The 134,056-nt window shown below is 33.5% G+C and overlaps 14 protein-coding genes, 1 non-coding gene and 2 pseudogenes across 21 annotated transcripts; 8 read left to right on the forward strand and 9 right to left on the reverse strand.

Annotated features, from left to right (window-relative positions):
- Window positions 1-224: 224 nt before the first annotated feature.
- On the reverse strand, window positions 225-5,860 carry BDCG_02440 (DNA topoisomerase II; the record flags this gene model as incomplete). Its single annotated transcript, XM_045417980.1, has 4 exons — window positions 225-4,943; window positions 5,007-5,294; window positions 5,358-5,696; window positions 5,792-5,860. The coding sequence occupies 4 exons, from the start codon at window positions 5,858-5,860 to the stop codon at window positions 225-227; spliced, it is 5,415 nt and encodes a 1,804-aa protein (XP_045274661.1).
- Window positions 5,861-20,811: 14,951 nt separating this feature from the next.
- On the reverse strand, window positions 20,812-23,811 carry BDCG_02441. 2 transcript variants are annotated; one of them, XM_045417981.1, is made up of 5 exons: window positions 23,767-23,811; window positions 23,234-23,639; window positions 22,873-22,958; window positions 22,475-22,770; window positions 20,812-22,389 (listed from the first exon to the last, which is right to left on the reverse strand). In XM_045417981.1, exons 2-5 carry the CDS (start codon window positions 23,242-23,244, stop codon window positions 22,210-22,212), a joined length of 573 nt encoding a protein of 190 aa, XP_045274662.1. In that variant the 5' UTR covers window positions 23,245-23,639; window positions 23,767-23,811; the 3' UTR covers window positions 20,812-22,209. The 2 variants fall into 2 exon arrangements, with proteins under 2 accessions (XP_045274662.1, XP_045280056.1); XM_045417982.1 differs by lacking the exon at window positions 23,767-23,811 and having other exon boundaries at window positions 20,844-22,389; window positions 23,234-23,677.
- A 1,779-nt stretch (window positions 23,812-25,590) lies between these two features.
- BDCG_02442 (uncharacterized protein) lies at window positions 25,591-27,446 on the forward strand. The gene has a single exon (XM_045417983.1). The coding sequence runs from the start codon at window positions 25,813-25,815 to the stop codon at window positions 26,896-26,898; it is 1,086 nt and encodes a 361-aa protein (XP_045274663.1). The 5' UTR covers window positions 25,591-25,812; the 3' UTR covers window positions 26,899-27,446.
- On the reverse strand, window positions 26,953-30,716 carry BDCG_02443. 2 transcript variants are annotated; one of them, XM_045417984.1, is made up of 8 exons: window positions 29,557-30,716; window positions 29,402-29,412; window positions 29,209-29,341; window positions 28,955-29,145; window positions 28,723-28,876; window positions 28,562-28,657; window positions 27,789-28,505; window positions 26,953-27,669 (listed from the first exon to the last, which is right to left on the reverse strand). In XM_045417984.1, exons 1-8 carry the CDS (start codon window positions 29,578-29,580, stop codon window positions 27,355-27,357), a joined length of 1,641 nt encoding a protein of 546 aa, XP_045280057.1. In that variant the 5' UTR covers window positions 29,581-30,716; the 3' UTR covers window positions 26,953-27,354. The 2 variants fall into 2 exon arrangements, with proteins under 2 accessions (XP_045280057.1, XP_045280058.1); XM_045417985.1 differs by having other exon boundaries at window positions 26,957-27,669; window positions 29,209-29,412.
- Window positions 29,949-33,857, forward strand: BDCG_02444. 2 transcript variants are annotated; one of them, XM_045417986.1, is made up of 5 exons: window positions 29,949-32,546; window positions 32,616-32,740; window positions 32,811-32,923; window positions 32,994-33,123; window positions 33,187-33,857. In XM_045417986.1, exons 1-5 carry the CDS (start codon window positions 31,381-31,383, stop codon window positions 33,468-33,470), a joined length of 1,818 nt encoding a protein of 605 aa, XP_045280059.1. In that variant the 5' UTR covers window positions 29,949-31,380; the 3' UTR covers window positions 33,471-33,857. The 2 variants fall into 2 exon arrangements, with proteins under 2 accessions (XP_045280059.1, XP_045280060.1); XM_045417987.1 differs by having other exon boundaries at window positions 32,811-33,123.
- A 76-nt stretch (window positions 33,858-33,933) lies between these two features.
- Window positions 33,934-34,021, forward strand: BDCG_16587. The gene has a single exon. It is a non-coding gene; the product is annotated as a tRNA-Ser (tRNA).
- Window positions 34,022-34,064: 43 nt separating this feature from the next.
- On the reverse strand, window positions 34,065-36,390 carry BDCG_02445 (uncharacterized protein). The gene has a single exon (XM_045417988.1). It carries the CDS (start codon window positions 35,640-35,642, stop codon window positions 34,191-34,193), a length of 1,452 nt encoding a protein of 483 aa, XP_045274664.1. The 5' UTR covers window positions 35,643-36,390; the 3' UTR covers window positions 34,065-34,190.
- Window positions 36,391-38,503: 2,113 nt separating this feature from the next.
- On the reverse strand, window positions 38,504-39,086 carry BDCG_16588 (uncharacterized protein). The gene has a single exon (XM_045425802.1). It carries the CDS (start codon window positions 39,069-39,071, stop codon window positions 38,700-38,702), a length of 372 nt encoding a protein of 123 aa, XP_045280061.1. The 5' UTR covers window positions 39,072-39,086; the 3' UTR covers window positions 38,504-38,699.
- A 767-nt stretch (window positions 39,087-39,853) lies between these two features.
- BDCG_02446 (GTPase activating protein) lies at window positions 39,854-44,175 on the forward strand. Its single transcript, XM_045417989.1, has 4 exons — window positions 39,854-40,694; window positions 40,758-41,347; window positions 41,409-41,765; window positions 41,826-44,175. The coding sequence occupies exons 1-4, from the start codon at window positions 40,281-40,283 to the stop codon at window positions 43,210-43,212; spliced, it is 2,748 nt and encodes a 915-aa protein (XP_045274665.1). The 5' UTR covers window positions 39,854-40,280; the 3' UTR covers window positions 43,213-44,175.
- A 383-nt stretch (window positions 44,176-44,558) lies between these two features.
- On the reverse strand, window positions 44,559-46,101 carry BDCG_16589 (uncharacterized protein). Its single transcript, XM_045425803.1, has 2 exons — window positions 45,431-46,101; window positions 44,559-45,035 (listed from the first exon to the last, which is right to left on the reverse strand). Exons 1-2 carry the CDS (start codon window positions 45,776-45,778, stop codon window positions 44,784-44,786), a joined length of 600 nt encoding a protein of 199 aa, XP_045280062.1. The 5' UTR covers window positions 45,779-46,101; the 3' UTR covers window positions 44,559-44,783.
- Window positions 45,041-45,128, forward strand: BDCG_16590 (annotated as a pseudogene). The gene has a single exon. The product of its transcript is annotated as a tRNA-OTHER (tRNA).
- A 2,266-nt stretch (window positions 46,102-48,367) lies between the features above and the next one.
- BDCG_16591 lies at window positions 48,368-48,456 on the forward strand (annotated as a pseudogene). The gene has a single exon. The product of its transcript is annotated as a tRNA-OTHER (tRNA).
- A 19,440-nt stretch (window positions 48,457-67,896) lies between these two features.
- BDCG_02447 (endosomal integral membrane protein) lies at window positions 67,897-70,092 on the reverse strand (the record flags this gene model as incomplete). The annotated part of the gene is made up of 4 exons (XM_045417990.1): window positions 67,897-67,964; window positions 68,095-68,530; window positions 68,591-68,928; window positions 68,988-70,092. The coding sequence occupies 4 exons, from the start codon at window positions 70,090-70,092 to the stop codon at window positions 67,897-67,899; spliced, it is 1,947 nt and encodes a 648-aa protein (XP_045274666.1).
- A 558-nt stretch (window positions 70,093-70,650) lies between these two features.
- BDCG_02448 (PCI domain-containing protein) lies at window positions 70,651-72,732 on the reverse strand (the record flags this gene model as incomplete). The annotated part of the gene is made up of 3 exons (XM_045417991.1): window positions 70,651-71,916; window positions 71,979-72,303; window positions 72,395-72,732. The coding sequence occupies 3 exons, from the start codon at window positions 72,730-72,732 to the stop codon at window positions 70,651-70,653; spliced, it is 1,929 nt and encodes a 642-aa protein (XP_045274667.1).
- A 219-nt stretch (window positions 72,733-72,951) lies between these two features.
- On the forward strand, window positions 72,952-76,654 carry BDCG_02449. Of its 2 annotated transcripts, XM_045417993.1 has the most exons (5): window positions 72,952-74,124; window positions 74,197-74,252; window positions 74,350-75,790; window positions 75,861-75,917; window positions 76,009-76,654. In XM_045417993.1, exons 1-3 carry the CDS (start codon window positions 73,860-73,862, stop codon window positions 74,887-74,889), a joined length of 861 nt encoding a protein of 286 aa, XP_045280063.1. In that variant the 5' UTR covers window positions 72,952-73,859; the 3' UTR covers window positions 74,890-75,790; window positions 75,861-75,917; window positions 76,009-76,654. The 2 variants fall into 2 exon arrangements, with proteins under 2 accessions (XP_045280063.1, XP_045274668.1); XM_045417992.1 differs by having other exon boundaries at window positions 72,957-74,124; window positions 74,350-76,654.
- A 37,732-nt stretch (window positions 76,655-114,386) lies between these two features.
- Window positions 114,387-115,169, forward strand: BDCG_16592 (uncharacterized protein; the record flags this gene model as incomplete). The annotated part of the gene is made up of 2 exons (XM_045425804.1): window positions 114,387-114,531; window positions 115,117-115,169. The coding sequence occupies 2 exons, from the start codon at window positions 114,387-114,389 to the stop codon at window positions 115,167-115,169; spliced, it is 198 nt and encodes a 65-aa protein (XP_045280064.1).
- A 6,740-nt stretch (window positions 115,170-121,909) lies between these two features.
- BDCG_16593 (uncharacterized protein) lies at window positions 121,910-122,140 on the reverse strand (the record flags this gene model as incomplete). The annotated part of the gene is made up of 1 exon (XM_045425805.1): window positions 121,910-122,140. The coding sequence occupies one exon, from the start codon at window positions 122,138-122,140 to the stop codon at window positions 121,910-121,912; it is 231 nt and encodes a 76-aa protein (XP_045280065.1).
- Between the last annotated feature and the right edge of the window lie 11,916 nt (window positions 122,141-134,056).

A 134,056-nucleotide genomic window follows, 5' to 3' on the forward strand; every position in this document is an offset into this window, starting at 1 on the left:
TGATATAAGATATCTCATTAGAAAGAGAAAAAAATTCAAGGGAGGGTCCCAAGAAAACTGTAAATAAATAAATACAAAATGCAAGCAGAGATAACAAACTCGAAAACTGCAGAACATGCAAATAAGGGCATTAAAAAGTACCAAAGTGTAGAAGAAACTATGTAGGAGAATAAAGTCCTACAATAGCCACACACTACCCACGGTCAGTCATCCACCTCCTTCACCTAATCAATATCAGAAAACTCTTCACTCGACCCATCGCCATCATCTTCCTCATCTTCCTCATCGCTATCAACATCAACTACGTACGTAGGTTTCTTTGCTACCGCGGCTGCCCGACGTGATGGACGACCCCCAGCGGTCCGTGCTGGCACTGGAGCAACCACCTCATCTTCGGAATCATCCACATCGAAACTATCATGCCGTCCCTTTCCTTTACCCTTTCCCTTTCTAGCTGGTACCGGGGAATCGAGAATGTCATTCGCCATCGCATCGATATCATCGCCGCCGTCATCATCGGACAGTGAATCTGTTAGTTTCTGCGACTTAGCTTTCTTCGCAGCATAGGCTTTGGCGGCGGGGGAAAGGACGGTTTTCTTGGCTGGGGCCGCAGCGGTGGCTTTGGGTTTGGTAGTGGGCTTTCTGGCGGTAGAGGTAGACTTGGTTGTTTTTGCAGCGGGCTTCCGAGGGGCGGTACTAGGCTTTGCTCTAGCAGCTGCCGCTGACCTTGAAGTGACGACCGCGTCCGAATCGCTACCTGCACCCTCACCCTCATCACTGGAAAATTTAGCATCCTTAGGTTTCACTAGAAGCGACCTCCTCGGAGAATTCTGAGGAATAAGTTTCGAGTAGTCCGTTTCATCGGGATCAAAAATATCGTTACTAGTGGCTTTGGGAGTTTTTGATGATGACGATGTCGCCGGTTTAGTGCCGGCGCTAGTACCTGGGCGTGAGAGTTCGGAAAAAAGAGTACGACACTCCGATGATGCGTCGGCAGAACGGCCAATTCCCTTCACCATCTGGCTGACATCCCCAAGCAAATCATCACCATCGTCGCTGTCAGACTCGCTTGAGTTGTTGAACGTGATAGGTTTGCGATTCGTTCTCGCTTGGCGTGCGGGCCTTCTCGATACGATTTCCACATCTGAGCCATCATCATCGTTCAGGGGAATCCTCTGAGGTGGAGGAGCCGCTTTCCTACTTTTCTTCTCCGGCAAAGCTGCAGACTTAGATTCTTCGAAATCGCTTTCAAGTGCAGCAGCTGACTTCCCTGGCTTTCCTTTCGAGGGTTGTGCTTTCGTTTTCTTGGGAGGCACAGGCATCGGTTGAATATCATCAGGTTCACTTGGTCCACCAATCCCTGTGTCCATATCCACATCACGGGGCTCGGCAGGCTTTGGGGATGCCGTCCTAGAAGTTTCTTTGACTTTCGGCTCAAATTCGTCGAAATCGCTCAACCCGTCAAGCTCAATAGGCTTCATAGGTTTAGAAGAAGCAGCTCTCGGCTTCCTAGTTGGGAGGATTTCTGGTTCGAAATCATCCTCATCATCCAAACCGCTCGCACCGTCGGCACCACCAAAACCCTTGTCGCTGCTCGGTTTAGGTTTCCTAGACGCATTACTGCTCACATAGTTAAGAAGGTCGGCCTGCGGCTTTATTCGATTCATAGTAGTTGATTTGGCAGATTTCTTCGGTTTAGGAAGGCCGAAATCACTATCATCGTCATCGGCAGCCTTGCGTTTCTTACCACCTTTAGTAGCCGTCTTGAGTTTCGTAGATACGCGACGGGCACTCTTCGCACGCTTAGCTTGACGGCGACCTTCGTCCTCAAGTTGGAATTTCCATTCCTCTAGGAAAGCATCGAGATCAGCTCTCCAGATATCTTCTTTGGACAGCTTGATAAGTGTATCAATCTCAATTTCCTTATCTCCAATTTGGCGACGAAGCTTTTCCACTCTTTCCTTGGTCAAAGACCACAATGGCATACCAAGCAAATAGTCGAAAGAATTAGCGGCAAGCTCCGTATCCTCGCTGTCGCTACTTTCCTCGTCGTCCCGATTCACGACAGGTGCCTTTTCGCCTTGCTTGGCAGCGTCAGAAACCTTAGCTATAGCTTTGAAACCCTTCTCCTTCAGCTCTTGCACCAACTGTGCCTTTGGCTTTTTCGAAATAACAAGCTTCCCGTCGATAATCATCTGAACAAACCGAGCTTGGTTGCTCAGTTTCTCCAGATCTTTCTGCATCTGGGAAAGTTGATGTTGCTTCCGCTTTTCATATAGCTTAATCCTGACAGAATAGAATTCTTGAAGGATATGCTCGGGGGACTCGTACTTGGTGATTCGCCCTTCGGAATCAAACGCCACGAGATTTGAAGTGGCGAGGGTTTTGGTTAGTTTGAGCTTCTCTTCCAGGCCTTCAGCGATTGCCTTCTTTGCGTGTTTCTCATCCAACTGAATTACAAAGTGGACTTTGGTATGGGTATTGTAGTCCTTGTAGTCCTTGATGAACGAGGGGATTTTTTCCGCCTTGATGATTTCCTCGAGACGATCTTTAAAGTCCTGCGTCCAGGAACGGATGGGTAGCTCGGTGATTTCGATTTCATTGTCTCCAATTTGCGAGAATCTCCCGCTAAATTTGTACCGTTCCCCACCCATCGAGACAACCTCCCCAGTAAACCCTCGGAACCAAGGCTGCATAGGGACCACAGGTTCACCAACCATGAGACGCTTTATATTCGCGACAATTTCCTCAGGATTGTAGTTCGGAATGGAAGTGCTCCAGCCAGTTCCGATGCCGTCAGCACCGTTGATCAAAATCATAGGCACAACGGGGAAGTAAGTCTCCGGCTCGATTACCTGGCCATCATCAACGTTATATGTCAGCAGAGGCCCATCTGCCTCGTGGAATATTCGTCTGGCAAACGGTGAAAGTCGGGTATAGATATAACGTGGGCTAGCAGCGTCAGATCCACCTTGCAAACGAGAACCGAAGTTTCCACTTGGCTCCAAGCAGTTGATATTGTTTGATCCTACAAAGTTCTGAGCTAGGCCGATAATGGTTTGCTGTAACGACGCATCTCCATGCTGATAGGCAGTCAGTCCAAGAACGTAACCACTGAGCTCGGCTACTTTCATATCTTTTTTGACATTGAGCTTGAAGCAGGTATATAGGACTTTACGTTGTCCCGGTTTCAAACCGTCAATAACGGAAGGGATAGAACGGATGTTGTCAGCCATACTGAAAAGGATAAGTTCCTTGTTGATGAAATCAGTATAGGTGATCTCTTCAGTCGTATGGTCTAGGAAAGTACCAGGCTTAAACTGACGAAGCCACTCTTTCCGCTCATCGGCCTTTTTCTTTGAAAATGCAAGATCTATAAGCTCTGCCTCATGATCCCGCATGACATGGAATTGCTTCAGATGCCTGTCCAAGTCACGGAAATAAATTTCGGCGTCATCTGTCGTACTGGTACCCAAACCCTTGTAGTACTTCTTTTCCCACCGTTTATCGTGGCCATGGATCTCTAGCCATGTTTCGTATTCTTGCATTGTGAAAAAGGATTTGGATATCGTTGGGTTCTTCGGATCTCCCTTCCACACTTTGACGATGGGTGTGATAAATTCGATCAAGAACTGGGGTATTTTAAGCAAACTTGGGAATGCAACTTGGAAAAAGTTGATCAATAGGCCCTTGATATGGCTTCCATCATGATCCTGATCAGTCATTATCATGAGATGTCCGTAGCGGAGGCCCTTGGTGTCGGTATATTCTTTCTTGTGTTGGAGCCCGAGGAAATTTTTGATGTTTTGGATTTCTGCATTTTTAGATATCTGATCAACAGAGGCGTCCCGAACATTGAGCAGTTTTCCGCGCAAAGGGAATACACCAAAAAGATCAGGTCCAACAATGGCTCGGCCGGCCATAGCCAGTCCCTTTGCAGAATCTCCTTCAGTCAGAATGAGAGTACAGTGATGTCCGTCTTTCGTTCCAGCTTTATTCGCATCAGTTAGTTTCGGGTTGTTCATGCGTGATCGTCGATTGCCGTCCGACTTTTTCAGGATTTGATCAGCCTTCTTCTCAGCGAAATGCATAATATTTTCCATCACTTGCGTTTTCAGGATCTTTTTGAGGAAATCATCCGACAAGACACATTTGCTGCCAAACTGGCTCGGCTTCGTTGTCAACTGTTCCTTAGTCTGGGATGTAAACGCAGGGTTGACGATCTGCGAGTTCACAAATACAAATATGTGATTTCGAATTTGGGCTGGTTTAAGGGTGGCACCGGTTTTGTTCTTCTTTTTAACCACCTCCACAAGTTTGTTACAAATCTGGTCGGCAACTGTATTGACATGGGAGCCGCCTGATGTTGTCGCAATGGAGTTAACAAATGAAACCTGCTGAAACGAACCATCCGAGACAGCAAACCCGATTTCCCATCGGGGGTCTGGGTTGTCAGTGATGATCTCGGATTTGTCCCTGGAAGCTTCTTCACCTCGCTCTTTTTTGATGGCATTAGTATACATTTGCATATACTGTTTGAAATTGCGGACGGGGACGCGCGATCCGTTTAATTTAACTGTGACCTTGCAAGTCCCTGCCAGGTCATAGACTCGACGCTTAACCAGAGCCTCGAAGTCGTCATCGATCCCGTCCATTCCGAACTTCTTGAAGTCTGGAGTGAATGTAACCTTGGTATAGTCATCGCCTTTGCAATCCGTTATCTTTGGCTTTCCCATCTTGGACATATTGTCGGTCCATGTTTGTTTGTATTTCTTCTTTAACTTTGAGTCTGCGGTTTCGAGAGTAAATTCCGTGCTGAAGATATTACAGAGCTTGGCACCATAACCGTTACGTCCACCAGTCACCTTTTGTTGGTCGTCATTGTAGTTGGACGAGGTAAGGAGGTGACCGAAAATCAGCTCAGGTATGTAGACTTTTTCTCTCTAAAATATTCCAAGATTCATTAGTAGGGGGCAGTGGTATGGGGCATTGGAGAGAATGTGTACCGAGTGTATCTCAATGGGAATGCCGCGACCATTGTTCCAGACACTTATTTCGCCAGATTCCCTGTTTACCGTGACCCGAATCTCGTCCATGTTTTTATCGTTGTGCCTATTATCGGCAGCGTTGACCAGAATCTCATCAAATATTTTGTAGAGACCAGGCACATACGAAACTTCTCGAAACTCCATTGACTCGGATTCTGAGTTGTAAACCCACATTTGGTTCGTTGACCGCTCGATAGAGCCGATGTATGTGTCTGGTCGTTTAATGATGTGTTCTAGTTGGGTAAGCTAGGTACATTGTGAAGTTAGCATGACCGCCCCTTCCGGGAAAAAAGGACATCAGCGACATACTTTCTGGTACCTCTCACTGCTCTCCTTTGGGGTAGCTGCGCCATCCATTCCGAACGATTCATTTTCCACATTCCCCAGGGGCTTGCTAGATGTCTTTTTGGAACCCCCAGATTTCTTCCCCTTCGCAGCAGCATTTGGGGGAGTAGCTGAGAGTAAGGACGCGACATCGTCACCGCCAGCTTCATCGTAATCTGAAAGTTCTTCCTCGGTGTCTACTTTCGCCTTCTTTTTGGTGGCAGCTGCACCTTTCGGCTTAGCAGAGGCTTTAGCCGTCTTTTTCGCAGGGGCTCTGGGCTTGGTCGCTGTAGCAGCTTTCTTGGGAGCCTTTGCTTTGGACTTCTATAGGAATGGATTAGCAAGGCATACACACCATTCAAAATTACTGAAAGGGGTCAGGTCAGGAGGCGGCCACAAGTAAGGATAGAAATCCATACCGGCACCTCTGGGATGAAATCAGAACTAGCACCATCGTCCTCGAAAACGGAGTCTATTGGGGAGTCCATTCTCACCGGAGTGAGATGGATGTCGAGGTCGACAAATGGCAGCGCGCGGGGAGAAACGAACGAAAGCGGAGGGCAATATCAATGCGCCAGACGCAGCGTCAAGCACTCCTGGCAGAAAGCGGGCGCTGATGAGGAGGCAAGGCGACAAGAAGAAGGGGAGAGTAGAAGCGAGCGTCGTCGTTCGTTGTCGTTGTTGATGTTGAAAGGTGTTGAAGAGAGGAAGGGGCAGTAGTGGCGCGTCTTGTTTGTTTGATGTTTGTTTTGCAAATCGCGATTTTTGCCCCCGGATGTTGCTGCATTGGGCCAGGGCTTTGCTGCTTTGGGTGCTATTATTGTAGATGACTCAGCATTTGATGGTCCAACTTGGAAATTTGACAACAGAACCAATCTGCTTTAAGACTAGTGCGTAAATATCTACCTGGTAACCTCGGCGACGATCACAACAACATTTTGATAGTTATTCCTATCTTAGGGCCTGTTCGGTGCGTCCGTACTTTTTGAACGCAATAGTGAATCTCATTAAAAATAGTGTATTTATCAATTATTAGTAGCAAGCCAGTGTTGTGTCATTACACTATTTCATCTTACTCACTGCTCTGGAATGGAGAAAGAAAGCTCATAAAAATGTGTTCTTTTTGAATAGAGTTCAGAGTTAGTTCAAAAAGAATGTGTTTTTATGAGCTTTCTTCTAATCAATATTAGTTAACTTAACTATCTTTACTATGAACACTATTCTACACTATTCTACACTATATTATCTCTAAAAGTGCTATTCTACACTATCACACACTGTTGAAGTTAAATACTGTTTATTTATAAGATCTTGATAAGAGATGTAAGTACAGCTGCTCAATTCACTGAACATCTGATCATTTTCATCTGTACTTTGTAAAAAGCAGCTGTATTATTAGTACAGACTAGACTGACCGTGTGACTGTGTCTGAGACCAGGACCAGATTTTTTGATAGTTTTATTATCAATTCAACTGATCTCATTACACAGTTTTATCATTAGATAGTAGTCTTATACTGTCTCAGTGAGACTTACTGTCTACTCTTATCACATTTTTCAAATGAGATCATGATTTTCACTTCTCAATTTAAATTATTTTTATTGCTTTAAATGACTTTAAATCTCATTTGAGTGTTATCAAAAAGCATTACTTTTTAAAAAATTAAAAATAGTCTAAAAAAAATCTTAAAATGTCTAAAAATAGTAACTTTATGTCAAGAATGAAACTAAATGAGATCAAATGAAATCACTTTCTCATTTTTTTCAAGTCATGATTTCATTTTAAGATCTGATATATAGTCACTTTGCATGGTTTTTTGATAGTCAGTCTCAGTGAGATTCATATCAAGAAATGTATGAGATCAGATTAAATGAGATTAAACATGAAATTCATAATCTCAGTGATCAGTCTAGTACAGACACTCTGCTCACTGAACAGTCATAATATTAAGACTGTACTTTTTAAAAAAAGTGAAGATCTGTATAAAAAGAACAAGTATATATAAACACACTGAACAGACTCTTATTATTACTGAAGCAGGTGAAATATGTTAACTCTTATAGCTGTTGCGGTTAGTAATCTTACTAGATCACATGAACCATCACTATATTATGTTTCTATAGATAGATTTATCAATATAATCTTTAACTATTCTACAGATTATAGCTTGAATGACACATTTTTCTTTTTAAAATATTATATCAACATTTTTAATATGAATAGTTCATCTTTTTTAAAAAGACTCTTACTTTTTATTAGAGATATTTCATTTTCTCTGAATCTGTCAGTCAGTGAATTCATATACTTTATTTTTTTTAAGAAAGTGTGTTCTTCATTGTGAAGAATATCACTTTTTTATTTTTTTTTTTTTACACATCTAGAAGAAGCAGTGTAAGAAATTCTGCTTCTTATAAATTCTTTATCTCTATTTCTATCTCTCATGTAACTAATAGAGCTAGCAGCTCTTGACTACACATAACTATATAGACTGAAGTTCATGAATACTATTTATAACTCAGCTTAAATGCTATTATATATTTAACTTCTATATTTTATCTTTCTACTGTGAATACTTCTAATAGTTAATAGTACATATCATATCAAGCTGCAAACATCTGAATAATTATCTGTAAGCACTTATTCTTATATTTCAAGCTCAGTCAGTCAGCAATCACCTGTTATAACTGAAAGAACTAGAAACTTACATACTCTCATCTCTGTAAATTCTACTGCAGAGACTCAGAAGCAGTCATCTGAATTATAAATAACTCTTATAAAAGAAGTCTCAGAGAACTTATTAATCACTTATAGAATATCATTCTCTGTATCTCAGACAGAGAAACTCTCTGAACTTATAAATAAATTAATCTTAGTGAAGAATATTCTTGAGCATCTTCTATAAGATTAAACTATTTTTTTATAAGAAATACTTACTATCTGTAAACACTCTTAAACTGAGTCTCTAGACATAATCTTCAGAGATATCTATAAACTGAAAAGAAACTTTCTTAAACTGTAATCACTTAAGATTACTTATCAAATCACAATCTATAAAAGCTTTTACAAGTTTGTATTTGAAATTGACTTACAAGTCTGACTATATAATATGAAAGATGAAGAAGCTGTTATCTATATAATAACAGATCTCTATTACACTGAAGTTAAGAACTGATTGAATTATCTAAGAAATAATTATAAAAGATTCTGATAATCTATTCTCAAGATCTATCTAGAGAATAAGTTGAAAGACTCTGTAAGCTGAATAGAGAACATCTGAGCTATAATCATCAATATTAGAAAAAGAGATGAGAAATCTGATAAAGACTACTTACAGCACTTCATAGAATTATAATATGAATTAAAATCTGTGAAAACAGAGCTCTGAAATAAGATCTGAATAATGATGTTTATAAAGAGACTGAATAAAGATATATAGAACAAGCTTATTGAGTAAAACTCTAAGTTCTTAGCTCTAGAGAAACTGATGACTCTTATTTATTACTTACAGATCACTGTGAGAGTCACAGATCTGTGAAGAGCAGATCATTAATCAGCTCTATAAGAGTCAGAATAACAGAGAATAGATTTATTAGAAAAAGATAATAAGATATAGAGAGATTCATGTCTGACTGCTGAGTAGAAAGAGAGAGCTTTATAAGCTTCTATAAACAGAGTATATAACAGAGAGATTAAGAAAAAGAGACTCTGCTTTATCTATTCTAAATCAGAATATCTTCATACAAACTATTCAGATAAATTAAAATAGAAATTTGAGAAGTTATAAACAGAGTCAGTAACAGTCTTCTTAAAAGTCTTGAAGCTGATATCTGAATCTGTTACTTTCTCAATGAAAATACTTACTTATAAAGAGAGACTGTACTGCAGTACTGCTGCTCTGCAAGTATGAGAAGTATTGATAAACTCAGAATCTCAGATCACTGTAATATCTCTAAAGCTTACAGAGTGAATGAGCTGAAAGATGAAAACTGAGAATCTGCTTTTATAATAAGCAGAATATGAGAACTCAGATCTGAGAGCTGAAAGATTTACAAGAGTCATCTTTAAATTGCAAGATCTCTCTGAAATCTGAAGAAGATTTGTAAAAACTGTGATTATTACAGATATTACAGATAACATGTATTTAAAACTTATATAACTTCAAAGACACAATTTATACATAGCTATTCATGAGTCAGATTTATACTTCTGATCAGTGTTGACAGACTCACTCACAGAGATAGAAGCAGTTAATGCTATAGAGTTAATTAGAGAAGATAAGCTCATCTATATAATAACTTTACAAGTGTCTGAGAATCTCACAGTCATGAAAACTGAGCTTCAGATATCAGAGAAATACTGAGATCTTACAGAGATGTTCAGCTCAGTTAAGATAGCTGAGCTTTCTTCTCACTATAAGAAGAATCTGATAATAGATTTGATAGAAGAATAGAAATTCTTCTGAGAATCAATCTATAAGCTCTCTTATTATAAGACAGAGGTCTTGCAGATCTATGTGAAGAAGAATCTGAAGAATAACTTTATTCAATCTTTACAGATCTCTGTGAGAGTCTCTGTGATATTCATGAAGAAGAAGAATGAAGATCTCAGATTATATATAAACTATTACAATCTGAACTTCAAGATAATAAAGAGCTGCTACTTTCTATCTCTGATTAAGAATGTAATCAACTGTCTCATGAGAGCTGTTATATTCATATAACTGAATATAATTAATATATATACACAGCTGTGAATACAGTCTGAGAATGAATAAAAGACTGTCTTTAGAACTGTACTGAGATTGTTTAAATATCTAGTGATATCTTTTGATCTGACTAATACTCTCACAGTATTTCAGTCTTTCATCAATAAAACACTTCATATATATCTGAATATCTTCATAATAATATATCTGAATAATGTGATAATGTACTTTACAAAGAAGAAAGAACATACTGAGCATGTACAAAGTATATTGAAGATCTTAGATGAGACAGAACTGTATATTAAGCTTACAAAGTGTAACTTCAGTACTCACTGAATTAATTTTCTAGAATATGTAATTATTATAAATGATATTCAGATGAAATCTTCACAGATTGAGACTATTCTATCATGATCAGAGCTAACTAGTATTCATAAGATTCAGATCTTTCTAAGCTTTGTGAATTTCTATAGATAGTTTATCTTTACATTTACAAGAATCTTCTTAACTCTTACAGATATGCTGAAGAGTGAAAATAAGAAGAAGTCATTCTGTAAATAAAGAATGAAAAGATTATTGAGAAGAAAGAACTGTAAGAACTTTCTTATCTCAGAAGCTTATAAGATCTTTACAAGATTGAAACAGATATTTATAAACACAGTGATACTGTTTCACTTTAATCTCTTACTTTTAATCAGATTAGAGACAGATGTCTTCTTCTTTATAATTTCAGAAATAGTCTCATAACTACAGTTAAATAAGAACTGAGTTTCAGTGATCTTTTTCTCATAGAAGATGTAACTTACAGAGATTAACTATAACATTCATAATCAGAAGCTTCTTATAATAGTGAAATTCTTTCATCACTGATATCACTACTTCAAGAATCTTGTAACAGTGATTACTGTTAGAACTGATCATGATAACTTATAACAGTTTACTTCAATCAAGAAACTCTTGCAGTAGCAGATTCACTGAGCTCAGAGACTGAGTGAGTTCTGATTCAAGATAGAATATATCAAGAAAACTAAGAACTCAGTGAACAGACTCTCTCACAGATCAGACTATGTTAAGAAGATCAGAATAACAGATATAGAGAGATTAAAGAAGACAGAAAAGCTTCACAGAATACTCAGACTGAGTGTTATAAAGAGATTGACTGAAGAGTCTCTCAATTCTCTGTGAGAGAAGAGAGAGAAGAGAGAGAAGAAGTCTGTATAACTACTCTCTATAACACTGAGAGTCAACACTCTGAGAATCTCTGCAAGAATTCTTGAAGAGAGTATCTATAATCTGAAGAGTTTGCAGACTTTGAGAAGTATCACAGAAGATCTGATGTAAGAGAAAACAGAGTATAAGTCTTTATAAGATCTTCTATTCAGATTATCTGAATTGCAACTGAAGAATGAATATACTCAGTATATTCAGAAACTGCTTACAGCAGGAATTAATCCTGCAGAAATAAAGAATTGAAGAGACTTAAATAATCTCTTATAAAGAGAGAATCAGATTTATATGCCTGTAAATGAGTTTCTATATATAGAACTTATTAAAAGATATCATGACTCTTCTCTAGTAGATTATTTTACAGACACTAGAACTCATGAGTTGCTTATAAGAAAATACTTCTGACTGAAGATATGAGAACTTGTGAAGAAGATAGTGAATTCTTATACTATTTATCAGAATTTATGAATAGTGCAGTTCAGATTATATAAAGAATTTACTCCTCTATTCATCTTATGAGAATCTTGAAAACAGCTAGAAATGAATACTCTTGTGAGTCTCTCTGAAAGTAAGAATATATATAATATCTGCTTTGACAGTGTGCTGATGATAGTGAATCACTTCATTAAGATAACACACTTTATACTCACTTACAAGAACTTGAAGTCAAAAAATTTGACTTATATCTTCATCTGCAATATGATTCAGTTGCATGAATTATCTGTGAATATTGTCTCAGACAGAGAATTAATCTTCATAGAAGAGTTCTGATCTGATCTGATAACTATACTGAAGATCTTATAAGATCTAAGCATGACTTTTCACTAACAGACAGATGATTAGACAGAATATCTGATAAGTATATTAAAACAGTATCTGCAGTGTTTTGTTAATTACAATCAGAATAACTGAGTACATTGATTACTACTTACAGAGTTCATGTATAATAACTCAAAGCATGTCAGCACAGATAAAACTCTCTTTAAGATGCTCACTGAAACTTATCTGCAGATAATCTTAATGAATCTGTGAGAGTACACTATAGAGTGTGATAATGCTTATGAACAGGCTGAGAGAATTCAAGAGATTCAGAAGAAAGCTTATAAATTCTTGAGAAAGACTTAAGAGTATCAGAAGAGATACTATAACTTTAAGCATATTATAAACAGTTTTAAAAAAGATGATAGAGTCTGACTGAGTCTAGAAAATATCATCATACAGAGATCTAGTAAGAAGCTGAATCTCTTATAGACAGAGTCTTGTAAGATTATGAAGAAAGTTAGCTTATAGTTTTATAGATTAAAACTGTTATCTGAGTTACAGATGTACAATATTTTTTATATCTCTTTACTTCACAAATATAAGAAATTCTTAGAAGAGAATTCTGTGACTCATCACTCTATTCATAAAGTACTAGAGAGTGAAAGAGAATATCAGATCAAAGAAATTATTAACTCAGAGAAGTAAGATTATAAGCTCTGATTCAAGATTCAGTGATAAGAGTATTCTGATAAGATGAATAAGTTCACTTAAGAATTATTCAGATAGATAAGATATCTGCAGAAGCTGAGACATGACTTTCATATTATAAATTCTGATAAGTCAGAATGACACAGTCTTCACTAAGAATCTGATTATAATAAAGATATTAACACTGTCATTTGCAAATTCTAGTCTATAAGATAATGAGTTTTTACTGAGATGAACAGTCTGCAGTATATACAAGAAAAGAAGAAATTATATTCTTATTAAAGCTAAAAAACAGAAAATAAACAGAGTTATGAACACAATTTAGAGATTAATAAAGAAAAAACAAAGAAAACTCATATTCACATTCTTAATATCTGTGACATTCAATTCTCTCACAACTACTAATTTTTCTCTTCAAAGAAGCAGAGAGTATCATGTCTGCAGTACAGATAATTATTATATTTGATATAAAGACTGCTAGAAATGCACAGACTTCAGAGAAGCTGAATATCAGAGTACATGCAGTTGTAGCAGAGTCTCAGAGACTGATTATCTGCATGTATGATCAGAAATCTCTTATGAAGCTGTGTCTGCTCTCTCAGTTATACTGAAGTATTCAGCCTGGAAATAATTAAGATATGAAGAGAGAACTCATCTATTCAGATTAACTTCTATTATGAATTTATAATATTCATATTGTCTTAATTATCTGAATTTTGTGAGTATCTGAGAACTCATCTCTCATTAACAATGAGATTGCAGAAATGCGCTGCAGCGCAAGAATCATTGATAGAGAATCTAGACATATTCACATATATCTGATCAGAGATTGTATGAGCAGGAAGAAAGTGATCATAGGCTCATGAGACTGCAGAAGACACTGATAATATCAAGAGCTTTATAAGAACTATCAGCTAGAGTCTGTAAGAAATTACTTGTAAGAAGACTTACAGTAAAGAAAAGAACTACACTATTTAAAGTCAGAAGCTGATCTGAGAAAGAAATGAAGTGAGCTGCTGACTTGAAGATTAAGTGCAGTGACAGAGCTGAAGAGAATGAAGATGCAGTTATAAGTGATGATATTTCTACTTCATCAGTCAGTAAAAAGTGATCAGAGAAGTTACAGAGACATTCATAAGAAGCTCAGCAGTGATCAGATATTGTTTATAAAGATATTAAAATTGAAAATTTTTATTCTTAAGAAGTTCTTGAATCAATATACAGATATTGTCAGAAACACTCTCTCTCTATTATCTGAATAAAAACACTTCACAGATGAATGAGAATACTCACAGTTTGTAAGAATGAGAGCTGTTATAAAAAAAGAGAAAAGAAGATGAGATTTCACAGATAGATCTGAGATATTTATACTACTCTAGAGAGATTTACTTACACTGTGAGTGATTTCACAGAACAGTCAGATTACTCTAGTAAATAAGAGTGATTATAAATTACAGGTCTGAATCTTTCTATATGACTATAAAGAGTGATTACAGATCACAGATATCTTGATTCTACAATTCTACAGAGTTAGTGAAAGAATGAAAAATTTCTCACAATTCTACAGTGTCAAAGAACAATAATTTATAAGAATGAGTAAAAGATCAACTCACAAATGTTTCTCTTTAATAAGAGTAATCTCACAGAGAGTGATTCATCTGTGAGATGAATCTGTGTAATAATTACACAAGAATCTTATAAAAATAATTGAGAGTCAACTGAAACTCTTCTGTATAAAAGATACAAGATAAATCTGTGTGATAGTTAGAGAAGAATCTGTAGATTATAAAGAATCTTATAAAACAAGAAACTGAGTAACAGACTCTTTTTTCTTCACAGTAACAAGGGATTTTTCCTCACTGAGATTTTTTATAGATATGAAGAGTTTTTAGTGAGTATCACTGCAGTGCTGAGCTGATTCTATGAAGTCACTCAGTGAAAGACTTCACAGATGAAGCCTTAGAGAGAGAGAGATATGTAAGAAATCTCACTTCTCACAGATTCTTTATCTCTATTTCTATCTCTCATATAATTAATAGAACTAGTGACTCTTGACTACACACAACTATATAGACTGGAGTTCATGAATACTATTCATAACTCAGCTTGAATACTATTATACATTTAATCTCTACATTTTATCTTTCTACTATAAATACTTCTAGTAGTTAACAGTACATATCACGCTAAGCTGCAAACATCTGAATAATCGCCTGCGAGCACTTATTCTTACAAGCAGAGCCATCTTGATATGAGTGATACACCTGTTACTTCAGAGTTCAGCTCAAGACTCAGAATCACACACTTCACTAGACAACTCATTGATAGAATGATCACTCATTATAAGAAAGCTTCTGACTTGTAAGATGAGACTGAGATCAGTTTTCACCAGAGTATGAAATTTGATGATGAGACAACAGAGAAACTTCAGAATAAAGAAAAGCAGAGTCAACATTCATCTGCAGAATCTGTTCATTTCAACTCATCAAATTCTTCACTGTTTCTCACTCTCAGAATGCTGACTTTTAATAGTGATCTGAATCAATCTATCTATTACACCGCAGGCAATCTTATGAATCTTATGCAGATAATACTACAGAATCAGATAACTGCAGCTGAAATCACTTAACATCTCACTACATCTGTATAAAGAGACACTACAAGAGATGAGTTGCAGAAATATCAGAAGAAAGTCAAATATGCACTAGATATTAAATCAGTGATCACATTTAATGACTCTAATTATGAAGTCTGATGTGTTGATATATTAACTGATGTAGAAGTTATTAATGAAACTGACATTCTATTAAGAACTTAACAAGAATTCTCTTTTACACATCATATCAATTCTGAGAAGTGAAGAATTCATTTCAAGTCTCTATATAGATGTATACTATTGAGTCTTGTTGAAAATGTTCAAATCACTATTGAAACCTTGAAAGCTGACAATACTGCAGCTCTGTGAAATAAGATCAATATTAAATATGTAATATCACTGACAGAAGAATGAGTTAATATCTTCAAGAAATTGACAAAATTACAAGTTAAGAAGAATGATTATCTTACTTTTCAGAGACATTTTCACTATCTTATTATCTGTTATAAAGAGCTTTGTCAGAGTACTGAGAATGTATATTATAATCTTTTTCTCAACAATCTACAAGATTATCAAAGATTATTTATTAAGACATATTTGAATGAGTTTTTCTTCACTGATCAGAGACTCATTGTCAATATTGATATTGATGATTTGATGAAGCAACTGATCAATCATACATTTAAGAAGATTATCATTGAGTGGAAAAAGCAGTCTCAGACTGATTCTGTGACTGTGAAAAAGAATAAGAACAAGAATAAGAATAAGAATGAGAAGAAAAGCACATCTGTATAAAAGTGCACTCACTGTAGAAGATATGAACATACTGTTGACAGGTGTTTCATCTTACACTCTGATAAAAAGAAAAAGAAGGATGAAAAGAAGAATGATAAGAAGAAAGAGAAGAAGAATGACTTAATAAGTTCTCAATCAGCAGCAAATGCAGTAATTACAAAGATTGAGTTCTATTTCTCTTTCACAGTTATCAGAAAATCATTCTCTAGATCTTGATATTTGAACACATATACAAGTCTGAATATGATAGACAAGCTTCATTCTTTTTCAAATATTAAATCTTTTAATGATAATATCTCTGTCAATTCTGCAACTGAGGAAACTGAGTTTGTCAAGAAGATTAAGACTATCATCTTGAAGATTGAGAATAATAATATTAACTTACAGAATGTTCACTATATTTCTAATATTACAGTTAACCTGCTCTCATTTGTGAAGCTTGAAGATCAGGGATTTCAATTTACATTATCTTTCATCATTTTCTCATTTTTCATTTGCAGAGCTCTGAACAGTGTTATTTTTTATACAGTTCAAACTGCTCAGAACAATATATATAAGATTGATGAATATAAGTTCAATGAGAATCTCAATCATTCAAACAAGACAGTCAAGTATATTACAATGTCTCATAAGTATGATTTTAACTGAAAAGTTGATCTTTCTATGACTGCTGTCACTACTGTTAATAATATTGATTCTGTGAATGTGAGAACATAGATATCAAAGATATCAAAGACTCTTTTAAATTGATATTACAATCTTGATCACATTCATACTGATGCTATAATTGCTATGATCAAGAATTCTCATACTAAAGTCATAATTAAAGATTCTAAGACTAAGTTCTTTTGTGAGAAATGTGTCAAGGCAGGTATGATATGAGATTATTTAAAAACACTGATGTCTAGATCTATCTGACTCATTGAGAAGGTTCATATTAACCTTATAGATAACAGATATACATTGAAAGATCTCTCTGACTATCTTTTAGAGTTCTGCTAGAGAATTAAATACTGAATACTTATCATCTGTGATGTGACTTGCTACTGTTAAGTATATTTTTTAAAGTTCAAGAATGAGACTGTTCAATACTTTGAGTTATGACTCAGATTCATGAGTAATCTCAGATATACAGTTTCTGCTTTTCTACAGACTGATATTGATGATGTTTTCCAATTCACATGTATGCACACAATTATGAATTCATATAATATTAAATGAGAATTAATGACATCATATTCATCACATCAGAATGGCATTTCTGAACATAAGATTCACACTATCATAGAACAGATTAGAGCTGCTCTTTTAAAAGATAATCTCTCTAAGAAGTTCTGAGTAGATGTTCTAGAGACAGTGATTGTAATAATCAATAATACTCTCACATCTACAGTTCTTTACAACTTAAAATTTTGATTCTCTACTGCAGAGACTTCTGTGATTTCAAGTTCATATAAGATTTCTTGATATGCACTTATGAATACCCCGCTGAATGTGAGGCATTTTCACTGATTAAGTACAGAGATTTTTGTTCACTTGCATGAATCTCAGTGACCTGTGAATAAGCTTTCTTCACATGTCAATTTCTATCATATTATTGAATTCAGTGACATATCAATATATCATCTATAGCATTCTGAATCTGACAAGATTATTGTCAGTAGTGATGTGAGATTCTCAATCACTGAAAAACTGATCATTACATCTGTGAAACTCATTAATTATATTGTTGAACTGAAGTCTGATATTCATCTGATTGATAATAAAGATGTCTCTGACATTGATGATCTGAATTCTACATGATTGCAGCCTGTGAAATCGCTGGCTATATATACTCTGAGTCTTATTACAGATAACCTTCTGAAGTTCTATAAGAATGTCATATCACAGTCAGAAAGAGTAGAAGATTATTGAAAGAAGTTCATATAATATGAGATTACTGATCTGAAGAGATGTAATACATGAAGTTTGATTTCTAGATCAGATATTCTGAGAGATGAACTAATTACTTCAGACTGTTAAGTATTTCTTGAGAAAGATAGATCTGCAGATCTGAATACTGATTCTGATAATATTCTTAGAAAATTACATTAAGTGATTTATAGTAACTGACTTAAGAAGAGTTCTAGAGAAGAGATCTACACTTCTGTTATTACTGATACTGTTAATTGTATTCTTTTTACAATAGCAGTACTACACAGTTGAACACTCTGTTAAGTGAATATAGTGATGATATATCTTTATAAGCATCTCACTAAGAAGATCTATATAAAATAACTCACTGAATTTAAAACAGGTTCACTGAAAACACTTGTCTATGTGATTGAGAGTAGTCTATACAGCCTGAACTCTGCAGTGAAGATCTGATATGATTACTTAACAGCTCTGTTAAGTAATCTTAGATTTATAGTCAGCACTTATAATTCAGTACTCTGATATCATATATTCAGATGTCATCTTTATATGACAATCTATGTTGATAATCTCAACATCATATTCAAAGCTTCTGAGAATGCTGATTAACTAGTGAGTATACTCAGTGAGAAATTAAAAGTCAAGAATCTACATCAGTTAATCAAGTATTTGAGTATAAAGATTAATTGTTCAGATAAGAGAATTGATTTGATATATTATTAATATATTAAATATCTTGTTGAAGATTTCTATCTTGATAATACAGCTGTTGTCAGAATATCAATGAAGAATGAATTCTGCATTGATAATTTCTCTATATCTGAGAAAGAGACTGATTTCACAATTCAGTGATATCAATATAATGTGAGTTACTTGCAATATCTTGCAGTTAAAACATATTCTGATATTACTCATACTGTCTTACTACTCACTCAACAGAATATTGATTCAACATCTCAATATTGAAAGACTCTATTACACATTATACATTATTTAAAAGAGATTATAAATCTGAGTATTTTCTACAGACATGATCTGTATAAGAGATCTGTTTCTATTATTTCTTCTGTTTCTACTGTTTCTTCTGTTTCTTTCATTTCTACTGATTTTTCTGTTTCTATCAATTCTTTCATTATTTCTGATTTCTCTGATGATTTCTATCTACTCTTCAGCTACTCAGATTCTGATTGAGCTGATCTCTTAAATAATGATAGAAAATCAACATCTAGCTATGTTTTTAAGCTTGCAGATAACTCAATTTCATAGCATTCAGTAAAGCAATCTTATATATCTCTAAGTTTCAATGAGACTGAATATGTGACTCTCAGTGAGATGATCTACAAGATAACATGAATTCAGAATCTCATAATTGAGCTTGATTTCATTACTATATCTCTGATACAGATTCTCACTGATAATAAGAGTGTTATAGATCTCACAAAGATGACAGTTATTACAGTCTGAAGTAAGCACATTGACATGTGTTTTCATTTTTTACATTGACAGTTAAATCAGAGAATCATTGATTTAGAATATATTCTCATCACTCAGATAATGATGAATAAACTCACTAAATCTCTAGATAATATGATATTTATGCAATTCATGATTTTGCTAGATCTTACAGGTACAAAAGTTAGAAATGTTTAATTTTACATTTATATTTGGTTTTGACAGACTATCTTGATGGTTTGGGTGTTTTTTTTTTGTATGTGATTCTTGTTATCTTGAGAGAGGGTGTTGGCTCTTACGGCTGTTGCGGTTAGTGATCTCACTAGATCACATGACCCACCACTATATTATGTTCCTGTAGATAGATCTATCAATACAACCTTCAACTATTCTACAAAATGTTCTTTCTGCTTTGTATGATTTGTTAATAATTATAATTATTTCTACACAAGCATCAAACGCTCGCTTACGCTCGCTTTGCTGCTTGCGCAGCCCTCTCTATCACTTTCACTCTCTATCTCTACCCCTCTCTTTCACCCTCTTCACCTCTACCTCTCTACCATCATCATCATCTCTACCGCCTCGCAGTCCTCTCTACTCCTCTCTACCACCTCTTCCACCCTCTACTCCCTTTACCATCATCATCACCTCTACCGCCCCGCAGCCCCCTCTATCACTTTCACTCTCTATCTCTACCTCTCTACCCCCCTCTTATCACCCCGATCATCTCTATCACTCTTACCACTCTCTTTCACTCTGTATCACCTTCATCATCATTATCAGATTAATCAGAGCTGTACAGGCTGCAGAGTCAGCTGTTCAATCCCATCTGAATTCAAAGAAGTGCACATGACATCACATGAGATCATGTTACAGAGCATTTGGCAAAATGAACATAGAGAAGAGTATAAAGAATGTAAATACTGTAGAGAATGTATGAAAGAAGCAGAATGAAAAAAAGAATGAAAATTTGAAGATTGATCTGAGCTGTATGAGTCAGGGCATTCAAATATTTTTGATAGAATGAACATAATATCACATTACAGTGTTTTTTGCATGGAAAAGTTGGTTTTTCTATAATAAATAGAGTATATTAATGAATGTATAGGTTGTAATGAATGTAGAGAAGAGTATAAAGAATGTAAATATAGTAGAGAACATCTGTAAAGGAAAGAATGAATATTAATATCAGAGTTATACAGGCCGCAGAGCCAGCTGTTCATGGATTTGATGAAGTGCACATGATATCATGTGAGGTCACATTACAGGGCATTTTACTCAGAAAAGTTGGTTTTTCTATAATATATAGAGAGAAGAGATATATAGAGAGATATATAGAGAGATATGACCCCACTCACTATATAGTGAGTGGTAAGCGTTACATAAAATCACACTGCTGAATTTTTCATCATCATTCCCACATTTATCATCTATCTCAACACGATTGAAAGACCTCAAGAGACTGAAAAATACATAGAAGCTGTCATAGAATTCAATGAAAAATTCTCTGATCTCAACTATGCTGCTTTTATCTATCAATTCAATGTTCTCTACTTGAAGAGCTTATTGAAGAGATTATTTGCATACATAATACAACGATTTGTAGAAGTGCAGAGACTCTATAGGAGATCACATGCTGGTGGAGCGATTGCCACTACAATGAAGTGTGTAATAGTTTTCAAAAACCTCATCACTGAATATGCACGGTTATAAAAGTACTGGAAACAGAAATGAATCAAAATAGAAACTCTTAAGATATATTGAGAATATAGACCAGACTCACTGCAAGGATGGAACAAAGCATGTTTGTGAAGCCAATGAATTAGCCATTTTTGAAAAATACAAGAAGCGGCGGCGGAAAGAAGTAAAATACATCAGTAATTCTTCTGATCATATCTCACCTCAAAATGAAGACCACCAGGATTACAGAGTTGTGCGGGGGAATCGACGGAATGAAAATGAAATAGTATAAGGCAACTGATAGAAAAGCACAGGGAAACATACAGCAAAGAAAATCATTTCCCTGATGAAACTACGGCTCACTGAGGTAGACAAGACGTGTAAAACATATAGAGCATAGAATAAACAAGATAGGAAGCGCATAGATTCCACATGTGGCAGAGTGATTGGGCTTAATTTTTTATCATGCTGTAGTTTGTGGTGGAGAAAAAAAAAAAAAAAAAAAAACCGAAAAAAGTGTTACAAAAGAGTTACAAAAGAAAAAAAGGAATTTCGTATCTCTCTTTTTCTTTATATCATTATTAAAAAGCATTGGAATCAGGTGGCACATTTCCCACTAGGAATGGAGTAAGGAAACCGCAATCCATCAGGTAGTTAATCAAGAAAAGGGCGGCTATGAGAGCGTGTGGAGGTAGGGAGGGTAAGAGTAAATGGCAGTAGAGCCGGCAGGGGGCTGAAGATGTAAGCATCGGGGATATACGATGATGAAAGGGTGCTTTGGACGGCATCGTACTGCATGCGTGAGACAGACAAACTAGCCAAAAAGCACCCTTTAAAAAAACCCTCACACGCCCCTTGAAAGTGAGAGAGGAGAGAGTCAGTCAAAAAAATAGACCCAACATTTGGCCGTGACTGGGCATTAAATGGTGGCATGTCTATGCGTGTGCAGATTGCAGATTGCAAGGTGACTGAATCCCCTTGCAGAAGTCGCCCCTCAATCACACTAGCCCATCATACAAAGACAAGGCGCTGACGATGGTTTCATCTCTCTTGCTTCCCTCTTTGAATTCCGCGAGGTCTAAGCTTCCATTCTCATCTTTATCCATCATGCGAAAGATCTTTCTCACCCGCTTCTCGGGCGTATCTTCGTCTTCGGGTAGTTTAACCATCGACCCAACCTAGAACACGCAATCCGGCACCGTTAGATTTTCAAAAGCTATAAACACATATAAGAGTGTATTACGCAAAAGAAGAACCATATACCATTTTATATATAGCCTCAACGATAGCCAGCATTTCTTCGTAGGTTATTTTCCCATCACCATCTATATCATATAACTGGAAAGCCCAGTCCAATTTATCTTCCATTCTTCCTCTAGAGGTGATGGACAACGCGCAAATGAACTCTTTGAAATCAATCATGCCGCTCTCATCGGAATCGAAGACTCTAAAAACGTAATTCGCGAACGAGGACGGGTCTCCAAAAGGGAAGAATTGCCGATAGATCTTTTGGAATTCTTCCTTCGTCAAGGTGCCAGAGGGGCAGTCCTTTAGAAAACCTAAGTGACCATGATTACACGTGTCAGCAGAAAGGCGAACAGAACCTTTCATATCAACCATCCCATGTCCTCGCGGCTTAATTGTGGAACAAGAATGAATACCTTTGTACCACTGCTGTAATTCCTTTCTATCAAAGTGGGTTGCTTTCTGCAGTTCGTCCAGTTGTGAAGGGGAGAGTTTTGACTGTCTTCATGGCAAAACATCGAATAGTTAGCACTTGTATCTTGAATATTAGACCTATCATTTGTGGTGGGGTGAGCTCCAGCACCGCTCCGTAGACAAACATATTGCGTGCATGTAGGGATTTCAGAATGAACCGACTAGGAGCAAGCCCCCGGTAAATGGCGTAAACCAGCCTATGAAGATAACGGGGGTAGGAGTCTTGGGTGGGGGGGGGGGGGGGGAAAGAGGAATTGACGCGGGAAAGCGCTGTGAAACATTCTGGGAGAACTGGGTGCTCACGATTTCCCCATGGCTGCGAATGGCGGAATAAACAGCGACTGAAAAGCAGTTTCTCGTCCTCAATCTTAGAATCTTTGCATGGAAACAGGCGTCTTAGGAAGGAAGTGTATATTGCGATATTTGAAAGACCTTGGGCGGGGTAGATGTTTGAGCTGACGGTTCGCAAGCGGGATAGATAGCGGGGAACGTACGGGGGAAAATGCGCCGTATAATAGAGAAATCGTTGTATTTAGCGAAGTTAGGTGTTATACGGGATGGTTGGACTGATGTGGACGGCGAACGAGGAGGCGGGAGAGGAGGAATAGGGAATAGGGAACCAGGGGAGGGGGAACGGATGCTGAAGATAAGTTGTTGGTTGGATGGCATCGAGGCGACGTTGGCCTGGGTTGGAAAGGCTGAAAATGGTCTAGATGGGGAACATTGCCCAAAGCGGGTTAGTCTCGGGTTCAATGCTGACAAACTTTGCGGCTCAATCTGACGTGAGTCCCGATTCGGAAAAGTTCAAAGGACTATGCCAACTTTGGGTCGCTTGCCCTAATTATTATAACCAGATCTGCTTCATCCCACCTCACTTGACAGACTGTCTAATAGGTTGTACACTGTACATGATGCACATGCAAGTCACAATGTATGAGTCTCAGGCTAAAACAAAATTTCTTCTCGTGATCCCTCGGCGGATGCATAGAATGGCATCAATGGGGCTGCCCCGTCAGGTGGGGCGTGCAAGGCTGCAACCAACCGACTGAGCTATCTTTGTACGGGTTTGATGAAAGGAAGCAATAGTGTTTGACCCTGCCAGTCTCTTCAGTCTCATGTCTGTTCCAAGCCGACCAGATCCATGGTAATGCCCAAGTTAATGAGGCTTTTGTTGGACTAATCCCATTTTAAAGATCAAACAATAATGGAGAGAACTATATATGTACATGTACATTACATACAGTACTTGTTAGGGTTTCAACATATGCTTGAATCCCCCATTCTACTCCCTACTTCCGACCTCTATGCTTTGAGGAAATAAAGGAGATTTACCCAGCCCATGTTCTGCAATTCCGCGCCACCATTGCCCTCGAGAAGACTATAATTCTGTTATTTGATCTATGAGAGGAAATTAAGTTTTAGTTCAAGTCAGCCTAAACGGACAGCGTCTCCGTCTGAAGAAATGGATTTCAATTCAACAAGTCTCACAGATTAAGGACTAGACAACAGCAAATCATTGACTGTTAGAAGAGCATTTGACGCTCTCCCCGTCACATGAGCGACGATTACCATTGTTCAACACAGTTTCAACCATTACTTCTTTTCCAGTGTATTTCCAGGGACCAGTATCTCCAACTCTTTCCGCGACCAAGCCTGCGAATCCTAACTCTCTATTCGGAGCCGACTAGCCTCCCCCCGTGTGAGAGCAAGGTAAATCCCCACACCTACTGAGATCAGCGAAAACAAGAATGATGCTGATGCTGGGATCTGGAAACTAGTTCCTATCTCTGCTACGTCATGTTTGCTAAAAATATTTGCTCAGATAATGTCAGCCGAACCTGTCGCATTGCGGAGCGAGGGTGAACAGTGAGGATAGTTGGCTAGGAAGGCCCTGGCACTGGCACCGAGTTTTCTAGAATTCTGTCTGATACTTCCCTCGCATCCTCTCCTCCTTCCCGTCAACATCCTGCTCCTGGATTTTGCCCGACTCTCCGCAACTGGGCTAAATTCATACCAGAAAATCCATCTCGCTAGGAGCCATCTCGCTAGGGAGTAGCTATTCATGTATTAATTTATTACTACTCTCAGCCCAAGCCAGATCATTTGTGCCACTGAGATCACGGTGGCCCCTACCTCGCTGTACATACATCCAAATACTGTCTATAAGATCGCATTTCAATAAAACTCTGTACAAATACAGGCACTTTGGGGTAGGGCGGATTATTTTTGCTCCGCTCAAGATTTTCAGGGGCACAGATGATGTCAATCAGATGTGACAATCAGACGATGGGGCTAGGGCGAAGAAAGCGCAGGAGATCACAAATCTATACCTGGCATATCTGTGGGCGAGAAAAGCCACTTGTGGTTTGGTAAATGGCTGCGGGAAAATGTCTCCCTATCTGCATCCAGACAAGCTACCGTAAGGGGGTAGTTTTTGCTAGGGAAAAATAAACCAGTCCTGCTGGGCAGGGTGCTTGGAGACACAGCTTTTCATTTCCTAAATATGAGCCTAGATAAGATCACTTACCCCTCTAGATCTCATTGCACTGTAGTAAATCAACGCTGATGTCCCGACCAGGGAGTAGTTTTGAATGCCCTGCTGTTCAAGCTAGGTGTAAAACTTAGTGACTCTTTCATCATTGCGTATGTGGAGGTATGGTTTTTCTGGCACCTCACTTATATAAAGTGACTCAGCTGTTTAAGCTCCTCATTGTCATAAAACTATAGGCTCGCTCAACCACTCCAAACGATCTTGGTAAGATCGCGGCATGTGATCACGTGAGTACATGTCCGCTCAATCTCCTGCAACTGAACCGATTATCACATAACACTCTTTGGACCTGCTAGAAGTAGCAGTGCAATACATTCATAAGCCATTCGCGATGGAGTCCCAACTCCTCACGCCGCTCAGCACCCTAGAAACAAGGCTAAACAATCTGCTGATGTCCATAGTCTCTTCTCCAACCGCTGCGGGAGCGCCGGCAGCAGCCCTTTCACTCCTAGAGGCAGACGACGCGCTCTCATGCGCCCTTAAAACGCTACACACGCACCAATTGAATTACGCTAAAATCCTACGTTTGCGTGCGGAAGCACTCACGCTGGAGGAGCGCGTGCGCGACATCGTCCGTGAAGTCGAGAACGTGGGGAATGAAATATCCACTGCGTGCCAGGAGGGGGTTGGTGCAAGTGATGATGATAGTAGTGTCTCGGACGTCAAGATCGAGGCGGACGGGGAAAAGGAGAAGGAAGGGGAAGATGTAGATACGCAAATGGGGGGCGTATCGGCCGGGTCTCCTGTTGGGTTGAAGCGGGCAGGGAATAGGAGAGGGAAGGAGACAAAGGAGATTGACTACAAATTACTTGTTAATTTTGCCCGCAGAATTAGTCGTTATAACAGTGATGCGGCCGCAGATGTTAGCGCTAGCAGTCCCATCAAAGCGACACCGCCACTGGGGGACACGGACGGTCAAGGGCAGCAAACAAATGTCATTGAAGAGAACGGGGGAGACGCAGAGCGAGTGGGTGCGGGAGGACAGCAGGGGGGAAAGGGCTTTGGAGTTGCAGCGCTGTCACAGGAGACAGTGTCCTGGCTTGACGAAACGGCGAACTGGTCACGCGACTTGTCACGGATGGCATTCCCAAGTGAAGAGCGGATACGAATGGGGTTGATGGGCCAGTTACAGGCAAAGGCGAACGAAGGGGTAGATGTGGAGAAGGAAATTGAGCTCTTAATTCGTACCTCAGAGGGCGTAGGTGTCGATGGTGGTGGTGAAGCCAGCGCTGCGGCTGGCGGCCAGGGGACATTGATGGATGAGGTGGTTGGGATTGAAGGGGAACAGATTGGACATGGCCGGGCAAGCGGTGGCATTAGCCGGGCGGATACTGCTGTGGGAGGAGTACCAGCACCCAGGCCGAAACCGAAGGCTGTATTGGATTTGGATTTATATGACCCCGATGAGGACGATTAAGGGCAGCTCACCTGAACTGAAGTTGCATCGCGTGCACAAGTTTCAGCGATCTTTGGAACTGGGTTAAAGTCAATGATATTCGTTTGCAACCTATATGGTGAATCGTATAATTCGAACTAACACACTTGCTTGTACTCCGTACATTGTGCCTTTTTCGATTTGTTTCTCTTCAAACCCAAGATTCAGCATTTCATACAGATGCCTTCATTGCTAGAACGACTAATTAAAACTCACATGCGTGATCACTATCCTCATATACAAGTCATTATATGGTCATGATAAAATCCTTGCCCCTACAGGCTATTAAAAAAAAAGAAGAACTTCATAAGTATTGGCTGCCCAATAGAACCTGCCCCTCGGCCACGCCACATGTCACAACTCACGTCATTAGACATTAGAAAAGGAAATCACAAAACCAGGCAAGGGAAAATAGCAGCGCGCAATTACGAAGTAAAATCACATCTGATGCACCTTCGAATTAGCTGTGATCTTCCTTAGCCGCTTCCCATAGTAATAAAACACGATCCCCCAAGCGCAGAAGAAAGTCGTCAGACCCATATTCAGCATGATTGCTGGGATGAAGCCGCTGCGCTGTGTCCACGGCGTAATGATTTCACTCAAACCGTAGCCCCAGAGATTTTTGTTCACGGTTATGGTGACGAAAATACTGCCAGCGATGGGTTTGTAGCTGTCGACTGCGTACGTACTGGCTATAGCTGGAAGGGCAGCTACCTGTATTCCAACGGCGGTATAGCCGATTATCACGATTATCTAGAAGTTTTTGATTTTATTCATATGCGCAGACCATGAAACCCAGAGAAAAGGGGAAATAAAAGACCACGCTTTGGCCACTGTGTGTTGGGGGTTAGAAAAGTGGATGGGCTTCATACCTTCCAATCCCATTTATACTCATAACCAAATGCCACGACGAAATTGCCAATGATCATAATAATGACATAGGGTATCATCGCTGGAAGTCTCATCTCAGGCTCTCGAATACCCCTGTTTTTCTTCGTGGCACGCATCGAAATCCAATCGGAGAGGTACCCATTTGTAGCCAGGCCAATACCATTGCCAACTATGACGGCAAAGTTAAAAAAGCCAACTGTCTGACTGTTGAAATTATATGGCGGGGCCGCGAAAAGCTGGCTCTGGGTTACATTGACCACAAGAAAGACGCTGGCCGACCAGGATACAATGAAAGCCGCTAAATGGACAATGGGGAAGAGGTGAAGCTTCCATGGGATCCAGAAGTCAAGCAGCAGGCTTTTAACGGGATTTTCAACCATGGAGAAAAGCCTAAACTGGCGTAATGAGGGTCTTCCCTTGCGGAGGTACGGGTCCCTATTCGCATGTTCATTTTCGATGTCAGGCTCCGTAGATGGCTTTGCCGATGAGGTAGCAGTTGAATCAGCTTTGGCGGCAGTGGTCTCGTCAGCTACCCTATTTCCTTCAACCGGATCCACGGGATGGCTTCGGGGCCATCTCGTTTCAGGGAAAAGAAACACCAATAATACTAGAACAAAGCCTAGCAAGCCGACATTGAGCCACCAGAAGTCGCACCAGTTCAAATTATGTGCCATCGATCCACCAATGACGGGAGACACCTAGCAATAGTTAGTATCGACCACGCCACGAAGCTCGGGCTAAAGATAACACGTACCACCAATGCGCCAAAATAAAAGGTGAAATAGAGCGTATTGTATGCGCCCCGCTCGTGGAGAAACATAATATCTGCGATTATTTGTGGCTGTGCGGTCTATACGGTGTGTCAGACGGGAGACAATCTTTCGCCATTGATAAATACACCCAGAAGATTCTAACCTCTGCTGGACCAGCCCCAAAGCCATTCAAAATGGAGGCGCCCATGAAACTCCCATAGGACGTGGCAAGGCCTCTCCACATTGAGGCGATTAAACACACCAAGGTGGACAAAATCAGCACTGGCCTTCTTCCAAAGCATGTTTGCAGTGGGACCCTATACGTAAGTACTTCGTCAACAAAAGAGCCAGAAAATATACGTGAAAGTTGGTTTCACCCAATTCATTCAACTCACCAGAAAAAATTACTAAACCCAAGGAACAGGATGCAAACACCAGTGAATTTAACTACCCCAGCTAGGTCGGTATCGAACTCCTGTATTAATTGGGGGAACATAGGCGCTAAAGCCATGGGACCAAATGCTTGCGTAAATGTCACCGCGGTTGAAAGAAACATCGCGCATGCTTTCCAGAAAGGGCTCCAGTTCTATTTTGTAAATAAATGGTCATCCTTCTACCGTCCAGTGAGATACTCAGGGGGCTCACTCACCAAAGGATCACTAGGCTCTTGAGATGGCTGTGGGACCAAGACACGATCTGAACACTTGACAAATTGATGAGAACCAACATCTGTCATAATCTCCGTGCCAGGGTAGATCTTAGTGTCCAACTCCCTCTCAATCCTGAACAATTTTAAGGTTAGTGATAGATGGCAAATCGAATCCCTAATGTGTCAAACTGACTGTCTGAGGGTCTAGTAAATGAGAAATGATATTAGTACACTGTTTGTTTGTTTGAACTGGTTTAGATGATATCAATTAAGAAACTTGATACTCAAAACCAATGTATGTGATATTAAAGTACTGGACCAAATATGCAGGTGAAGATCTCGACTTACCTTTTCATCACTGTTCATCTCCATTTTGGACAGAATCCGATACCAGACGATATGCAAACACTAGATTTTCCAGAATCTGAGCTATGCAATCAACAGATCCAGATTCAGGATTTAGAATGAAACGAGGTAGTTTGCCAGGTGGCAGAACTCGCCAAGTTATGTAACTCTGGCCGCTATATCCAACCCATAGAGCTGCCCTCTTTCCATTTCGTAAAGACAGTAGATGTGGAACGGCGTGGAGCGGAAGCCAATTTAAGCTTATGGATAACTCGGGAAAGAGAATCTTTCCGCTAGCTTGTTTGAGTTGCAGGTATTCAGAATTGACTTTTTCTAAATATGGTTCCGGGTGCTTATCACAGCAGCATGATGGGATTCTTTCCTTGCCGGCATTACGATTTCAGATTGCATCGATGCGCAGAACAAAACACCTTCCATGAGAGTAGTTTCATTTCACGATTGGTTTCAGACCCGGGATGGATTAGTCTGGGGGTGCAGAGTGTCTAGAGAAGTTCGGGATATCGTTTGGCACGCTCGTGCAGCTCAGGTTATTGCATCCTCCTAGTTGAGCAACTGGCAAGCTTCTAATCGGGTCTAAAACATTCCCGCAATCCATCTGCGAGTATTGATTCAGCAGGCAAGTCAAGGAAGAGGCTCCCATCCCAGTTCAGCGTCCATTTCCAAGCCGCAAGCCGCCTTCAGCATTTTTCCGCTCCTCTTTTATATTCCTTTGGCTTGCATCGAATAATCCCAAAAAAAAGAAAAAGGAAAAAGGAAAAAGAAAAGAAAAGAAAGCAAAAGTAATGCCGCGTAAACAACGGCAACCACTAGCAACGACTGCCAGTGCTGGGAGTGTATTCAGCGCATGATTTCAGTGATTTCATGGAGGATGACGGGTGCTGTAACTCGAAACCTTACTCTCTTGGACAACGTCATTTTCCCGAAAGAGGCTTTTGATGCCAATCCATGGATATCGAATTCAACCCAATCGCTTCAGCTCCAATGAAAAATTTCCAGTTCTCCATTGCTCCGATTACGATCGAAGGCTTGGAAGGTTGGGTTGATAGCCGGGTTCGGCATGCAAAGTCGGCAACTATATAGTTATGTAACCGGTGAGGTGACTGAAGCAACGTTGCTGCTCACAAACATATACTAAATAATTGGGTTGAGGAGTGATGTTGTTCAGAGTGGAGCAGGACGCGGCTCCTGGAATAACTAGAGGTTAACTAACTTATGTCTTTAGTCAGCCAGGGGGGGTGGGTTGGTGACAGGTCGCCGTTCAGCTCAGCTCAACCTATAGTTATAACATACAACTAACTAAGTATTTACAACTTATCTACTCGACGCTATCCGAAGACAGCAACGCTGTTTGGACATCTGGCAATTCAACATCACCTGAAATATAACCATGGATGCTCATGATATGCTTACTATTTCTGAAACCTCCCAGACAGCTCCCTAATACTACAATGTACTAGTAGTACATACATGGGGGCACATCTGGCTTGTCCGTGTATACAAAGATGTTGTTTACTTACTTCTCCTTGTGCTTGATACGGCAACTATAACAGCAGGAATAATGATAATCACAGCAGCAGCGAACCAATATGGTTGTGACGGTTCTTCCTCCCTCGGCGCGGGAGTGTGCTTGCTGCTTGCTGCTTGCCATGGCCTTATTGTTGTTTTCTCATCGGTTCTTCTCTTTACTTTCCTGCTCATTGCATTCTACTGGCTCTTCTTTTATTCTATATCCTTTTCCAATGTGTCTAGCTCTTCCACAGCCTTATCCTGTGGAATACTATTTGTTGATAATCCCATTCTTATACAATGACCGCCTCGGACCCTGTTGCTCAGATTTCGGCGCAAGAAGAACATAAACGCTCTCATTCGCGCCATAAAACCTACCCCAGATTCGTCCCAAAATTTCAAGCGAGCCTACGGGATAAGCTGCCGTCTTCTGCTGAGAGTGATGCCCTACGGTTGTCTTCTTTCACATCTCATCCTACGAGCGGAGAAGACCACTATCCCTTACGTAATGGTCAGCGTGAATTACTGCCAATTGCACCCATATCACCGATAGGGTCCGCACAAAAAGATGAGACCACAAAGACACTGCTTCTTGAAAGCGAGTGCTATGGGATACTGGGATTCAGCTTCCCGCGATGGAAAAAGTGGACAATTCTAAGCGTCGTCTTTTTCGTGCAATTATCAATGAACTTTAATACAAGTATCTACGCCAATGCCATCACCCCGCTAGCTCAACATTTTTCTATTTCCGAGCAAGCTGCTAGGGTGGGCCAGATGATTTTCCTCGTCGCCTACGCGTTTGGCAGTGAGCTATGGGCCCCTTGGAGCGAAGAGCTTGGCCGGTATCCTATCATGCAGCTAAGTTTATCCCTGGTAAACATATGGCAAATCCCTTGCGCGCTGGCTCGAAATTACCACACCATTGTGGTCGGGCGCTTTTTCGGTGGTTTATCCTCCGCTGGTGGTTCTGTTACACTGGGCATGATTGCAGATATGTGGGAACCAGACGACCAACAATTTGCTGTCGCTTTCATTGTACTTTCTTCTGTTGCGGGTTCTGTCATAGCACCCATCGTCGGCGGCTTCATGGAGGTTTATCTCGACTGGAGATGGAACTTTTGGGTTCAGCTAATTTTTGGAGCGGCTGCTCAACTCGCTCACCTGTTACTTGTCCCAGAAACAAGAACTACTATATTGCTAGACAGAGAGGCTAAACGGCGACGCAAGGCAGGGCAGCCAGGTATTTACGGCCCCAGTGAGATCCACGGACAGGGAATTTCGGTGAAAGCTGTTGCGATAATCTGGCTTCGACCGTTTAGTATGTTTGTCCGCGAGCCCATCGTGTTTTGTCTGTCACTTCTCAGTGGCTTTAGCGATGCCTTGATCTTCACTTTCCTCGAGTCGTACCAGCCTGTGTATGCCCAATGGGGATTTGGCACCATCCACGTTGGGCTGGCTTTTATACCGTAAGTGTATATGATTCGTAGGCAAAGGGTGTTTACAAGTTTGAATGTGTTGCTAATCTTGCACCATAGCATCCTCATCGGATACTTCATCGGCTACATCTCCTTTCTCCCCATCATGACAAAGCACCGAAAGATTCACAGGAAAAATTCAAATGTTCTTGAGCCAGAATCAAGGTTATGGTGGCTCTTATTTAGTAGGGCTAATCCTGCATATCTGCCTATGCCTTATGCGATCCATTAAGCTGACATGGATGTTTTACGTAGCTGCCCCTCTTGAAACCATCGGTTTATTCGGATTTGCCTGGACCAGTTTAGGCCCACCCCAAGTACATTGGATTGCCCCAATGATATTTTCTCTGTTGATTGCCGTTGCAAATGTAAATGGAGACTCCCATCCATAATATTCGCATTCTCCGTGTATTGCAAGTTAACGAGCTCATATAATAGTACTGCATATACATGGCGACGATTGACTACATGGTCGCAAGTTATGGGCCGTATTCCGCATCTGCGACGGGTGGTAATGCACTCGCAAGGGATTTCCTTGCTGGCATTGCAGCGATGTACTCAACACCATGTGAGTTTTAGTAACCCCAGATGCGTGAACCTTGGCTATCCTTTGCTGATTGATATAATATAGTGTACGAAAACATCGGCAACAAATATCAACTTGAATGGCCCTCGACCATTCTGGCGATTATCTCACTCGTGGTTACCATCCCCATTTACATATTCTATTGGAAAGGAGCCATCATTAGAGAAAAATCCAAATTTGCAAAAATCCTGGCAGCCAGCAGGCGAGCACGCAACATTGGCCGGACTGGTGAGAAGTGTAAGTCGGACGTGGGACAGACGAGCGAGGGCCATCTCAGCCAGTCAAGCGAGCATATTTATGGGGTACGTAGTCAAAATGGTATACACTAGTTAATTAACCTAGAGAGATTATTCAATTGCTCTGGCTCCATGGAGACGAGTGATTTTCTTTCTTCGGAGCTGTGTCTTCATAGCCATTCCCCTATTTTTGTTCAGAATTGTCTACGCTGGATGCAATTCGGTGTTAAGCGACAGCGAGCGGGAGTAATTTGATTTCTCTAGTACAGTTGGTTTGTTGAGCTTTTTACCTTGGGTGTTTGGGCGAAGCTGGGATAATTTCCCTGAGTGATATACCTTACGTATAGCCATTACTCTTGTATATCCTTTTTTGCTTGCGGAACGAAGAATTCAAATAAATCTTTAGTAGGTTTGAAGGTAGTTCAGTTCAATATCTCCCCCCCCGCATTTTAAATAGAATGTTCGGAGATCCGCGCTTTTCTTCCAGTAGCTTGGTAGGCAGGTGGTCACCGTAATAAGTCATATAGCAAATATCGATACATCCTCGGTATGACAAGGCGCGATGGCGGAGTGGTTAACGCGAGAGACTAGAACTGGCTAATCTCTTCCCTTCGGGGGCGTAGGTTCGAATCCTGCTCGCGTCGTCTTGGTTTTTTTTTTTTTTTTTTTTTTTTTTTTTTTTTAAACTTTATTCTGTTACATTTTGTTTTTTATTTTTTATCTTTGCAAGTTATTGAGGGATGTGATTAAGGCAGGTCAAAGGTGGTGGTTATATTGGATTTTGTACGGTGTACTCTCCATTTAAGTAAGTAGTTATGTGGCTGCCAGTTTAAACAACCTTCCCAACCACGAAGTTGGCTTGTCCTGCTCTCCTCGACGGGCCGGCATAGGTATAGGGCCCACCCGTTTGCCATACGGCTGAAAATCCTCCTCCGTCATGAACGGTTTGAACGCTGCGCGGCCAGGCTCTCTCGGTACGGCTTTTCTAGACAGGTCTATATCAAGCATCTTGTCGCTCGTAACAATCGGTTTGGCCGGGGGGGTCCATAGGCGGCGATTGGGAAGACAGGGCATGCGCATGGGCATGTCTGGGTCATAATTAGGATTACTGGTGGCGAATGCACCTTCACTCGCTGTTTGTAGTCTACGTGCGATGTCTGGGTAGTTATGTAGACGGCGGGGGTGGAAGAGGGCGTTGACGATCTCCTCGAGTCGGCAGAGTTGGGTATTCCGAGCAAGGTAGGTTTCATGGTTGGAATCTCTATGGCTACCGTTACCATTACCGGCACTCTCCTCATTCTCATACCTCTCCTTCTCAATGGCCATCATCTCCGTTTTCCACCGGAAGCACTCGTCCCAATGGCGTTCCAGCAGCGTCTCGTCGGGGACGATCAGCTGCGCCATCCAAACATGGTCAATAGACGTATTGAAGCGTACTTTACGGAGGATATGGAGGTAGACGGTTTTCCACCCTCGATTGTCCGTGCTGGTATGTTCCGTCCAGCAGAACGAGGTAAGACAGGAGGGGAACGTGCATTTTGTATAGAGATCGACCAGGTCGAAGAAGGGCGGGTAGCGCTGGGCCAGCGGCTCGGCGACCGTGTTGCGCGGAATGTCGCAATTGTCCATGATCACGCTGTCGCTGAGGCGAATGTGCGGGCAGGCGGGCAGGTCAAAGCCGTTTAGCATCTTGGCGATTTGCTCTTTCGATGCGACCTGGTGCATCGGCAGTGTGAGGATGTCGTAGTGCGTCCATAATGTGTATCTGCGAACGTTGGCGGTATCCTCGCTCAGGGGGATGGAGCGGGGAGTCCGCATCTTGTCCAGCCGTCGCCCGTCTAGATCTGCAAAGCTGAAGCATTTGCCCGGCTCGACCCAGAAGCCTCTGATGTGTTTGATGCATGTGCGCTCGCTGACGGGTACGTCAAGGTCTGCCGGGTGGAAGAAGAGCGGGAGATGTCTTGTGTGGCAGGGGTCGCAGCAGAAGAGTTTCCGGCCCGACGATTTAAATCCACACAGTTCGCGGGAGCGGAGAAAATCGTAGACTTTCAATTCATCGATTATGGTCTGGTTCCTGGCAAGTTTTTCAAATTCCCGACGCCTGAGGGGGTCGTTCAGGTAGAATGGGGGGATGTTTTCAAAGAAGCTGTTGTAGAAGCGTTTGCAGGTTAGGGAGAGGGCAAGTTTGGAGCCTAGCGGGAGAAAGAAATGGATGAGTTGCAGTATTTCTCCGGGTAGGAATTGCAGAGTAGGTTTTTCCGACATCCTTTCTACATCTCCTTTTCCAGGCTTTCTGCTTCTGTGTTCAGCTTGATGCTATTGGTATAGAGAGTAATGAGCTCACCCAGAATATTAACTGGGAGAATAGTAATATATATATTTATTTATTTATACATATTTATACTGTAGATGGTGCTTCAAGAAATGTATACTGGCAATGTGTTCTGGAATTCGTGCATCCTGCTGCCTGTTCACAGAGGGGCTTGGTTGCTTGAGATAGATATTGGAGACGGATGTGCAAGCAGACAACTGGCCTCACCCAACCTATTTAGTGTAGATTGCGTACACATATACAACAACGTTATCCTCCAAGAGTCACTATAGACTGCGTGTGTGGCAGGATACCTGACCTTTTCAGTGGTGTTTTTAATTAATGCCACTATCACACAGATGAATCTGATGTTTCCGCATGAATTCATACGTAGTATGCGCATGTAAGCTATTTATAGTAAAACTGTAGGCTACTGGGGCAAAAGAGCTCGATCACCACCAGCGCACTGCTGGTAGAAGGGCCGATCAACCGCGGGACCCCCAACAAAAACAAACGTGCGAGCCAAGAGAGCTAGCATAAGCGAGTATTAGACGAGCTCTGTAGTAAGCTGATGATAAGAGAAATAGTAGTAGTAATATGATGTTGGTGTTCATAGTGTATGACCTCTTTTTCCTGACACGCACTCACTAGAGGTGAGTGAGTAAGCAGCGGCACGATTATCCTTCGCTTCCGCAAATTATCACTGGCGGTTCTGGGTTGTATGTAGTTACAGCACATACTTTCTTCCCACCCAACTCAGGGAGTCAACAGCCCTTCACCATCCGTTATATCCAATCAAGAAGCGTCTTGTTATTTACCTCTACTGAACCTCCAAGGCGCTGTAGTGATTCTTGCAGTGGAACCAAGCACGACCTGCTGACCGCATGCAGGGTCGCGTATGAATTGTACGACGTTTCTAAACGAGTATCCCGGAATGAGGGTTTAGCATTCATCTCATAGTCCCGGTTCACAGGAGAGTTGTTTTTTAATGCCCCATTTCTGATTAGTGGCGGGCTTCGTTACGCTTCTGAGAACTAACGTTGCCGATGCGGATATTTTTACCGCCAATATGGGATATATTATCTGACACCCCGATAAGTAGTTGCCGACATGCACCCCCGAGCTGCAAGGATTGGAATTTGAGAGGAGGGATAGGTTATGGTGCTTAGAGTATAAAACGAAGAAACAGTTAGCGGTGATGCAGAGGGCGGAGTTATATGATTCTAGCCAACGCACTCTGCTTGAGATAGTTAGAATGAATCCACGTCGCATGATTCATGTTAGCTTCAGCTAGGCAGCATCCGTTAAAGTATATCTAAGAAACTTGTAACTACTATTCTAAGGCATATTATTACATTTATCGTACCAGCTATAAATCCCTCAAGAAGGATGGTGAGTCCAAAAGCTGTGTTGCACAACAGCAACGATGCAAACTTCCATTGTTGACCTGATCGAAGCCCGTGAACGATAAGGAAGCAGTGCTCTGAAATCTTAATTTTTTTTCTGTTAATATCGCAGAGATATGAATTCGTGTCATCCACTCAGCTCATTTCTTGATCGAAACATGCCTGATCCCTTGTCTAGCTTCGGGTTGAACGAATTCTTACAATAATAATGCAGCAGTAAAGTAAACACACGATGGTGGTACGAGGCAAGCCCGGATGGAAGGTTGCAGCTTTGTTGCAGCGGTTGAAAGCATGTGGGATGTAGGAGTACAAGGAAGGGAGCAAGCATATCCAAAAGATAAATGTACTGCGTATAGAACTGCATCGTTTTTAAATTTTGTTTCCTGCCAGATCAGGGTGTATAGGCTGTTCAGAATAAAAATACAGAGTTCCCCCGATTTCCCCGGATTCGAACCGGCTCCAATGGCTCACGAATCTTAATTCATACCTTTGAGATACTCATGTGGACTCAGAAGGGTCAGAACCTAAATTGCAAGCCCTTAACTTGATGGAGATCACGCTTGATTGGTTCAGGGCATTTGTATTTTCCCACAAGGATCCCTTAGTAGGAGGGATGACACCCAAGCTTCCAGATTGTTGACCAGTGTTGAATGGGGTGGTAATGCCGCCTATTGCGCTGGCACATTTCTGATAGCTTGACCATGCTCCTTTGTCCAACATGATCTCCTATCTAAGACGGAGAGAATCCGTTCGGTTTGATAAGCGCCAAGCCTATATGAAATAGGTTGTTTTCAACCAGAATGTTCGAAGACGATCAGGATTATAGTGTATGTACTGTGTTGAAAACATCCAAAGCCCTCATCATCTTGCGAAGTCGAAAATGCCCGTTTTTGGAATTCCGCGAAGCTCGTATTCGTGCCAGGGATTCTAATCATGGCGCATGGAGGAAAAGGCAAGAAAATGTGATGTGTATGAGGCAATATTCTGCTTATAACCAGATAATTGCACTCTCATATCGTTGCCTAGGGGTGCTCTTTAAAATAGGAAATTTGGGGACATCGGAGCGTTTAGATCGTGGAAGAAACAGGTTTTACGGCCTCGTGTTTGTGAATTTTTGAGTATGCATTGTCATACACGATGGAACGCATCCTTTAAGAGGTGGTATTTGAAGGGGACGAAGAGGGAAGTTGATCTGGAGCTCAGTGAATCAGACAAGACATAAAAGGGAGTAAAATCCCCTTTCCAATACCTCTATTTTCTTCCCTCACGGTCGTTAAACCTCAAGAGTGTCAAACCTTAAAGCCAATCTAAGGACAATAGAGCCCAACCAAAATCTGGAAAAAAGAAAAGCAATATGAAGCTCAATATTTTGCTTCTCTGCCTGTTTTCAGGCCTAACCACAATCCTCGCTGCTCCTGAAATGGAGAAAAAGGCTGCTAGTAGGTTCGGCCAGTATGATGTATATGTCACAATCGGTTTTAGGGAAAAGCTAACGTATTTTCTGCTCTCTTATAGCCAACTCCCTAGACACCTCTCCTGCCACGAAGGGTAACGGTGATGTCCTCGCAGATGGTATGATTATATTTTGCTTTCTTATCTTCCTCGTTACGCCCGTTTCAATATGGACGGGAATCCTGCGGAGCTGATTAAGGTTTTCTTCCATTTCGAAATTGGTAGCTTGCTATTATTGCGTCGGCGTATGCCGCGGTTATTACTGCTGCGACCCACGCCCGAACTGCTTCTATGCCTCAGGCGGCTGTTGGTGTTCTGCCTAGTCAGAAAACTCTCGCGACGGCCAGCATAGCGCACAAGCAGCGCGTTCTTTCTGGGGTATATAGGACGCGAAGTTGCTCGTGAGTTGGATGGAAATATGATGAGATTTTGGATTGCCAGCTTTTGGTTTTGATACCGGGCATACTTGACATAAGGAACAATGGTGGTCCCGTGTCGCTCGTTAAAGAGACGAGGAGTGAACATTGAACCTCAGTGCTGTTTCATCAAATATCAATCAGGGGTTTCATGTTGAAGTAGCTAGGAAAATAAGTATGGGGCCAAACAATAAATTGCACTTGGGAAGAGTTGTTTCCGTGACTTGTGTGTTTTAATAGTATTTTATTGCATGTAGCTTTCTCGCACGGGCCTGAGATCCCCCCCTAGACAGTCAAAGCTGCATCCTAAAAAAATTTTAGGTTAAGTAAACCGTACAAAGTTAGTTGTTTCCTATTGTCACTATGGCACATGAAGACCGAACGGCAGGCTGATTACGTGTATTTCTGTTCGGAGGCACTCGAAAGTGTCCACCCGCCGATATTTTTTCTGGGGTTTTTAAACCGCTATGGTGGCTTCAACTTCAAAAGAAGTCGACCTCTCAATGAATCAAATATCAGATGGAGGGAATAATAGACCGGAGAAACATCAACTCGTTTGAGATTCTAGACCGGGAATACCCATTGGGCCAACTGGCGACGGCGACGTCAAAAAGGGGCAACAATAGAAAGCTGCAAGATTGCCTCGCGATGGCACAAAGGACAACAATGGGAGTTTAGAGATATTCCCTACCGACGTCAAAGAAAGCACGACAATAGGGTTGTTTCCTGCGCATAGTACATATCAAGTAGAATTGGTATAAAAGTTGCCTATAGTATAGTATGTATCGTATTTCTCTTGCGTCTGATCTTTTCTTGAGTTGGTTGATGTTTTTTCCTATTCCTGAAAACCTAAATTAAACTATACTTCGCTAACCTTCTTTAGAAATAGCGGCCGTTTCTGACTAACGGATTACGCCATCCATCAGGTCTCAAACCCCTTATCGTCCCTTGTCTCGTAGGGACTCCCGACGACGAACGACACCCTACTCATTCCTGTCTCATCTTCACGTTCGCGTCGGAAGAGCAGCGCCCCAGTCATTCCCTAATAGTACTGCGATCCTTGGTCGCCCACACTCCTTTGGTCCTGCAATTGTCGCCGGCGACCTTGTTGCAGCTTCAACCCCCTCATTTGGTTCGCCCTGTTCCCCGTTCTTTTTCCCGTAATCCAGACATCTTTTAAACTGGTCCAATCCCCCTCACACCCCATCTTGTCATATCACGCCTATTCTGTGTCTCGATATCACACTTGCATGCAGCTTGTTTTAGTATCCATGCCTACCCACTAGCAACCGGCACTCCTATTGTTCAGATATTCAGCATGGATTGTTCTCCAGATATGCCAGAATCATCCATCGAGGCTCGGTCTTCGTTGGCTTCCGACAGCCGTGAGCCGCAGCCGACGGATTCTATGGTTACCGTACCCCTTTCAGACGCTTCATTCGGCCCTAAGACCACGGACTCTGTTAGTCGTACCTCCGCTGTGTTCTCGTCTCCAGTTGTAGAAGACCCCGAAGATATTGCTGAGGGAGAAAGCATTGTCCCACCAAATGAGGACACTCCACGGCGGCATTCCAACGTTCGATCAGGAAGCACAGGTTCTTCTTCTTCTACAGGTTCTAGAAGTAGCGGAGGAAGCAGTGGGCCGGAATCTCAAGAGGGAAGTGAGCACGTTGACTGGAGAGAATTGGAAAAAACAGAGCAATTGGAGTCCAAGAGTGACCCTGGAGATGAGGTGAGTTGATCTGTTGAAAACGCGATTTCCTTCTACCATGGAATATTTTCTTACAGGCATTAGTCTACTGCTCTACTTCTTGCGAGACTAGAACAAGAGAACAATGCACTGGCCGGGAATCCCAAGTCAGGCTCACATGTTCGAAAGGACTCCCGTCCTCCGTCTCTTCATCAGATCAGAAAGCTTGTGGACGAACCGCAGAGAACTTCCCTGCGATTTTCCCAGCTCCCCACCCCTCAGATGACCGAGTTGGACTTCTGGGCTGCGCTTGTCGCAGACTACAACCACACTGCTCAACGATTACCTACATTGACCTCGAACAAGATCAGAGCGGGTGTGCCCCCACCATTAAGAGGAGTAGTATGGCCCAGCATTGCTGGTGCTAGAGATTCGGATCTTTTAGATGAATTTGAGAGGCTCAGCGGGGAGACTAGTCCATATGAGGGCTTAATTGGCAAAGATATTGGTAGAAGTTTCCCGAGTGTGGAGATGTTCCGTGACCCGAATGGAGAGGGACAGCAGATGCTAGGAAGGGTATTAAGATGTTTTAGTCTTTATGATGACAAGATCGGGTATTGCCAGGGATTGGGTTTTGTTGTTGGCCCTCTTTTAATGCACATGAGCGACGCTGAGGCGTTCTGTGTGCTCGTCCGGTAGGCACAACTCTTTTCTCATTGCCATTTATCACTCACTAATACTATTTTATTTCTACAGCCTCATGGACCACTATGATCTACGTTCCTGTTTCTTGCCAACACTGTCTGGTTTGCACCTACGGATATATCAGTTTCAGACTCTCCTTTCGCGTCATTTACCGGAACTCCACTCGCATTTGGAATCCCTGAGAATCGAGCCGGTTTATGTTTCTCAGTGGTTCTTGTCGTTCTTTGGGGTTACATGTCCACTGCCGATGCTTCTCCGTATTTACGACGTTTTACTTTTGGAGGGAGCTTGTGAAACATTGATGCGAGTGGCTCTTTCACTCATGCAGCGAAATCAGAAAAAGCTCCTAGCATGCGAGGAACTTGAAGATGTTATGCAGCTTTTGCTTGCCAGGAGTATATGGGATACGTAAGTGGTGTCCTTATTTCTTTCCCACAATAACCATGTACTAACGTCTCATCCCGATAGATATGGAGGTAGCGCGGACACACTAGTCCAGGACTTCGTATCATTGACTTCCTTCGTGACGCGGGAAAGTCTGCAGGAACTGGAAACAAGCTATAAAGAATCGCAAGCCACCTCAACCAGTGTTTACTTTCCTCAGATGCAAGCTGTCGCTTCAAGGTTCCTAGGACGTCTTTGGGCGGGATCCGGATCCCATAATTCTGCTAGATCACTTACGTTGAATCCAAACGCCCCCCCTTTGGTTTCACGGCCCTCCAGTGCTGTGCGACGAACCCCCTCCAAACAAAGCATGGCCTCTACACTAAATTCGTTCGAATCAACGTCCGATGCTAGCACCGCCCCAACTGAGTCCTCATCAGCCCAAGCCTCCGCCGTGGATTCAACCAAGCGTAAAACGAGAATGGCTGGAACGCCAAATCAAGATAGAGACTTACACAGTCAAATAGAAGATCTATTGACAGCTCTGACGGACATGCAACGCGAACAGGCAGCTTTGGCCAAAGACCTCCAGAGAGAAAGGGAGGAGCGAGAAGAAGACCAGCAGGTTGGAAGGCTAATGCTTGGATATTTGAGGGAAAATTCCGGCCAAGACGAACATGAACATGCGACCCTACTCGCCAAAGCCATTAATCGATTTTCTCCCACAGAATCTCGCCGTGCCTCAATAGTTCAAACAAAACGCGAACTCCGAGATGAGATGGTTAAGTGGAAGGAGAAATATGCACAGGAGGCTTCAATATGTAAAGACCTGAGCAGACACATTGACGATAAAGATGTAGAGTGTTCCCAAGTTAAGGACGAGCTGAAAAGAGCACAAGCTCGCCTGCAGGAGGCCCACAAAGACAGACAAAGACTCGAGAAAATCATCCAAGAACTCCGTGTGAGAAAAAATTCCCGATCAGGCACCTCGCACGAGCCTCAAGGTTCCACAGGTTCCGCGGATAGAGGATCGACTGGCTTGCGCGAATTTAAGCTTTGTCGGACGGGTTCATCCGCTTCTACCTTCTCGAAAAGAACCAGCAGCCTTGGAGCACAGGCATTTGTGTCCAACGAGGACTCCCGCGTAGGCCCCGACGAGAATCTTCTCCTCGAGCTTGTCAACGCAAAGACTGCGGAGGCGGTTGCTCGACAGGAGCTAGAAGAGGTGAAAGCAAAACTGGATTCTTTGAGGAAGCTGATAAGCCGTTCGGCAGACAGCTCAACTAGGGGGCCTGGTCCACTTAATTTAAGCCGCAGTCTCACCGTCAACTCACCTGCGACGTCCAAAACCTATCCACACTCCCCGACAGAATCTGTTAAAACGCCAGGTTCGAGCGCCGGCGTTTCTGCAGCGGGGTTTTTTAGCGGATGGACGAAACGGACCGTGTCTACCTCGTCTGAATCCCGATAGCCGTGCACTTTCCCTAATCCCCTCAGCATTAGGACGAAGTTCTTTGTTAGCAATTAGCAACAAACATGTACCTCAGTCCCCTCTTTCTGGGAGGCAAAATTCCAAATTTCGAGCATTGAATGGTCCCAACAGAGCTTGCTTCGTCCGGTCTTTGATTTTGCGCTACCGACCTACATTCATTCTTCATTTCATACACACCATACCGCCTTTTGATATTGCTGAACGGATCTCAGCATGGGGTCAGTTACACGCCTAAGAAATTTTAAGTCTGGACTTTTCATAAACTGCGATTTCACAGCAAGCGGCTTCCTTTTCTCTTTTTTTGACTTGCATTTCACCTGGCACCTTATTTCCTTTTCACGAGACAATTTCATTGTTTACTTTAAAACCATTTTCTTTGCGCCTCTTAGGTATTTCTTACGGCTACCTTTTGCTTCTGGTCCCTCTTGGACAAACCCTACCACCTCTGTACCAACTTTTGTAATATCGTCATTTATGTATCCTAAGGTTGTCTTCCAGTCGCCGGAAATTTTATATTATTTTTATTTTTATTTTTGAATTTTCGAATTAATTTCTTGCATGGTTCTTTAGCCATCCCATTCTTTCTATGTGTTTCCTTTTTTCCTTTTCCTTTTCTTGTTTCCTTAGTTCTCTTCGTCCTGTTCCTATTTCTTTTCTTTTCTTTGTCTTTTTCTTTTTCTTTTTCTTTTTTTTTTTGGCCCACCTCTAAACCATCTCATGTTCCATATGTACACTTCGTCAACGGTTCTCTATGTACTGTACAGCAATGCCTCACGTACGCAGTAAGATGAAACGGAGGAGTGTAACTTCTTTTTTTCTCTTCTTTGAAATGTTCAATGTTCAAGTATATATATACCCCTTTTGGACTTCACACCCGACTCTCATTCTTATAATATATAGCTTGCCGTGTTTTCTTTTCTTTTTTCCCTTTTTTTCCTTTTTTGTTTCCTAATTCATCTTTTTCTATCTTCTGTTGTCGGTTTTCTTGGAGATATTTACTCCTTCGTCATGGTTGGCTATTGGGATGTTTTATTTGACCGCCATCCTAGTGTTTGGCTAATATTTATTAGCCCGCCATTCCTATTTTGTGCAGGCGAATTTTATTCTTGTCTCATAATCTTTTTGATGGTTTGGTATCTTGGTAGGTAGGTAGGTAGGCAAGGCCTTATGTTACCTACTTTATGGAAATGCCATAAAGATGTTCCTTGCAAAACTAATTATCTTATTTTGTTCTTGGCTCGAGGAGTTACAGTAATCCTTTGCCGTTTCCGTACATCGTGTTTCTGCGACCCCTGACGGCCACTGAACTCGGCCGAGCTTCGCCATATATCAAGAAGTTTAGTTTATCCTCATTTGATTTGATGTAAATCCATCTAGTCAACACTCGTTGTAGCCAACCAAAAAAGAGCCCAAAAAAAGAAAGAAAAAGACACTTCCCATGGGAGCAAACTTCCACCAATACTGTCCCCTTCTTCCCCCTGAGCCATTTACTTCAATGAGTAAAATGTAGAGCTGAACTATTAACAAATACCCCCTCCTCAACATTCCTCCTACCACCTCTTAAACCCCCCAGTCGACAAACTAGGCGGCAAATCCTTCTTCCTTGTTCCCCATTTACTCTCCTCACCCCCAAGAATCAGCTCCAAAACACCCCCTTTCTCAAATAAATCATGTCCAGTCCAGTTCTTATGCCAAACCTCCCCATCGCGCCTTGCCTCTTGGATATAATTCGCCTCATATGAAGGATCAAAATTTATGTTCCAGATAATCGCTACTTTCCCCGTGAGGTGATTGCGAATCTTCTTTTTCCCCGGTGGCCGAATGGTTAATGCGGCCACCCGGTAGCGCCTTGGTGTGGGAAACCAAGGCGCGTGGGTTCGAAACCCGCAGGGGATACATTAAATCCGGAACTCAAGCACCTCAGGTTCCTAATAAATACAGAGGTGTACAAATCGCTCCAATGAATCACTGTATGTTCCTGGGCTGGGAAGTTATTATCGCATGTATCTAATTGTCACTCCTTTGTATTTTCCTATGTTCTTGTTATCTTGGCGTGGTCTCAACACCTGTATTTCCTCCTGTATAACCAACACTTGACCTGTATTTAACATCACGCAAGGACTCATCATAAGCTCCGCTTGCATATGAGTATAATGGAATAATAATAATAATAATAATAATAATTGCGAATCTTCACCTCCGCAAAGAACGGCGGGGTGATGAGGTATACATCCTGGCCGGCGACGGGGTATAGACCGATCATCGCGAGCGCGAGGAACGAGCCCATCGCCCCGCTGTGGTAGTTGCCGGGGATGCCATTGAGGGAGTTGTTGAATTGGGAGGGGATATAGAAGTGCGCCCGCTTTGCGGAGAGCGCGGGACAGCCCGAGTAGTGGTACTGGTACACGGGGAGGAAGGCTTGTTCGTCTCCCACGTACAGCAGACTGGACTCGTGCAGGTACTCGAGACGCTTGGTGTATTCGTCAGGTCCGCCTAGCGTTGCTACGAGCGTTGCCATATCCTGGGGAACGTAGCTATGGTTCATTTTTGTCAGGGATACAAATAGCTCAGCTGGAGCGCAGGGGCAAGTGATATGGGAATGAGCATCATCACAGATTGAAGAAAGAGAAGAAAAAGATCTTCAAATAAGAGAAAGCAGATTGCAAGACATGTTATAATATCTTGAAAAAACACTGTAAGAAAGTAGAATAATAATGATTTCAAGTAACACTTCTAATAAATTTAGACTGAACTAAGTATAGAAACAATACAGATAACTAGACTGATCACTGAGATCATAAATTTCACATTTAATCTCATTTAATCTGGTTTCATACATTTCTTGATGTGAATCCTGCTGAGACTAATCATTAAAAAAACATGCAAAGTGACTATATATCAGATCTCAAAATGAGATCATGACTTAGAAAAAATAAGAAAGTGATCTCATTTAATCTCATTTAGTTTTATTCTTAGTATAAAGTTACTATTTTTCGAGATTTTAAAGTTTTTTTTAAACTATTTTTAATTTTTTAAAAAGTAATGATATTTGAGAATGCTTAAATAAGATTTAAAGTTATTTAAAGTAATAAAATAAATTTAAATTAAGAAGTGAAAATTATTATCTTATTTTAAAAATATAATAAAAGTAAATAGTAAGTCTTACTAAGATAGTATGAGACTAGTCTCTAATTTTAATACTATGTAATAAAATTAATTAAATTAATATTAAGACTATTAAATATTCTGATTCTAATCTTAAATTGTAAGTGAGAAAGATTACCTCTTCTATTATTATAAGAGTAGCTAGCTATGTTATATAATATAAGAGATTATATACAGGCGGAGTAATCACTAGAGCAATGCTATCAAGATACTACACTCTTTCTCACATTGCTGTGTGAGATCTTAACATCATGATTATCTTTAAATACTATATAGAAAAGCCTGTTATACAGTCTCTAAGTCTCTTCAAATTATATTATATACATTAATTTCAGGCATTCTGACTCTTTTCACCTGTAAGACCTAATAAATCAAGGAATTGCTGAAATGTAATAGTGTCTAAAGGTTTGATTAATTTATCTGCTATTATTTCCTCAGTTAAGATGTACTTTAAATATATAATCCTCTCATTCAGCTGTGTATATGAGAAATGAAATCATATATCAATATGCTTACTGCGCGCGGTCATTATCACCACAGTGACCAGATTAATTGAACTCTTATTATTAGTATAAATCTTAATTAAGTTATTCAGAATGAATAACAAGTTCATTATTATATTATATAATTATGTTATCTTATACACTGTCTTACTAAGAGTCATGTACTCAGCTTCATTTGAGCTGAGAGACATGCAGAGCTGTTTAATGAATTGTCATGATATAGAAGTATCTGTAACTTTAAAGATAAACTCAAATATAGACTTCTGATCATCATTGAAAGAGTCAGCTCAGTTAGAATCTATATATTCAACTAATGCATACATTGCATTCAGCAAGTCACTCATATTATTGTTCAGACTCTTGTAAAATATACTCAGATTCTTAGTGCTGTGAAGATAGTATATAACATGTAGTAGAGCTTTTCATACTTTCAGTGTGAGAGCTGAGTTCTTCTGTGCTAGAAGAAATATCACACAGGTAATATCTAGATGTAATTTAACTGTTAAATACTACAGACAGCTGACTCTATATTGATATTAAGTCTTTGTAAATTCACTTTTCTTCTCTGACACAGAAGAGTTATCTAGATGTAAGAATTTCTTTATAAGTAAGTGAATAATAACTGCATTATCAAGATAAAAATCTTGCACTAAGTGTGTGATATATTATTCTAGTGTTAATTTAATCTCATTCTTCATACAACTGACTTTCATATTCAGATATTTTTTAGATTTCTTGAGATCTTTAATCTCAAGCTTTTCATTCAGCATGTTCATTAATTAATCAGTGTTTACAGACTGCTCAGCTATAATATGAAGATCATTGATATAGATTGTCATATATAGATTCTTTCACATGTCATGTCATCAGAGATTAGAGTTGTACAGACTGAGAGTGAATTCATGTTTCTGTAGCAGAGTTATGAGATAATTATATCAGATTTTCACTGCAGAGTTCAAGCTGTATAGAGATTTCTCAACAGCACATATTATCACATATGAAGTGTCTGCTTCAAATAGACTGGCTGTCGGAACCATGAATTTCACATTTAGTTTCATTTGGTCTAATTTCATACATTTCTTGATGTGAATCCTGCTGAGACTGACTATCAAAAAAACAGATAAAGTGACTATATATCAGATCTTAAAATGAAACCATGACTTGAAAAAAATGAGAAAGTGGTTTCATTTGATCTCATTTAGTCTCATTCTTGATATAAAGTTACTATTTTTAGACATTTTAAGGTTTTTTTAGACTATTTTTAATTTTTTAAAAAGTAACACTTTTTGATAATGCTTAAATAAGATTTAAAGTCATTTAAAGCAATAAAAATAATTTAAATTGAGAAGTGGAAATCATGATCTCATTTGAAAAATGTGATAAGAGTAGACAGTAAGTTTCACTGAGACAGTATGAGACTACTATCTAATGTTAAAACTGTGTAATGAGATCAGTCGAATTGGTAAGCCCCGGTGGCTGAATGGTTAATGCGGCCACCCGGTAGCGCCTTGGCGTGGGAAACCAAGGCGTGTGGGTTCGAAACCCGCAGGGGATACATTAAATCCAGAACCCAAGCACCTCAGGTTCCTAATAAATACAGAGGTGTACAAATCGCTCCAATAAAATCACTCTATGTTCCTGGGCTGGGAAGTTATTATCGCATGTATCTAATTGTCACTCCTTTGTATTTCCTATGTTCTTGTTATCTTGGCATGGTCTCAACACCTGTATTTCCTCCTGTATAATCAACACTTGGCCTGTATTTAACATCACGCAAGGACTCATCATAAGCTCCGCTTGCATATGAGTATAATGGAAGAATAATAATAATAATAATAATAAGTCGAATTGGTAATGAGACTATCAAAAAATCTGGTCCTGGTCTCAGACACGGTCACATGGTCAGTCTAGCTTCAAAGTCAGTGAATTAATACATATAAACTATCTTCTCTAGCTGTCTGTGTAAATAGGCAAGTATAATATCAACTTAATACAGAGTTCATTCACATTTCATCATAATAATAAACATCATGTGATTTGTTATGTTCATTATAACAGAGATGTATATTTTCTCTCTTAAGCTTTTCTTAAGTTAATTACTGCAGACTACTTATCTGAACTTTCATAATATATCATCTTCATCAGTATTGAGATTCTTAGAGCAATTCTTCTCTATAAATACTCAGTAGTCAGAAGTCACAGATTCATCAGCAGAAATATCAGAATATAGTACAAGTATTCAGATCTTTCATCTCTCTAAATCAGTTATTTCACACTGTATTGAATGTCTTCATCATTCTTCTATACTCTCTGATCAGCCTACTGCATTCTTAAAGCTCTTTAGTAAGTCATCAGTAATTGATGAAGAGATATAAGCTATAAAGACCTTTGCAGACTGCATTCATGAAACATGTGATTCTGAAAAATTAGAAGTGTTGAAATCCTTCATTATATAGATAACAGTGATTGAGTCAGTGTTAGCTTTCATAGTTATAGTGACAGTCACATTCTTTAGCATTTCTTATGCTTTTGTGAGAAAAATTATATTACTCATATTAATGAGCTTATCTGATATAGAACTTCACATGCAGTAGATTGCATATCTGCAGAATTCAATAAGTTTATATAGATTGATCTGAGCAGACAGTTTATTCACTGACTTCTACAATTCATGAAGATGAGTGTAGATATCTGACTCAAGCTCATGAAAATGTAAGATCTGTGACAGAACATTTATCAGAGCTGAAAAAGAAATTATATAAGAGCTGCAGATGAGTTTCTTATCTTCTACAACTGTAGATTAATACTTCTCATTGTATAGTATAGTAGATATAGATGTGTTATTAATTATTATAATAACAGTGTTCAATACATTCACTTAAAATTTCTTAGAAATGTTCTTGTCAATGATGATCACTCTCATACATACTATGATTGTACAGATTTCACATTCAGAGACATTATCTTGATATGAAGAATGAAAAGTTATCAGCTTCTAAATTTTATCATAATTACTAAATAATATAACAATCTTTACAGATCTGAATACTTCATTAATATCAGTTCTAACATACACAGATACTGTAAACCTCAAATTCTTTATAAATTGAGCTCAATGAACATAATAGTTATAAGCTTGATCTTTGCTTTGCATGAAATAGACTTATCTATATCTCATCATATTATCTGTAATCAACATGTAGTATTTAGTTCTCTGATGTGACTTGACAGAGTGATCAGATATCTCATTTAATATGCACTTATCATCTGCAAGATTAATATGAATATGTTGCATAAGTCAGATCACTTGTGACATGAGAGTCTGAGAAAAATAATATATCATACTCTCTTTCACACAACTGTCACAGAAAAAACCAGTCTTGAGACTCTTGATTCAGACACCTGATAATGAATTCTTCATTAACATAATAATGACTTCTGCATGTATATGATTTAAGTCTGCATGTCATTCAGTGAGTGTTTTAGCAATTGTGAGAGATTAAGTCTGATTATTATTAGTGAAATTGTTGTCATCAGCAGTAGTTACAGCATTTGCATATATATATGATTTTACAGTGTAATATACTGCTCTTGACTTATAATGAATATCAACTTTCAACATTCTTTCAATAATCTTATATATGAAGCTCTGAGATGTGCGAATCACAGTGAAAGTAATGTCATTTGAGACTCTTATGAGAAAGTAAGATGAAGCAGATGATGATAATTCAAATTGAAAGTTCTAATCTTCAAGCTTGATGAATGATAACAGATTAACTGTGAGATTGAGAATTCAGTGAATATTATGAATTATAATATTCCTCTCTTCAGATTCTAAGAGAAGATTACTGATTTTCTTGACATAACTGTGATCTCTGTCTACAGTATTAATCTTGAGATCATCAACATAAGTCTTACATTGAATAAGAGACTGCTTTTCCCCTGTCATATTGAAGCTTGCATATGTATCAAGAAATCAAGACTTGAATATAGTGCTGACAGTCACTGAAAAAGTAATCACAGTATTGACTGCAGTAGATTGAGAGATTAGAAGATTGAAAGATTCATTCTTTTTTCCCCGGTGGCCGAATGGTTAATGCGGCCACCTGATAGCGCCTTGGCGTGGGAAACCAAGGCGCATGAGTTCGAAACCCGCAGGGGATACATTAAATCCAGAACTCAAGCACCTCAGGTTTCTAATAAATACAGAGGTGTATAAATCACTTCAATGAATCACTCTATGTTCCTGAGCTGGGAAGTTATTATCACATGTATCTAATTGTCACTTCTTTGTATTTTCCTATGTTCTTGTTATCTTGACATGATCTCAACACCTGTATTTCCTCCTGTATAATCAACACTTAACCTGTATTTAACATCATGCAAGGACTCATTATAAGCTCCGCTTGCATATGAGTATAATGAAAGAATAATAATAATAATAATAATAATAATTCATTCTTTTTATCATTCTTATTCTTATTCTTCTTCTTATTTCTTCACTTATCATATCTGCTGGTATTACTACTATCATTCCCTTCAGATATAATAATACAGTTCTTGTTTAACTCACACTACTGTTCAGTAGCAAGTTCAGAGTATAGACATCAGTAAGTATTCTTTAAGTGCCAGTTTGTACTGTATATATTGCACTTAAAGCTGCTAGCAGACAATGTAGTAGAGATTGTAATAACTGTATTAACTCACTGTAGCTTGAAATGTTTATTCTTAAACTTGCTTATATAATTTATCAACTGTTTCATAAGATCTTCAATATCAATATTGTGAATAGAGTCTTGATCAGTTGTGTAGAAATCATTCAAATATGTCTTAATAAAAGGCTTTTGATAATCTTTTAAATCAATAAGAAAGAGATCATGATAGAAATCTTCTGAGTTATTCACTAACTTCTTATAATATGTAATTAAATAATGAAATCTTCTCTGAAACACTAGATAATTATTTTTCTTAACATATAAGATAATCAATTCTTTTATAATATTTATATATTCTTTCACAAGTGAGACAGTGTACTTGACTTCAATTCTTTCTCATAATGCAGCTGTATTATCTAGCTCAAGAGTTTCAATGATTGTATATACAGATTCTAATAAGAACTGTAACATACATTAATACAGTGCTTTAATATAAATACTTTATTTTTCAGCACTTAATATGTCTTGACTGATGTCTTCTGAACAGACACATTAATTCTTTATAAGAATATCAGATTCACTGATAACTTCAGTATCTGCAAGAATTTCTATACATCAGGCCTGATAATTAATGCTGTCAAACATGATTACAGTCTTAGTATTCATGGCTTTTTGAACATTCTTTTGATATTCATGAATCTGAGATTTGAAATCATTCACAGCAGAGGTGATTTTCTGATACATGCTCATTCTATCACAGAACATCATAAGATTGTCTAATAACATGAATATCATATTATCTTGACTCATTCTAGACATAGAACTACTGACAGAACACACTTCTGTGAATGCTGTACGCGTAGCACTTGAGCTTGAGATTTCATCATTGAATTCATGATGAGTGTTCATATCTTAACTAGTGAATGACTTCATGACTCTCTCTGTGACTTCTGTGTACTAAGTAATGTCATCTTCATCTGATTCTTCATTAATAGAGACCTGTTGAGCTGTCTGAGTATAAGAATGAGAGTGTAAAGTCTTCTTTCTATCACTCTGAAGAGTAGGCAAGCTACTCATTGATTATCATGACCTGAGTATAGATATCAGAAAAGAGATTCAGACAAGATCAATCTTATTCAGTTGTTAACTTGAAGAAAGAATGCAATCTCTTAATTTCTAGACATGTCTGCTTGTTCTGAGTAATAAGAGCATCTTCTATTCAAATTAACATAGAAAAGTGAATCAATTCACAGACAATTGACTACAGTGTAATTCTTCTATAAAAATGCATATAAGAGATCTTATTAAAAGAAAAAATGTGAATGTTCTGAGCTATAATCTCTAAGTGAGAAAGATTATCTCTTCTATTATTATAAGAGCAGCTAGCTATATTATATAACATAAGAGATCACGTGCAGGCGGAGTGATCGCTAGGGCAATGTCATCAAGACGCTATATAAATATAGTTATATAGTCAGTCTATCTCTGAAAGATATTACTCTCTTATTTACTATCACTGTCACAGACTGTAAAGTCGCCTCAGTAACTGAATGGTTAATGCGGCCACCTGGTAGCGCCTTGGCGTAGGAAACCAAGGCGCGTGGGTTTGAAACCTGCAGGGAATACATTAAATCCGGAACTCAAGCACCTCAGGTTTCTAATAAATACAGAGGTGTACAAATCACTTTAATGAATTACTCTATGTTTCTGAGCTGAGAAGTTATTATTGCATGTATCTAATTGTCACTTCTTTGTATTTTCCTATGTTCTTATTATCTTGGCATGGTCTCAACACCTGTATTTCCTTCTGTATAATTATCACTTGACCTGTATTTAACATCACGCAAGAACTCATTATAAGCTTCACTTGCATATGAGTATAATGAAAGAATAATAATAATAATAATAATAATAAGACTGTAAAGTCAGATACTCTTGAAAGAAAGTTACTGAGAAGTTACTTACATCTCTGAAAAGATATAGAAGATCTTGAAAAAATATTACAGCTTTTAATCTTATTACTCTGAAGATATTCAGTATTACTAAATTTCAGCTTTATTATATATTTAAGATCTGTATTGCATATCAGAGCTCTGAGACTATTATAGAAATTAAAGTTCTGTAAATATATAAAGAAATAGTTAAATACTTACAGAAGAAAGTTTAAGTAGCTGTAATAAAAAAGAAGCTTAACTCTGCAGCTAAGTATTAAATATTTAAAATAGTAAACAAGCTGAATGTTAAAATCTGAGTTCTTGATAACTACTAAGTTTATTATATTAAATTTAATATAAATAGTAATATTATACTCTATAAAGTAAGATGACTTATTTAAAACTTCTTTTAATAAAAATATATTAACTTCAGTAATATCTATATATCTGTTATTTTCATCTCTGTTATTTGTATAATACTTATAATTACAGTAATTCAGATCTGAAATGTTTATTAAGTTGACTTTATTACAGTGTTTCTAAATACAGGTCTTTCATTTAATAAGTAACTCTATATAAAACAGCTGACTGATTTTAATAATAGTATTAAGTATATCTATTTACTTATATAATCTCTCTATAGTTTAAAACAGATACTTTATCTGTGATTAAATCTTCTTATAAATTATTTAAAAGATATTAATTTCAAGTTCTCTCATTATAATAAGAGTCTCTGATTTAAAAGAGACTCTTAAATCTATCTCACTCTATATATAAATAATGTTAAACTTATAGACTAAGATATAAATACTTTTAAATAGATGTTTATATAAATCACTGACTAATTTACTGTGAAAGATCTTAGCTCTGTTAATTATTACTTAAATATAAAAATTAAAAAGAATGAAAGTAGTATTTAACTCTTAGAATTATTTATCTATATTGAATTAATATTGAATAAGTACAGAATAACAGACTTTAAAGTTATAAGAACTTTTATAAAATTCGGCCCGGTGGCGTAGTGATTAACTACGCTATTATAAAGCCTCAATTGACGGCCTTCCCCTCGGGAAATAAATGTCAAGAGAGGGCAAGTTGTTAGATCAAATGATAATAAGAAGAGAATATTAGTGAAAGAAGCTGAAAAGAAAAAGAGAAAGAAAAAGAATAAGAATAATAATAACAAAGCAGAACTCACTGAGATAAGCAAGCTCAGATCACAGTAAATCAATTACAGCAGAGAAACAAATACATTCAATCTTCACTGTAAGAATGCATTTAATACAGTGATAAAGTATAAGTATTACATCTGTTGCAGACATGATAAAACTGATTACTTTCTTAAGAACTGAAAAGATTAATTATTATAATATCAAAGAATTAACTGTTCTGCAATTGAATACTATGTTAAAAAGAATGCAACATTCTTTATCAGTGAAAAGAACTTTAACTTTATATTAACTGTAAAAGCTCTATCTGCTACTACAGTCTGTAGAAATTCTCTATAATACTTAAACACTGCATTATTATTATTATTATTATTCTTTCATTATACTTATATACAAGCGGAGCTTATGATGAGTTCTTGCATGATGTTGAATACAGGCTAAGTGTTGATTATACAGGAGAAAATACAGGTGTTGAGATCATATCAAGATAACAAGAACATAGAAAATACAAAGAAGTGACAATTAAATACATGTGATAATAACTTCTCATCTCAGAAACATAGAGTAATTTGTTGAAGTGATTTGTACATCTCTGTATTTATTAGAAACCTGAGGTGCTTGAGTTCTGAATTTAATGTATTCCCTGCGGGTTTCGAACTCACACGCCTTGATTTTCTCACGCCAAGGCGCTATCAGATGGCCGTATTAATTAATTATTCAGTCACTGAGAATCTTGAACACTGCAGCTTTCTACACTATGATATCTGATAGAAGTGTCATCAAATATATACACACTTCAGATAATGAAGAAGAACTTGACTTTGTAGAAGAAATCAATAATAAGCTAATTATATTCACTGATATTAATAATATCTGTATTTATATAAATAAAATGAAATTGAATCTGTAGAATATTTACTACTTATTAACAGTCTTTTATAATCTCTTGAGCTTCAGTCAGCTTGTTAATAAAGAATTTAACTTTGAACTTCTTTGAGATAAGAATGATTATATTATTAATTTTAAGATAATTAATGAATATAATTAACACTTCTATACTATGAAAATAAATTATTATATTTATTCTATTTATAGCATCTGTAAAGCTACTCTAGCTACAGTTACATAAGCATTTCTGAATTACAATAATATACTCTTTATATAACATATTCATCTAGAACATTTGAATATTACTGACATTTAATAACTGATGAAAGATCTCATCTCTAGTATTACAATTAAGAAGAGCTCTGAAATGCTGTTCTGTAAGATCTGTAAACTTGTGAAAGTCAAGAAGAAGATCTTATAAATCTCTATAATATGAGTTAATACTCACAGTATCTGTCTGTACTTTAATATTATAGAAGACAGTGAATTCTTTAACACTCTTGATAGTTTTTCTTCATCTCTTCAAGACTACAAGTATCTATTTCTTATAGTGAATGATATTACATATTATAAAACTGCTTATTTTCTCAAGAACAAAGATCAGCTACTGAATATTATTAATTTTCATCTTAAACATCTCTGAAATCTGAGTATAAAAGTTGTATTTGCATATTCTGATGAAGGCACTAAAATAAGTGATTAACAGATAAAAGCAGTTCTCACTAAATTTAATATTAAATAAGAGTTAACAGAGTTCTATACTCTTGGTCAAGATAATGTTGCAGAACAGTTCATTTAAATCATTATCTTAAAAGTTTATATTATAATAATATAAGCAGGTCTATCAGTCAAGCTATAAGCAAAGACTGTGTTTACAGTGATACTATATATTAATATAGTCTCAATGAGCACTCTCTTATTATTGAATGTGATTCAACTGAGAAACTGAATCCTGCTAACTCTCTATAAAGTATGAAAAGACAGACTGTTCTCACATAGTAGTGACTTGTAAGCAGTTAAATTATCTGTTTTCATTCTCAAAGAAGATCTCTCAAAAGATTGTAATAAGTTCACTAAATACAGTAAATGAATAATTCTAATTGAAGATTACAGTGAGATTATATATAGAATATAAAACTTTATAAAATATGAAGTCATCATATTCAGCAGTGTGAAATTCAATGAGAATGTCACACTATTATAGCTAGTGAGCTCAGTACTTAATAATCATAATATAATTAATATATCTTACATACTGACTACAGACATTCTCACTTATAATAATTATCTCTATGTTAATCTGTTACTGATCTCTGTGTCTCTGCAGGAAGAGTTTCTCTCTGTATAGATATCAGTTAAGAATATCTCTCTCTTATCTACTACTATAGTCACAGACTGCAAAGTTAAATATCTCTGAAAGAAAGTTAGTGAGAAGTCATCTGCAACTTTAAAAAGATATAAGAGATCTCAGAAAAATATTATAACTTTCAATCTTATTACTCTGAAAACATTCAGTGTTATTGAATTTTAATCTTATTATACATTCAAGATCTGTGTTATATACTGAGGCTCTGAGACTATTGCAGAGATTAAAGTTCTGCAAATATATAAGAAGATAATTACATTTCTGTAAAAACATACTTAAGTAGCTGGCACTAGCTGCTATGAAGAAAGAGCTTGACTCTGCAGCTGAGTATAAATTTTTCAAGATTATGAATAAGTTAACTATTAAAACTCAGATTCTTAACAGTTGCTGAGTTTATTATGTTAAAACTGATGTGAATAGCAGTATATTATTCTATAAGACAAGATGAGTTGTTCAGAATTTTTATCAATGAAAGAATATTGATTTTCATGATATCTATATCTTTATTATCTCTGTCTCTGTCATTCATGCTATACTTGCAGTGATAGCACTAAAAAGTTGAAATGTTTACTAAGTTAATTTCATCACAGCATTTCTGAATGTGAGTCTGCTATCTAATGAGCAGCTCTATATAAAGTAACTGACTGAATTTGATAATAGTACTGATTGTATATATCTACTTCTACAGTCTCTCTACAGTCTTAAACAGGCTCTCTATTCAAAGTCTGTAAAACAGAGCTTTGAGAAGAATTCTGAGAGTGTTCAAATCATCTTCTATTAAAGTAATGGAAATTGAAGCTTCAATTCCCTCTTCTGCTACTAGATTTGAAAAGGCCTGTATAAACTATACTCTGAGAGTTATAAAGATGAGCTCAAATTATATAATCAGAGAAAGAGTCTCTTCTTCATTTTCATCAATTAACTCAGGAAATGAACTGAATTGAAATAGATTTCTTGATTGAAATGAAAATAATTCTTTAAAGAAAATACTCTCTTAACTATACAGACTATGTTCACTGATTAAAAATCAATTTTCTTTATTAAATGTTGAAAAAATTGTTCATGAGAAGATATCTCTCTGAAGAGAAAATCTTGAATCTCTCATAGACTTGCAAATAAGTGAACTATCTAAAGAGAGAGAATATGAACAGTATTTGAAGAAGATCTGTATAATCAATATAAAAGACTCTATTCTGATTTACTCAGATGACTCAAAAAATGAGAATTTGAACAGATTAGATGCAGATATTGCTTATATTAAAGATAATATCAATTTTATCTCAGATTTCTGAAATTTAGACTGTGAATCTGAAGTCTTTGATGCTGAACTATTTGCAATAGTGAAAGCTTTCAAACTCATTGAATTAAAATCTTATAAAATAGAAAATAGTTTGAGAGAGATATAAATATTCTCTGATAGTCAAGCTGTTTTAAAAAGACTTAGAAATAGTCAGATTTATAATAATCAAATAAATCTTGAACTGATTTTAAATTCTGTTTTGAAAATTCAAAAGAGAAGAATATTATAACTGATAATTTATCTACACTGAGTTTCTACTCATATAAATATTCATGATAATGAATTGACTGATTTAGCTGTAAAAAAGAGTTCAGAATTAAGCAGATTTATTTAAAAAACAGTGTTCTGATCTTTTATAAAGAGAAAGATAAAAGAATCTTATTTAGATAAATGAAATAAAATCTGACAGAAACAAAAGAAGAGTATACATTATTCAAGATTTAAAATAAAACTTAAGTGAAAATCTTATTCAATTAAATGTAAAAAGAAAATATTCTCATCTATAATTTAGCTGAAACTAAAATATGATTATTTCAAATCTTATATACAAAGATTTAATGATAGATTTAATTCAATAAAATGCTCATTCTGCAATACAAATGAAAATCCTGAGCATATTATAATACACTGTGTATTATATAATAATCTCAGAGTCAGATTGAAAGAGAAGTATGATTTAAATCAATTAAATATAAGGTTCTTATTCTCAACTGAGACAGGAATTAAATACTTAATAAACTTTCTATCAGAAACTCAAGCAGCTATAAGAAAATGACTGAATTCAGAAATATCTGAATATGAAGAGATGAAAGTTGATTAGATATAGTCTGTTAAAACAGCTATATACTATCTTTTAATAATGTTATTTTGTTATAGTCTCTCTTTACTTTACTTTTTCTTTCCTGTTTTTTTCTATCTACTTATTTAATATGTCTATCTTTAAGACTTTGTTCTCTTTTCTTTTGTCATGATATTTTCAAATAGTTTCAAAGTATCAGAATATGTTAAAATACTACAATTTATAAAGAGTTTTTATATTCTGAGCTGGAATTTTCTGATTTTGCATATCTGAAATTGATAAATGTATAATAGTTAACTCTATAGATATTAGAAAAACCCTGAGAATTAAAAGTTCTCAGGTAGATGTCATAGTCTCTAACTGCATACATCTATAATTGAAGAATAATAATAATAATAATAATAAACAGACTCTCTACTTGTGATTCAATCTACTTACAAGTCATCTCAAGAATATCAGCTTTAAATTCTCTTATCATGATAAGAGTCTCTGATTCAAAAGAGATTCTCAGATATTTCTTACTCTCTATATAAATGATGTCAAGTTAATAAATCTTAATATGAATATCATTGAACAGATGTTTTATTAAATTACTGATCAATTCACAGTGAAAGATCTGAAATCTGTAAATAACTATTTAAGTATGAAGATTGAGAAGAATAACAGTGATATCAAGCTGTTATAAGTCATCTATATTGAATCAATATTAAAGAAATTCAGAATGACTGATTTCTGAGCTGTAAGAACTCTTATAAAATTTCTCTTTAATTTACTCTCTGATTCTGAATCTTTTGATAAGTTTAAATATCAGTAAGTTATTGAATCACTTCAATATCTTATTATATACACTTATCTCAATATATCTTTTACAACTGCTAAGCTTATCTGTTAATTAAGCAAGTCTATGTAAGCATACTGAGCTGCAGTTAAATAACTCTTTTACTACATCTACAGTATAACTGATCACTATATTCATTATATCACTGAAGTGAAAGAGCTTAACTTTGAAGTCAACAGATTTCAATTGAGCAGGTAACACTGATGACTGCAAATTTACATCAGATCTTCTCATCTATCTCACTAGCAGATTAATTATGTGAAAATTCACTAAGTAAATAATTGTAATGCTGAGTATTACAGAAGCAGAGAATATATCTGTCTCTGAGAGTCTTAAAACTATAATCTGACTGTATAAACTACTTATAAAGCTTGGATTTCTACACTCTGATTTTACAGTTTCTCTATACATTGACAATAACAGAGCAATTGCTGTGATAAACAGTGAAAAGATTATCTGTAATATATACTATATCAATATTAAATATCATCATGTTCATGATACTGTAGCTGCAGATATTATCAAAATTATATAAATAGATATTATTAATATGACTGTAGATACTCTAATAAAAGCTTTAACAGTTAAAGTTTATAAAGATACTCTGATTAATATAAAAATCTGAATATCTACAGTTAGAAAAGCTCTGAAGATATTTTGATAAATACAGAGTTTTATCAGTTTACTATCTCTACAGTAGTTTATTCATTTATTTTACAGTTTCTTTATTTTCTTATTCTTCAAATTCTTATTAGTTCTCCATGAAATCTTTGACAGAAGACATTACTATTTTTATATATAATATTTCTTCTTCAGTTATAGAATTTCTCTGCTAAGTTGTAAATATCTACTCAGTAGAGTAGTGATTAAGAGAGATGTCAGATTCTCTCTACAGACTAACTACTTTCATCTAAGTAAGATGTTCACTGATTACTTAATGAATATCTATCATATATAAAAAGTCATACAATAGATAGATCTCAATAATACAATTAACTACTATATTATATTATCTTTATTAAATACTATTTTTCTTTATTCTGAAATATTTTTAATATTTTATTATCAAACTTTATACTCTGATAAAGACTAATATTACTTTTATTTTATCACTCATAATTTTTTTTATAATAAGTAATTATTTTATTAATAAATTATTTAAAAAAAAATAAAATAATTTTAAACTCTGAGCTAGACTGGCCGCCGGGATTATAAATTTCACATTTGATTTCATTTGATCTGATCTCATACATTTCTTGATATGAATTCTGCTGAAACTAATTATTAAATAAACATGCAAAGTGACTATATATCAGATCTCAAAATGAAACCATGACTTGAAAAAAATGAGAAAGTGATCTCATTTGATTTCATTTAGTTTCATTCTTGACATAAAGTTACTATTTTTAGACATTTTAAGGTTTTTTTTAGACTATTTTTAATTTTTTAAAAAGTAACACTTTTTGATAACACTTAAATGAGATTTAAAGTCATTTAAAGCAATAAAAATAATTTAAATTGAGAAGTGAAAATCATGATCTCATTTGAAAAATGTGATAAGAGTAGACAGTAAGTTTCACTGAGACAGTATGAGACTACTATCTAATGTTAGAACTGTGTAATGAAATCTGTTGAATTGATAATGAGACTATCAAAAATTCTGATTCTGATCTCAGACACAGTCACACGGTCAGTCTACTCTGAGCTGAATTCCGATATAATAAATATATTTGTAAGAGGTCTACGCCGAATAGATCGGTATAATATTGATAGGTCTTATATAACAAAGATAAAAACATTAGAGAAGAAAAGAAAGAGAAAGTGTAAGAATCAGTGATTGAGATGAATATTTATACATGTATGTGATGATGTACGCGGTGAAGCTTCAGAGCGGAAGAATATACATGCATTTGTAGCAGTCAAGAATCAGTGATCAGAAATGGCTGAGAATCAGAGCATATACTATATATGTTCATAGCAGTCAAGGATTGGTGATCAGAAATGACTGAGAATCAGAGTGTATACTACATGTGTTTGTAGTAGCTGTGAATCAGTGATCAGAAATGAAAGAATCTATGAAGTGTAATGAAATAGTCTATATAATTGATCAGGCACAGCTCATTACATTAGTCTTCTCTTTTCAGAAGTAGTTTCCATCAGTCAAGAACTGCTGTTTCAGATAACATGAAACTCAGAGTTCAGATCAGTTAATTATAGCTGACTCATTTCACAAGATATTATCAGCTGCAGTTGCAGGATCTCTCATTGAGAATATCTTCAATCTCTTACTCAAGCTTATTATCTTCTTCTATGATGCCTGGTGACTGTCAGTCAGATATCAGCTGAGAAGAGAACAGATCAGTGATAGTGCAGTAAAGCAAGCTTATGTGAAATATATTGTGAATCTCTGATAATATGTCAAGACAGTAGTTATGACTATTTAGAACTTCTATCACTTTATATCTGACATGGTAGTAGTCTAGTGTACAAGATGAACATGTGATTCATATATTCTTGAGATTCAATTATACAAGGTCTTCTATCTTATACTGCTCTGCAGAATCTTGTCAGATATTGATTTAATCTTCTTGATCTTGTTTCATAATTGTCATGAAGACCTCTGCTCAGTCGCGGATATCTCAGAGCTTTATTATTATATTATCAGTGATCTGAATCAGACTGTGAGAGTTCAGTATGAACTATGTGATCTCTAGAAGATTCAACACTTTCATATAATACTCATATATAAGAAAGAATGAGCTTATATCTGTTGAAATAGCATCTCAACTGTTGATAGTAATCTCTGTGTATAGAAGAAGATCATATTAATCATCTTATAAGTGATTACAGAACTTATAAAGATAATTCTTTACAGTCTGAATTATCTATTCTGATGTATCATCAGTCTCAGAGTGATAGACAGTTAATAGACAGTGTATAATCTTAAGAACTTAACAGATTCTTGTTCAGAGAGTACTCACAAATTGACAGCTCTGATTTAATACTATCAATCTCAGTAACTTATATATCTGATAGAATGAACTCTGTAAGAAGACTTCAGTGACTTGTTCAGTATTTATCTTATTACAAGATTTCAATATTATATTCTTACTTAGTTAGTTAATAATAATCAGAATGTTTCTGCAGCTCTTACTCTCAGATAAATTAATAGCAAAGTTAATTACTACATCTTATCAGATTCTATTAGAGATATTAAGTGATTTCAGTAAATCTTTTCTACAGTTCTTTCATAAGATAATAGAAGAATAGTGATTGCAGTTTCAGACAAAGTGTCTGATACTGTTTAATATCTCAGATCAGTAGAATTCTCAGAAGATTATTCTATACAGTTATTCACAGTCTGAATAATCAGTTATATATGAATCATGCATCTCTTGTATTATCTGAGTGTGTAAGAATTCAGAGTGAGAGACTCAGCATCATTCACAGAATTATAGAGTGTTATTATTATTAATTAAGTATTCTGAGATATCAGTTCTTATACATAGTTCTGAAGAGAATCAGAGTGCTTCTTGATATACTGCTTTAGTAAGAGTCTGAAAAAGTTCATCAGTCTGAGCTGCTGTATATTACAGTTTATTCAGTGTAGAGAAAGTGAAGATATCAATATTAGTTCTAATTGAAGAAGCATATATAATGCTGTGAGCTGTTTCATCTTGATTAATTAATATCTTCAGATTCAAGAGCTGATGCTCTCAGTTCATTCAGTGAGTATCTATTATATTAGATGATATATCTTACTCTTATTATGAGAGAGCATCTATCATCAAGTTCTGACTGCTAGAATGATAGTGTATTGTAAAATAAAAGCAGCTTAGAAACTCAGATCATTACATTTATTATTCAGTAAGTTTATAAGTAGTTATAAAGTATTTAAGATTCTTATGATCTGTAACTATTTCAAATTCAGAGATACTTCAGAGTTCAGAGTCTCATTCTTCTAAACAGTGTATAATTATGAGAAGTTTCTTATCATAGATCTCATAATTGCATTCAGCAGAACTCAGTTTCTTAGATATGAAGATACATAGTTATAGAACATCTTTATTATTATATTACAATATCACTTCTTCTATTATATAGTCAGAGAAGTCAGCTTCAATAACTATCTCATAATCAGAATCAAATATTATCAGTAGAAAGATATTAATAAACATCTTCTTTATCTGTGTAAATGCAGCTTCAATATCTGCTGATTATTAAAATACTGAGTCTTTCTTAGTGAGATCTGTAAGTGATCTTGCAATATCTGAGAAGTTTTATATAAATCACTGATAGAAGTTAGTAAATATGATGAAGCTTTATACATCTTTCACAGTACACAGAGCTTCTCATTCAAGAATGACAGAGACTTTCTCAGAATTCATTCAAATCCCCTTGTCAGCTTCTATAATAAAACTCAGATACTTGATACTCTTGACTTCAAAATCACACTTATCAATATCTATCAGTAGTTCTGCTTCTTATAGTCATTGTAATATCTTTCACACATATTCTTGATATTCTTTTCTAAATTCATCAGTGAAGATGAGAATATCATCTAAATAAGTAGATACAAACTCATCAAGAAAATCTCAGAGTACTCAGTTAATATACTTCTAAAATGTACTAGAGACATTAGTCAGTTCAAAGAGTGTGACTATTCATTCAAAGAGATCATAATATGTTTAAAATGCTGTAAGTCATTCATCTTCTTCAGTGATACAAATCTTATAAAACATAGTAACAACATCTAGTTTTATAAACTATTGAGCTCATCTAATCCATGCTAGAGTCTCATTAATAAGAGATAAGAGATATTAATCTTTCTTTATCAGTCTGTTCAGACCTTGATAGTTCACATAAAATCAGAGTTCTTCATCTGATTTCTTTGCAAAGAGAATAGAGGCTGCAGTGAAAGAGTTACTAATATATATGAATTCTTTATTCAACAGATCATTGAGTGTCTTTCAAAGAAGAAGAAGTTCATCTCAGAACATGTTATAAAAAGAGTCTCATGATAATTCAGAGTTTTTATCATTCTTTTTTTCTAACTTGATAAGAACTCTGAACTGTTATAAGACTCTTGTAAGAGAGATATGTTTATAATATTATTTTATTAAAAGACATCTAGATATTCATGATATTATTAAGAGAGTTTCATATAAGAATCTGTTATTGTAACATGGAATAACTTTTCTAGAGCCTTTTTAATATTAGTCAGACTGATGAAATAGATTGACACATGATTCTACTGTCAGTGAACTTATCAGTAACTCTGTCAGTGATTTTAATGATAACTTCTTTTTCAGAGTATTTCATACATATTGACAGAGATCTGTGTTAGATTCATGATCTTGTGAATGTCATCTTCATGAACTCTATTATTATTAGGGAATATCAAGCTTCTGTTTCAAGTATTCAATAAGATGTCTTGTTCAGATAGCTAGACAAGTTCTAATATAAGATTATAATCAAGATTATCAACTTCATATGTGTAGACATTCTCATATTGATGTTCTCTCACATCTATAGTCAGCTTCATTATATAATAGATACAAACATCTTTCAGATTATTAAATTCTGCAAGAAGTCAGAGTTTTGATAAAGAGATACACTGAAGATTATAATATCTTATAACTGAAGATTTTATTATTGTATAGTAATATAGACTGCTGTCTATCATGACTTTCATATTATACATGTTATCAATCAAAGTAGATACAAGAATTACATTCATTATTATCTTCTCTTTAAATTATTATTATTCAATCTCTTCAAGCTTCTGTTTATAAATTTGAATAGAAGCTAATTTTTTCTCTGTTTCATCAGAGCATTCTCATAGTTATTCTCTGAATCTTTCTCTAATGCAATGTGATTGATGCAGACAGACACTGATTCATTCTTCAAACAAGAAGATACATAGATTAATCAGCAGTTGAAAGCAATGTGTTCTGATCAGTTACAGTTAATATACACTTTATATTGACATTAATCAGTAACTTCTTCAGAAGTGATCTCAGAGACTCAGAAGCCTGTTCAAACAGCAGAAACTCTTGCTTATACATAGATATTTGAATCTATTCAGTTCATGATCTCTGCATCATTGTTCTTCAATGCAGATGTATAAGTGACTGAGATGTAATATCTTCTGTCACTGTTCTGTATACTCTTGAGCTTGATAAGACAGTCATTCAATGTTCAGAGCTGTGTGCAGAAGTCTTCATAAGTTAAGTCTTTGTCTATGCTTACAAGAGTCTGTAAGAGTTCAAAAGTCAATATCTTCTTAAATATACTAATCTTTATTCAATTCTCTCAAGATTAATCATCTGCTTCTAGAATCTTAGTGTTGAAGTCAGAAATGAATGTTATAAGAGAAGTATTTCTCTGTCAGATACTCTGTAATCAATCTAATACTTTCTATTATATAGCAGTGTCTCAGAACAGAATATCAAGATATTTCATAATATTATCAGATATTCATAACACTGATTTACATGCTTTTATTCATGAATAGAACTTCTGTTTTATATAATTCTTCAATCATTCATTGATATATTAATCTTAATTAGTTAATGAACTGATGAAATCTTCATCTACACTCAGTTTTACAAGCATTTTCATTCTTCATGATGAGTAGAGAGTGAGATTAGAAGTATTGAAATATATAAGAGTATCTAAGCATTCTTTCAGTGCTTTTATATTCAATTCTGTAGATGCTGGAATTGCATGAGTTTCTTATTATAATAATTATTAAATCTCTTCATATTGATGTTATTGAGTTGCATGCATATCAGCTATTTATTATTATTATAGTTTCAATATTGCTTAGAGTCACTGTGACACTGTATCTATACTCATGTTTGAGAGTTTCATATTATTGTTAGACATGATTATATCAATTGTTAAATGTATAATTGTATAAATATCTTATACATCTGAGTGTCAGAACTCTCAGGTCTTTCACTGATATTCTCTTATAAGATTTTATTCTCTTTATAAGATCTTGTTACAGAGTCAGAGTGACTGATGAGCAAGCTTCTATCTAAGAACTATCTGAGAACTTGATATCTGCTTATCTGTGTTTTCTCTTTCTTATGCATTGTTACATGTTCAGATATCTCTTGATGAATAATTGTTTCTAATGAGAAGATAATGCATGAATAATTGTTTTCTAATAAGAAGATAATGAATGTTTTTATAGTGTAAGAGGTCTACACTGAATAGATCAGTATAATATTGATAGATCTTATATAACAAAGATAAAAACATTAGAGAAGAAAAGAAAGAGAAAGTGTGAGAATCAGTGATCAAGATGGATATTTATACACATATGTGGTGATGTACGCGGTGGAGCTTCAGGGCGGAAGAATATACATGCATTCATAGCAGCTGAGGATCAGTGATTGGGAATGGCTGAGAATCGGAGTGTATGCTACACACGTTCGTAGCGGCCGAGGATCAGTGATCAGGAATGGCTGAGAATCGGAGTGTACACTACGCGCGTTCGTAGCGGCCGCGGATCGGCGATCGGGAATGGAAGAATCTATGGAGTGTAATGGAATAGTCTATATGATTGATCGGGCGCAGCCCGCCACAATATTATTTATAAAATTATATTAAAATAACTGCTTTTTCTGAGTATATAAAATAAGTGATATTCTCTGCAATGAAGAATATATTTTTTAAAAAAATATAAATTTACTGATCAGTGAATTTAGAGAAAATGAAATATATCTAGTAAAAAGTAAAAGTCTTTCTGAAAAATATGAACTACTCTTGTCAAAATATTAGTACAATGTTTTTAAAAACAAAATGTGCCATTCAAGCTATAACCTGTAGAATAGTTAAAGGTTGTATTGATAGAGCTATCTACAAAGAGCTTAATATAGTGGTTGGTCATGTGATCTAGGGAGATCGCCACAGGCAATAGCCGCAGCGGCCGCAGCGGCCAACATATAGTTTTGGGGCGAGATAGAGCGGTTCATAAGCGGGAGATGTTAATCTGTCCCGATATACAACTACAGCCGAAACCGGGTTCAAATTTTAATCAACCTTGATAGATCGATAAATGCGTTGGACGAACATCCAGCTTGCAATTAGACCAATGGATCCTGTGTTGTGAAAAGACATCAGCATTCAAGGCCAAAACAAGGGGGGTTTATTTGGATAAAATTGTTGAAAAAGTGGATGCCAGTGGCTGGCTAGTAAAACTTTTGGAAATAAAGGAATAAGGAGTCATACCAGTTAAAATAAATACTAAAAATGCTATCAGAGCCGAATATCCCAAATACAATACTGCACCTGTCAACCCGCCAAAGCTCACACGGGTTGCCCAGAAGACCAGGGCGTTCAAAAATACGTAACCGCCAGTCATCCCCGCACCAATAAACGCCCGCCAGTGCCATCGGTAATCCTCGGCACACAAGAGGAAATACACGAGCAGAACTGTCGTTGCCGCTGAGGTAATGATCATGAGGCCGTAGCAGAGGAAGAGGAACCCAAACATATAGTAGATTTTACTCGTCCAGAGGGAATGCATGATAAAGTAAAGTTCAACGAAGATGGCGGCAAATGGGAGGAGGCCTGTAATAAGTGTTGATGGGATGGGGCGGAGGGAGCCACCCACTGGTGGGATTTGGCGTGGGATTTGGTTCGTTCTGGTCGGGCCTTCGATAGCCTATAAGGGAAACAGTTAGCAAGAGAAATGGTGGTAGACGTGTAATTGGTGTAGACCTACTCGCTGCTTCAATCCGACCCAGCTACCGGCGACACTAAGAGGAACGCTGATAACAAACCATATCAAAACGGTGATGAGCATGGTTGTGAACGGTACAGCGCCGCTGGATCCCTTGAACCAGACGAAGAGGTTCAAAAAGAAAAATGTTGAGAAGGCAATTCCAGGAGTTAGAACTGGTGTGAGAACTATGAGTTTCTTCCATGCTTCGCCGCCAAATGATTTGTATGCCCTCGCAGCGACGTAGCCACCAATAAATCCGAGGAAAGTATAAAGGATCAATATTATTGTCCCTAGGAATCCACGATTTGAAGGGGAAAGTAATCCGAGGAGCGCAAAAACTAGGTAAAAGTTAGCAAGAGACACGAAATATAACTAGAAAAATATGAACGTCACTTACGGACTGTGATCCCGGTCATCACAAACAGCTGTGCACCATTCCCCAAGAATACGCTGAGGAGAAGAGGGTGCTTTGGGCAACGGAACACGTCTCCGTGGACTAGCTTCCACCCAGAATCCTCCTGAATTCCATCCTCGACAGTTGCAGAGGTGTCATTCAAGTCGTCCAAAGTGATCATATTCAACCTGTTATATCTCGCAATGTCTTTTCTTAAAGCGCGGAGCAAAATAGAGCTCACCAAGGCGACAAGCAAGACAACGAATACGGCAGAGTAGATGAGCGAGTACCAATGAACATTCGGGTCGAAGACGTGAAGATATTTGTCCCAGCGGGTTGCCCACACGGTTGGAGATTCCCTCCAGAACACGCTGTATGTCCACGCAATTGTGGTATCCTCTTCCTCATCGAGAACAACGGGAGGTCCGTCTAGGTCGCATTCTGCCTTCCCATCCACAATTTTGCTATTCTTGTGCGATTCCGGGAGAACTAGAACACCAACAACCCGGTATTTGATTTCCTTCCCCAAGCCGCTAACTGTGTGATAATCTATTAAAATGTTATAGTGGTTGTTGAGAATTGCTTGGCCGTCATCGTCCACCGAACCTAGGGTGAATCCGGGGCTATAGAATTCGGTTCCGGTTTGCTCGTCGATATTGATCTGAGCGGCGGGGAGTCCGTCGATCAACCAGTTAATATTATAGTGCTGCCATATCAGGCGATTAACGAACTTGCTACTCTTAGGGTCAAATGTCACGTCAGAACATAATGGCTTGCAAGTTTCATTCTTGGCCATATGTAGATCGAAGGGAGAGGTGCGGATACGGTCCCCAAATACAATGCTGCCGAGCGACTCCCGAACGTATTTCGGGCCATCTTTTGGCCGGCAAAAATGGAAAGCAGGATGATAATAGTCGTAGGGGATGACGGAATGAAGCTGTTCATCAAGCTCAGATATCGCAGGGGTAATGCGATTAACGTGAAGCGGGACTAGCTGTCCTTGGTCGTATGATGTTGGAGCGACACCTGGCAGATAGAAGGCGGAGGTAAACTGCGGAGAAAGGAGGACGGCGCAGGAGAGAAGCTGCAGCTTCTTAGAACACAACATTTTTAGGCAGCTATCTGATATAGGCAAATTTAAATTTAGCACTGATCAAGGTCGGTCCCCCGGATAGTTGGAGTTACATACTGGCAAGGGCGCAGGTTCGCCAGTTAGGAGATAAACATGGAGAGCCGTTTTCAAGACACCATGTGCGTTTTACAGTGAAAAGGAAGATATCTAGAAGGGAGAAGCTTTATTTGCGAATATAAATCATACAGAGAGCAGGCCGAACTGTAAAATAGCAATTCCAGCCTTGAGAATGGCGTTTCAAGTAGAACAATTGAAGTTGGCTCGGAGGTTTCTTTAAGATTGGCTCGACCGTTGATAGTCACGTGGTAACTATGTAGTCACGTGATGATAATGTAGACGACCGACCCCGATACACCAGCGAATCACATATCATATCAAGCCAAACTCCAATAACTTTAATTTACATCCGCAGTACCGTGCCTCCTTGTAACAGTCCACTCCACCACCATTGCGCCTTGCTCGATTGAATGATTAATAAAACAGAGAGGAGAAAAACCCAACCAAGAATAAAATAATTTAAAAACAGAATGAACTCTAACTTCCTAGAGCGCCGACAGGTCTTGCTCCGCTCAGGTTGATAACACGTGCGCCCATCGCTCCCGCGGGACTGGGGGCCAATCCGCGAGCACTTTGGCCGAATCTTGGGTTAGGGGTTGGTTTCACCCAGCCGGGAACCTGGCCATCTTCGCTTTCTTTAGCACAAATGGTTCGCCATACATTAGGAAACCCCGTTGGGAGGGGCCCTTTCAATCGTGCTCCCGGGATAGCGAAGCGTGGGTTCTTATGGGTTAGATAGCCACGCATCAGATCTTGTACAAGAAGTGAGGCAAGAACTGATTCGACGTCGCGCATCAATGGTGAAGGGGCTTCTAGATCGTTTTCATCCTCTGGTATGGTTCCTGCACTAGGTATATATGCAAGCGCATCAGCGACGAGATTCTCGGCATCTTGTTGTTCACCAGCGGGGTGGTTAGGTAGATCATTTGGGCTAGAGACATGCACCCATTCCCCATCACGGTCGAAATACCCGTCGGGATCGAAGTAGTCATCATAATCAGTAGTTGCGTTGGGCGTAGTATTGTTCGCGGCGTCTAGTTTAGCGAAATCGCGATCTGCAGCGAAGGAGAAGAGCCGCCTTTCTTGAGATGGATTCGACGTTTGTAGCGTTTGCCCAGGTTGGCTTATAGCGGAAAGCGAATGCAGCGTTTGTTTGGACCAACGGGATTCTATCCACATAACGGCTTCTTCTACTTTGCTAAGATAGAGGAATGGTGGGGGGCCTCTTTGTGCCTGGGCTTTCTGATCCCCATGGAACCCGGAGAAGATAAATACTTTCCTGGCAAGGGAACGCCAAACTAGAATCTCACACCTGTTTCGTAATTGCAGCAAAATCCCCTTGCGAGCGAAAAAGTCTGCATGAGGTGAGTCAACATCGAGGTACGATCGAAAGGCACCTAGGTCACCACTGGTGATGATCCGGCATATGGGTAAAAATACGTCGTCAAAACCCTTTGATTCCGGCCGTTCGAGTAGAGTGCTGGATGGGAAACGCCCGAGGATAATGTTACATGGTATTAAATATGTTAAAATGAGGTGCCGCTGTTGGAGTGCTTGCCTATGGCATTGGTTATAGGCGGCCTGCAATGCGGTTTGAGCGGGGAAGAAAAGATTGTTCGAAAAGAGATATCGCCCCAAGTAATAAAGATAGGTTACCCTTTGCGCGGCCGGGAAATGGGAAAGCGGAGGAGATTGGGCATTGATACTCGCAAACATTTGCTCAGCATTTCTAAGTTTGCCACACTGGTCGGTGAATGGTTAGCTGCCTAGCAAGGAAACAAATAAAAACATTACGAGCGAAGCACCTTGAATAAAAGCTTCAAACATAGGTTTGCCATCAAGTAGATTCCCACGCGTTTCCCTTCTGGCTTCCCTTGTGTACTAGCTGCCCCACTCCTATCAGTTAGGCATTTGATAAAAGCTTCACGAACGACATTCGCTGATTTCTCAACTAGCGTGACCTTCTCCGTTGCTTCGTCTGATCCAGCTGCCTCTTTTAGCAAATGCGAGACCAGTTCTGGTCGACGGTCTAAGCCGATTGCTAGCTTCGCGAGCACTTTCGAAAGATATAAAACCGTAGGCAAGACAATGACTCCCATTTGGCTATCGCTCAGGGCAATGACACATTGGCTGTAAAAAGTAGAATCCCGCGGGGGTTATTAGCCATCCTGGAAAAAAAGGGAGATTAATATAGACAGAATGGAATCGCATCGCAACGTACTTTAAGAGCGCCTTTAGTAAGTCGTAGGTATCCAACAGATTCTCAACATTGACGTCCCGTAAGAATGTGAAATACTGTCGTAAAAATATTGGAAAAGCGGACCAAGAGCCATCCGGAATCACAGATTCACATTTTCCCAAAAGGTGGTCGTGATTATTTCTATTTTGCGGGTATTGATTCTTCATCTCCCCAATCATATCGTGATATACAGGGGGCAATGGAGGTTCGATTTGGAGAAAATCCTGTAGCTTCGCTCCATCTCGATCACGGATGAGCTCTGCAATGCTTATTATGAAGCTATCCACGACAGGTGTCGCTCCAGAAGGTCCACCCCACATTTTGAAATAGCGTAAGGACACAGATAACACGTTCACTCAGGTGAATGTGTCGTTTAGGAGTGAGGCGCAAAGTGTAGTGAGAGGCACATGAGCGGAGGGTGAGAAGCTTGGAGACCTTTCCGATCCATCGATAGATGCAGTTCGAATGATTCCAGAGGGTATAAAACACGGCACACAGAGAACTAGTTACGTTACATTACAGCAGAAAAACATGAACAACGTCATTTGACTCAAATGTCACTATAGGCTGCCGTAGTTTTTCAACTTTAGAACAGAATTACTCCCTCTCTCTCTCTCTCTATCTCTCTCTCTCTCTCTCTTTCTCTTTCTTTCTCTTTTTAAGTGCCAATTATAAACCCACAGGGAACGGAGATACTTCTTATCATGAAGTCCACGAAGATTAGTGCCTGTCTTATCAGTTCAATGAAAGCTCGTTTCTCATCCTGCACCCCTTAATCGATCTTGGGCGTGTTGTTCTCTGGTTTGGGGCTGCATGCGGATAGCCACGTATTATGCACTCAAACTGCCACGAGAGACGCACCGGATTGATGTTTTAATTGGCCTTATTCTTAAAACAGATCGGCCTGGCCAGTGACTACCCTCGACTTCGTTTACTTTGGCGCATACTCTTAATCGAGGCGGTCATTGTTTGTGGGGAGACAGGGTCCGGCGCATCCCTTTCATGGTTTCACGACATCTCAGGCAAATTATTGCAACATGTTGGGGTATATTTCCTTTGGAGGATTGGACAGTGTAGACTTCCTGTGCTTCTCATCACACATTGATATCTCAGTGTTTATTTAAGCATATGATTTTATTCTTTGAATATATAGGGAAATACTGCCTTATTTTTACCTATTCCCATCTTTTATCCTTTCCCTGTTCCATCCCTTTTTGATTCACTTGTGGGTTTTGCACACCTCATTCTGTTGCCCACTATTGGCCAGCTGTGACAATCATTTCCTGGCCAACATCATCCCCTGATCAAAACATCTGTGCCTCTAACAACAGCCTTGATATACTGTAGCCGTATCTACTTCGTTCTTCGTTCACTTCCTACATCTTGCATACATATCCTATCTGTCTGTTTACTCCAAATTTCCATATCGATTCTCCCGAACAGTAAAATGCGCCCTTTTCTAACTACCGCTCTCGTGGGGCTCGTTGGTTGGGTTTCCGCGTCTGCTGTTTCCACACGACAATACTGTGGTCCAAAGTATGAAATGTGCGCTGCAGAGGGTGCCATTTCAGCGGCTCCTCCTTCCATTGGCCCAGACATGCGAAAGCTTTTCGTCTCCGTGGTAGAATCAGTTGACGTTACAAACCCCTGGAAGCGAGGGATTACCAAACGTGTTGATGCTGTTCAACGAGCTGAATTGCCTGGTCTTTGCTGTATGTGGCTGCCGTATATTAATAACCTAATCCGAAAGTTGACGGCCAGATACTAAAATACCCTCTACATAGGCAAGCTTGGAATGGAATGCCGGCTACTTGAGAATTATCAAACCTCTTTTTGCTGGGTATGTGCTGTGTATCCATATAAAACTAGCCGCAACGTCATGCCGCTCTGTTTCTGGCGTGACAATCGAGAGAGCGGATAACACTAACATTTAACAGGATCGATTTACAACAAACTTCTACCTTGTCGATGGCTCCTATGGCAGTATTCTGACTGGAATTTACAACACCTCCGCTAGCGACACTATAGATCTAGTCTCGGGCAAATACACACGCTCCAACGGGGAAACAGGAAATATCTACGATGGTGACGAAGCATCTAAGCCTAATACTAGCACTATGGTTCTTCCTCCGGCATGGACAAGCAAAGGTGTCGGTACTGCCATTCCAGGCAGCGAACTGGGAGACGGAGCGACATATACAACCACCATCCCTGGCATCACTAAGGATCCCGTGACTATCCCGCCGTCCACAATTCCTGCGTCAACCATCGACGGCACAGTCATACCGGGAACCACGATCCCGGGTACAACTATACCCGGAACTACATCTCCTCCATCTACACTCACCAAGACGAGACCAAACCCAAATGAAACAGGGTCCCCGTCAGCAGCGGCTGGGGAGAAAATAGTAGCTCTGCCTATGATTGAAGCGATCTGTTGGCCTGCTCTAGTGCTTATAGCATTTTTAGGTCTGTAATCGAACTTTGAATTGGGTTCCTTTACACGAAGGCAAACGGGTTTCAAAAAATTTGGTATCGTTTTGGCTACTACGCTACGTTGGAGGTTATTTGTTCTCACCAAGTTTGCCCATGTCTCCATAGACGCAAGCCGCCAAGTCTTTGCGGATGGAGATAGCCCTAAACTTTGTCAAGCGTAAGCTATCAGTGGGCTTCAAGACATGTGATTCCAAATGCAAAATGTAATTTCACAATAGAGAGCCAAGAAGCAGCTTCGGTACCCTATATTCATTCCTCTTTTGTATTTGTTCTCATGAGTTTGTTCTGTTCCTGCTCACCTACGGTTTAGCGATGATAAGGCGAGTATATATACGAGCGTCAAAGCAGTCATAATGACAGGAGTCCTTGATCCACACTTACATTACTGCGCTCGATCAATTCCTTAACGTTTAAGTCAATATTGCTCCCCTCAACTGAACAGGAACTAGTTATTCTCCACGCCAAAAAGGACGGAAAAATGTGTTTCTTGAAATTCATCATCTCGACCGTACTACTTGCATTCATAAAACTATTACCTTTCAATGCGGCTGCGACTAAACATGGACAGACAAGGGAGGTATGTCGCCCCCATTTAGTTCTGTTATACCTGAAAATCTCTGGTCTAGAAGCTGAGAAGGTTGTTGGAGTGTTGAAAATCGTCCACTATTAGCAAATCAATTAAAAGCGAAAATGAGACTTCAGAGATCGTCTATTGGGCATCTCGCGGCTCTCGCTCGATACAATATCTTCAATAGGTACCCTACCCTTTAACTAGAGAGACTAACAAAAGACTATACAGGTTTCCTACTTTACTGGTCCTAATAAAACCAACCTAGAGGGTATCATCCCAAAGGGTATATGCGAAAATTTCAACAACGTCTTGTGCGTCCTAATCCCCCCTACAGACCAGAAACAAAGCAAATGACCACTGACATCCCATCTCCATACCAAGCACCGGAAATAGTGGCTCCCTAGAGATTCCATATGGGATATATTGCAGCATCTACGAGTGTGGCCCCCTATACTTTCCTGTATTTACTTTCTTCCATTGGGTTTGAGAATCCCGCTAATGATGTAACGACTACTGCATTGAATAATAGTTCGACAAACTGTACTGGCAACTGGATCTTTCAGTTAAACCACCCAGGAATTGATGATCTTTCGGCAAACCTTGTCCCATACCTTATTCCGCTGTCCATGGAATGTTTCGAATATGGAGACTGGTAGAGTTGCCACAGCCGAGGAAGGGGATGAGAGGAATTGGGCAGTTAAACTCGGATTTGAAAAAAGGTGAGCTTTCACGTCAAGGGCTCTGATGGTTAAATGACTGCTTTGAGTCTTGGTCTGGGAGATTTATTTGAGTGACAAACCAAAGGAAACTCCCGCAGCCAAACTGAAGTCAATTAACACGCACTTTGTACGTATGCACAGTCGTACCTCGCCTCTCGTTATTCTATCAGGACTAATCAGCTCGGTTAAAACGCATGTACTGGGTATACACGTGTCGGGTATTTCGTATGAATATATCGGAAACGTATGAATCTCATATGTAACAAGATATGCACCACTATCTATCCTAGCTAGTTCCATACAAAATATAGGGATTTTTATAGGAAAATGAATGTGCGAGCCAAGAAGCTAGCAATTAGTGAGTATTAATGAGCAATTGTAGTAGGCTGATGATGATAGGAAAAATAGTAGTAATATGATGTTAGTAGAGATCATAGCATATGACCTCTTATTTTCCAACACACTCTCTTCAGCAAATGAAGCATGCAAAAGAAGTGTAAATGAAGCTGCAGAGATTACTGCAAATATTAAGACAATTTAATCATAAGAAAAGAATTAAAAGAATAAGAAGATAGAAGAATAAAAATAATCATCAAGATAAATCATTTATATTCTTATTTTACTTACACATTGATAATATTCAATATATTAACTAGGCTTAGTAACTTGACAAATTCTGAATGTTTCTGACATAGCAGATTTTTAATGAAGCTGTTTACTAATATCTGAGTTATAGATACTTAATTAACTGTAATATTACTGAATTAAACACATTCTCAAAGTTAGCTACTGAATATATTAACATAGTAGAGTTTTGTGATAATGAAGAGATTTTTCTTTATTAAAATCTTAACAGTTTGACAGTTATTATGTAAGAATAAGTACTTGCAGATGATTATTCTGTTGAGAGTCCCGCGGTTGATCGGCTCTTCTATCAGCAGATGCTGGTGATGATTGAGCTCTTTTGCCTCAGTAGTCTACAGATTATGAGACTGTTAAGTGTGAGCTCTGCTGTGATTAGACTGACCGTGTGACTAAGTCTGAGACCAGAATCAGATTTTTTATTAGTCTCATTATCAATTCAACTGATCTCATTACACAGTTTTAACATTAGATAGTAGTCTCATACTGTCTCAGTGAGACTTACTGTCTACTCTTATCATATTTTTCAAATAAGAACATGATTTTCACTTCTCAATTTAAATTATTTTTATTACTTTAAATGACTTTAAATCTCATTTAAGTGTTATCAAAAAGCATTACTTTTTAAATAATTAAAAATAGTCTAAAAAAAACCTTAAAATGTCTAAAAATAGTAACTTTATGTTAAGAATGAGACTAAATGAAATTAAATAAGATTACTTTCTTATTTTTTTCAAGTCATGATTTCATTTTAAGATCTGATATATAGTCACTTTACATGTTTTTTTAATAGTCAGTCTCAGCAGAATTCACACTAAGAAATGTATGAAATCAGATTAAATAAGATTAAATGTGAAATTTATAATCTCAGTAGTCAGTCTAGCTGTGATCAACATGCATAAGTTCAATCTCAGAATGAACTTAAAAATTTCTAACAAATACTCTAGACATTTTAACAGTGTTAAGAGAGATTTTAGAAGTATACTCTAAAAGTTCTATCAGCTCTAGAACTGACTGAGTTCACTATTAAAAGAAGTTATTATGAGAAGATTACTGAAGAGAGTCACTGAGAGAAAGTATTATACTCTGTAATAGCTGATCTGAGAGAGAGTGTTGAGAGTTCTGCAGTTAATCAGCTCTTCTATCAGCAGGCACTGATAATAATTGAGCTCTTTTGCCTCAGTAGTCTACATATTCAGAGGTTTGCAGCTTGATGTAATATATACTGATAATTACTAGAAGTATTCATGATAAAAAGATAAAATATAGAGATTAAATATATAATCATATTCAAGCTAAGTTATAAATAGTAGTTATAAGCTTCAGTTTATATAATTATATGTAATCAAGAGCAGCTAACTCTATTAATTATATAAGAAATAAGAATAAAGATAAAAAATTTATAAAAAGTAAGATTTCTTATATATTCTTTTCTCTTTAAAGCTTTATCTGTAAAGTTTTTTACTAAGTAATTTTATAAAATCAGACTTAGCACTGTACTAATACTTATTAAAAACTCTTTATATTTATAAAAAATTTCAGTGAGAAAAAATTCCTTGTTATTATAAAAAGAAAAGAGTCTGTTATTTAGTTTTTTTATTTTATAAAATTCTTATATAATCTGCAAATCTTTTTCTAATTATTATATAAATTTATCTTATATCTTTTATACAGAAAAGTTTTATTAACTTTTAATTATTTTTCTATAAAACTTTTATATAACTATTATATAGATTTAATTTATATTTTTTATTTAAAAGAATTTCAGTTAACTTTTAATCATTCTTTTACAAAGTTTTTATGTAATTAGTACATAGATTTATTCTGTATAATAAATTATAGTTTATAAAATTACTCTTATCAAAGAAAAGTATTTATAAGTTAATTTTATACTTATTTTTATAAATTATTATTCTTTGATAATGTAGAGTTGTGAGAAAACTTTCATTCTTTTATTAATTCTATAAAATTGTAAAATTAAAATATTTACAGTTTATAATTACTTTTTATAATTATTGAAGAGATTTAAATCTATAATTTATAATTATTTTTTATTTTTTAAAGTAATCTGACTATTTTATAAAATTATTTATAATATGAATAGATCTTTTCAGAGTAGTATAACTAGACTGACTGGTGAGATTATGAATTTCACATTTAGTCTCATTTAATCTGATCTCATACATTTCTTGACATGAGTCTCATCAGAACCAAGCCTCAAAAAAATCTGAAAATGAATCATTTCTGAGAGAAATGATGTGAAAAATGATCAGATTTAATTCAAGAACAGTGAAATAAGAGTAATTTCTCAGAATAAACTGTGAAATATAATTATTCTTTCAAAATCAGAATGAGACTGAGACTGAAGATTAAAATCAGTCTCATTTAATTCATTCAGTGATTACTTATATAATCAGAATTTGATAATAATTATTGATAATGCTTATAAAATAACTAAATACATTCTTATACAAGTTTATTCTTCACTTTCTTATGAAAACTACACTTCTCTGATATACTGTGATCAGAGATATTAAACTATCTAATAATTTCATGTTTTATAATCATGAGTTTCTTGATTGTTTCTTCTTATAATTGTTCTCAGTGATAGTGATAAATATCTTGACTTGAGTTAAACTTTTGCTTTATTTTCATCTCTGTCAATGAAATTATCAGAATATCATATGTCATTAGTACAGTAGTTGAATATATACTCTTAATAATTTTTCATAACTCTAGAATTAATTTAATGTGTAAATTCATTGAATTATCTTGAAGATAGTAGTTAAATTCAGTTTTATAAGTATGTAGTTTTATCTGATTTTCAGTTATAATCAATATATGCAAGTTCTGTTTCAAAGTTAGTATTTTAGTTCTATAAGATATGAAGTATTATCAAATATTATTACTTACTAGAGAATTATATTTCACTATCTTCATATTTTAAATATCTGCTTATTCAAATCTCTGATAGTTGATATTATAGTAGTCTCAGATTAATTTAATATATAAGTCTTATTTCTTCTCTGTTTAATCTTGAGAAGTGTAGATATTAACTTAATAAGAGAAATCTAGTAGAGCTGTTACAGCATAGTACTCTGTAAAAGATTGTTCAGTTTTACTATAATAATATTTCAGTTTATCTCTTACAGTAATAATAGCCTGTGCTATAGTATTATCTCAGACTGAATTTCTTTTTAAGTGATTTAACTGCTTCTCAAGATGAGTAAATAAACTGTTATATACTTATCAGACTGACTGCAGTATTGATGTACAAGTGATTAAGACTGTCTTTATTTTCTTATAAAACTGAAACAGTAAATCAATTATATATTTCAACTAAGTTCACTTTATATTAGAAAGTTTCAATATCTGAATCTTTTTCTAATCAGAGTGTTACACTTAATAATTAATTATCTGATACAATCAAAGAGTCTGAATACTTATCTTATATATTAAACTTCACTGTGTTTCAATATTCTGTATCATATTCAGTGAGATGACTGATTTATTTATTTATTGAATATTATGAAATCATTATTATTATTTAGAAGAGATATAAATTGTATTAGTAATGTTTTAAATCTGTAATATTTAAATTATTAGTCAATCTATTCAAAATTAACTGTAGTATTATTAAAAAGTATTATTAAAAAACAATATTAAAAAGTATTATTAAAAAACATTATCTTTTATAAAGTGAATATAAAAGTTACTTGAGTAATCACTTTCATCTCATTCTTATTTCAAGAATCAGTTATCTTATTATTCTTTATCTTGATATTAAGATTCTTTATCAGTGTTTGTATTATAAGTTGAATTATATAAGCAATGTAGAGAATATGATCTTGTTTATTATTTCAGAAATACAAAGTCAATTTTTACTTTAAGCTCTTTATCATAGTGTAGTTATTCACAGCATTATCAGTTATAATTGTAAGAAGACTGAGATTAATGTCTTAATAGTCATTTTTAATCACAGTTATTAATATCTCTGTTATATAATTCTCAGTATAACTACTGATCAATGATTTAAATTCAATTAATATCTCTTAATAAGTTCAGTTCTTATCAATGTAATAACATATAACTCTTATAAATGCAAGATTATTTATACTAGTTTATGCATTCACTGTGAGAGACACTCTTCAATGATTCTTCAACTCTGATTCTAGATATTGTATATTGACTTTATAGTATATCTTGAGATTGAACTGAAGACAGAATCAATATAGAATATGAAGATTTAAATTAAGTATTTAAAGAAGTATTCAGAATTCAGAGTTTTCAATTAATTAAAGAGAAAGAGTCAGAGAAATACATATATAAAGTAATTATTTACAGAAGTTATCAGATAAGAGTTGTGAAATCAGAGTATTAATATATGATTATTTTCACATAATTTTCTTCAAATTAGAAAGTTAATATTATTAAAAATCATTATCTGATAGAGTAACTTATCAGCTCAGTAGTAATTTTCTAATTATTTTTCTTTTATTATCTGCATTGTGATAACTTCAGATATTAGAAAATTTCTTCAGAGTCATGATTAGTTTATAATGAATGTTTCTGAATAAAGTTATAGTAATTATAGTAGAGAGATGACTCTTCAGTAATCTGCAATACAATCTATTAATAATTATTTCATAGTTTATCTCAATGTTTGTATTGAGTTTTTTATAAATTTCATAATCTAAAATCAGATGTGAAGAATGAAGTAATTATTTATTATAATTAAAAGAGAGCATTCTGTGTTAAATTGTAAATAACATAGACTTTGTAATTCACAGTGATTTCTTAAAAAGTTTGTGAATCTTCAATAGAAGTAAAAGAAGTGAAAGAAGTGAATTCAGAAGATATAATAATAATTTAAGAAAGATAATAATTTATTTTCAATAACTGATCACTGATGTGTGTAAGAAGATTATTATTATTATTATTATTCTTCAATTATAGATGTATGCAGTCAGAGACTATGACATCTATCTGAGAACTTTTAGTTATCAGAGTTTTTCCTATATCTGTAAAGTTAACTATTATACATTCATCAATTTCAGATATGTAAAATCAGAAAATTCCAGCTCAGAATACAAAAACTGTTTACAAATTACAGTGTTTTAACATCATCTCATACTTTGAAATCATTTGACAATATCATGACAAAGGAAAAGAGAACACAGTCTTAAAGATAGACACATTAAATAGATAGATAGAAAGAAATTAAAAGAAAAAGATAAAATAAAGAAAGACTGTAATAAAACAAATTATTAAAAGATAGTATATAGCTGTTTTAACAGACTATATCTGGTTAATTTCCTTCTCTTCATATTCAGATAATTCTGAATTTAGCTATTTTCTTATAGCTGCTTGAGTTTCTGATAGAAAGTCTATTAAGTATTTAATTCCTGTCTCAGTTGAGAATAAGAATCTCATATTTAATTGATTTAGATCATACTTCTCTTTCAATCTGACTCTGAGACTATTATATAATACACAGTGTATTACAATATACTCAGAATTCTCATTTGTATTGCAGAATGAGCATTCTATTGAGTCAAATCTATCATCAAATCTTTGTATATAAGATTTGAAATAGTCATGTTCTAGTTTTAGCTGTATTATAGATGAGAATATTTTCTTTTTACATTTAATTAAACAAGATTTTCACTTGAGTTTTGTTTCAAATCTTGAATAATGTATACTCTTCTTTTGTTTCTGCTAGCTTTCATTTCACTTATCTAAATAAGATTCTTTTATTTTTCTCTTTATAAAAGATCAGAACATAATTTTTTGAATAGATCTGCTTAATTCTACACTCTTTTTTACAGCTGAATCAGCCAATTCATTGTCATGAATATTCATATAAGCAGAAACTTAGTGCAGATGAATTATCAGCTTTAATATTCTTCTCTTTTGAATTTTCAAAACAGAGTTTAAGATCAGTTCAAGATTCATTTAATCATTATGAATCTGACTATTTCTAAGTCTTTTTAAAGCAGCTTAACTATCAGAGAATATTCATATCTCTTTCAAATCATTTTCTCTTTTATGAGATTTTATTTCAATGAGTTTGAAAGCTTTCACTATTATAAATAGTTCAGTATCAAAGACTTCACATTCAGAGCCTAGATTTCAGAAATCTGAGATAAAATTGATATTATCTTCAGTATAAGCAATGCCTGTGCCTAATCTATTCAAGTTCTCATTTTTTGAGTCATCTGAATAAATCAGAATAGAGTCTTTTATATTGATTATAGAAATTCTCTTTAAATGCTGTTCATATTCTTTCTCTTTTAATAGTTCACTTATTTATAAGTCTATAAGAGATTCAAGCTTTTCTCTTCAGAGAGATAACTTCTCATGATCAATCTTTTCAACATTTAAAGAAGAAAATTAATTTTTAATCAGAGAGCATAGTCTGTACAGTTGAGAAGGCATTTTCTTTGAAGAATTATTTTCATTTCAATCAAGAAATCTATTTCAATTCAGTTTATTTTCAGAGTTAATTGATGAAAATGAAGAAGAGACTCTTTCTCTGATTATATGATTTGAGCTCATCTTTACAACTCTCAGAGCATAGTTCATACAGGTCTTTTCAAATCTAATAGCAGAAGAAGAAATTGAAGCTTCAATTTTCATTGCATTAATAGAAGATGATTTGAATACTCTCAGAATTCTTCTCAAGGCTCTGTTTTGCAGAGTATGTAAGAAGAATTAATATAAGAGAAAACAATCTTATTTCTTAACTTAGTTATAATTTTAGTACTAACTCAGATTAAATATCATTAATGTATAAAAGTAAATAAATAATCTTAATTAATCTCTGTCATATTTCTTGAAATATATTAATATTGTGAAAGAGAGTGTTATTAAATTATATTATCAGATGATATCATTAAAAATATATTAATATTATAAATATCAATATTGAAAAAATGTTGATACTTATACATTATAGTGATTTGTGAATCATGATAGTTAAATATATATATATATATATATTATTCCTGACTTGATTACAACTTGTATAATAATTTTTAAAAACTTAAAATCAATTTTAATTATTAATAATTATGAACTTAAACTTATAACTAATTAATATAAAAAGAAAAAAACTTTTTCTACTTCTTCTCTTTCTCATTCTTCTTCTTCTTCTTCTTCTTCTTATCTGAGATGATAATCATCTTAGAATCTCTCTTCACTATCTTCTCAGAGAAGAGTTCTCACTGCTCTCTCTCAGTCAGATCAATCTGTGTCTTAAAATCCTGCATTTTCTGATCTGCTGTCTCAGGTTTCATCTCAGTAGTAAGCAGATTGACATGCTCAGAGAGCAGAGCTGTCTTCTTAATATTCTAAATCATGAAGTGTATTTAAGATCTGAACAAGGTCTTAATTCTCTTCTTCTCTGTCAGCTTCTGCTAATCAATTAGAGAACAGAAGTATTATTAAAAATTATTATCTCTTAATAAATAAAAAACTTATAAGTTTTAACTTCTTTATCTCTCATTTTAACACTCTCTTAATCTTCTTCTATCACTGCTTATTTATAATAACACTCTTCTTCTCTCTCTCTCTCTTTATCTTGAACTCAAATCATTTTCAGAACTTCTTCTAATCTTATTACTACTATATAAAACTCTTCACTATCTTCTTCTTCAATTTCTTATAGACAGTATTATTCATATTATTTCTATACTTAGTTCAGTCTAAATCTATCAGAAGTATTACTTAAAATTATTATCATTCTACTCTCTTACAGAGTCTCTTCAAGGTATTATAATATGTCTTATAATCTGTCTCTTCTTACTTAAACATCTTCTTCTTCTCTTTCTTCAATCTATGACAGTGCTCACATGCCTTGATGATTCACAGAACCGCAGAATATTTGAAGAGAAATAATATGATTAATTTCAGTGAGTATTGAAGAGAAATGAAGACAGAAGAGACAGTCAGAAATAATATAATAATAATAATAATAATAATACTAATAGTAATAATAGTAATGATGATAATAATAGTAATAATAATGATAATAATAATAATGATAATAATGATGATGATAGTGATGATGATAATAATAATAATAATAGTAATAATAATAATAATAATAATCATAATAATGAAAGAGAGAGTGCATTGAAATATATTACTGACTTATCAAATATAAAGAAATAAAGAAATAAAGAAAATATTAACAGCTTTCAGAAATATACAGAAACAGCTACAGTGTTACATAGTAACATCATCTTCATTCAATACATACACTTTGTATACAGTTATTATATAATCTATATCAGAGATACATGCAGAAAACAGATCTTTATTACTAGAGAAAATAGTTACAATAGTTACAGCAATTCTCTATTTTTATATTATAAAGATAAATTATTCTTATTTCTTTCTTCTCTCTTTTCTCTTCTTCTTCAACTCATCACTAAGTTCAAGCTGATATAAAAACTATTAAAACACTCTTAAAAACTCTTAAATTAAAGAGTATAGACTAATTAAATTTAAATACAGAAGAATTAAATTATATTTAATATTATTAATTACTTATCTCTTCTTAATAAAATCACAGTCATGTCTTCTCTTCTCTCTCTCAAACAAAACATGATCTGTAAAAAGTGATTATTATATCAGATTATAATGATCAATACAGTCTCAGTATACAGAGCTGTATACACACAGCACATGCTGAACTGAGAGACTGTATGAGTTATAAATCAGTATCAGCATCTCAGAGAGAGTCATGTGATGTGAGAAAGCTGCAACTCTTAATCACATATACAGAGAATGAATTATTGCAGTAAGTACATATGTATTATATAAAAGTAACACTTTTTAACAATACTCAGTCTCTAATATCATGAAAATAGAGTCTCTCTGTGAGATCTGTTTTTATCAGAAATCAGAGAATCTTATATTTCTCAAGATCATCTTTACCTGTCTTATCTGTGAAATTGATGAGAGAAATCATTGATTTCAGCATTCTACTCTTAATATTATTCAAGTGATAGCAGAGTTCACTCTGATCACACTTTTTAAGTGTATATTTTCTAAATATTCACATTTATACAGATATATACTAATTATTTATTAGATAATATTAAGATAATAACTTATTACAGCTGTATTACTCTCACTGTGAGAGATACACAGTTGATAATAAATATTATAAAAACTTTGAAAAGTAAGTATTTTAAGAATACTACAGCTCTGTAATTTTAATTTTTTTTATTTTTATTTTTTATTTTTTTCTTTTTCTTTTCTTTTTTTTTTTTTTTTCTTTTTTTTTTTTATTCATTCTGATTTTTTCTTGTTTTTATTTTTATTTTTATTTTTTTTATATTTTATATTTTTTTTATAATTAAAATTATATGAATTATAATCTGTGTTTAGAAAAGTAATAATATTTAATAACACTCTCTATTGAATTTTCAACAAATGAGTACTATGTTATAATATTATGTAAGTGAGAAGTAATTTTATAATCTTTTTTAATACTATTCTCAATAATGAGATTAGAATGAAAATATAACTAAGAATTCAAATATATTCATTATCTGAGACTAGATTTTTATTTGAAAAGTGAATCTGAGATCTTTAATATTTAAAATAACATGATTTGAAATCAATATAATGAACACAAATCATGATCAGAAGTAATACTTTTAGACAACATAATAACTATAAAGTTTAATTTTAGTCTCAGACATAATCACACAGTCAGTCTAAAGATAATATGTATTAAAATCTTCTGTAATTATAGAGTTTCTTGATGAAGTTATATTCAGAAATTCTCTATTAATTGTTCAGATATTATTATTTTTCTTGAATAACTTTTCATTATAGATATTTATAAGCTGTATAGTATTAAACTCATTCTCTTTATCTATAATATCACTCACTAGAATATCAGAGTCAGATATGATATCAAATCTTAGATTAAATTAATATCTTATTCTCTTTCTTTCATAGATCACTACTCCTGACTTTATCTCAGATTTTTGAGATAAAAAGCAGTAGTAGCTTGAATGAGAAATAATATATTTTTACTTAGTATTAAAATTCGGCTTCTGAAGCAGTACAAAATCAACTTTTTATTCAAATATAATTTGAAGACAAGAATAAATGCAATTTAAGTTTCTATTCACATTATTTTAAATAAATGTGATTTTTAAAGAGTTTTTAAACTTTTTTTGTTGTTTGTATTGTATATTCATACTAAAAGAGAGTAGAGTAGAATCTAATCACTATTATCAGATAGCAGATTATAACTATTCTGAAAAGTAGAAATCTTAACTGCTTGCATTATATCTAGTTTATTATCAGAGTCATTTCTCAATTCTCTAATCTTAACAGAAGTTTGAGAACAAATTCTGTTTACATTTAGCTGAAGAATTGAAGTTTAAAGATTTAGATAGTTGAGAGTTTCTTCTTTTTAAGCTTATAGTTGTGAGTTTACTGACTTAACTATTCTCTTCAGTTTTAGATTTACTTTGAGCTTTATCTTTTCTTCAGTTCTTTTGAGTTCTTGAAGTAAACATACATTCTTTTGAGCTAGATGCATGTTTTTCTTTACAATTAGAGCATTTAAGCAGAGTGTGTTGACATATTTCATCTCTTTTTAATCATATTTCATATTTATGCTCACTAGTTTTGTGATCTCTGGCACAGAATGCACATTTTGAGTCTCTGAAACAGGAGATTGTAAAGTGTTTATATCTTTGACAGTTTGAACACTGTGTTTGAGCTTTGAGATTCATTCTTGAGTCTTTGTATTCATGAACTCTTATTTTCAAATCTATCACTCTTACTTCAGAGATCTTTGACTGTTCAAGTATCTTTATATATACTAGAACAGAGACATTTCTTCTGCTTTGTCTGAACTCAATTGAATTTAGTCATACAGACTCTTTTCTCAGTTGAATAGAGTTGTATTCTTCTAATTCATTTTTGAGAAGTAGCATTTCTTCTTCACAGTCAAAAATTTCAACTGAAATATTATAAAGAATGAATTCATCTTACTTTTCATCTCTCTCAGATAGAATTTTTATATTTAACAAAGATTCTACTGCTGATTTTCAGAGATTCTCATTCTGAATAAGAAATTCTGCACTGAATTCAGACATTGTAGTCAGAATGATAGAGTTTTCAAAGAAGAATGACTCAATTGAAGCTATAACTGATTTTTAAACTTTAATATCAGTCATTAATTGAGAAAAGAACTGCTGATTAATTTCATTTCTGATTCTGAAAATGAGATTTGAGTTTAGCTTGTTTCTTTGTAAGATATTCTGATTTGAGACTGTGAGAATAAGTCTTCTATTTCTGAAGATTTGAAAGTTTTTCTTCTTTTATATTTTTTTCTTCACTTTTCTATCAATAGAAGTATGAGCATTATTCTTCTCAGTTTTCTCAGAATTTTGAGCATGTTTTGAGATAGCAGGTTTAGAGATAGCAGATTCAGCTGCTTGAGTATATATTTTCTTCTGATTCAAAGAAGAAGAAGTAGAAAAGAAGAAAGAAGAGTAAGATAAGAAGTCAGTGATTGTACTAGAAATTTTCAATGTTTTTTGAACTGTGTTTGAAACTTCAAGTTTGAACTTGATCATCTTCTGTAGTTGTCTAGTCTGAGTATGAAGAATTAATAGAACTTCTTCATTTATCTCACTCAGATACTGCTTTTTAAGAATCTTGCTTACTTTTTTAAGTTTCTGTATTTCAAGAACTTGTTGTTTCTCTATTTCTTCTTTCTTTCTTCTCTTCAGAATTTCAATCTCAGAAATAGTATTTGAGAAAGCATTTTTTTCCACATCAACTGAGTGTATTTTTGAACTTATTATTCTCACTCAATGAAAAGTTCATCAGACTGTTTCAATTGAGATATGTATTGAACTCTTTTGAAAAGTTGATCAGACTGTTCTAATTAAGAGATTTCTAAGTCTCTTTTCAATTGAAAAGTTGGTTAGACTGTTTTAAAAGAAGAATAAAAGACTTTTGTGTATAAAACATCTGATTTTTTTCACACTAGTTCAGTAACTAGGTTAGATTTTTGAAGAGAATCTAATAAACTAAAATTGATTTTTGAGATAAATCAATAAAATCTTTACAATCTCTTTCTTAAAATACAGTGAGAAAAAGTATGATATCAATTGATAATAAATCAGATAATATGACAGTTTTTAAGAGAAAAACTGATAAAAAATAAATCAATTTTTTGCAGAGAAATTGATTAAAACTATTCAATTTTATTCTAAATCATTCAATTCTTCTTACACAATAAGTGTGTAACTCAAATCAGTTAATAAAGAGTGTAAAAAAGAATTAAGTATTAATGAAAGCTCTTCAGTCACTGAAAAAGTAATTCTTACTTAAAAGAATATGAAATTATGATAGAAAACAGCTCTGTTTTTAATTCTTTGTAAGAATATTGTATAAAACTCAGAGAAAAATATCTTACTTGTTTATAAGAAGTAAAAAATTATTTCTAAAATCTTTTTTTTTTTTTACATTAACTACTGTAGAAGAATGAGATAGAAACTGCTAAGATATACACTACTGTATACTCTCTATCAAGACTTTCTCTCTTCAGAGTCTTGATATTATAGAGAATATAAGTCTGTTTCTATATAATAATATAAATATTGTCAGCAGGATGTAGAGAAACTGATTATTTATATCTTAAAATAGAAGACTTTGTCAATGATTATATCAATATAGAGTTAATTCTCAAATTCAATAGAAATCTAGTGTTGCTATTCTCAATTCCTTGCAGAATCTATTAAATATTGAGATATTAAAACTAGATTTAATATATCTCACTATGCAGAGATCAAAGGCTCAGTCAGATCTTGAAGTATACTGATTTTATAGTTATTATATCTGCTGATTATATATTAAGTACAGTTACTGAGATATCTTTTTGTACTTTTCTATCAGAGATGAGTCAGATTAAGAGAAGTATTTCTCAAATTCAATAGAAATCTAGTGTTACTGTTCTCAATTTCTTGCAGAATCTATTGAGTATTAAGATATTAAAACTATATTTAATATATCTCACTGTGCAGAGATCAAAGACTCAGTCAGATCTTGAGATATACTGATTTTATAGTTATTATATCTGTTAATTAGACTGACCGTGTGACCGTGTCTGAGACTAGAATTAAACTTTACAGTTATCATGTTGTCTAAAAGCATTACTTCTGATCATGATTTGTATTCATTACATTGATTTCAAATCATGTTATTTTAAATATTAAAGATTTCAGATTCACTTTTCAAATAAAAATCTAGTTCTGAATAAAGAATATATTTGAATTCTTAGTCACATTTTCATTCTGATCTCATTATTGAGAATGATATTAAATAAGACTATAAAATCACTTCTCACTTATATAATATTATAACATAGTACTCATTTATTGAAAATTCAATAGAGAGTATTATCAAATATCATTACTTTTCTAAATATAGATTATAATTCATATAATTTTAATTATAAAAAAAATATAAAATACAAAAAAAAATAAAAAATAAAAAATAAAACAAAAACAAGAAAAAATCAGAATGAATAAAAAAAAAAAAAAAAAAAAAAAAAAAAAAAAAAAAAGAGAAAGAAAAAAAAAAGAAAAGAAAAAGAAAAAAATAAAAAAGAAAAATAAAAAAAATCAAGATTACAGAGCTGTAGTACTTTTAAAATACTCACTTCTCAGAGTCTTTATAATATTTATTATTAATTATGTATCTCTCATAGTGAGAATAGCACAGCTGTAATAAGTCATTATCTTAATATTATTTAATAAATAATCAGTATATATCTGTATAAATGTGAATATTTAGAAAATATACACTTAAAAAGTATGGTCAGAATGAACTCTGCTGTCACTTGAATAATATTAAGAATAAAATACTGAAATCAATGATTTCTCTCATCAATTTCATAAATAAGATAGATAAAGATAATCTTAAGAAATATAAGATTCTCTGACTTCTGATAAAAACAGATCTCATGAAGAGACTCTATTTTTATAATATCAGAGACTGAGTATTATTAAAAAGTATTATTTTTATATAATATATATGTACTTACTGCAATAATTCACTCTCTGTGTATGTGACTGAGAGTTGCAGCTTTCTCACACTGCACAGCTCTCTCTGAAATGCTGACATCAGTTTATAACTCATACAGTCTCTCAGTTCAGCACACACTGTGTGTATATGTAAGAAATCCCACTTCTCACGGATTCTTTACCTCTATTTCTATCTCTCGCGTAATCAATAGAGCTAGCGGCCCTTGGCTACACACAACTATATAGACTGAAGTTCACAAATACTATTTATAACTCAGCTTGAATACTATTATACATTTAATCTCTACATTTTATCTTTCTATCATGAATACTTCTAGTAGTTAACAGTACATATCACATCAAGTTGCAAACACCTGAATAATCACCTGTGAGCACTTATTCTTATATTTCAAGCTCAGTCAGTCAGCAACTGTCTGTTATAACTGAAAGAACTAGAAACTTATATACTTCAATCTCTGTGAACTCTACTGCAGACACTCAGAAGCAGTTATCTGAATCATAAATAATCTCTGTGAAAGAAGTCTCAGAGAACTTATTAATTACTTACAGAACATCATTCTCTACATCTATGACAGAGAAACTCTTTGAACTCATGAATAAATCAATCTCAGTGAAAAACATTCTTGAACATCTCTCACAGAACTAAGCTATTTTTCTACAAGAAATACTTACTGTCTGCAAACACTTTTAAACTGAGTCTCTAGACATAATCTTCAGAGATATCTATGAACTGAAAAGAAACTTTCTTAAGCTGTGATTACTTAAGACTATCTATTGAATCACAATCTATAAAAGCTTTTACAAGTTTGTATTTGAAATTGACTCACAAGCTCAGCTGTGTGATATAGAAGATGAAGAAGCTATTATCTATATAATAACAGATCTCTATTACACTGAAGTCAAGAACTAGCTGAATTATCTAGAGAATAATTATAAGAGATCTCACTGATCTGTTCTCAAGATCTATCTAGAGAATAAGTTAAGAAACTCTGTAAGTTGAACAGAGAACACCTGAACTGTGATTATTAATATTAGAAAAAGAGATGAGAAATCTGATAAAGACTACTCACAGTGCTTTATAAAATTATGATGTGAATTAAGATCTGTGAAAACAGGGCTCTGAAACAAGACCTGAATAATAATATTTATAAAGAGACTGAATAAAAATATACAGAACAAGCTCATTGAGCAAGACTCTAAGTTCTTGACTCTGAAGAAACTAATGACTCTCATTTACTACTTGCAGATCACTGTGAGAGTTACAGATCTGTGAAGAGTGAATCATTAATCAGCTCTGCAAGAGTCAGAACAACAGAGAACAGATTTATTAGAAAAAGATGATAAGATACAGAGAGATTCATATCTGACTGCTGAGCAGAGAGAGAGAGCTTTATAAGCTTCTATAAATAGAGTGTATAATAGAGAGATTAAGAAAAAGAAACTCTGCTTCATCTGTTCTAAATCAGAACATCTCTGTGCAAACTGTTCAGATAAATTAAAATAGAAATTTGAAGAGTTACAGACAGAGTCAGTAACAGCCTTCTTAAGAGTCTTGAAACTGACATCTGAATCTGTTACTCTCTCAATGAAAATGCTTGCTTATAGAGAGAGATTATATCATAGTACTGCTATCTCACAAGTATGAAAAGTATTGATGAACTCAGAATCTCAGGTCACTGTGATGTCTCTAAAGCTCACAGAGTGAATGAGCTGAAAGATGAAAACTGAGAATCTGCTCTTATAATAAGCAGAGTGTGAGAACTCAGATCTGAGAGCTGAGAGACTTGTAAGAGTCATCTTTGAATTACAAGATCTCTCTGAAATCTGAAGAAAATTTGCAGAAACTGTGATTATCACAGACATCACAGATAACATGTACTTAAGACTTATATAACTTCAAAGACACAATTCATATATAGCTGTTTATAAGTCAGGTTTATACTTCTGATCAGTGTTGACAGACTCACTTACAGAGATAGAATCAGTTGATGCTGCAGAGTTAATCAGAGAAGACAAGCTCATCTATATAATAACTTTATAAGTGTCTGAGAACCTTGCAGTCATAAAAACTGAGCTTCAGATATCAGAGAAATACTGAGATCTTGCAGAGATATTCAGCTCAGTAAAGGCAGCTGAGCTTCTCTCTCATTATAAGAAGAATCTGATAATAGATTTAATAGAAGAACAGAAACTCTTCTGAGAACTAATCTATAAACTCTCTCATTATGAAACAGAGATCTTACAGACCTATGTAAAGAAGAATCTGAAGAATGACTTTATTCAATCTTCACAGATCTCTGCAGAAGCCTCTGTGATATTTATAAAGAAGAAGAATGAAGATCTCAGATTGTGTATAGACTATTATAATCTGAACTCTAAGATAATAAAGAGCTGCTATTCTCTGTCTCTGATCAAGAATGTAATCAACTGTCTTATGAGAGCTGTCATATTCATATAACTGAATGTGATTAATATATATACACAGCTGTGAATACAGTCTGAGAATGAATGAAAGACTGTCTTTAGAACTGCACTGAAATTATTTAAATATTTAGTAATATCTTTTGATCTGACTAATATCTCTGCAGCATTTCAGTCTTTCATCAATAAAACACTTCACATATATCTGAATATCTTTGTGATAATATATCTGAATGATGTGATGATGTACTTCATGAAGAAGAACGAACACACTGAGCATGTGTGAAGCATGTTGAAGGTCTTAGATGAGGCAGAACTGTATATTAAGCTTATAAAGTACAACTTCAGTGTCTGTTAGATTAATTTCCTAGAATATATAATTACTACAGATGATATTCAGATGAAATCTTTGCAGATTGAGACTATTCTATTATAATCAGAGTCAACTAGTATTTATAAGATTCAGATCTTTCTAAGCTTTGTGAATTTCTATAGAGAGTTTATCTTTGCATTCATAAGAATCTTCTTAACTCTTACAGACATGCTGAAGAGTGAAAATAAGAAGAAGTCATTCTATGAATAGAGAATGAAAAGATTGTTAAGAAGAGAGAACTGTAAGAACTTTCTTATCTCAGAAGCTTACAGAGTCTTTATAAGATTAAAACAGATATTCACAGATATAGTAATACTATTTCACTTTGATCTCTTACTCTTAATCAGATTGAAAATAGATGTCTTCTTCTTTATAATTTCAGAAATAGTCTCATAACTACAGTTAAATGAGAACTGAGTTTTAGTGATCTTTTTCTTATGAAAGATGCAATCTACAGAGATTAACTATAGTATTTATAATCAGAAGCTTCTCATGATAGTGAAATTCTTTCATCACTGATATCACTACTTCAAGAACCTTATAACAGTGATTACTGTTAGAACTGATCATGATAGCTTATAACAGTTTACTTTAATTAAGAAACTCTTACAGTGATAGATTCACTGAGCTCAGAGACTGAGTGAGTTCTGATTCAAGATAGAATATATCAAGAGAACTAAGAACTCAGCAGACAGACTCTCTTACAGATCAGACTATGTTAAGAAGATCAGAGCAACAGATACAGAGAGACTAAAGAAGACAGAAAAGCTTCACAGAATGCTTAGACTGAGTATTATAAAGAGATTGACTGAAGAGTCTCTCAATCTCTCATAAGAGAAGAAGAAGAAGAAAGAAAAGAAGTCTGCATAACTACTCTCTATAACACTGAGAGTCAACACTCTGAGAATCTTCACAAGAATTCTTGAAGAGAGTATCTATAATCTGAAGAGTTTGCAGGCTTTGAGAAGCATTATGAAAGACCTGATGTAAGAGAAAACAGAGTATAAGTCTTTATAAGATCTTCTATTCAGATTGTCTGAACTGTAACTGAAGAATGAATATACTCAGTATATTCAGAAACTGCTTATAACAGAAATCAACTCTGCAGAAATAAAGAATTGAAGAGACTTAAATAATCTCTTGCAAAGAGAGAGTCAGATTTATGTGCCTGTAAATGAGTTTCTATATATAGAACTCATCAAAAGATATTATAACTCTTCTCTAGCAGGTTATTTTACAGATACTAGAACTCATAAGTTACTCACAAGAAAATACTTCTGACTGAAGATATGAGAACTTATAAAGAAGATAGTGAATTCTTGTACTATTTATCAGAATTTACAGATAGTGCAGTTCAGATTATATAAAGAACTTACTTCTCTACTCATTCTGCAGAAACCTTGAAAACAGCTAGAAATGAATACTCTTATAAGTCTCTCTGAAAGTAAGAATATATATAATGTCTGTTTTAACAGTGTGCTGATGATAGTGAATTACTTCATCAAGATAACACACTTTATACTCATTTATAAGAACTTAAAGTCAAAGAATTTAACTTATATCTTTATTTATAATGTGATTCAGTTGCATGAATTGTCTGTGAATATTGTCTCAGACAGAGAATTAATCTTTATAGAAGAGTTCTGATCTGATCTGATGACTATACTGAAGATCTCATGAGATCTAAGTATGACTTTTCATCAACAGACAGATGATCAGACAGAACATCTGATGAGTATATTAAAACAGTATCTGCAGTGCTTTATCAATTACAATCAGAATGACTGAGTGTATTGATTATCACTCACAGAGTTTATATATAATAACTCAAAGCATGTCAGCACAGATAAAACTCTCTTTGAGATACTTACTAAGACTTATTCACAGATGATCTTGATGAACCTGTGAGAGTACACTATAGAGTGTGATAATGCTTATGAACAGGCTGAGAGAATTCAGAATATTCAGAAGAAAGCTTACAAATTCTTAAGAAAGACTCAAGAGTATTAGAAGAGATACTATGACTTCAAGCATATTGCAAAGAGTTTTAAGAAAGATGATAGAGTCTGACTGAGTCTAGAAAACATCACTATATAGAGATCTAGTAAGAAGCTGAATCTCTTACAGATAGAGTCTTATAAGATTATGAAGAAAGTTAGCTTATAGTTCTATAGATTAAAACTGTTATCTGAGTTATAAATATACAATGTTTTTTATATCTCTTTACTCTGTAAATATAAGAAATTCTTAGAAGAGAATTCTGTGACTCATCACTCTATTTATAAAACACTAGAGAGTGAAAGAGAATATCAGGTTAAAGAGATTATTAACTTAGAGAAGTGAGATTATGAGCTCTGATTCAAGATTCAGTGATAAGAGTATTCTGACAAAGTGAATGAGTTCACTTGAGAATTATTCAGACAGATAAGATATCTGCAGAAGCTGAGACATGACTTTTATACTGTAAATTCTGATAAGTCAGAATAATGCAGTCTTTGCTAAGAACCTGATTATAATAAAGATATTAATACTATTATTTATGAACTCTAGTCTATAAGATAATAAGTTTCTACTGAGATGAACAGTCTGCAGCATACATAAGAAAAGAAGAAATCATATTCTTATTAAAGCTAAAAAACAAGAAAATAAACAGAGCTGTAAACACAATTTGAAGATCAATAAAGAAAAAATAAAGAAAACTCAAACTCACATTCTTAACATCTGTGACACTTAATTCTCTCATAACTATCAATTTTCTTCTTCAAAGAAGTAGAAAGTATCATATCTGTGATACAGATAATTATTGCATTTAACATAAAGATTATCAGAAATGCACAGACTTCAGAGAAGCTGAATATCAGAGCACACACAGTTGCAGCAGAGCCTTGAGAGCTGGTTATCTATGTATGTGATCAGATATCTCTTATAAAGCTATGTCTGCTCTCTCAGTTATGCTGAAGTATTCAGCTTGAAAACAATTAAGATACAGAGAGAGAGCTCATCTGCTCAGATTAACTCTCATTATAAATTCATAACATTCATATTATCTTGATTACTCAGATTTTACAGATACTCAGAGACTCATCTCTCATTGATAATGAAATTGCAGAAATGCGCTGTGGTATGAGAATCATTGATAGAGAACCTAGACATATTTACATATATCTGATCAGTGATTATGCAGGCAGAGAGAAGATGATTATAGACTTATAAAGTTACAGAAGACACTGACAATACAGAGAGCTTCACAAGAACTGTCAGCTAGAGTCTGTAAGAAATTACTTATAAGAAGACTTACAGCAAAGAGAAGAACTGCACTACTTAAAGCCAGAAGCTGATCTGAGAAAGACAGAGAGTTAGTTGCTGGCCTGAAGATTAGATGCAGTGACAGGGCTGAGAAGAGTAGAGATGCAGTTGTGAATAATAACATTCCTGCTTCATCAGTCAGTAAAAAGTAATCAGAGAAGTCATAAGAACACTCATGAGAAGCTTAGCAGTGATCAGATATTGTTATGAAGATATTGAAATTGAAAAATTTTTATTCTTGAGAAGTTCTTGAATCAATATATAAACATTATCAGAAACACTCTCTCTCTGTCATCTGAGTGAAAACACTTCATGAATGAATGAGAATACTCACAGTTTGTAAGAATGAAAGCTGTTATAGAAAAGAAGAAAAGAAGATGAGATTCTATGAATAGATCTGAGATATTTATACTACTCTAGAGAGGTTTATTTACACTGTGAGTGATTTCATGAAACAGTCAGATCACTCTAGCAAACAAGAGTGATTATAAATCACAGATCTGAATCTTTCTATATAACTATAAAGAGTGATTGCAGACTGCAGATATCTTGATTCTATAATTTTACAGAGTTAATGAAAGAATAGAAAATTCCTCACAATTCTACAGTGTCAAAGAACAATGATTTATAAGAATAAGTGAAAAATCAACTCACAGATGTTTCTCTTTAATGAGAGTGATCTTACAGAGAGTGATTCACCTGCAAGATGAATCTATGTGATAATTATACAAGAATCTTATGAAAATGATTGAGAGTCAATCAGAACTCTTCTGTATGAAAGATGTGAGATGAATCTGTGTAGTAGTCAGAGAAGAATCTGTAGATTATAAAGAACCTTGCAGAATAAGAAACTGAGTGACAGACTCTTTTCTCTTCACAGTAACAAGAAATTTTTCCTCACTGAGATTTTTTATAGATATGAAGGATTTTTAGTGAGTATCACTGCAGTGCTGAGCTGATTCTATGAAGTCACTCAGTGAAAGACTTCACAGACAAAGCCTTAGAGAGAGAGAGATATGTAAGAAATCTTACTTCTCACAGATTCTTTATCTCTATTTCTATCTCTCACATAATTAATAGAGCTAGCGGCTCTTGACTACACACAACTATATAGACTGGAGTTCACAAATACTATTCATAACTCAGCTTGAATGCTATTATACATTTGATCTCTACATTTTATCTTCCTACTGTGAATACTTCTAGTAGTTAATAGTACATATCACGCCAAGCTGCAAACATCTGAATAATCGCCTGCGAGCACTTATTCTTACAGTATACAGCTCTGCATGCTGAGGCTATATTAATCATAATAGTCTGACATGATACTCACTTTTCACAGGCTATATTTTGTTTGAGAAGAGGAAGAGAAGAAGACACAACTGTGATTTTAATAAGAGAGAATGAATAATTAGTAATATTGAATATAATTTAATTCTTCTGCATTTAAAATTTGATTAGTCTATACTCTTTAATTTGAGAGTTTTTAAGAGTGTTTTAATAGTTTTCATACTGGCTTGAACTTAGTGATAAGTTGAAGAAGAAGAGAAAAGAGAGAAGAAAGAAATAAGAATAACTTATCTTTATAATATAAAAACAGAGAATTGCTGCAATCATTCTCTCTAGTAATAAAGATCTGTTTTCTGTATATATCTCTGATATAGATTATATAATAACTGCATACAAAGAATATCAACACTGCATGTATTAAATAAAGATGATATTGCTATATAATACTGTAGCTGTTTTCATATATCTCTGAAAGCTGTTAATATTTTCTTTGTCTCTTTATATTTGATAAGTCAGTAATATATTTCAATGCACTCTCTCTTTCATTATTATTATTATCATTATCATCATTATTATCATCATCATCATTATTATCATTATTATCAATATTATTACTATCATCATTATTATTATCATCATCATTATCATTATTATTATTACTATTATTATATTATTTCTGATTATCTCTTCTATCTTCACTTTTCTTTAACACTCACTGAAATATTATATCATCTCTCTTCAAATATTCTGCGGTTCTGCAGATTATCAAGGCGCGTGAGCACTGTCACAGATTGAAGAGAGAGAAGAAGAAGATGTTCAAGTAAGAGAAGACAGATTGCAAGGTATATTATAATATCTTGAAGAGACTCTGTAAGAGAGTAGAATAATAATGATTTTAAGTAACACTTCTGATAGATTTAGACTGAACTAAGTATAGAAATAATACAGATAGTGTCATCTGTGAGAGATTGAAGAAGAAGACAGTGAAGAGTCTTATATAGTAGTAATAAAACTAGAAGAAGTTCTGAGAATGATTTGAGTTCAAGATGAAGAGAGAGAGAGAGAAGAAGAGTATTACTATAAATAAGCAGCAGCAGAAGAAGATTGAGAGAATATTGAAGTGAGAGATAAAGAAGTTAAAACTGATAAGTTTTTTATTTATTAAGAGATAATGATTTTTAATAACACTTCTATTCTCTAATTGATTAGCAGAAGCTGATAAAGAAGAAGAGAATTGAAATCTTATTCAGATCTTGAATACACTTCATGATTCAGAATATTAAGAAGACAGCTCTACTCTCTGAGCATGTCAATCTGCTTACTGCTGAGATGAAACCTGAGACAGCAGATCAGAAAATGCGGAATTTTGAGATATAGATTGATCTGACTGAGAGAGAGTAGCAGAAACCCTCTTCTGAGAAGGCAGCAGAGAGAGATTTTGAGATGATTATCATCTCAGATAAGAAGAAGAAGAAGAAGAAGAAGAATAAGAAGTGAATTATAAAGAATGATAAGAAGAATGAGAAAGAGAAAAAGTAGATTTTTTTCTTTTTATATTAGTTAGTTATAAGTTTAAGTTTTTAATTATTAATAATTAAAATTGATTTTAAGTTTTCAAAAATTATTGTACAAGTTGTAATCAAGTCAGAAATGATATATATATATATATATATTTAACTATCATGATTTACAAATCACTATAATATATAAGTATCAACATTTTTTCAATATTGATATTTATAATATTAATATATTTTTAATGATATTATCTAATAATATAATTTGATAACACTCTCTTTTACAATATTAATATATTTCAAGAAATATAATAGAGATTAATCAAGATTATTTATTTACTTTTATATATTAATGAATTTCAATCTGAGTTAGTACTAAAATTATAACTAAGCTAAGAAACAAGATTATTTTCTCTTATATTAATTCTTCTTACACACATCAGTGATCAGTTATTGAAAATAAATTATTATCTTTCTTAAATTATTATTATATCTTCTGAATTCACTTCTTCTACTTCTTTTACTTCTATTGAAGATTCACAAACTCTTTAAGAAATCACTGTGAATTACAAAGTCTATATTATTTATAATTCAATACAGAATGCTCTCTTTCAATTATAATAAATAATCACTTTATTCTTCATATCTGATTTCAGATCATGAAATTTATGAAAAACTCAATACAAATATTGAAATGAACTATGAAATAATTATTAATAGATTATATTATAGATTACTGAAGAGTTATCTCTCTGCTATAATCACTGTAACTTTATTCAGAAATATTTATTATAAACTAATTATAGCTCTGAAGAAATTTTCTGACATCTGAAGTTATCAGAATATAGATAATAAAACAAAAATAATCAGAAAATTACTACTGAGCTGATAAGTTACTCTATTAGATAATGATTTTTAATAATACTAACTTTCTAATTTAAAGAAAATTATATGAAAATAATTATATATCAGTACTTTGATTTCATAACTCTTATCTGATAACTTCTATAAATAATTACTTTGTATATATATATCTCTGAATCTTTCTCTTTAATCAATTGAAAACTCTGAATTCTGAACACTTCTTTAAATACTTAATTCAAATCTTCATATTTCACATTGATTCTGTCTTTGATTTAATCTCAAGATATACTATAAAGTTAATATATAATATCTAGAATCAGAGTTAAAGAATCATTGAAAAGTGTCTCTCACAGTAAATACATGAACTAGTACAAACAATCTTATATTTATAAGAGTTATATATTATTACATTGATGAGAACTGAACTTATTAAGAGATATTAATTAAATTTAAATCATTGATTAGTAGTTATACTGAGAATTATATAACAGAGATATTAATAACTGTGATTAAAAATAACTATTAAAATATTAGTCTCAGTCTTCTTACAATTATAACTGATAATACTGTGAATAACTATACTATAATAAAGAGCTTAAAGCAAAAATTAACTTTGTATTTCTGAAATAATAAATAAGATCATATTCTCTATATTATTTATATAATTTAACTTATGATATAAACACTGATAAAGAATCTTAATATTAAGATGAAGAATAATGAGATGACTGATTCTTGAGATAAGAATAAGATAAAAGTAATTACTCAAGTAACTTTTATATTCACTTTATAAAAAATAATATTTTTTGATAATACTTTTTAATATTGCTTTTTAATAATACTTTTTAATAACACTACTATTAATTTTGAATAAATTGACTAATAATTTAAATATCACAGATTTAAAATATTATTAATATAATTTATATCTTCTCTAAACAATAATAACAATTTCATGATATTTAATAAATAAATAAATCAGTCACATCACTGAATATGATACAGAATATTAAAATATAATAAAGTTCAATATATAAGATAACTATTCAGACTCTTTAATTATGTCAGATAATTAATTATTGAGTGTAATACTCTGATTAGAAAAAGATTCAGATAATTAAACTTTCTGATATAAAATGAACTCAGTTGAAATATGTAATTGATTTACTATTTCAGTTTTATAAGATAATAAAGATAGTCTCAATTACTTATACATTAATACTGCAGTCAGTCTGATAAGTATATAACAGTTTATTTACTTATCTTAAGAAGCAGTTAAATTACTTAAAAAGAAATTCAGTCTGAGATAATACTATAATACAGGCTATTATTACTATAAGAGATAAACTGATATATTATTACAGTAAAACTAAACAATCTTTTACAGAGTACTATACTATAGCAGCTCTACTAGATCTCTTCTATTGAGTTAATATCTATACTTCTCAAGATTAAATAGAGAAGAAATGAGACTTATATATTAAATTAGTCTGAGACTACTATAATGTCAACTATCAGAGATTTGAATGAGTAAATATTTAAGATATAAAGACAGTGAAATACAATTTCTTAGTAAGTAATAATCTTTGATAATACTTCATATCTTATAGAACTATAATACTAACTTTGAAATAGAACTTATATATATTAATTGTAATTAAAAATCAGATAAAACTATATACTTATAAAACTGAATTTAACTACTATCTTCAAGATAATTTAATGAATTTATATATCAAATCAATTCTAGAGTTATAAAAAATTATTAAGAGTATATATTTAACTGTTATACTGATGATATATAATATTCTGATAATTTCATTGACAGAGATGAGAATAAAGTAAAAGTTTAACTCAAGTCAAGATATTTATCACTATCACTGAGAATAATTATATGAAGAAATAATTAAGAAACTCATAATTATAAAATATGAAATTATCAGACAGTTTAATATCTCTGATCATAGTATATCAGAGAAGTGTAGTTTTCATAAGAAAGTAAAGAATAAACTTATACAAGAATGTATTTAATTGTTTCATAAGTATTATTAATAATTATTATCAAATTCTGATTATATAAGCAATCACTGAATGAACTGAATGAGACTGATTTTAATCTTCAGTCTTAGTCTTATTCTGATTTTGAAAGAATGATTATCTTTCACAGTTTATTCTGAGAAATTACTCTTATTTCACTGTTCTTGAATTAAATCTGATCATTTTTCACATCATTTCTCTCAGAAATGGTCCATTTTCAGATTTTTTTGAGACTTGATCCTGGTAGGACTCACGCCAAGAAATGTATGAGACCAGACCAAATGGGATCAAATGTGAAATTCATGATCCCGCCGGCCAGTCTACTGTCAATTATGTATCAAATACAGTTGCTGAGGTATCTTTTTGTACTTTTCTGCTGGGAATGAGCCAGATTGAGAGAGGTGGTACGAGGGTGACTCACTCTGAGTGAGACTTAGCGTTGATGTCTAGATTAGACTGGCCGCTGAGATCATGAATTTCACATTTGATTTCATTTGATCTGATCCCATACATTTCTTGGCGTGAATTCCGCTGAGACTGGCTATCAAAAAAACATGTAAAGTGACTATATATCAGATCTTAAAATGAAATCATGACTTGAAAAAAATGAGAAAGTGATTTCATTTGATTTCATTTAGTTTCATTCTTGACATAAAGTTACTATTTTTAGATATTTTAAGGTTTTTTTTAGACTATTTTTAATTTTTTAAAAAGTAATGCTTTTTGATAACACTCAAATGAGATTTAAAGTCATTTAAAGTAATAAAAATAATTTAAATTGAGAAGTGGAAATCATGATCTCATTTGAAAAATGTGATAAGAGTAGACAGTAAGTTTCACTGAAACAGTATGAAACTACTATCTAATGTTAAAACCATGTAATGGGATCAGTCAAATTGGCAATGAGACTATCAAAAAATCTGGTCCTGATCCCAGACACGGTCACACGGTCAGTCTAGTCTAGATACACTGAAGACAGACCGCGGAGGTTGCACTTCAGAAGTGGCTGTTGATTATGTGCTTGATATTATCGCCGAGGTATCTTTTTGTACTTTTCTGCCGGGGATGGGCCAGATTAGGAAGGGCGGTACGAGGGTGGGACTTGGCGTTGGTGTTTTGAAACATCAAAGGTGCACAGGGTTTTCGCGGAGGTCGCTCCTCAGATATCTCCACAACTACAGATCGGGGATCTTCCAAAATTGAGAAGATTGGTGCATATGGCTAGGTCTCTTCACCTTACAATTTGTATGGCAATTTGGCCCGGGGTTGTGGTGTGGTAGGGGAGAACGGGGGATAATCCCACACAGGAGTTTCGAACAACGTCTGGTTCACATTTGGCTGGATAACTCCACCACCACACAGGGTATGCGGTCGGCGATGGGGTCAGAATGCTCGTATGATCGAGGGCTTTTTGATGAATCTATCGGCGGGTTCTTATTCGAAAAAACGAGCGAGTTCGTGGTGAAGCGAGTTTTGATTATAAATTATATTCTTATTAAAAGCTAAAAAAAAAAAAAAAAAAAAAAAAAAAAACAAAGAAAATAAAAACAGAACTGTGAACATAATTTAAAGATTAATAAAGAAAAAATAAAGAAAACTCATACTTATATTTTTAATATCTATAATACTCAATCTGTGATTCAAAGATTGCTTGAGTCAGTATACAATTACAGGCGTACATCAGCTTCTTATATATTATATGCTAAATTAATTAGTGACTGCTATGACTTCTTAAGTAAGTTCAGAAGTGACTGTATTATTATCTGACAGTTATATGTTCTTTCAAATCACATTCTCTCTTATCAGATTCAGTCACACTCATGTGATTATATTATACACTCTAGCTTCATGTGAATTAACTCATTACTAGTATTTCACAATTATGCAATCTATTTCTGATTCAGCTAGTATTCTGTATACATTCTCACAAAGAAACTTTCACTATATTATATTACTTATTTACTAACTTTTTTCATTCTTCAATTATCTTCTTCATCATTGTTATTATCAAATATTATTATTATCTTATTCAAGATTACTATCTCTCTTTCTGTTCAATATCTTCTATCTGTTTATCTATTATATTATACATGTTTCTGATGATGACTTCTTATTTTCATAACAAGTATCATTGTAGTACTCATACTGAGCAGTTTATTAGCAGTAAGTGTAACACATTGTGAAACATAGCTGAACTTGTTTATCTTCTAATGATTGTCAGAATGTATTATTATAAATAACATATCTTCTTTATCTTCTTATACATTCTTGACTGTTTTTCTTCTCAGTGACTTCTGATTGTGTTTTCTGACATGATTTTATATAAATACAGATACTGATGTTTGTTTTTATTTACATAGAATCTTCATATGTTGACAGATCTATGTCTGCTGATGATAGTGAACTCAATGTTGAATCATTGATTGAGAACTTAAAGAATGTGATAATGAAGAAATTGTTTATATTATATGTAACTGAGTCTTTCATATCTCTCTCTGCATCTTCTGCTGCTATCTCTCAATCTTCTATATCTATCTCTGTGTCTGATTCTCTCACTTCTGCTACCTCTGTTTCTGTGACTCTCACTTCTGCTACTTCTATTCTCTCTGGTTTTACTATCTCTGCTTTCATTATCAGCTCTCTCCATTTCAAGAAGATGTTATGTAGACTTAATAAATCATGTTTATCAGCATATATGCTCTCATCTTTCTTACTGACTTCTAGAATAATTTATTGTATACAGACTGTGTATAATATGACTATCTAAAGCTCAGTCACAGATACTGATTATTATATTTATTATAAATATTTGTAATGAGATAATTATTTATTTATATCAGAGAATTACTTCTCTCTTTAATAGTATTGAGATTATAAGTCTTTTTCTTTTTCATCTTTTCTTTCTGATACTGATTTTTCTGTTCTTAGAAAAAATTATTATGAGTTTTACTGTGTATGAAGTGATAATATTCACAGATATTAAGAAGCTTTTAATAACTGTAAAGTTCAATATTACAGAGACATCTGCTCTGATAAATTTCTTCAGAATAATAAATTTATATCAGTCTATTCTCTAATGTCTATTATCTGACTTTATAGTGCAGGCAAAAGATATCTGTGTTTTCAGAAATAGAAATACAGATGTCATACTCTTTTACATCTATAGATGTGAGACTTGTATGTCTTGTCTAAAATATTATTATAAGAATGAACTGTTTATATACTGTGTTCTACTTTCTGCATTTCTCTGTGTCTCTCTCTCTCTTTCTGAGAAGCCTTGTATGTGTTGTAATTACATGTACAACTCTAAGATCAGTAGATATTTATTCAGTAACTGTTCTCATTTCTGATTTTATGATTTTTATATGCTAATAATGATTCTTAGTTGCTCTGACATCAGAGATTATTCTAATTGAAGATGATAATACTGCTGAGACTATTCTCTTCTGCTCTTAAGCTTCTTCTGTTGCTTTCTCTTTCTTCTCTGCAGAGAAGATTGTATGCACACTGAATTATAAGTATTCAGTCTCAGATGACTTCTGCTATTATTCATCTGATTCTGTGTCTTCTTCTTCTTCTATTTCTTCTGTCTTCACTCTCTCTATTCTGACTTCTGATTCTGCAGGTTCTGCACTCTTCTTCAATTTTTCTACACATACATATACACATTTCTATATTGGCATTTCAGTCAATCTTGTGATAAATGGCATTAATGTTGTACACAGAGTGATAGAGGAATCAGAGACATGTATAATATTGTTACAAGAGCAGCTTACAGCTCTTAAATCTCTTATAGATCTTAAGTTTTGAGATTTCCTTTATTTTTGACATTTTTCAGATGATATAATGTTGAAAATAGATTAAATATGTGATGTATAAAAATGAATAAGATATATATAATAACATTTATCTTTTACAGCTGATTCTTATAATTGATAATTAATTCATTATTTCTTTTCTTTTCTTATACTTTTTCTTTATCTGCTAGTCACTACTCTTATATGATCTCTATATAATACAGTGTTCAGTGACTAGATTCAGCAGCTTTCATCTTTTATAATTCTATCTTATATATTATACTGTCTCTCTTCACTCACTCAGATCACTACAGTAAACAGCTTATTAAAACTAATCTCACTCAATCTCTAAGTGTTCTCAGAGATTGAGATGACTTAATCTCACATGTTTATAAATATTTCAGATAGTTCATTCTCTGTAATCTCTGCAATTAAACTGATATAAACAGTTGAATTTAACTCTGAATCTCTTTTTCTTCTATAATCTGATTCATGTGTAAGTCTGTTACTTTAAGATCACTCTTTATCATATTGCATCTGCTGTCTGCAGTGCATTATTATACAACTGACTACAGTCTTATTACTTATTAAAGTATGATGTTTATCTGATTTCTTCATTATTTTTCATTCTTTTCTTATAATTATGAAAAGATCAGAATAAGTGAGATTATCTGATTCATAAGTGTCTATGATTTCTCTTACTTTATAAGACTTTTCAATTGTAAGTCTCTTCTTTTTCAACACTGATAATAGTGCTGTAGATGATTATAATCTACTCAGATCTTATATCTTTATTTTTATAAGTTATGAATTATTTATTAAGTTGTATAAGACTTGTCTCTCTGATTCTTTCAATATATATGTTCTTAGAGAATGTGATTTAAGTATCTTATATAACTCAAATCATCTAGATTAGAACTTCTCAGAACTCTTATTATATATAAGAACTCACATTGTTATCTTGAGACTCAATTTCTTAACTAGTGAGTCTCATATTCTTTTCAATTAGATTGCTCAGTTCAGAAGTAACTTATTAGCTTTTACATGTGTGTGACTGATCTCTTTCAATCTTGATTCTGCATTTACAACTGTTGTATTTATAACTGCTACTACTGTGTCTATAACTACTATTTTCTTTCTCATCTTTTTCAAAGCATTCTCTGAAATGCGCGGATGCAATTCATACAACAGCTAGAATGATGAATGCTTAGAGACTGCATACTATCAAATTCACATGATCAACAGTGCCTGTCTGAGATATTCATTTCATAGTCTCATAGACTTGCTCACTAGATATTTCATCAGCATATTACTCAAGATTCTATTCAAGTATTTCATCTTTCTGTTCATCTGTGAATGATATAATGTTGTTCTATAATGTCTTGTCTGTAATTAGCTTATAAAATGCCTCACTACTTCTTCTACAAGATTTGCACTGTTATCAGTTAGAATCTCATGCAGCATTTCATAGTTGACATAGATCTCATTATATAGAAACTTTATCATCATCTTCTCTATCATCTCTGAAACTGCTTTTACAACTGATCAGTCAGTAGTGTAATCAATAGCAGTGATTATTCATTGATTTTCATTTAATATTCACAGTAATATGTTCATGAGATTCACTTTTCATTGTTTAAATAATTGTATTATACACTTTATCTGATATTGTGCTTTCTTGTATTCTAATTCTTTTTTAGATTCTTTCACAACCTGATAACTCAGATACTTATGAGTATATATCTGAATATTCTCAGTTATGCTTAGACTGGCCGCCGGGACCATGAATTTCACGTTTGGTCTCATTTGGTCTGGTCTCATATATTTCTTAGCGTGAATCCCGCTGAGACTGACTATCAAAAAAACAGGTAAAGTGACTATATATCAGATCTTAAAATGGAACCATGACTTGAAAAAAATGAGAAAATGATCTCATTTGATTCCATTTAGTCTCATTCTTGACATAAAGTTACTATTTTTAGACATTTTAAGGTTTTTTTTAGACTATTTTTAATTTTTTAAAAAGTAACGCTTTTTGATAACGCTCAAATGAGATTTAAAGTCATTTAAAGCAATAAAAATAATTTAAATTGAGAAGTGAAAATCATGATCTCATTTGAAAATGTGACAAGAGTAGACAGTAAGTCCCACTGAGACAGTATGAAACTACTATCTAATGTTAAAACTGTGTAATGAGATCAGTTGAATTGGTAATGAAACTATCAAAAAATCTGGTCCTGGTCCCAGACACGGTCACACGGTCAGTCTAGTTATGCTTAGCCAGTATACTCTTGATTTAAGTACACTCATGAGTTCAGAACTTTCTAAGTGACTGAATTCCTTGTGCATACAAGTCATTAAGTCATATTTAAATGAAGATTCTAGATAGAAAGCTTTCACATATTCTAGATTATGATAAAGTATGACATCATTTGTCAATTTTCTCAGCTTGAAGTTTAAAAGCATCTCTTCTACTACTCTTATAAGATACTTATCATCTGATATCTTGTCATTCTTTAAGTAAGAGATTATAACATTCACTTATTCTGATTTCTTACACTCTCTCAGTATATTTAACATGAACTTCTCTTATATCTGATTCATAGAACTCTCACTTATGAAATCAGATCTGTAACTGATTATATTAGATATCACAGCATCTGATCTCTTTCAGTATTTAATATGAAGATTATACACTTGAAACTCTGAAATTCAATGTGCTAAGTATTTGAAAGATTTTATTATTAATTATAGATAGATAAGACTTTTATAATTCATGATAACTGTTATTATATACTCATTGTTAATATATCTATCTTCTAACATCAGTACATGCTTAATCACTAGCAATTTCTTTTCATATACTGAGTAATTGAGCTCAGTGCTCAATAGTTTTCTATCATTATATATTATCAGATGCAGCTTGTTATTCTTACTCATCTGTAGAAGAGTATCTCTGATAGCTCATTCAGATACATTTATCTCAATGTAGAAAGATTTATCATAATCTAGTTAAATAAGTACTGAGAATATTATTACATATTCTCTCAGTGTGAGAAAAGTCTCTTTATACATAGTATTTCAGATAATTGAATAAAACTTCTTCTTTTACAGATTTATATCTATTTCTCTTAAGAGATCTGAGAGTGATATAGATATTTATATGAAATTCTTGATAAATCTGCAGTAATATGAGATCAACTCAAGAAACTATTATATATAATATACATTTCTCAGCTGCAGTTAATTCACTATAATATTCAATTTCTCTGAGATGAGATGTATACAGTCATCACTCACTACATGTTCTACAAACTTCAACTCTTTCATTTCAAACACACACTTTATTGATTTAACATAGAGCTTATACTCTGTCAGAGTTGTAAGTAGACTGGCTGTCAGAATCATGAATTTCACGTTTAATCTCATTTGGTCTGATCTCATACATTTCTTGGCGTGAATCCCACTGGGACTGGCTATCAAAAAAACATGTAAAGTGACTATATATCAGATCTTAAAATGAAACCATGACTTGAAAAAAATGAAAAAGTGATCTCATTTGATCTCATTTAGTCTTATTCTTGACATAAAGTTACTATTTTTAGACATTTTAAGGTTTTTTTTAGACAATTTTTAATTTTTTAAAAAGTAACACTTTTTGATAATACTCAAATGAGATTTAAAGTCATTTAAAGCAATAAAAATAATTTAAATTGAGAAGTGAAAATCATGGTTTCATTTGAAAAATGTGACAAGAGTAGACAGTAAGTCTCACTGAGACAGTATGAGACTACTATCTAATGATACAACCGTGTAATGAGATCAGTTGAATTGATAATGAAACTATCAAAAAATCTGATTCTGGTCTCAGACACGGTCACACGGTCAGTCTAGTTGTAAGCACTTTATTAAGATGCTTCAGATATTCATTATATAAGTTTAAAAAGACTAGAATGTCATTGAGATATACAAGATATAAGATTTCATTCTGTTTATAAAGAATTGTATTCATCATTATTTAAAAGATGACAGATGTATTTATTAGACTGAATGACATTGCCAGAAATTTGAACTTCTCTCATTGTATATTAAACACAGTTCACAGAACTGATAGTTTATTTACATGAATCTGCTAGTATTCTGAGAGAAGATTGATCTTTGATAGATATCAGGTATTTTCAACTGTATTCAACTGTTATTGAATCTGTGATAGTGAATATTCTTTCTTAATTATAAGCTTGTTAAATGTTTGATAATCAATACACATTCATCACTTCTTACTTATCTTTTTCATGAATAGAACTGAAAAGCCTCATATACTTGATAAGAGTTATATGAGACTATATTCTAGAAGGTCTGTAATCTAATACTTCTGTTCTTTAAGATGCATTTGTGACAGAGAATACACATTCTGATTAACTGATTTTATATTCTCTGTGTTAATCTCATGTACAAATCCTTGTTCTGGCAGTAATTTCAGTGAAAGATCTGTTCAGAAGATCTTTTCATACTTCTTCAGAAGCTTCTTTATATACTTATTCTTCTGTATATTCTTTATCTTAGTTTTCTTCACTTCTGAGTTCTGTATGACATACAGAATGCTTTTAGATGAGGTGTAAGAAATCCCGCTCCTCGCGGATTCTTTACCTCTATTCCTATCTCTTGTGTAATCAATAGGGCTAGCGGCCCTTGACTACACACAACTATATAGACTGGAGTTCACGAATACTATTCATAACTCAGCTTGAATACTATTATACATTTGACCTCTACATTTTATCTTTCTACTGTGAATACTTCTAGTAGTTAACAGTACATATCATGCCAAGCTGCAAACACCCGAATAATCGCCTGCGAGCACTTATTCTTACATGAGGTCTTGTAAATTATTCTCTTTATTTATTGATGTATAAGCAGATTTAACTCTTCTATATCAGAGATATGAAATGTTCTTCTTATATCAGTTAATAGAATTGTATGAACTGTTTTCTTTCTATCAGTCAACTGTATATAACATGTACATCATTGAATCTGTAGATTGAACCTTTGAAATTAATTAAGTCTGAGAATAAGATTGTATTTCACATTCTGCAGCTCTCACACTCAAATATAGCAAGATTATTCTTTAAAATGCAAGAGAACTCTTACTCTTACAAATAATATCAAATATTAGTTATCAGATAATCTTATATATCAGAGATTCTTTACTCAGCAGATCTCTTTCAGTCTTTAAATTATATAATTATTAATATATTATATAGAAGCTTCTGTGTCTGTTAATACTTTTACAGTCATCTATCAATTCTTACTCAAGTGTCTCTTATACATTAACATTTCAGATCTTAAGATATTAAGATGAGTGTTTACTTCATTCTCATCTACATCTCAGTCAGAAGCCTGCTTTCTCTTAATATTTATAGAATTCAGAGAATTATCTAACACAGATATCTCTTTTACTTTGAAAACTTTTTATAGAATATCAGTGAGTGTCTCTGAGCTCACTGATTCTGCTAGTTTTTTAACTCTCTTACTTCTCTTGACTAGACTGACTGTGTGACCGTGTCTGAGATCAGAATCAAACTTTACAGTTATCATATTATCTAAAAGCATTACTTCTGATCATGGTTTGTATTCATCACATTGATCTCAAATCACATTATTTCAAATATTAAAGGTCTCAGATTCACTTTTCAAATAAAAATCTAGTTCTGAATAAAGAATATATTTGAATTCTTAGTCACATTTTCATTCTGATCTCATTATTAAGAATGACATTAAATGAGATCATGAAATCACTTCTCACTTATATAATATCATAATATAGTGCTCATTTATTGAAAATTCAACAGAGAGTGTTATCAAATATCATTACTTTTCTAAACACAGATTATAATTCATATAATTTTAATTATAAAAAAAACATAAAATACAAAAAAAAACAAAAAACAAAAAACAAAACAAACACAAGAAAAAATCACATTAAAAAAAAAAAGAAAAGAAAAAGAAAAAAACAAAAAATAAAAATAAAAAATAAAAACAAAGAAAATCAAGATTGCAGAGCTGCAGCATTCTCAAAATACTCACTTCTCAGAGTCTTTACAATGTTCATCATCAATCATGTATCTCTCATAGTGAGAATAACACAGCTGTGATGAGTCATTGTCTTAACATCATCTAATAAATAATCAGTATATATCTGTATAAATGTGAATAATTAGAAAATATACACTCAAAAAGTGTGACCAGGGTGAACTCTGCTGTCACTTGAATGACATCAAGAACAGAACACTGAAATCAATGATTCTTCTCATTAATTTCACAGACAAGGCATGTGAAGATAATCTTGAGAAATATAAGATTCTCTGACTTCTGATAAAAATGAATCTCACAGAGAGACTCTATTTTCATGATATCAGAGACTGAGTGTTATTAAAAAGTATTACTTTCATGCAATGCACATGCACTTACTGCAGTGATTCACTCTCTGCACATGTGATCAAGAGTTACAGCTTTCTCACACTGCACAGCTCTCTCTGAGATGCTGTCATCAGTTTGCAACTCATACAGTCTCTCAGTTCAGCATATGCTGCGTGTATGCAGCCCTGCATGCTGAGGCTGTGTTGATCATTATGACCTGGTGTGATACTCGCTTTTTGTGAGTCATGTTTCATTTGAGAGAGAGAGAGAAAGACACAACTGTTGTTTTATTAAGAAGAGAATGAATAATTAGTATTATTGAATTAATTTAGTTCATCTGCATTTAAAATTTGATTAGTTTATACTCTTTAATTTGAGGGTTTCTATGAGTGTTTTAATAGTTTTCATACCAGCTTGAACTTAGTGATGAGTTGAAGAAGAAGAGAAAAAAGAGAAGAAAGAAATGAGAATAACTTATCTTTATAATATGAAAACAGAGAATTGCTGCAATCATTCTCTCTAGTAATAAAGATCTGTTTTCTGCATGTATTTCTAATATAGATTATATGATAAATGCATACAAAGAATATCAATAGTGCATGCATTGAATGAAGATAATATTGCTATACAATACTGTAGCTGTTTCTAGACTGACTGCTGGGACCATGAATTTCACGTTTGATTTCATTTGATCTGGTCCCATACATTTCTTGGCGTGAATCCCGCTGGGACTGGCTATCAAAAAAACAGGTAAAGTGACTATATATCAGATCTTAAAATGGAATCATGACTTGAAAACAATGAGAAAGTGATCTCATTTGATTTCATTTAGTTTCATTCTTGGCATAAAGTTACTATTTTTAGACATTTTAAGGTTTTTTTTAGACTATTTTTAATTTTTTAAAAAGTAACACTTTTTGATAACACTCAAATGAGATTTAAAGTCATTTAAAGCAATAAAAATAATTTAAATTGAGAAGTGGAAATCATAATCTCATTTGAAAAATGTGACAAGAGTAGACAGTAAGTTCCACTGAGACAGTATGAAACTACTATCTAATGTTAAAACTGTGTAATGAGATCAGTTGAATTGGTAATGAAACTATCAAAAAATCTGGTCCTGGTCTCAGACATGATCACACGGTCAGTCTAGCTGTTTCTGTATATCTCTGAAAGCTGTTAATAGTTTCTTTATCTCTTTATATTTGATAAGTCAATAATATATTTCAATACACTCTCTCTTTCATCATCATCATCATTATTATCATCATCATTATCATTATTATCATCATCATTATTATCATCATTATTATCATCATCATCATCATCATCATTATTATTATTATTATATCATTGCCTGTCTTCACTCTCTCTTCAATACTGATTAAAATCAATTATGTCATCTCTCTTCAATACTGATTAAAATCAATTATGTCATCTCTCTTCAAATATTCTGCAGTTCTGCGGATCATCAAGGCGCGTGAGCACTGTCACAGATTAAAGAGAGAGAAGAAGAAGATGTTCAAATGCAGAGAGACAGATTGCAAGACATGTTATAATACCTTGAAGAGGCTCTGTAAGAGAGTAGAATAATAACAATTTTAAGTAACACTTCTGATAGATTTAGACTGAACTAAGTATAGAAATAATGTGAATGACACTATCTATGAGAGAGTGAAAAAGAAGACAGTGAAGAGTCTTATACAGTAGCAGTGAGACTAGAAGAAGTTCTGAGAATGATTTAAGACTAAGATGAAGAGAGAGAGAGAGAAGAAGAGTGTTACTATAAATAAGTAATAACAGAAGAAGATTGAGAAGATATTAAAGTAAGAGATAAAGAAGCTAAAACTGATAAGTTTTTTATTGAGAGATAATGATTTTTAATAATACTTCTATTCTCTAATTGATTAGCAGGAGCTGACAGAGAAGAAGAGAATTAAGGCCTTGTTCAGGTCTCAAATGCGCTTCATGATTCAGAATATTAAGAAGACAGCTCTGCTCTCTGAGCATGTCAATCTGCTTATCACTGAGATAGAACCTGAGACAGCAGATCAGAAAATGCGGGATTTTGAGACACAGATTGACCTGACTGAGAAGAAGAAGTGAAAACTCTTCTCTGAGAAGACAGTGAAGAGAGATTTTAAGATGATTATTATCTCAGATAAGAAGAAGAAGAAGAAGAAGAAGAAGAAGAAGAAGAAGAATAAGAAGTGAATTATAAAGAATGATAAGAAGAATGAGAAAGAGAAGAAGTAGATTTTTTTCTTTTTATATTAGTTAGTTATAAGTTTAAGTTTTTAATTATTAATAATTAAAATTGATTTTGAGTTTTCAAAAATTATTGTACAAGTTGTAATCAAGTCAGGAATGATATATATATATATATATATTTAACTATCATGATTCACAAATCACTATAATGTATAAGTATCAACATTTTTTCAACATTGATATTCACAATATTAATATATTTTTAATGATATTATCTGATAATGCAATTTGATAACACTCTCTTTCATAATATTAATATATTTCAAGAAATATAACAGAGATTAATCAAGATTATTTATTTACTTTTATATATTAATGATATTCAATCTGAGTTAGTACTAAAATTATAACTAAGCTAAGAAACAAGATTATTTTCTCTTATATTAATTCTTCTTACACACATCAGTGATCAGTTATTGAAAATAAATTATTATCTTTCTCAAATTATTATCATGTCTTCTGAATTCACTTCTTTCACTTCTTTTATTTCTATTGAAGATTCATAAACTCTTTAAGAAATTACTGTGAATTATAAAGTCTACATTGTTTACAATTCAACACAGAATACTCTCTTTTAATCATAGTGAATAATCACTTCATTCTTCACATCTGATTTCAGGTCATGAAATTTATGAAAAACTCAATACAAATATTGAGATGAACTATGAAATAATTATTAACAGATTGTATTATAAATTACTGAAGAGTCATCTCTTTGCTACAATCACTGCAACTTCATTCAGAAACATTCATTATAAACTGATTATAGTTCTGAAGAAATTTCCTGATATCTGAAGTCATCAGAATGCAGATAATAAAAGAAAAATAATCAGAAAATTACTACTGAGCTGATAAGTTACTCTATCAGATAATGATTTTTAGTAACACTAACTTTCTAATTTGAAGAAAATTATGTGAAAATGACTCTGTATCAGTACTCTGATTCTACAACTCTTATCTGATAACTTCTGTGAATAATTACTTTATATATGTATATCTCTCAATCTTTCTCTTCAATCAATTGAAAACTCTGAATTCTGAACACTTCTTCAAATGCTTAATTCAAATCTTCATATTCTACATTAATTCTGTCTTCAGTTTAATCTTGAGATACACTACAAAGTCAATATACAATATCTAGAATTAGAGTTGAAGAATCATTGAAGAGTGTCTCTCACAGTGAATATATAAACTAGTATAAATAATCTTACATTTATAAGAGTTACATGTTATTACATTGATGAGAACTGAACTTATTAAGAGACATTGATTGAATTTAAATTATTGATCAGTAGTCATACTGAGAATTATATGATAGAGATATTAATAACTGTGATTAAAAATGACTATTAAGATATTAGTCTCAGTCTTCTTACAATTACAACTGATAATGCTGCAAATAACTACACTATGATAAAGAGCTTGAAGCAAAAATTGACTTTGCATTTCTAAAATAATAAACAAGGTCATATTCTCTGTATTACTCATGTGGTTTAACTTATGATGCAAACACTGATAAAGAATCTTAACATCAAGATAAAGAATAATGAGATGACTGATTCTTGAGATGAGAATGAGATAGAAGTGATTACTCAAGTAACTTTTGTATTTACTTTGTAAAAGATAATATTTTTTGATAACACTTTTTAATATTGCTTTTTAATAATACTTTTTAATAATACTACTGTTAATTTTGAATAGATTGACTAATAATTTAAATATTATAGATTTGAAACATTGTTAATACAATTTGTATCTCTTCTAAATAATAACAATAATTTCATGATATTTAATAAATAAACAAATCAGTCATATCACTGAATATGATACAGAATGTTAGAATATGATAGAGTTCAATATATAAGATAACTGTTCAGACTCTTCAATTGCATCAGATGATTGATTATTGAGTGTAACACTCTGATTAGAAAAAGATTCAGATATTGAAACTTTCTGATATGAAGTGAACTTAGTTAAAATATGTGATTGATTTACTGTTTCAGTTTTATAAGATAATAAAGACAGTCTCAATCACTTGTACATCAATGCTGCAGTCAGTCTGATGAGTGTATAACAGTTTATTTACTTATCTTGAGAAGCAGTTGAATCACTCAAAAAGAAATTCAGTCTGAGATAATGCTATAGTGCAGGCTATTGTTACTGTAAGAAATAAACTAGTATATTATTATAGCAAAATGAAACAATCTTTTGCAGAGTACTATACTGTAGCAGCTCTACTAGATCTCTTCTGTCAAGTTAATATCTACACTTCTCAAGATTGAACAGAGAAGAAATGAGACTCATATGTCAAATTAGCTCAAGACTACTATAATGTCAACTATCAGAGATTTGAATAAGCAGATATTTGAGATGTGAAGACAGTGAAATACAATTCTCTAGTAAGTAATGATCTTTGATAACACTTCATATTATATAGAACTATAATACTAACTTTGAAACAGAACTTGCATACATTGATTATAACTGAAAATCAGACAAAACTACATGCTTGTAAAACTGAATTTAACTGCTATCTTCAAGATAATCTGATGAATTTACACATTAAATCAATTCTAGAGTTATAAAAAATTGTTGAGAGTACATATTCAACTGTTGTACTGATAATATGTGATATTCTGACAATTTCATTGACAGAGATGAGAATAAAGTGAAAGTTCAACTCAAGTCAAGATATTTATCACTATCATCAGAGACAATTATAAGAAGAAATAATCAAGAAACTCATGATTATAAAACATGAAATTATCAGACAGTTTAATATCTTTGATCACAGTATATCAGAGAAGTGTAGTTTTTATAAGAAAGTGAAGAATAAACTTGCATAAGAATGTATTTAGTTATTTCATGAGTGTTATCAATAATTATTACTAAATTCTGATTATATAAGTAATCACTGAATGAACTGAATGAGACTGATTTTAATCTTCAGTCTCAGTCTTATTCTGATTTTGAAAGAATGATCATTTTTCACAGTTTATTCTGGAAAATTACTCTCATTTCACTGTTCTTGAATTAAATCTGGTCATTTTTCATGCTATTTCTCTCAGAAATGGTCCATTTTCAGATTTTTTTGAGGCTTGATCCTGGTGGGACTCACGTCAAGAAATGTATGAGACCAGATCAAATGAGATCAAATGTGAAATTTATAGTCCCGCCGGCCAGTCTACTCTTGACTGTGTATACTGAGTGTAATCTTTTATATCATGATTTTAACATTCACAGTTGAAGCAAGCTCAATGCTTGTAATATCAAGATTTTCACTCAGAGAATCTCTTTTTCAGAGAATTCAGTACTTTAGCAATGATATTCAGATCTAGATTCATTACATCTGAGTGTATAACTTGTGTTATAGAAGTCTGATTATCTGTTCTTCACTGAGATATACTTGATTGCAATATTTTCTATTATAATTAGACTGGCCGCTGAGACCATGAATTTCACATTTGGTCTCATTTGATCTGGTCTCATACATTTCTTGATGTGAGTCCCACCAGGATCAAGCCTTAAAAAAATCTGAAAATGGATCATTTCTGAGAGAAATAGCATGAAAAATGACCAGATTTAATTCAAGAACAGTGAAATGAGAGTAATTTTCCAGAATAAACTGTGAAAAATAATCATTCTTTCAAAATCAGAATAAGACTGAGACTGAAGATTAAAATCAGTCTCATTCAGTTCATTCAGTGATTGCTTATATAATCAGAATTTGATAACAATTATTGATAACACTCATGAAATAACTAAATACATTCTTATACAAGTTTATTCTTCACTTTCTCATGAAAACTACACTTCTCTGATATACTGTGATCAGAGATATTAAACTGTCTGATAATTTTATGTTTTACAATCATGAGTTTCTTGATTGTTTCTTGTTGTAATTGTTTCTGATAATAGTAATAAATATCTCAACTTTGAGTTGAACTTTCACTTCATTCTCATCTCTGTTAATGAAATTGTCAGAATATCATACATTATCAGTGTAACAGTTGAATATATACTCTCAATAATTTTTCATAACTCTAGAATTGATTTAATGTGTAAATTTATCAGATTATCTTAAAGATAGCAGTCAAATTCAGTTTTACAAGTCTGTAGTTTTGTCTGATTTTTAGTTGCAATCAATATATATAAGTTCTGTTTTAAAGTTAGTATTATAGTTCTATATAATATGAAGCATTATCAAAGATCATTACTTACTAGAGAATTGTATTTCACTGTCTTCACATCTCAAATATCTGCTTATTCAAATCTCTGATAGTTAGTATTGTAGTAGTCTCAGGCTAATTTAATATATGAGTCTCATTTCTTCTCTATTCAATCTTGAGAAGTGTAGATATTAACTTGATGAGAGAAATCTAGTAGAGCTGCTACAGTATAGTACTCTGTAAAAGATTATTCTGTTTTGCTGTAATAATATATCAGTTTATTTTTTACAGTAATAATAGTCTGTGCTATAGTATCATTTCAGACTAAATTTCTTTTTAAGTGATTCAACTGCTTCTCAAGATGAGTAAATAAACTGTTATACACTTATCAGACTGACTACAGCATTGATGTATGAGTGATTGAGACTGTCTTTATTATTTTATAAAACTGAAACAGTAAATCAATCACATATTTCAACTGAGTTCACTTAATATCAGAAAGTTTCAATATCTGAATCTTTTCTTAATCAGAGTGTTACACTCAATGATCAATTATCTGATACAATTGAAGAGTCTGAACAGTTATCTCATATGTTGAACTTTATTATATTCTAATATTCTGTATCATATTCAGTGATGTGACTGATTTATTTATTTATTGAATATCATAGAATTGTTGTTGTTATTTAGAAGAGATATAAATCACATTAGCAATGTTTCAAATCTATGATATTTAAATTATTAGTCAATCTATTCAAAATTAACAGTAGTATTATCAAAAAGTATTATCAAAAAGTAATATTAAAAAGTGTTATCAAAAAATATTATCTTTTGCAAAGTGAATGCAAAAGTTACTTAAGTAATCACTTTCATCTCATTCTTATCTCAAGAATCAGTCATCTCATTATTCTTTATCTTGATATTAAGATTCTTTATCAGTGTTTACATCACAAGTTGAATCACATAAGCAATGCAGAGAATATAATCTTGTTTATCATTTCAGAAATACAAAGTCAATTTTTGCTTCAAGCTCTTCATCATAGTGTAGTTATTCACAGCATTATCAGTTGTAATTGTAAGAAGACTGAAACTAATATCTCAATAGTTATTTTTAATCACAGTTATTAATATCTCTCTCATATAATTCTCAGTATGACTACTGATCAATGATTCAAATTCAATTAATGTCTCTTAATAAGTTCAGTTCTTATCAATGTAATAATATGTAACTCTTATAAATGTAAGATTGTTTGTACTAGTCTATGTATTCACTGTAAGAGACACTCTTCAATGATTCTTCAACTCTGATTCTAGATATTATATATTAACTTTGTAGTGTGTCTCAAGATTGAACTGAAGACAGAATTGATATGAAATATGAAGATTTGAATTAAGTATTTAAAAAAGTGTTTGAAATTCAGAGTTTTCAATTAATCAAAGAGAAAGATTCAGAGATATACACATACAAAGTAATTATTCACAGAAGTTATTAGATAAGAGTTGTGAAATCAGAGTACTAGTACAGAGTTGTTTTCACATAATTTTCTTCAAATTAGAAAGTTAGTGTTACTAAAAATCATTATCTGATAGAGTAACTTATCAGCTTAGTAGTAATTTTCTAATTATTTTTCTTTTATTATCTGTATTCTGATGACTTCAGATATCAGAAAATTTCTTCAGAGTTATAATCAGTTTATAATGAATGTTTCTGAATAAAGTTACAGTGATTGTAGCAGAGAGATGACTCTTCAGTAATCTGCAATGCAATCTGTTGATAATTATTTCATAGTTCATCTTAATATTTGTGTTGAGTTTTTCATAAATTTTGTGACCTGGAATCAGATATGAAGAATAAAGTGATTATTTATCATGATTGAAAGAGAGCATTCTGTGTTGAATTGTAAACAATATAGACTTTATAATTCACAGTGATTTCTTAAAGAGTTTATGAATCTTCAATAGAAGTAAAAGAAGTGAATTCAGAAGATATGATAATAATTTGAGAAAGATGATAATTTATTTTCAATAACTGATCACTGATGTGTGTAAGAAGAATTAATATAAGAGAAAATAATCTTGTTTCTTAGCTTAGTTATAATTTTAGTACTAACTTAAATTGAATATCATCAATGTATAAAAGTAAATAAATAATCTTGATTAATCTCTGTCATATTTCTTGAAATATATTAATATTATGAAAGAGAGTATTATTAAATTATGTTATCAGATGATATTATTAAAAATATATTAATATTGTGAATATCAATATTGAAAAAATGTTGATACTTATACATTATAGTGATTTGTGAATCATGATAGTTAAATATATATATATATATATATATTGTTTCTGACTTGATTACAACTTGTATAATAATTTTTAAAAACTCAAAATTAATTTTAATTATTAATAATTATGAACTTATAACTAAACTAACTAATATAAAAAGAAAAAAACTTTTTCTACTCATTATCTTTCTTCTCTTTCTCATTCTTCTTATCATTCTTTATAATTCACTTCTTATTCTTCTTCTCCTTCTTCTTCTTCTCATCTGAGATGATAATCATCTCAAAATCTCTCTTCACTGCCTTCTCAGAGAAGAGTTTCTGCTGCTTCCTCTCAGCCAGGTCAATCTGCATCTCAAAATCCTGCATTTTCTGATCTGCTGTCTCAGGTTCCATCTCAGCAGTAAGCAGATTGACATGCTCAGAGAGCAGAGTTATCTTCTCAATGTTCTGAATCATGAAGTGCATTCAAGACCTGAATAAGGCCTCAATTCTCTTCTTCTCTATCAGCTTCTGCTAATCAATTAGAGAACAGAAGCATTATTAAAAATCATTATCTCTTAATAAATAAAAAACTTACCAGTTTTGACTTCTTTATCTTCTACTTCAATACCCTCTTAATCTTCTTCTATTATCACTTATTTACAGTAATACTCTTCTTCTCTCTCTCTCTCTTCATCTTAGTCTTAAATCATTCTCAGAACTTCTTCTGATCTTATCACTACTGTATAAGACTCTTCACTATCTTCTTCTTTAATCTCTCACAGACAGTGTTATTCACATTATTTCTATACTTAGTTCAGTCTAAATCTATCAGAAGTGTTACTTAAAATTGTTATTATTCTGCTCTTTTATAAAGCCTCTTCAAGGTATTATAATATGCCTTGCAATCTGTCTTCTCTTGCTTGAATGTCTTCTTCTTCTCTCTCTTCAATCTGTGATAGCACTCACGCATCTTGATGATCCACAGAACCGCAGAATATTTGAAGAGAGATGACATGATTAATTTCAATAAGTGTTGAAAAGAAGTAAAGACAGAAGAGGCAATCAGAAATGATATGATAATAGTGATGATAATAATAGTGATGATGATGATGATGATAATAATAATGATAATAATGATAATAATAATAATGATAGTGATGATGATGATAATGATAATAATAATGATAATAATGATGATGATGATAATAATGAAAGAGAAAGTGCATTGAAATATATTACTGACTTATCAAATATAAAGAGACTTAAAGAAAATATTAACAGCTTTCAGCAATGTACAGAAACAGCTACAGTGTTGCATAGCAACATCATCTTTATTCAATGCATGCACTGTTGATATTCTTTGTATACAGTTATCATATAATCTATATCAGAAATACATACAGAAAACAGATCTTTATTACTAGAATAAATGATTACAGCAATTCTCTGTTTTTATATTATAAAGATAAGTTATTCTTATTTCTTTCTTCTCTCTTTTCTCTTCTTCAATCAATCACTAATTTCAAGCTGATATGAAAACTATTAAAACACTCTCAGAAACTCTCAAATTGAAGAGTATAGACTAATCAAATTTCAAATGCAGAAGAAATCAAATTATCTTCTATAGATTCAATTACTCATTCTCTCTCAAATAAAACAGCAGTTGTGTCCCCCTCTCTCTCTCAATCAAATGAAACATGGCCTGTGAAAAGTGAGTACCACGTCAGGTCATAATGGCCAACACAGCCCCAGCACGCAGAGCTGTATATACACAGTGTGTGCTGAACTGAGAGACTGCATGAGTTGTAAACTGACAGCAGCATCTCAGAGAGAGCTGTGCAGTGTGAGAAAGTCATAACTCTCAATCACATGCACAGAGAATGAATCACTGCAGTAAGTATATATGTATTGAAGTAATACTTTTTAATAACACTCAGTCTCTGATATGATGAAAATAGAGTCTCTCTGTAAGATCTGTTTCTATCAGAAGTCAGAGAATTTTATATTTCTCAAGATCATCTTCACATATCTTATCTGTGAAATTGATAAGAAGAATCATCAATTTCAGCATTCTGCTCTTAATGCTATTTAAGTGATAGCAGAGTTCACTCTGATCACACTTTTTAAGTGTATATTTTCTAATTATTCACATTTATATAGATATATACTGATTATTTATTAGATGATGTTAAGACAATAGCTCATCACAGCTGTGTTACTCTCACTGTAAGAGATACACAGTTAATGATGAATATTATAAAGACTCTGAGAAGTGAGTATTTTAAGAATACTGTGACTCTGTGATCTTGATTTTTTTTTATTTTTATTTTTTATTTTTTTCTTTTTCTTTTTTTTTTTTTTTATTTTTCTTTCTCTTTCTGTCTTTTTCTTTCTCTTCTTTTTTTCTTTCTCTTTTTTTTTTTTTTTTTTTTTTTTGTTGTGATTTTTTCTTGTTGTTTTGTTTTTTATTTTTTTGTTATTTTTTATATTTTACATTTTTTTTTTAATTAAAATGATATTGATTATGATCTGTGTTTAGAAAAATAATGATATTTAGTAATACTCTCTGTTGAATTTTCAACAAATGAGTACTATGTTATGATATTATGTAAGTGAGAAATGATTTCATGATCTCATTTAATACTATTTTCAATAATGAGATCAGAATGAAAATGTAACTAAGAATTCAAATATATTCTTTATCTGAGACTAGATTTTTATTTGAAAAGTGAATCTGAGATCTTTAATATTTAAAATAACAGGATTTGAAATCAATGTAATGAACACAAATCATGATCAGAAGTAATGCTTTTAGACAATATAACAACTATAAAGTTTAATTCTGGTTTCAGACACAGTCACACGGTCAGTCTAATTATAATTGACTTACTTATTCTTATATAATGAGAATATTGTATGCTTCTTTCACTGTGTCTGATTACAAGGTTAAGCATTTTCATTTCACTTTTAACTTGAGTGTAAGATTATGAATGAAGATCTATAAATAGAAAGATGTTAAAAACTCTTCATTTAACACAAGATAGTATAAGCTGAAGTGTGTGAAGTATAATATAAGATTACTTACTTATCTACACTCAGTGAAGCATTTATAACACTTGTCTCATATATTCACTTTCTCAAAGTTATATAAGATTCATTTGAAAAACTTATTTTATATTCATAAGAATAAATATTACTTCAGATCTGTGAGATTTATCTTTTTATTAGTTATTCACAATGACTTTGCTTTTCTGTGTAGAAATACAGCAGATCTTAAGACTTGTTGAAATTTCATTAACTGTTTATCTATAAGTTCATATTCAATTCAATAATATGATTGCATCTGACTTAGCTAATTACAGTATCATTTTTTCAGTTATTATTAAAGCTTAATAACTTCAGCAGATCTTTCAGCTTGATATATTTCATACTCAGATTCTTATTCTGTGCAACAGTCTCTGATAATATATACACTTCTGAAGAGATTGTGAATAATTATAATAAGATCTTCAGATTCAGTGTAGTTATCTGTCTGTGTAAATGTTTAATCTCTCACTACAGATCTAAGATCTGGTTTTCTCTATTCTTATTAATAATGATAATTATGTCAGTGAAGCTCTTTATAGTGAATACTTAATCTGCAGTGAATATCAATTATTATTTAGCTTTTATCTTAATCTGTCACTGTGTATACAAGGCCTTGATCTTATTTAGAATTCTTATATATATACAGAGCTTTGTTTTCAGTTCAGTGATTTCAGCTGCTTTTCTTACTACTTTAAGTAAATTCTCTGAAAGATTCTGCATATCTTTCAGTTCAGATAGCAGAGAAGAGTGTTATTTGTATTAACTAGAGAAGATATTCATTTCAGTGATTTCTCATTGATTGTATAATATCTATTATTATATCACTGTATTATTATATTACTATATTGTTATATAATTTCTATTATTATTATACAACTCTGATAATAGTCACTCTCTCTTTTTTATTTCTTTAAGTGAAGAGTGATCTTCTTTGAATCTGATTCACTGCTCTTATTTCTTTTCTTATATCTTATTCATTTACATATGTGACATTCATCTGAGTGTGAAGTTTTCCCTTAATAAGCAAAGCAGTATCAATTGAATACTCTTTCACTCACTGCTCTTTATACACTATCTTTTAAGACATTCTAGAATCACACTGACATGATAACTACAAATCACTTTATAGATGAAATTATCATGCTCTGAAGAAGCCTGTACTTCTCACTGATTTTTAGACATGCTATCAGATATGATTCAAAGATTGCTTAAGTCAGTGTATAATTACAGATATACATCAGCTTCTTATATATTATATGCTAAATTAATTAGTGACTGCTATAATCTCTTTACACTTGTAAGTAAGTTCAGAAGCGGCCGCATTATTATCTGACAGTTGTACATTCTTCCGAATCATAAATCTCTCTGTGACTATTAATTTTTCTCTTTAAAGAAGTAGAGAGTATTATATCTGTGATACAGATAATTATTATATTTAATATAAAAACTGTCAGAAATATACAGACTTTAAAGAAGCTGAATATCAGAGTGTACACAGTTGCAGCAGAGTCTTAAAAGCTGACTATTTATATATATAATCAGATACTTCTTATGAAGCTGTATTCACTTTCTCAGTTATACTGAAGTATTTAATCTGAAAATAATTAAGATATAGAGAGAGAGCTCATCTATTCAGATTAACTCTTATTACAAATTCATAATATTTATATTATCTTAATTACCTGAATTTTACAGATACTCAGAGACTCATCTCTCATTAATAATAAGATTATAAAAATGTGTCACAGTGTAAGAACTGTTGATAGAGAATCTAGACATATTTACATATATCTAATCAGAGATTATATAGATAGAGAGAGAGTAATTATAGATCTGCAGAGCTGTAGAGAGTACTGATAGTACTAAGAGCTTCACAGAAACTGTTAACTAGAGTCTGTAAGAAATTACTTATAGAGAGACTTACAGTAAAAAGCAGAACTACACTACTAAGAGTTAGAGACTGATCTGAAAGAGATATGAGATTAACTACTGATCTGAACATTAGATATAATGATAAGACTAAGAGAAGTAGAGATACTATTATAGATAATAATACTTCTACTTTATCAGTCAGTAAAAAGTAATTAGAGAGATTGTAAGAACACTTATAAAAAGCTTAGTAGTAGTCAGACATTATTTATAAAGATATTAAAATTAAAAAAAATTTATTTTTAAGAAGTTCTTGAATTAATATATAAACATTATTAGAAATACTCTCTCTCTATTATCTGAGTGATAACACTTTACAGATAAATGAAGATACTCATAGTTATGAAAATAAGAGCTGTTATAAAAAAAGAGAAAAGAAGATAAGATTTTATAAATAAATCTGAGATATTTATACTACTCTAGAGAGATTTATTTACACTATAAGTGATTTTATATAACAGTCAGATCACTCTAGTAAATAAAGTATAATTATAAATTATGAATCTGAATCTTTCTATATAACTATAAAGAGTGATTATAGACTATAGATATTTTAATTCTACAATTTTACAGAGTTAATAAAAGAATGAAAAATTTCTTATAACTCTACAGTGTTAAAGAATGATAATTCATAAGAATAAGTAAAAGATTAACTTATAAATACTTCTCTTTAATAATAATAATCTTATAGAAAGTGATTTATCTATAGAATAAATCTATATAATAACTATATAAGAATCTTATGAAAAAATAATTAAAGATTAACTGAAACTCTTCAGATTGAAAGATATAAGATAAATCTATATAATAGTCAGAGAAAGATTTACAGATTATAAAGAATTTTACAGAATAAGAAACTAAGTAATAAACTCTTTTCTCTTTACAGTAATAAGAGATTTTTTCTCACTGAGATTTTTTATAGATATGAAGAGTTTTTAGTAAGTATTACTACAGTACTGAGTCTGATTCATTATTATTATTATTATTATTCTTTTATTATACTTATATATAAGCAGAGTTTATAATGAGTTCTTATATAATGTTAAATACAGATTAAGTGTTAATTATATAGAAGAAAATACAGATGTTATTATTATTATTATTATTCTTTCATTATACTCATATACAAGCAGAGCTTATGATGAGTCCTTGCGTAATATTAAATACAGGCCAAGTGTTGATTATACAGGAGGAAAATACAGGTGTTGAGACCACATCAAGATAACAAGAACATAGAAAATACAAAGAAGTAACAATGTGATAATAACTTCTCAGCTCAGAAGCATAGAGTGATTTTATTGAAGCAATTTGTACACCTCTGTATTTATTAGAAACCTGAGGTGCTTGAGTTCTGGATTTAATGTATCCTCTGCGGGTTTCAAACTCACACATCTTAGTTTCTCATATCAAGGTGCTACCAGGTGGCCGCATTAACCATTCGGCCACCGGGGCAAAATACAGGTGTTAAGACTATGTCAAGATAACAAGAACATAGAAAAATACAAAGAAGTGATAATTAGATACATGTAATAATAACTTCTCAGCTCAGAAATATAGAGTAATTCACTGAAGTAATTTGTACATCTCTGTATTTATTAGAAATCTAAGATGCTTAAGTTCTGAATTTAATGTATCTTCTGCGGGTTTCAAACCCATGCATCTTGATTTCTCATGTCAAGATGCTACTAGATGACTGCATTAATCATTCAGTCACTGAGGCACTGAGTCTGATTCTATGAAATCACTCAGTAAAAAACTTCACAGATAAAGTCTTAGAGAGAAAAAGATATGTAAGAAATTCTACTTATTATAGATTCTTTATCTCTACTTCTATCTCTTATATAATTAATAGAGTTAGTGACTCTTAACTATATATAACTATATAGACTGAAGTTTATAAATACTATTTATAACTTAACTGAAATACTCTTATATATTTAATCTCTATATTTTATCTTTCTACTATGAATACTTCTAGTAGTTAACAGTATATATTATATAAAGCTGCAAACATCTGAATAATTACCTGTGAGTACTTATTCTTATAAAAGATTACTTCTTAAATATCTTTATAATTACAGATTGAAAATCTTTCAAAATTAAGAAGATTAATATATATAACTAGATCTCTTCATCTTACAATTTATATAGCAATTTAACTCAGAGTTGTAATATAATAGAGATAAACAGAGAATAATTTCACATAGAAGTTTCAAACAATATCTGATTCATATTTAACTGAATAACTTCATTATTACACAGAGTATACAGTCAGTGATAAGATTAAAATACTTGTATAATTAAAAGCTTTTCAATGAATCTATTAATAAGTTCATATTTAAAAAATTAAGTGAGTTTGTAATAAAGTAATTAGAATTAATTAATAATTTCAGTAACTAAGTTTATAATAGAGTTGAAATTTATTTTCTACTTTTATAGTTATTATTTATAGATAATTTTCATTACATTTACTTCAGAGAACTCTGTCTTTTATAAATAAGTAAAATATACTATTATTTCAGTAATCTTATCAGTGAGACTATTTTAAGTAAGTATAAAGTATTTTATTAAAAGAAGATCTTCTCTCTCTCTTATATTATAGTTTATATTTATTTTAATTCAAATTTTCTAAACTATCTGAGATAGTAATTACAGCTTAAGTAACTCTTATTCAAAGATATTATATATAGACTGACTACTAAGACTATGAATTTCATATTTAATCTTATTTAATCTGATCTCATACATTTCTTAATATGAATCTCACTGAGACTGACTATTAAAAAAATATGTAAAGTGACTATATATCAGATCTTAAAATGAAATTATAACTTGAAAAAAATAAGAAAGTGATCTTATTTAATTTCATTTAATCTCATTCTTAATATAAAGTTACTATTTTTAGACATTTTAAGGTTTTTTTTAAACTATTTTTAATTTTTTAAAAAGTAACACTTTTTAATAACACTTAAATGAGATTTAAAGTCATTTAAAGTAATAAAAATAATTTAAATTGAGAAGTGAAAATCATGATTTTATTTAAAAAATGTGATAAGAGTAGATAGTAAGTCTCACTGAGACAGTATAAGACTACTATCTAATGTTAAAACTATGTAATAAGATTAGACTGACCGTGTAACCGTGTCTGAGATCAGAATCAAACTTTACAGTTATCATGTTATCTAAAAGCATTACTTCTGATCATGATTTGTGTTCATTACATTGATTTCAAATCATGTTATTTCAAATATTAAAGGTCTCAGATTCACTTTTCAAATAAAAATCTAGTTCTGAATAAAGAATATATTTAAATTCTTAGTCATATTTTCATTCTGATCTTATTATTGAGAATGGCATTAAATAAGATTATGAAATCACTTCTTACTTATATAATATTATAACATAGTGCTCATTTGTTGAAAATTCAACAGAGAGTGTTATTAAATATCATTACTTTTCTAAACATAAATTATAATTCATATAATTTTAATTATGAAAAAAACATAAAATACAAAAAAAAAAATAAAAAATAAAAAACAAAACAAACACAAGAAAAAATCACATTAAAAAAAAAAAGAAAAGAAAAAGAAAAAAATAAAAAATAAAAACAAAAAAAATCAAGATCACAGAGCTGCAGTATTCTTAAAATACTTACTTCTCAGAGTTTTTACAATATTTATTATTAATTATATATCTCTCACAGTGAGAGTAACACAGCTGCAATGAGTCATTGTCTTAATATCATCTAATAAATAATCAGTATATATCTGTATAAATGTGAATAATTAGAAAATATACATTTAAAAAGTGTGACTAGAGTGAACTCTGCTGCCACTTGAATAACATCAAGAACAGAACACTGAAATTAATGATTTCTCTTATCAATTTCATAGACAAGATATATGAAGATGATCTTGAAAAATATAAGATTCTTCAACTTCTGATAAAAACAGATCTCACAGAGAGACTCTATTTTCATAATATCAGAGACTGAGTATTATTAAAAAGTATTACTTTCATACAATACATATGCACTTACTGCAGCAATTCACTCTCTGTACATATGACTGAGAATTGCAGCTTTCTCACATCACACAGCTCTCTCTGAAATGCTGCTATCAGTTTGCAACTCACACAGTCTCTCAGTTCAGTATGTACTATGTGTATACAGCTCTGTGTACTGAGGCTGTATTGATTATTATAGCCTGGCATAGTACTCACTTTTCACAAGCCATGTTTCATTTGAGAAGAGGGAGAAAAGACATGACTGTTGTTTTATTAAGAGAGAGATAAATAATTAGTATTATTGAATTAATTTAATTCATCTGTATTTAAAATTTAATTAGTTTATACTCTTTAATTTAAGAATTTCTATAAGTGTTTTAATAGTTTTCATATCAGCTTGAACTTAGTGATAAGTTGAAGAAGAAGAGAAAAGAGAGAAGAAAGAAATGAGAATAACTTATCTTTATAATATAAAAACAGAGAATCACTGCAATTATTCTCTCTAGTAATAAAGATCTGTTTTCTGCATGTATCTCTGATATAGATTATATAATAAATATATACAAAGAATACTAATAGTGCATGTATTGAATGAAGATAATATTACTATATAACACTGTAGCTGTTTCTGTACATCTCTGAAAGCTGTTAATAGTTTCTTTATCTCTTTATATTTGATAAGTTAATAATATATTCTGATGCACTTCTTCTTTCATTATTATTATTATCACTATTATCATTATTACTATTATCATTATCATCATCATTATTATTATTATCACTATTATTATTATATCATTGCCTGTCTTCACCTCTCTCTCAATACTTATTAAAATTAATTATGTCATTTCTCTTCAAATATTCTACAGTTCTGCGGATCATCAAGGTGTGTGAGCACTATCACAGATTGAAGAAAGAGAAGAAGAAGATATTTAAGCACAGAGAGACAGATTGTAAGATATATTATAATACCTTGAAGAGACTCTGTAAGAAAGTAGAATAATAATAATTTTAAGTAATACTTCTGATAGATTTAGACTGAACTAAGTATAGAAATAATGTGAATAATACTGTCTGTGAGAGATTAAAAAAGAAGACAGTGAAGAGTCTCATACAGCAGCAGTAAGATCAGAAGAAGTCTCAAGAATGATTTAAGATCAAGATAAAGAGAGAGAGAGAGAAGAAGAGTATTACTGTAAATAAGCAGTAGTAGAAGAAGATTGAGAAGATATTAAAATAAGAGATAAAGAAGTCAAAACTGATAAATTTTTTATTAAAAGAAAATAATTTTTAATAACACTTCTGTTCTTTAATGGATTAGCAGGAGCTGATAGAGAAGAAGAGAATTAAGGCCTTGTTCAGGTCTCAAATGCACTCTATGATTCAGAACATTAAGAAGACAGCTCTGCTCTCTGAGTATGTCAATCTGCTTACTACTGAGATGAAACCTGAGACAGCAGATCAGAAAATGCAGGATTTTAAGACATAGATTAATCTGACTGAGAGAGAGCAGTAGAAACCCTTCTCTGAGAAGACAGTAGAGAGAGATTTTAAGATAATTATCATCTCAGATGAGAAGAAGAAGAAGAAGAAGAAGAAGAAGAAGAAGAAGAATGAGAAGTAAATTGTAAAGAATAATAAGAAGAATGAGAAAGAGAAGAAATAGATTTTTTTCTTTTTATATTAGTTAGTTATAAGTTTAAGTTTTTAATTATTAATAATTAAAATTGATTTTAAGTTTTCAAAAATTATTGTACAAGTTGTAATCAAGTCAGAAATAATATATATATATATATATATTTAACTATCATGATTCACAAATCACTATAATATATAAGTATCAATATTTTTTCAACATTGATATTTACAATATTAATATATTTTTAATAATATTATCTGATAATATAATTTAATAACACTCTCTTTCACAATATTAATATATTTCAAGAAATATAATAGAGATTAATCAAGATTATTTATTTACTTTTATATATTAATAATATTCAATCTGAGTTAGTACTAAAATTATAACTAAGCTAAGAAATAAGATTATTTTCTCTTATATTAATTCTTCTTACATATATCAGTGATCAGTTATTGAAAATAAATTATTATCTTTCTCAAATTATTATTATATCTTCTGAATTCACTTCTTTCACTTCTTTTACTTCTATTGAAGATTTATAAACTCTTTAAGAAATTACTGTGAATTACAAAGTCTATATTATTTATAATTCAACACAGAATGCTCTCTTTTAATTATAATAAATAACTACTTTATTCTTCACATCTGATTTCAGGTCATAAAATTTATGAAAAACTCAACACAAATATCAAGATAAACTATGAAATAATTATCAATAAATTGTATTACAGATTACTGAAGAGTTATCTCTTTACTGCAATTACTATAACTTTATTCAGAAACATTCATTATAAACTGATTATAACTCTGAAGAAATTTCCTGATATCTGAAGTTATTAGAATACAGATAATAAAAGAAAAATAATTAGAAAATTACTACTAAGCTGATAAGTTACTCTACTAGATAATAATTTTTAATAACACTAACTTTCTAATTTGAAGAAAATTATGTAAAAACAATCTCATATCAGTACTCTGATTTCATAACTCTTATCTGATAACTTTTATGAATAATTACTTTATATGTATATATCTCTGAATCTTTCTCTTTAATTAATTAAAAACTCTGAATTCTGAACACTTCTTCAAATGTTTAATTCAAATCTTTATATTCTATATCAATTCTGTCTTCAGTTCAATCTTAAGACATACTACAAAGTTAATATATAATATCTAGAATCAGAGTTGAAGAATCATCAAAGAGTATCTCTCACAGTGAATGCATGAACTAGTATAAACAATCTTATATTTATGAGAGTTACATGTTATTACATTGATGAGAACTGAACTTATTAAAAGACATTAATTGAATTTAAATCATTGATTAGTAGTTATACTGAGAATTATATAACAGAGATATTAATAACTGTGATTAAAAATAACTATTAAGATATTAGTCTCAGTCTTCTTATAATTATAACTGATAATGCTGCAAATAACTATACTATGATGAAGAGCTTGAAGCAAAAATTGACTTTGTATTTTTAAAATAACAAACAAGGTCATATTCTCTGCATTGCTCATGTGATTTAACTTGTAATATAAACACTGATAAAGAATCTTAACATCAATCAAGATAAAGAATAATGAGATAACTGATTCTTGAGATGAGAATGAGATGAAAGTAATTACTCAAGTAACTTTTATATTCACTTTATAAAAGATAATATTTTTTATATACTTTTTAATATTGCTTTTTAATAACACTTTTGATAATGCTACTG

This window comes from Blastomyces dermatitidis (genome assembly GCF_000003525.1).
Source record: "Blastomyces dermatitidis ER-3 genomic scaffold supercont1.3, whole genome shotgun sequence".
Lineage (NCBI taxonomy): Eukaryota > Fungi > Ascomycota > Eurotiomycetes > Onygenales > Ajellomycetaceae > Blastomyces > Blastomyces dermatitidis.

What these genes read in the sequence shown, in the direction of transcription:
- BDCG_02444 (XM_045417986.1), top strand. Translation starts at nt 31,381, where the DNA reads ATGACCGCCTCGGACCCTGTTGCTCAGATTTCGGCGCAAGAAGAACAT. An exon ending in GTTATGGTGGCTCTTATTTA is followed by an intron (nt 32,741 to 32,810) that starts GTAGGGCTAATC and finishes TGTTTTACGTAG; the next exon opens with CTGCCCCTCTTGAAACCATC. An exon ending in AGCGATGTACTCAACACCAT is followed by an intron (nt 33,124 to 33,186) that starts GTGAGTTTTAGT and finishes GATATAATATAG; the next exon opens with TGTACGAAAACATCGGCAAC.
- BDCG_02443 (XM_045417984.1), bottom strand. Translation starts at nt 29,580, where the DNA reads ATGGAGATGAACAGTGATGAAAAG. An exon ending in AAGAGCCTAGTGATCCTTTG is followed by an intron (nt 29,146 to 29,208) that starts GTGAGTGAGCCC and finishes TTTACAAAATAG; the next exon opens with AACTGGAGCCCTTTCTGGAA. An exon ending in AGTATAAATGGGATTGGAAG is followed by an intron (nt 27,670 to 27,788) that starts GTATGAAGCCCA and finishes AAAAACTTCTAG; the next exon opens with ATAATCGTGATAATCGGCTA.
- BDCG_16589 (XM_045425803.1), bottom strand. Translation starts at nt 45,778, where the DNA reads ATGAACCATAGCTACGTTCCCCAGGATATGGCAACGCTCGTAGCAACG. An exon ending in CCCCGCCGTTCTTTGCGGAG is followed by an intron (nt 45,036 to 45,430) that starts GTGAAGATTCGC and finishes CCGGGGAAAAAG; the next exon opens with AAGATTCGCAATCACCTCAC.
- BDCG_02446 (XM_045417989.1), top strand. Translation starts at nt 40,281, where the DNA reads ATGGATTGTTCTCCAGATATGCCAGAATCATCCATCGAGGCTCGGTCT. An exon ending in GCGTTCTGTGTGCTCGTCCG is followed by an intron (nt 41,348 to 41,408) that starts GTAGGCACAACT and finishes TTATTTCTACAG; the next exon opens with CCTCATGGACCACTATGATC. An exon ending in GCCAGGAGTATATGGGATAC is followed by an intron (nt 41,766 to 41,825) that starts GTAAGTGGTGTC and finishes TCATCCCGATAG; the next exon opens with ATATGGAGGTAGCGCGGACA.
- BDCG_16588 (XM_045425802.1), bottom strand. Translation starts at nt 39,071, where the DNA reads ATGTTCACTCCTCGTCTCTTTAACGAGCGACACGGGACCACCATTGTT.
- BDCG_02441 (XM_045417981.1), bottom strand. An exon ending in ATTACAGCAGTGGTACAAAG is followed by an intron (nt 22,771 to 22,872) that starts GTATTCATTCTT and finishes ATGGTCACTTAG; the next exon opens with GTTTTCTAAAGGACTGCCCC. An exon ending in TTGAGGCTATATATAAAATG is followed by an intron (nt 22,390 to 22,474) that starts GTATATGGTTCT and finishes TGCGTGTTCTAG; the next exon opens with GTTGGGTCGATGGTTAAACT.
- BDCG_02442 (XM_045417983.1), top strand. Translation starts at nt 25,813, where the DNA reads ATGGAGTCCCAACTCCTCACGCCGCTCAGCACCCTAGAAACAAGGCTA.
- BDCG_02449 (XM_045417993.1), top strand. Translation starts at nt 73,860, where the DNA reads ATGCGCCCTTTTCTAACTACCGCTCTCGTGGGGCTCGTTGGTTGGGTT. An exon ending in TGAATTGCCTGGTCTTTGCT is followed by an intron (nt 74,125 to 74,196) that starts GTATGTGGCTGC and finishes CCCTCTACATAG; the next exon opens with GCAAGCTTGGAATGGAATGC. An exon ending in ATCAAACCTCTTTTTGCTGG is followed by an intron (nt 74,253 to 74,349) that starts GTATGTGCTGTG and finishes AACATTTAACAG; the next exon opens with GATCGATTTACAACAAACTT.
- BDCG_02445 (XM_045417988.1), bottom strand. Translation starts at nt 35,642, where the DNA reads ATGTCGGAAAAACCTACTCTGCAATTCCTACCCGGAGAAATACTGCAA.